Genomic DNA, 144,179 nt, shown 5'->3' on the forward strand with positions numbered 1-144,179 from the left:
AAGGAAATAAAACTAGAATCTAACGTAAGGTTAGATCCGATAAAAAGTTACACAATAGTTTCTGGTGTAGAAACTATTATGCGAAAAATATCTAAATGCTAAAAAGGGAAAGGTAAATTGCAAGGGAAAAATAATGTAGAACTTGCAAAAGAAATAAATAAATAAACAATGTTAAGTTGCTGGAAAAGAAAATAAGCAAAAGCGTAAAAAGAAAGAAAATTGGAAAAGCTTCGGCAGTGTGAGCGTGGAAAAACCGAGGAACCCTTTTAGGTTTTTGAAGTAGCTATTTATATTGGTGTTGGTAACTGCTTTTCGTTTCCCAAGGGTCTTCAACGTGGCTAAATGCATGGCGTGGATATAGGACACAAACTCCTCAACGTCTCTTCAAGTCTTCTGAGGGCGTTACTTGCGCCAAAAAGATAGTGGAATGGTGTGACGCTCGTCACACCATGTGTGACGTCCGTCACAAGGCTGCTTTGCGTGACGCTCGTCACGCACCTTGTGACGTCCGTCACAGGTAGTGCCTTTATGTTTTGCGCTTTGGGCTAGGCTTTGGCATTTGGTTCTTTTTCTCTCCTTTTTGCACCTCCTTTTCTTCCATTTTCACTTGTTCTTCAAAATAGACTACCTGAGACAAATAGGAAGAAAATACCACGTAATATCTCATAAAATGCAGTAAACCGAAATAAATAGTCATAGAATTTAATGGAATTAAGTCCTAAAATATGATATAATTTCGTGTTATCAAACTCCCCCATACTTAGATCTTTGCTTGTCCTCAAGCAAAATTCAGTATAGAAATCGTTTTCAAAAATTTTGCCAGGTGAAGTTTCAAAACACACATCAATTCGTAATAGGTTGCAAGTGGATTTTGTTTAGAAGCAACTTGAGTTTAATCTTGACATCAACAACTACCGTTACAACTTAGATAACCCTAGCTTATGCAAATCAGTTCAAGTAATGCCATTATAGCTATCCTAGTTCCTTTACTTTTATTTCACCCGCTTTCATTCTAGCGAAATCACATTAAGCCCTTTATCTTTTCGCGCACATAGTGGAGTAACCGGTTAGTGATTATGATCCGCTTTTAGCCAGAAGTTCTGGTACATAAGTCGGATAACTTCGTTATTCAGTCCATTGCAAATTGTGGGGGATCGAACCGTAGTCCGCCCTACCGAGTTCAGTACCAGATACCTACTGAACCAACTCATAATGGATCTTTCATATTGTGTTTTTGCATGATCTGCAACCTTTAGATTAAATGATCTGGTAAGGATCACCTAATTTAATCAGTGCATTTCCTGATATATTCATATATTTTATGTTACTTTGGGGATCATTCACTTATATTCATCGGCTCTCCACGTAGTTTGCTATTAAGATGGTGCTGACTTCTCGTATAAACTACTCGGGGTTACTGTAACACCCCAAATAAAGTAAAAGAATTATTTGATTAAGTTGATAATATTATTTTATTAATTTAATTAAATAAATTGGATTATTGGATTTATTATCATTATTATTATTTTGGAAAATATATAAGTGGGAAATATGAGAAATGGTCTCATTTTTGGAACAGAGAGTTTTACGTGAAAGAGCAGAAGCATCGTGAAAGTGGAAAAAGGGGAAACCGCTGAAGAGAAAGAGAACGAAGAGGAAAGGGCCAAAGATTGCTCAGAGCTTCCTTCAATCCAAAGAGGTAAGGGGTCTGAATCTTATTAAACGATAATATGCGAGCAATTTCATGTATATGTTGGATTGTTTATGGATTTTGGGGATTTTAGGGAGATTGGGAAAATTGGGGTTTTGATGGAAACTCACGTTGGATGAAACTGTGTTTAGACTGTAATTGAATATGTGTTTAGGTTAGTTATGAATTTCCGAACGTATAGCTTTTTACGGAAGTTGAATCGGAGGTCCGGAAGTCCTCCAACGGCGGAAAATGCGGAGGACTCTGCATTCTGCCTTGTGTTAGCGCAGGAACTGCTGTTTTGTCTGCGTTAACCGGTTAACCCAGGGTGTTAACCGGTTAACACTGTTACGTATTGTGAATATGTTGAGTTTTGCCTGCGTTAACCGGTTAACCAATAGCGTTAACCGGTTAACACTGTTGCGTTTTGCCTGGGGAAGTATTGTTGTCCTGCGTTAACCGGTTAACGCATGGTGTTAACCGGTTAACACTGTTCCAGTATTGAAAAATGACTAAATTTTATGTTGAAATTGTGATTTGGCCTATTATGGTTGATTGTGATGAATCCATGTGTTAAGATGCAATGTTGTTGTTGTTTTGTTGAGTGGTATGTCATGCTATTAATGATAAAGATAACATGATCATATGATGTTGTTGTTGCGATGTTGATTATGATGCATGTTTGGTGTGCATGCATTCATGAAAGGCCGATGCCTAGTGATGAACGGACATGAGTTCCAATGATGTTGTTGACTCCGGGCTTGTTGAGAGGCTTGGTTCCTTACGGGGAACCCGGATTCTATGGTGATGAATCTGGGAGTGGTGATCCTGTAGTGGTCACAAAATGGGTATACCGAGTCGTGTTGAGTCATGCATGGGTGTGTGCATTGCATTGGATGTGTTGTTTTGTTGATGTTCATGAGTTTGTTGATTATGATGATGATGATGAGCTGTGTTGGCATATGTGAAATATATAATTATGTTTATATTTCTGTCGTTATATTATTATTTAATAATGTAATTCTCACCCCTTCTGCATGTGTTTATGTTCATCTATGATGAGCAATGTGCAGATAGAGCGGAGTAGCTACTGTTGCGGTTTGAAGAATAAGTGTAGAGTTATTCTACGGAGTCGAGTCAAATGCTCTGGTCATGTGACACCGGGGTTATGGGATTCGATAGATAATTACATTTTTATTTACGTTGTTTATGAGGATTAAAATGTTGAGATGTTTTGTTGAGATGATGTTGATACCTTTTTATGAATTATTATATGATGAAAAATAACAATTATGTTGTTGTCCGCTGCGAAGTTTTAATAAATTAAATAATATGTTTTGTGTTGTGATTGAATAAGTGTTATGTTGTAAGAAATGTAAACTCTTCTACATGTTGTACTCTGATAATTTATTTAAATATGTCGTTTGGGTAGAAGGGTGTTACATTAGTGGTATCAGAGCATGGTCAGTCCAGTCGAGTCATAATGTGATGTTTCCCGGTTGGTCGATTAGTGTAAATGACACTGTCGATATTTAACGGTTGTAGTTGTGTTGTGCAGAGTATGGCTGGAGAAAATGACCGTGCGATTGCTGAGGCTTTGGCTGCTATGGCGCAGGCTATGCAGGCGCAGCAGAATCCGCCGGTCGACGAGTTTAAGAATTTGGGAAGGTTTCTGAAGAATAACCCTCCTACATTCAAAGGGCGCTATGATCCAGATGGTGCTCAGATTTGGCTGAAGGAAATTGAGAAGATTTTCCGGGTGATGACGTGTACTGAAGCACAGAAGGTGCAGTTTGGTACGCATATGTTATCTGAAGAGGCTGAAAACTGGTGGGATAACACTCGCCAGAGAATTGAAGTACCAGGTACTGAGATGACTTGGGAAAGGTTCAAGACGGCCTTTCTGGAGAAATATTTTCCTGCTGATGTGCGATGTAAGAAGGAGATGGAATTTCTAGAACTGAAGCAGGGTAACATGTCTGTTGCTGACTACGCTTCGAAGTTTGAAGAGCTGGTGCAGTATTGTCCTCACTATAATAATGCTGATGCTGAGGGATCCAAGTGTGTCAAGTTTGAGAACGGGTTGCGTCCCGAGATCAAACAAGGCATTGGTTACCAGGAGATTCGTAGGTTTCCTACATTGGTTAATAAGTGCAGGATATTTGAGGAAGATAGCAAGGCTAGGACTGCTCATTACAAGAGTCTCAGTGAGAAGAAGAATAAGGATCGTGGTAGTCCTTATGTATCTCCGAATGGTAAAGGTAAGCAGAAAATGGTAGATGAGAAGAAGCCAAGTGGGGGAGGATCTTCCATAGCTGGTAAGTGTTTCAAGTGTGGCGAGCCAGGCCACCGTGCTGATAGCTGTACCAAGAAAGTGCTGAGATGTTTCCGATGCGGTCAGACTGGTCATAGAGTTACTGAATGTAAGGATGCTGGTCCGACATGTTTTAATTGTGGCGAGAAAGGTCATATCAGTTCGCAGTGCTCGAAACCGAAGAAGGCGGCTACTGCAGCTCATACTACTGGTAGGGTGTTTGCTCTGAGTGGGGCTGAAACTCCTAAAGAAGATAATCTGATTAAAGGTACTTGCTTGATTAATAATGTTGAATTGCTTGCTATTGTTGACACTGGTGCTACTCATTCGTTTATTTCGTATGAGTGTGCGACCAGGATTGGTGTGAGTATGTCGTCCCTAGGCGGAAGTATGGTGATAGATACTCCTGCTAATGGTTCCGTGAAGACTTCTGTTGTCTGTCGAGGTTGTCATTTGACGATCTTTGAGAGAGAGTTCGTAGTTGATTTGGTGTGCTTACCTTTGCACCAAATTGATATTATTTTGGGAATGAATTGGCTAGAATTCTATGGCGTGTTTATCAACTGCTATAGGAAGACGGTGCGGTTTTCTGAAGTTGGTGAGAATGATGAGGCAAGATTTCTATCTGCTAGGCAGGTGGGGGATTTTGTGAGAGATGAAGCTCAGATATTCGCTTTATTTGCGTCTCTGCAAGCGGATAAGAAAGTGGTGAGTGTAGAATTGCCTGTTGTCTGTGAATTTCAGGATGTGTTTCCGGAGGATGTAAGTGATTTACCTCCAGAACGTGAAGTCGAATTTGCCATTGACTTAGTACCAGGTACGAGTCCAGTGTCGATGTCTCCTTATAGAATGTCGGCAACTGAATTAGTTGAATTGAAGAAGCAACTTGAGGAATTGCTTGAGAAGAAGTTTGTGCGTCCAAGTGTTTCTCCTTGGGGTGCACCAGTATTGTTAGTGAAGAAGAAAGAAGGTACGATGAGGTTGTGTGTCGATTATCGGCAGTTGAATAAGGTGACTATCAAGAATCGGTACCCATTGCCGAGGATTGATGATTTGATGGACCAGTTGATTGGAGCTCATGTTTTCAGTAAGATTGATTTGCGGTCGGGTTATCATCAGATCCGAGTGAAGTCAGATGATATTGCGAAGACTGCTTTCCGTACGAGGTATGGTCATTATGAATACACTGTGATGCCGTTCGGTGTGTCTAATGCTCCAGGTGTGTTTATGGAATACATGAATCGTATATTTCATCCGTACCTTGATAATTTTGTTGTGGTGTTCATAGATGATATATTGATATATTCTAAGACGGAAGAAGAGCATGCAGGACATCTGAGAATTGTTTTACAGGTGTTAAGAGAAAGGAAATTATATGCAAAGTTATCTAAATGTGAGTTCTGGTTAAAGGAAGTGAGTTTCCTTGGCCATGTGATTTCGAGTGGTGGGATTTCTGTTGATCCTGCTAAAGTGGATGCTGTATTACAGTGGGAGACTCCGAAGTCTGCTACTGAGATACGCAGTTTTCTGGGATTAGCTGGTTATTATCGCAGATTTATTGAGGGCTTCTCTAAGTTGGCATTGCCGTTGACGCAGTTGACTAAGAAGGGTCAAGTGTATGTGTGGGATGCAGCTTGTGAAGCGAGTTTTGTTGAGTTGAAGAGGCGGTTGACCAGTGCTCCAGTGTTGATTCTGCCTAATCCTGGTGAGTCCTTCGTTGTTTATTGTGATGCTTCTTTGATGGGTCTTGGTGGTGTTTTGATGCAGAATGGTAAGGTTGTAGCTTATGCTTCTAGACAGTTGAGAGTTCATGAGAGGAATTATCCTACGCATGATCTAGAACTTGCAGCTGTTGTATTTGTGTTGAAAATGTGGAGGCATTATCTGTATGGTTCCAGATTCGAAGTGTTCAGTGATCACAAGAGTCTGAAGTATCTGTTTGATCAGAAAGAGTTAAATATGAGGCAGAGAAGATGGTTAGAATTACTGAAGGATTTTGACTTTGAATTGAGTTATCATCCCGGTAAGGCTAATGTAGTTGCAGATGCGCTGAGTAGAAAGTCTCTACATATGTCTATGATGATGGTTCGGGAACTTGAGTTAATTGAACAGTTCCGTGACATGAGTTTGGGTTGTGAAGTTTCCGCTGATAGTGTAAAGTTGGGTATGCTGAAGTTGACTAGTGGAATTCTGGAAGATATTCGGAATGGTCAGCAAGTCGATGTCGCTCTCGTTGATCATATTACTATGGTTAACCAGGGTAATGGTGGTAATTTTGAGAGTGATGAGAATGGCATCCTGCGATTTAAAGGTAGAGTTTGTGTTCCTGAGGTGTCTGAATTGAGAAAGAGTATTCTTGAAGAGGGCCATAGGAGTGGATTGAGTATCCATCCAGGTGCAACTAAAATGTATCAAGATTTGAAGAAGTTGTTTTGGTGGGCTGGTATGAAAAGAGATGTTGCTAAGTTTGTGTATGCCTGTTTGACTTGTCAGAAGTCAAAGGTTGAACATCAGAAACCGGCAGGTATGATGCAACCTTTGAAGATTCCTGAATGGAAGTGGGATAGCATTTCCATGGATTTTGTGACGGGATTACCGAGGACGGTGAAAGGTAATGATTCTATTTGGGTGATTGTGGATCGATTGACTAAGTCGGCGCATTTCTTGCCGATGAGGATTAATCACTCTTTGGAGAAGTTGGCAGAGTTGTATATTGAGGAGATAGTGAGACTGCATGGTATTCCATCCAGTATTGTGTCTGATAGAGATCCCAGATTTACTTCTAGATTTTGGGAAAGTTTGCAGAAAGCGTTGGGGACTAAGTTGAGGTTGAGTTCAGCTTATCATCCTCAGACTGATGGTCAGACTGAAAGAACCATCCAATCCTTGGAGGATTTGTTGAGAGCTTGTGTGTTGGAGCAGAGTGGTTCTTGGGATAGTTGTTTGCCGTTGGTGGAGTTTACTTATAATAATAGTTTTCATGCTAGTATCGGTATGGCTCCATATGAAGCATTGTATGGTAGGAGGTGTAGAACTCCATTGTGTTGGTATGAGTCAGGTGAGAGTGTTGTACTCGGACCTGAGATTGTGCAGCAGACGACTGAAAAGGTTAAGATGATTCAGGAGAAAATGAAGATTTCTCAGAGTCGTCAGAAGAGTTATCATGATAATAGGAGAAAGGCACTCGAGTTCCAAGAGGGAGATCATGTGTTCTTGAGAGTTACTCCGACGACAGGTGTAGGTAGAGCTTTAAAGTCTAAAAAGCTTACTCCGAGGTTTGTGGGTCCGTATCAGATTTTGAAGAGGGTTGGGGAAGTGGCGTATCGGATAGCTTTACCGCCGTCGCTTTCTAATCTGCATGATGTGTTTCATGTATCTCAGTTGAGAAAATATATTGCGGATCCTTCGCATGTTGTTCAGGTGGATGATATCCAGGTGAGGGATAATTTGACCGTTGAGGTGTTACCAATTCGGATAGATGACCGAGAAGAGAAGACCCTGAGAGGTAAGAAGATTGCTCTAGTGAAAGTTGTTTGGGGAGGTCCAGCTGGTGAGAGCTTGACTTGGGAGCGTGAAGATCAGATGAAGGAGTCGTATCCGGCTCTATTTGCTTGAGGTATGTTTTCGAGGACGAAAACTTCTAAAGTGGGGGAGAGTTGTAACACCCCAAATAAAGTAAAAGAATTATTTGATTAAGTTGATAATATTATTTTATTAATTTAATTAAATAAATTGGATTATTGGATTTATTATCATTATTATTATTTTGGAAAATATATAAGTGGGAAATATGAGAAATGGTCTCATTTTTGGAACAGAGAGTTTTACGTGAAAGAGCAGAAGCATCGTGAAAGTGGAAAAAGGGGAAACCGCTGAAGAGAAAGAGAACGAAGAGGAAAGGGCCAAAGATTGCTCAGAGCTTCCTTCAATCCAAAGAGGTAAGGGGTCTGAATCTTATTAAACGATAATATGCGAGCAATTTCATGTATATGTTGGATTGTTTATGGATTTTGGGGATTTTAGGGAGATTGGGAAAATTGGGGTTTTGATGGAAACTCACGTTGGATGAAACTGTGTTTAGACTGTAATTGAATATGTGTTTAGGTTAGTTATGAATTTCCGAACGTATAGCTTTTTACGGAAGTTGAATCGGAGGTCCGGAAGTCCTCCAACGGCGGAAAATGCGGAGGACTCTGCATTCTGCCTTGTGTTAGCGCAGGAACTGCTGTTTTGTCTGCGTTAACCGGTTAACCCAGGGTGTTAACCGGTTAACACTGTTACGTATTGTGAATATGTTGAGTTTTGCCTGCGTTAACCGGTTAACCAATAGCGTTAACCGGTTAACACTGTTGCGTTTTGCCTGGGGAAGTATTGTTGTCCTGCGTTAACCGGTTAACGCATGGTGTTAACCGGTTAACACTGTTCCAGTATTGAAAAATGACTAAATTTTATGTTGAAATTGTGATTTGGCCTATTATGGTTGATTGTGATGAATCCATGTGTTAAGATGCAATGTTGTTGTTGTTTTGTTGAGTGGTATGTCATGCTATTAATGATAAAGATAACATGATCATATGATGTTGTTGTTGCGATGTTGATTATGATGCATGTTTGGTGTGCATGCATTCATGAAAGGCCGATGCCTAGTGATGAACGGACATGAGTTCCAATGATGTTGTTGACTCCGGGCTTGTTGAGAGGCTTGGTTCCTTACGGGGAACCCGGATTCTATGGTGATGAATCTGGGAGTGGTGATCCTGTAGTGGTCACAAAATGGGTATACCGAGTCGTGTTGAGTCATGCATGGGTGTGTGCATTGCATTGGATGTGTTGTTTTGTTGATGTTCATGAGTTTGTTGATTATGATGATGATGATGAGCTGTGTTGGCATATGTGAAATATATAATTATGTTTATATTTCTGTCGTTATATTATTATTTAATAATGTAATTCTCACCCCTTCTGCATGTGTTTATGTTCATCTATGATGAGCAATGTGCAGATAGAGCGGAGTAGCTACTGTTGCGGTTTGAAGAATAAGTGTAGAGTTATTCTACGGAGTCGAGTCAAATGCTCTGGTCATGTGACACCGGGGTTATGGGATTCGATAGATAATTACATTTTTATTTACGTTGTTTATGAGGATTAAAATGTTGAGATGTTTTGTTGAGATGATGTTGATACCTTTTTATGAATTATTATATGATGAAAAATAACAATTATGTTGTTGTCCGCTGCGAAGTTTTAATAAATTAAATAATATGTTTTGTGTTGTGATTGAATAAGTGTTATGTTGTAAGAAATGTAAACTCTTCTACATGTTGTACTCTGATAATTTATTTAAATATGTCGTTTGGGTAGAAGGGTGTTACAGTTACTATAAAACTAAAAGTTCAAGGGATTGGTATAAGAGGTACTTATCCTGATCTAACATGTTGAGGTTCTCAGAGCGTTGTTATGGTAATGATTTTTGTCTTGATTTCACTCAAGTTTTATAAAGTAAGCAACTTTTGTACTTATTGGGTGTGTTAAATTTTTTGTTATGGCTCATGAAAATTTTTGAGGGAATAGATAATAGAAATTTTCACACTCGGGACTTAACTTAAAAATTTATATTTTATTTTATTTTTTTTTATTTTATTTTTTTTTAAAACAATTAAAGAGGGAAATAACATTAAAAGGAAAAGTACATACTTGAAAAATGGAAATAGGAAGAACAAGTTTTCCCCCCCCATACTTAAATTAAACATTGTCCCCAATGTTTTAAGGAAATGAAATACAATATGGAAAGGAAAAAGAAACTACAACTAAGGTTGTCTTCCGCCTCTGGTTCTTGGACCTGGTGATCTCGGACGTAAGTCTAAGTTGTCGAACCTGCTGAACAACTCAGTAAACCGCTGGTCGGTTATGGCATTCCTAGCATCCTGTTGCTGTTGCATTTGACGCATCATCTGCAGCATTTCGACATTCTGTGCCTGCATACCATCGATAGCATCCATAATGTCGTCGTTGGTTGCAGGCCTTCTTCGTCGACGACGTTGGGAGGATGGGCCAGTTGCATTACTGGAAGGGTTGAGCGGGACTGACTGTTGTGTAGGCGGATGATCACCTTGTTCCATTGCTTCAAACTCATCTGTTTGTGGGTTTGTTTGTAAAGGCTCGGTGGTTTCAGGAGCGTTTAGATCGTAGAGGTGGCGGTCGGGGTTTGTGACATCAGTGAGGGCAGTATTTGGTAGAACAACGCTTGGGACTGCCTGGTTGTTCACCATAAGATAATATCCTCCGCCTACTCTGTTCTTAATCAGGCGGCTGGAGCGACAATAGCTGATATCCATAGATAGGGGAGGTAGGGATTCTAAAGTTTGGAGTTTATCCCCTAGGTTTAGGCCAAGTGCTATGGTGGTGATTAATCCACCAATTATAAAAGGTTGCCGGCCTCTAGCACATAAGGTGCGGATATGATGAAATAGAAAGGAGGCGGCGTTTACCTGAGTATCCGGTTCGAAGACGCATTGGAGGAAAAATAGCTCCTTTGAGTTGACCTTGTTGTTGTTTGGCCTTCCAAAAACTGTGTTTTGCAGGATGCGGATAAAGTACCGGATAGTGGGGTTATGTATATGGGAGAGAAGGAGCTCTTCCCAGTTGTAGGTATCTATACCGGTAATTTTCTTGAAAAGGCCGAAAACTACAACTGTGTTCCAGTTTGAGGTTGGAGGGATTCTGGCGTGCAGCAGACCTTCTGTGGGAAATTGTAGCATGGTACTCAATTGGTTTTGGGTTAGGGAGTACTCGGTGTTAAACATACGGAAGGTTGCGGTACTGGTTAGAAATTCGTCTTCACCGGCGGGAGTGGTGTAGTCGTATGAACTTAAGAATTCTAAGGTTAGGGATGGGTAGGTGGGTTGATTATGAGTGCAAAGGAAGGTTAAGTTGGCTTGACGGAGCATCCATTCGATACCTTGGAGTAATCCTAATTGTTGTAAACAAGGTAAATCGGGGTACCTGGTGGAAACGACGCCGCGCTGTTGGAAACGCTCGAATTGCTCTCTCTGATAATTGTCATCTTCGGATCGGAAGATGATATTTTCGAAATTCTGATTTCCCGCCATTGTGATGAATTTTGAAGGGGTGATTTGGAAAGAAAAAGAAATGTATTTGATAGGAGAGAATGGTTTGTGGTGAATGAAGGAAGGTTTGGTGGGTATTTATAGGAGAAGAATTTGGAAGGTGGGAAGAAAAAGTGGTTGAAAAGTAATTAAGTGTGGTTAAATGAAAAATGAATGGGGAAGGTAAAAAGTTAAAGGTGTAACGTTCGTCTCCAACGGCTCCTTAACGTTCACTAGTCTGAGGAGTGTTACGCTCGTCACAGGAGTGTGACGTTCGTAACAGGCAATAGGCGTGCCGTCCGTTATGGATTGTGTGACGCTCGTCACACATTCCTTTTTGGCAAGGCTTCTGTAGCGTTTCACAGAATTACTTTGGTAATGAATTTATTTTTATTATTTATTTTGTTTGGTTTTTAGATTATTTTATTTTGCTAATTAATTTATATTGCATGTTATTCTACTTCGCATAATAATAAATCATAGTTAGTAACAGTAGAGAGCATAACTATTGCATAAATTAAAGTAAAGCTTTAATAAAATTATCATAATGTAATACAGGGAAGGAAAACAATGAAATGAAAGAAAAATAAATGCGAACACGAACTCAAATAACATTAATGAAAAATCTAATTTAAAACTAAATAACTTAAAAAGAAATAACTAAATTCTATCCATCTGCACGATCTCTGGCCGGAGGAGCAAAAGAGTTAACACGATGTAGCAACTCGTGTAACTGATTTGTCGTACTGCTCATGTATCCTATAACTTCATGCCTCATGTCAGTGAACTCTTCTCTGAGGGCGTCATGTTCTGACTTCAAAGCTTCAATGACGGTTTTAATATCTGTTCCGGGCATATGATGTCGGAGGTCAGGTATGGCTGATTCTTCGGTCAGGACAGGCTGAGGAGGAGGGTCAATATCATAATAGCCGGATGGTGTCTGAGGGTCAGATTCAGCATGAGAGGTATGGTCAACGTAATTCTCATAGTCATCACAAATCTCATAGTCCTGGATGGATTCAGTGGATCTAGCAGGAGTAGGGGTTTCGTTCAGGTTGTAAAGCCAGTTACTGCGGTTATGAACGCTAGTCCTAGGATCGGGCATGGTGAATAAGCAAAGAACCTGGTTATCAATAATAAGCTCAAACTCATCAGACCCTAGGTTTGCTATGAACATAGTGTTGAAGAGGAAGGGTATACTCATAATAGTAATGCCACAAAAAGGGTTTAGGTCAAGCATAGGCTGACGTAATCCAATAGCATTACCTATCATAGTTATCAAACCGCCTATTCTGATTGGTGCTCGCTCATCCTGGATAAGGTGGTCCAAATTAGCTAACATAAAGGTAGCACCGTTTACTGGACGGTTTTGGGAGGCACAAAATATGATGAAGAGTTCATCACGTGAAACTGAAGTACTGTTTGGCTTCTTCCCAAATAAAGTGTGGGTCAGGATCTTATGGAAATAGCGGAAGGCTGGGTTGTGTATGTTTCCAGAGGGAAACTCATGTTCTTCGGGCTCATCATTTCCAGTCAGCTTACCCCAAAAGTGTTCAAGCTCTCTATATTCAAAAAGTTCTTCATGGCTTACAGTGAATGTATCAAAGGAGGTAGGAAAACCCAAAAGGTTGGTGAAGTCTCTAATATTAAATTGGTACTCCATGTTGAACATTCTGAACTGGATAAAACCTCTGCTAATTCCTTTTCCATGGCTGGGTAGATAGATTAATGAGCTAAGGAATTCTAGTGTGAGTCTCCGGTAGGTGGTGAAATGTCTTAGGATAGGGGATGTCTCCCATCCTATCTGATTCAGCAAATACAGGACACTCTGTCTCAGTCCAAGGGCAGTCATAGCCCAATCATCAGCATATAAACTAGGTAGCATCTCTCTAGCGGCTAGTTCTTCAAACTTTTGTTTCTGAGCCATTCCTCGGAACTTGATACCCATACGATCAATATGTCCCATCTGGTTAGTGCTAGCTAGAGAAAAGAAAACATGAGTTTAAGTCAGGATTTGGCCAAATGCCGAAAGAAGGAAAAATTATTATTATTATTTATTTTTTTCTTTTTGAATAAATCAAGAATGAATACTAAACAGAAATTAAAAGAATAATTAAGAAAGAAATAGGGGAATGATAATAATAGAATAAGAAAATAACAAACTAATTTGTGGGTTGTCTCCCACTAAGCGCTTTGTTTAAATGTCGCAAGCTCGACAAAGAAACTGTTAAATATAATCTATAGGTCCTGGGGGCGTTTCGTCTAAGTGTAGGATTTGCGAATCCTCGTTGGTTTCCGCATAGTGATAGTGTTTCAGACGTTTCCCGTTTACGGTGAACGGTTCTGTAGATTTTCCTTTTATTTCTACCGCTCCACTGGGAAAGATTTTAGTGATATGAAAAGGCCCTGACCATCTGGATCGTAGTTTTCCCGGGAATAACTTTAGTCTAGAGTTAAATAAAAGTACTGTGTCGCCTTGCTTGAAGATTTTCCTTGATATACGCTTGTCATGCCATTGTTTTGTTCTTTCTTTATAGATTCTGGCGTTTTCATAGGCGTCTCTTCTGAGTTCCTCTAATTCGTTTATGTCAAGGATTCTCTTTTCACCGGCGGCCTTATAGTTCAAATTTAGATTTCTAATAGCCCAATAGGCTTTATGTTCTAACTCTACCGGGAGGTGACAGGATTTTCCATAAATGAGCTTAAATGGGGTCGTCCCTATGGGGGTTTTATAAGCAGTTCGGTATGCCCACAAAGCTTCTGGTAATTTCAATGACCAATCTTTCCTTGAAATGGCGACCGTTTTTTCTAGTATTTGCTTGATTTCTCTGTTAGATACTTCCACTTGTCCACTGGTTTGAGGGTGGTAAGGTGTTGCTATCCTATGTCTCACTCCATACTTAAGTAGTAGTTTTTCGAGTACCTTGGATATAAAGTGTGATCCACCATCACTGACTACTATTCTTGGGATGCCAAATCTCGGAAATATTATATTTTTAAAGAGTCTAGTTACTACTCGGGTGTCATTTGTTGGAGAAGCTATAACTTCGATCCATTTTGATACGTAGTCAACTGCCACGAGTATGTATTTGTTACCGAAAGAGGATGGGAAAGGTCCCATGAAGTCTATCCCCCACACGTCAAAAATTTCTACTTCCAAAATACCTTTTTGCGGCATTTCGTCACGTCTAGATATGTTTCCCGTGCGTTAACATCTGTCACACTCCTTAATAGCCGCATGTACGTCCTTCCATATAGTTGGCCAATAAAAGCCAGCTTGTAGGATTTTAGAGCAGGTCTTGGATGTACTTGTGTGTCCATCATAAGGAGCGGAGTGGCAGTGTTGGATTATATTTTCTACCTCTTCTTCGGGTATACATCGACGGAAAATACCATCGGGGCCTCTTTTGAAAAGTAAGGGATCATCCCAGTAATAGTGTTTTATGTCGTAGAAGAATCGTTTCTTCTGTTGGTAAGATAAAGTAGGTGGGACTATTCCGGCAGCTAAATAATTGACTAGATCAGCGTACCACGGTGTGACGGATATAGCTAAGGTGGTTTCTACTCGTTTGTCGGAGTTGCTCTCTTCCAAAGTAGCTATAAGTTTGTCGTACGAGAAATCATCATTAATTGATGTTCTTTCCGGTTCAAGGTTCTCAAGTCTAGAGAGGTGGTCTGCTATTACGTTTTCAGTTCCTTTCTTGTCCTTGATTTCTAAGTCGAATTCTTGTAGCAACAAGATCCATCTTAGGAGTCTAGGTTTAGCATCTTTTTTTGTTAAAAGGTACCTGATAGCAGCGTGATCAGTGTAGACTATTATTTTGGCTCCTACCAAGTAAGAACGAAATTTATCTAGCGCAAATACCACTGCTAGGAGTTCTTTCTCGGTAGTGGCGTAATTCATTTGCGCTTCATCCAGGGTTCTGCTTGCGTAATATATAACGTGAAGCTTTTTATCCTTTCTTTGTCCTAAAACAGCACATACAGCATAATCACTGGCATCGCACATTATTTCGAATGGTTCATTCCAGTCTAGTGTCTGCATTATGGGTGCTGAGATCAATGCTTGCTTAAGCTTTTGAAATGCTTTTAAACAGTTATCGTCGAATATGAATTCAGCATCTTTCATGAATAGTCCGGTTAAAGGTTTAGTTATCTTAGAGAAGTCTTTGATGAATCGTCGGTAAAAACCGGCGTGTCCTAAAAAGCTTCGTACTTCTCTCACGGTTCCTGGGGGTTGAAGATTTTCGATTACCTCTATTTTGGCTTTGTCTACTTCAATTCCTCTGTTCGAGATGATGTGTCCTAAAACAATTCCTTCTTGTACCATAAAGTGGCACTTCTCCCAGTTAAGTACTAAGTTTACTTTCACACATCGCTCAAGGACTCTTTCTAGGTTTTCAAGGCATTCTTCGAAACTTTGTCCGTATACGGAAAAGTCATCCATAAATACTTCCATGATGTTTTCGAGAAAGTCGGCAAAAATTGCCATCATGCATCTTTGAAAGGTCGCAGGGGCATTACACAGACCAAACGGCATTCGTCTATAAGCGAAGGTACCAAAAGGGCATGTGAACGTTGTCCTTTCTTGGTCATCAGGGTGAATTGGTATTTGAAAGAAGCCTGAATAACCGTCTAGATAACAGAAATGTGAGTGTTTTGCTAATCGTTCTAACATTTGGTCAATGAATGGTAAAGGGAAATGATCTTTTCGGGTTGCTTTGTTTAGTTTCCTATAGTCAATGCACATTCTCCATCCCGATTCGATTCGTTTAGTTATAGTTTCTCCTTTTTCGTTTTCAATAACGGTTATGCCTCCTTTCTTTGGTACAACGTGTACAGGACTAACCCATTTGCTATCAGATATAGGATATATAATACATGCTTCCAATAACTTGGTTATTTCCTTTTTTACTACCTCACTCAGGATCAGATTTAGTCTTCTCTGGTGTTCCCTAGAGGTTTTACAGTCTTCTTCTAACATGATGCGGTGCATACAAATAGAAGGGCTTATTCCTTTAAGATCGGTGATGTGGTATCCTAGTGCGGTGGGGTACTTCCTTAAGATATGTAGGAGTTTTTCTGTTTCGAGTCTTCCTAGATCTGCATTAACTATCACAGGTCGTTCAAGTTCTAAGTCTAGGAATTCATATCTCAGATTTTTGGGAAGTGTTTTCAGGTCAGGGGTTGGTTTGTTAAGACATTGCGTAGGGTCCGGTGTTATTGCTAAACATTGGTTAGATTTGTCTTCTAAAAGATAGTCTGATGATTTGTCTTCTCCTAACTCTGCTTCTTTTATGCATTCATCGATGATATCCATGAAGTAACATGTATCTTCTATTGCAGGTGCTTTCAAGAATTTGGAAAGAATGAACTCAATTTTCTCTTCACCTACTTCGAAGGTGAGTCGTCCTCGTTTTACGTCTATGATTGCACCGGCAGTTTCTAAGAACGGTCTTCCTAGTATAATAGGTGTAATATCATCTTCTCTAATGTCCATAATTGTAAAGTCAGTGGGAATGTAAAACTGACCTATGCGTACGGGAACGTTTTCAAGGATTCCTACAGGATATTTGATGGAACGATCTGCTAGTTGCACAGACATTTTGGTTGGTCTTAATTCTCCCATTTCCAGTTTCTTACATATGGATAAAGGCATAACGCTAATTCCGGCTCCTAAATCGCATAAAGCTTTGTCGATGACAAATTTTCCTATGTGACAGGGTATAGAGAAACTACCCGGATCCTTGAGTTTAGGAGGCATGTTTTGGATTATAGCGCTACATTCGGCAGGGAGTGTAACGGTTTCGCTATCCTCAAGTTTCCTCTTATTAGAAAGAATTTCTTTTAAGAATTTAGCATATGAGGGCATCTGCGTAATAGCTTCAGTGAACGGAATTGTAACGTTTAATTGTTTAAGGAGATCAACAAATTTTCTAAATTGGCCCGCATCTTTGGTTTTAACAAGCCTTTGAGGGTAAGGGATAGGTGGTTTGTAAGGTGGTGGAGGTACATAAGGTTCCTTCTTTTCTAGGGTTTCCTTATTTCTCTCTTCCTTTTCCTTAGGTTCACTTTCCTCAGTTGATTTCTTAGGGTTTTGGTTTTCTATCCTTGGATCAGACGGTCCTTCCACTTCCGTTCCACTTCTTAATATAATTGCATGAGCTTGGCTTCTCGGATTAGGTTGGGGCTGTCCAGGGAATGTACCAGTTGGGGCAGCAGTAGGTGCTTGTTGTTGAGTTACTTGTGATATTTGTGTTTCCAGCATTTTGTTATGGGTAGCCAAGGCATCTACTTTGCTTGCTAGTTGTTTAAGTTGTTCGCCAGTGTGTATGTTCTGGTTTAAGAAATCTTTATTGGTTTGTTGTTGGGAAGCTATAAAGTTTTCCATCATGATTTCCAAGTTGGATTTCCTAGGGGTGTTATTGTTAGGCATGGATGGATTCGGTTTCTGATATCCCGGAGGTATAGATGGGGCTTGATTTGGAGACTGTCCAGGTGCGTACAAAGCATTATTACTCTTATATGAAAAGTTTGGATGGTTCTTCCAATTTGGGTTATAGGTATTCGAGTAGGGGCTTCCTTGAGCATAGTTCACTTGCTCTGCTTGGATTCCAGTCAAGAGTTGACATTCCGCAGGAGTGTGACCTTGGATTCCACAGACCTCGCAATTCTGAGTTATAGCAACCACGGCGGCTGGGGGTGATACGTTTAAACTTTCAATTTTTTGGACCAAAGCATCCACTTTTGCATTAACGTGATCAAGGTTACTTATCTCGTACATGCCAGTTTTCGTTTGAGGTTTTTCCACCGTTGTTCGTTCGGTTCCCCACTGATAGTGGTTTTGGGCCATGCTCTCGATAAGCTGGTAGGCATCAGCATAAGGTTTGTTCATTAGTGCACCACCTGCAGCGGCGTCTATTGTTAACCTTGTGTTGTATAAGAGACCATTATAAAATGTATGAATTACTAACCAGTCTTCCAAACCATGGTGTGGGCAAAGTCTCATCATGTCTTTGTATCTTTCCCATGCTTCGAAAAGAGACTCGTTGTCTTTCTGTTTAAATCCGTTTATCTGGGCTCTTAACATAGCTGTTTTGCTTGGCGGAAAATATCGGGCAAGAAAAACTTTCTTCAACTCGTTCCAGGTGGTGACTGAGTTGGAAGGGAGAGATTGAAGCCATCTTCTAGCGCTATCTCTTAATGAGAAAGGAAAAAGACGAAGTCGAATTGCCTCTGAAGTGACACCATTAGCTTTAACAGTATCGGCGTATTGGACAAATACGGATAAATGAAGGTTTGGATCTTCGGTAAGATTTCCAGAGAATTGGTTCTGTTGCACAGCCTGCAACAGCGAAGGTTTGAGTTCGAAGTTGTTTGCTTCGATTGCGGGCGGAGCAATACTTGAATGCGGTTCATCTTGCGATGGAGCGGCGTAATCTCTAAGAGCACGAGCTGGTTCTGCCATCTCGGGTGAAAGAAGAAGATCTTTGAGATCAGGAAATTCGATAGGAGGGAGATTGTTTTCAGCACGGTATTCCCGAATTCGTCGTAAGACTCGGAGATACAGTTCGATATCGTTGATTCGTAAATAGAGCGGTTCGCCTTGTGAGCGAGTGCGTGGCATACAAATCAACGAAAGAAAGAAAATAGAAGGAAAAGAAACCTTAGTCTCTACAGCGTAACGGAAGAGTTACGATATCGATTAAATAAAAGTCCCCGGCAACGGCGCCAAAAACTTGATCGCTCGACTGTGTGAGTCGAGAATGGGATACAAACTGCAAGTGCACAGTTCTATCGCGTAGTTTTAAAAGATATCGATCCCACAGGGACTTATGAATCGATATACCGTTATCTAAGGTTACTACGTAAAGCTAAGGTGAAAAATGTTTGATTGTTTGGGGAAAAACTAAAGGCTAAACTAAGATCTAGCTTAAATATTAATAAAACGGATATCGGTATGTAGTTCGTCAAAACTAGGGAATCAAGTCTTTGTCGGTTTCTTGGTTTTAAAATAAATCGTTTCGGTTAACTTTATTGGTTAAAGGTTTTATCTCAAACTCTCGCTCTGTTGAATAAACCATGATTTTATATTAATGTAGCTGTCACTTATAATTAAGTCAAAAACCACTTTTTGAAAGCAATAAAGTTGCAGAAACTCTTCTTAAGAAAACACTGACCGTTTTAAACACCCTTATCTCAAACTCTCGCTTTGTTGACTTAGGTTATATAATTAAATCCAAATGCTTAACTCTCGTCCTCACATTCAATCTTTAAAAATACTTTTTGGAAAAGGTCAGAATTCAATTAACTCTAAAACTTGCTCTCGCCCTGATCTAGAATTAATGCCTAACTTACACTGTCCAGTTAAAACCTCAAACTCTCGCTCTATTGACTTTAACTTCTTTATGTCCTTTACTTTTGTAAAAAATCTTGTTATTAAACCTGTAAGTTGAGACCGTAAAAAGATTGATTTTAATTTTAAGTTTAAATAGACCGACTCAGTCTTGATCCCTTATTCTGCTTACTTTACATACCGATATCTAGGCGAATTAGCTAGACATGCTAAACGAACCAGAATACATATCATGCATAAACAGACTCATTCCAGGCAGATAATATAAATAAATAATAAAACAAAACATTAAATAATGATTAAAGAACCTGAATGCGTAATACAATAGTCTTGAACACTCCACCACAAGCCGGTAGGATTTGTTCTTGGATTCTTCAATTAAACAATAAATTAAACCAAGGAAATAAAACTAGAATCTAACGTAAGGTTAGATCCGATAAAAAGTTACACAATAGTTTCCGGTGTAGAAACTATTATGCGAAAAATATCTAAATGCTAAAAAGGGAAAGGTAAATTGCAAGGGAAAAAGAATGTAGAACTTGCAAAAGAAATAAATAAATAAACAATGTTAAGTTGCTGGAAAAGAAAATAAGCAAAAGCGTAAAAAGAAAGAAAATTGGAAAAGCTTCGGCAGTGTGAGCGTGGAAAAACCGAGGAACCCTTTTAGGTTTTTGAAGTAGCTATTTATATTGGTGTTGGTAACTGCTTTTCGTTTCCCAAGGGTCTTCAATGTGGCTAAATGCATGGCGTGGATATAGGACACAAACTCCTCAACGTCTCTTCAAGTCTTCTGAGGGCGTTACTTGCGCCAAAAAGATAGTGGAATGGTGTGACGCTCGTCACACCATGTGTGACGTCCGTCACAAGGCTGCTTTGCGTGACGCTCGTCACGCACCTTGTGACGTCCGTCACAGGTAGTGCCTTTATGTTTTGCGCTTTGGGCTGGGCTTTGGCATTTGGTTCTTTTTCTCTCCTTTTTGCACCTCCTTTTCTTCCATTTTCACTTGTTCTTCAAAATAGACTACCTGAGACAAATAGGAAGAAAATACCACGTAATATCTCATAAAATGCAGTAAACCGAAATAAATAGTCATAGAATTTAATGGAATTAAGTCCTAAAATATGATATAATTTCGTGTTATCATCATGTATTTTGATCGCGAGAGGTTCTATTTCATGGTCCATGAAAAGATTAATCAGAATAATGGTCAACCAACCGGTACATTCAACGTTGATCTTAGGAAACAACACCGCGATTGTGATAAATTTCAGGCATTTCACTTACCTTACTCCCATGTAATCGCACCATGTTCGAGTATACGCCAGGACTACTCCATTAACATACCAGACGTGTTCAAAATTCTTAACGTCTTCAAGGTCTACAAGGAGAGTTTCCTAGGACTTCCCCATAAGGATAATTAACCACAATATGAAGGATTTACTCTTTGCCATGACGACTCTATAAGAAGGAGGAAGAAAGGGCGCCTAAATAGCACCCGGATTAGAATCAAAATGGATAATGTTGAAAAGAAAAAGAGAAGGTGTGGGATTTGCCGCGAAATATGACACATGCGTAGGAAATGTTCAAATGTTGCAGGACCCTCTAGATGATTATGTTGTTTTTTTATTATCAACTATTATGCATGTACTATATATCAACCCTTGTGTATTAATAATGTCTTTTGGAAACAAACATTATGGAATACATTTGATAATCAAAGGCTTCTGGTTACAAAGTACAATCACAATAACTTAAATTCATAGAGCTTATTAACTAACTAATCAACAACAACAACCAACACAAGTGGACCTTCTACTCCTCTGTTAACTTCACCATTATGTGCTGAAAACATACACTAAACATCTACATCATTTTCTATACGATCCACGTAATACATGTACGTACCATCAGGGCTTGCATCAGTCAACGTTATGTATGGACAACGATACTCTACTTTTCTCACCTTCACACGACACCTGCCCAATTATTGAAAACCAGTGTGGATGACTGCAATCAGTGTTCTGAAATTCCATTGTGGATCTAGGCAAACACTGATTTTTTTTGTCTTGTCCATAAAACACAAGACCCCATATAGACATTCTTACCAAAATAATTTGATGTGTGATCTGAATTACATTTCCACAACTCATGCTATTTATGAAAAATTAATACATGAATACTCAGTCATTCATTGGTCGAGACACTACAAACACAGAGCAATTCCTCGGTCAATGAATGTCATGAGTGATAACTATATTATTTAAAAATAATATTAATTAATTAAATCTATTAAACTAATTTTAAAAATAAAAAAATAAAAACACTTCATTCACTCGGCCATCCATTGGCCGAGTTCTTTCATGGCGAAAAAGTGGTGGCAGGACTCGTCCAACCAATGGGCGTGTCAATACTAGCCAATTCACACCTTCAACAGCCCATCCATCCATTGGACGAGAGGACACTGCAAATTAGGGCATTTTGGGAATTAATTATCAGAGTGGGGTATATTGGGAATAAAATTTGAAAAAGAGGGCAAGACAGTAAAAAAGTCATCTTTTAATGAGTTGAACCCTGGTAGGCAGTCTATTAAGCATGAATCTCCAAGCGAATACCTTAGTCTTGGAAGGGACTCATCTTATTCTACCTTTGAAAAGTTGGATATCTTTAAGAATTGTACTCAAGTTGTCCAAATCTTATGTGATCATTGCCTTTTCTATCTCAGTACCACCATTGAGTTGCACTTCCCACACTCAAGAACTCTCACTCCAATGACCATTGTCCTTCAATTTCCCATCTTGGTTAGTTGTTCTTCTGAATAGCTCGGGATATTGATTAGCTAGAGAGATCAGCCCTCCAAAATTTCCAAAAAGTGATTTGAGCTCCATAAATATTTAATAAATTATTTAATATTTTAATTATTAATGATTAATTAATTTATTTCAACTATAAATCACTTAATATTACATTAAATGCTTCAATATTAATATTTCAAATTATATAATAAACAAATTTTTACTTCATATTAATAATTATGGTTGAAATAACTACTTGATTAACTAATTTTTATCTCAAACTATTTAATAATTATTTGATATTTTACTTTTATTGATATTATGAAATGATATTAATATTATTAAATATTTTATTAAACATTTCAACTATTATATATTAAATAATTATGTCATATTATTTCAACTACTTCATATTTCAACTATTAATATTTTAGCTATTAATATTTCAACTATTTAGTTTATTAACTATTTATTCTATTAAAAATTACTTTATTAAATATTAAATATTTAGTCTATAAAATATTAATCTATTAATAATTATTTTGTTAAATATTAAATATTAAATATTTAGTCTACTAATAATTATTTTATTAAATACTAATTATTTAGTCTATTAAATATTTAATCTATTAATAATTAATATACTAAATATTTAACATTTATTAAATATTTAATACTTAATATTTAATAAAATATTTATTAATAGATTAAAGTTTTATAAACTATAAAATTAATATAAAATAAAAATTAGTTTTTGATATAACAGAAATATTAATGCTGAAGTACTTAATGTAATATTAAATAATTTATAGTTAAAATAAATTAATTAGTCATTAATAGTTGAATATTAAGTAATTTTTTAAATACTGAATTTTTTATGGAATATATATACTTGTTACAATGTTTCTATCCGATGAAATTATTGATCTAGTAAAAGATAGTTGTTTGTAATAGTAAAGATTATGAGTTTAATCCCTCGTGGGAACAAGTTTTAAATTTTTTTCCTTTTTAAGATTATTGCCCCCAAACAAAATTGTTCAAACTATAAACTAAGAAGTTTTTAGAATAAAACAATTTAGATATATAGTTCGGTATTCTAATATATTGTAGCTATTGATCTAGATTTACACCTATAAAATATAGTATAAACACCACTCATAGTATTTTATGGGATATGGGACGATGAAATATTTTCTTAGTTTTTGCAAAAATTTCTTTATAGGTAACTTTTATTCGTAGAGAATTTTTTTTTAAGACACTAAATGAAATAGTCGAAAAACTTAATGAGAAAAAAAGGGAGAAGGGGTTTCGAATATTTATTGAACAGAAAAAAAAAAGTGAAAAGGAAAAAACATCGAAGCTTTTGATGTTTTTTGAGAACTGATTGAAACTCTATATATATGACCATTATGAAAAAGTAATGGTAGGAGAGAAGATTGGGAGTTGATCTTAAACTATAAGAAAATATGATCAAAAATAAAAATAATACATTGGTTATTTAGTACTCATAATCGATTATGCATTAGGTCTAATCAATTATGTACTTCATAAAAACGATAACCCTAATTCCGAAAAAACTTACAACGTCTATTATCCTAATCGATTAAGAGTGTCATTAATTGATTATTAAGTTTTATGCCTAGCACTAATTGGCTGGCTAAGGGCCTAATCAACTAAGGAGTGTATATAAGCCTTCTAAATATTTAGGAACACATTATATCAATTCTACAAGCATCTTGATGATTCCTCTAAGGCTTTTAAGGATTTTTATAAAACATAGAGGTTAAAGACACATTTAGGTGAGTGTGCCCATTGCCTTAATAATTTAGGAATTACTCTAATATATTTTACAAGACTTTGATCACTCAAATACGAACCGAGCGAACAATTCAAACAACTCAGTGAAACTTTTATCTGTCCACCCACATTTTTTCTTAAGATTATGTAGTCTTAACACATCTGAAAATTTTGTGAAACTTTTGCATCCCGGATATAACGACTCTTTCATGTCTTTTTGCAAAGTATCTACGACATTAGCATTCTTGAAAGAATCTATCCAAATATCAAGAATCATGTCTTCTAGAGTATCATTCTTAAATTCATCATCATCTTCAACTGTAGGTGACAGAGGTCTTTTTTTTGTCACTTTCTCATGTCATACCCATTTCGTATAATTTTGAATAATTTCATCACAACTTAAGTGATTGAATATTTCATTCCTTAGATGCTTGTGCATTTTTCAGCAAATTTTACTAGGACACCAAAAAATCCCCTTCTCCTTAGGAAGGTTTTTCTTCTCGAAAAATCAAGAAATTAAATCACTTCATTCTCATACTCTTTACTTAATCTATTGATTTTCATCCAACTACGATCCATAATCACATACAACTTCTGAAAATAAAATAAAAATAGCACACAACCAACAATAACTATCAGAACAACAAAAATATCATAACAACATTATAGTAAACAATATAAGTCTCAAAAACCATAATAACAACAACAATCACATATTGCAACAACATCAACGACGACAACGATGACCTACGACTACAACATCATCGACATAAAAAACAACAACACTAATGGATAATTTGTACATATCGGAAATGTGATGAGAGACTCAACGGAGAAGAATTCAAGCTTACTTCCTCCTCAGAGAAGAAGGGTGGTGGTTATGAGTATTGGGAAACTCCTTCGTTTGCTAGAGAAGAATAGGTTCCTTTCGTTCGCTAGGGTGCAAAAAGTGAATGAGACAAAATAGTATGACTCTGAAGGAATAAAATTTGTTTTTAGAGTTTTTATCTCGATTTTCTTCAAAAATCGATGGATAATATCCAACGTAAAATGTATAAAAAATAAAGGCATCTTGTTAGTTGTAAATAAAACATAAAAATTGTAGAAGTTGGGAATCGAAGCTCAAACACCGAATAACATTTTACGTCGATTTTTCTAAAAAATCAAGGTAAAATATAAAGTTTTTTAAAAATAATATTTAGCGCATTCCAGATTATTTGACCTCGATTTTTCAATAACTAAGGTGAAAGTTACGTCATAAAATATAATATTTATAATAGTGACACGTCATCAATCAACATAAATTCTGATTCCACGTCAGAAGAGTAATATTTGTTAAATAAAAGAGAAATCTAAAACAAAGAATTAAATTATATAAAGTTCAACCTTAGTTAATGGTGAGTTTCTCTTGTATAGCATATAGGGAGCAACACCAATCAAGGACAAGGTCCCCTCCACGCAAATATATCCCTTTCACCATTCAAATCAATATACTAGTAAGTGCTAACATCAATATATGAACTGTGGTGTGTGAGAATGACCTTACTTGTGTTTGTTTCCTACACATACATGCAAACCTATGAGAGATATCGGTAGATTTTTATTATATGAAACTTAGTGAACAAAAATTAGTATTTCTTGTTGGAGAGGTGAATATCTCAACTAAGAGTATCTCTAATGGTGTTATTTATTTTTGTATTTATTTTTGGGTTGATTTGAAGCAACTCATCTAATTTTCAGTATAGCTGTGAAAAACTCATTTTGGATACCATAATTTTAACTCATATATAACTATCCATTATTAAAAAGAATTATTTTATTGTCACTTGAATTTAAAACTATGTTGCATGCTAATGCAACCGTAGCAGCAGCTGGAGAAAGAACTTCTCTCTCCAATAGTGAAAAGTGACTTTTGAATTGTGTTATGCTGGAGCAATACTTCAAAGCTTCCATTGGAGATACTCTAATATAATACAGAGGGTATGTATGGACAACCATTCACATCTATAATAAAATATTTATTAAGTATACAGATAAAAAATTATTAAAATAAAAATAATCTAATTTCAATTATAGAGGACAACAAAAATCACTAAAATTGTATGATTTTTTTATTCAGTAAAATTTATGATAATAAAAAATCATTTCTACATATTTATGTAAAAACATATTTAATCAATTTATAAACGACGTATTTTTCGTGTATATATTTTGTCCGTACTTATATATCAATGACATATACTTATATAATTATTATTTTAATTTTATAAGTTTAATTAATAATCATGATTAAATAATAAAAAATGACTCATTTTTTATTTATTTAAATCAATAGCACATTTTTTTAATGTATTTTTGGGAAATATAATTTTTGCAGTATGAGAAAATTATATTAACATTCATTCACTAAAACTAAAAAAAATCAAAATCACACACTTATGTAAAAATATTATTAATTAACTAATTAAGAAATGACACATATTTTCCTCGTATTTATATTAATAGTATATTTTTTCTCATACATAAATATGTCCCCTTATTTACATCAATGTTATACATTTTTGCATGCAGTCATTATTTTAATTATATAAAACTCAATTAATACTATATTATAGTGTAAACATATTTAGGTCATTACAAGATGACACACACTTTTTTATATTTAGATTAGTAGCTCCATTTTTCTCATATAATATAATTTTTGCATTAGGTGATAACAAAAAAAAATTAAAATTGTATTACATTTGGCTCACTATAAAAGAATATTTGATTCACACATTGTTGTAAAGATATTTTCTTTATCAATGTGTAAATGATACATTTTTCTCGTATTTGAACTAGTGAATATTTTTTTCGTGTATTTATATCAATAACACATATTTTGATAATTACTATTATAATTATATTTATTTTATAAGTAATACATACTTAGTTAAGGAACACTTAGGCATTTATGTTATTTTATTATTAGGAGTTTGAACATTTCTAATATGATAAAGAGATTTAATGTGTCATCTATCACCATGATAATGACATACAGTTTGATGAATTTTTTTTTCTTCCGTTTTTCTTAAAAATGAATCCTCTACTACTGAGGAAGTAGAACTAGTAGTCGATAGTGAAATATCATGAGTCAGTTGTTCTTTTGATATTTTTAATTTTAGATTTTAAAGTTGGACAAGTAATACACTATATTTTTTCTATCTTTTCAACTAAAGTGTCATAAACATTAAAATATTCATCAACTAGAAATGTATACACATTTTTTAAGGAATCCAAAGAGCTATTAAGATCATTAATCTCATTTTCAAGTTTTTCAAACACTTTCTTTTAGAGAGAATTTTTCTTCAAAAACATTTATAAAACATGCATACATATCATCAAACGCTTTTGATAATTCTCGATATGAAGGTATATTTTTAGGATCAGAAGTATATACCTATGAGTCCTTCACCTTTCTTTTGTGTCATTAAACATAAATTAGTACATTCATTATCCGAGCTTGAGCAAGAATCTGAGGAGGAACTCTCATCCTCTTCTTTCCACGCGATATAGGCTCTACGACCTTTGGCGCTTTTGCTATTTGTCTTGTAGAATTCCCTATCATTATTTTTATAATGTTTAGTGAGATTTGGACAGGTTATATTATAATATCCCAAATTTCCTCACTCATAACATGTGATATCATCATCCTTTTTCTTATGTTCTCTTTTAGGCGGGTGAATCTTTGGAAAATTTACCAACCTTTGTCGAAATGCTTGAGTTTGTTTCTTTTCAAGTATCAGTTTTAGCGTCTAACGAATAAACTCATCTCCTCTTCTTTAGGCGCTTCTTCGTCATAATTATCACTTTCTTTCTTTGACGTGTTTGCTTTAGATGAAAAAGATTTCAAAGAAATATCCCTTTTCTCCTCTTTACCTTTCTCTTTCTTTTTCAACTTTACTTCGCTATCCGTGTGTCGTTTCATCTCATTTTCATGTTCGGAAAGTTTTTCAAACAACTTTGTGATGTCCAAAGTATTAAGATAGTTAGATTCTTTTATGACGGTAACCTTTGGTCGTCATTCCCGTAACACCCTAAACCCCAAAATTTATTTAAAAAGATTTACATGACAATTTATGGTATCACCAACAACAACCCTTCGAAACATATCAAATCATTTTAAACTACGCAGCGGAAAAACATTTCAAAGAAACTTCATAAATAAAGTAATAAACTTCAAAATTAAAAAAAACAATATCAACTCGAAACATAACAACTCTCGTCCCCGATGTTATTCGATCAGAGCATTAAAAATCCCTAATGTGGGATAAAGTGATAAATAACAAAATGAAGAGAAGCTCCAACGAGCCACCTCCCACGCATATCAACAATGATAACTCCAAAGTATTTGCAAGACGTCCATGGTGGACAACATGGAGCAAATGGGTGAGAAACAACATTCGATATGAATAGTGTAAAGAATATGAAGGTAGAGAAACATAGAGCATAATACACATTCAATGCACAATTAATATCACCATAATTTCACACCCAATCACAACTATACACAATTATATGTTTGAGGACTTGAGCAATGAACTCTCTTTATAGGTTGATTGAGCAAGGAAGTCGCTTGTCTGAGGACTTGAGCAAGAAAGTCTCTTTCTAGGTTGATTGGGCAAGGAGTTCTCTTGTCTAAGGACTTGAGAAAGGAATTCTCTTTCTAGGTTGATTAAGAAAGGAAATGTCTTGTCTGAGGACTTGAGCAGAAGTCTCTTTCTAGGTTGATTGAGCATTAAAGTCTCTTGCAAGTGTGCTTGAGAAATTTGTAACTTGTTTGGTTATAGTGAAAAAAAATTATTAGGGTAAGAGGATTGAACTACTCTTAGTTAAGGAGAGGAACTAGGATAATATTTGTGTGTTGCTTGCATTTACTCTGAACATTATATTTCTGTCATGTGTTTGATTATGATATCAGAGTCTGAACATTGTTTAGAATCTAAACTTTCTGGTTCATAAGTGAAATAATTTGTTTTAAGAATACACAATTCAATCCCCCTTCTTTTGTATTTTTCTCACCTTTATTGCCCATGCCTTATGCAATTAAGCTTCTGCTATCTTCCAGGTTTACACTTGTCTTCTTGTTTGAGTTAAAGTCAGTCAACCACCCATTGTGTCCAATCGTGTGGTTAGAACAACCAAAGTCTAAATACCACACATCAGAGGTTGGAGCCCCTTCAGAGGTAGTTATCATCAGATAATAGGATCTGAATCTGAATCATCTTGCACCATATTAGCTTCCTCTACACTAGTCTTTTTCTTTCCATTTCCAAACCAGAAATCTAAAGCAAATTGACCACACTTCTCATAATTGAAACATTGAATCTTTCTCTTGTCTTGAAACTTTTTCTTCTTTTGAAATTTGCTAGATCCTCCTCCTCGTTTAGAGGATTCATATCATTCTTCAAACTTCTTCTTCTCTTTGCTATCTTGTATGGCTTCTCTATGGTGTTTTCCTTTTCACTGTGTCCATCTTCTCTTCATGTCATAAGAACCTCCCTTTCTTGAATTAGCAATCAGGGCCTATTCAGAATCTTTATCTGTTTCTCTTTGATTCAGTCTCAGTTCTCTGGCTTCTAAAGATCCTTGCAGATCCTCCATTTTCATTATTTCCATATATTTGGATTCCTTAATTGTTACTACTATCATATCATATATAGGAGTGAGACTTTGAAGTATATTTTCAACCTTCATTTGCTCTATCAAAGTCTCTCCATAATTCTTCATCTGATTGATCAAGTTTTGAATCCTTGTGAAGAAATCTAATATTGATTCACCCTATTTCATATGCAATATCTCATACTCTTTCTCAAAGACTAGAGGCACACCCTCTTGATCTTGGCATCTCCACCATAGTATTTTTCCAGCATATCCCATACTTCTTTCAAAAATGCAGCCTGAGCTATTTTATCAAACACCTTCGCTTTAACACATTGGTGAATGTAAAATAGAGCCTTCTGATCTTTCTTCTTGGATTCCTTGTATGCCTCCTTTTGAGTGTCAATGGCATTTTCTGCAAGCGTTTGAAGCCCATCTACTATATACTCAGACACATCTTGAATATTGAAGATGACTCTCATCTGAATTCACCATTATTCCCAATTCTTTCCATCAAGAACTGGAAAATTTGCAGGAAAGTTATTGCCTATTCCAACCATCGCTACAATTACTATTGAATCTGGATCAGAATCGATCTCGTGATACCATATGTTGGTGTTTACATCTTGCGAATGCGGAAGTTAATTGAGAGAAAGATAGAGAGAGTGTTTGAGTGGAAGGGAAGAAGAGAGAGTAATGAATATTGACTGGGAAGAGAAAATTGTTATTTGAAGAGAGAAACTGATACATATAATAACCAACTAACTAAGTTTAAATTAATACACAACAAATATATAATTGAATTTGAAAAATTAATTGGAAAAAAATTCATGACAGCAAAACATTCATGGAAAGATTTGAGATTTTCAGCATAAGTGATTTTTTTTATTTTATAGATAGCCTAAAAGAAATGTGATAGGTGATAACTATTTGTAAAAAAACATTTGCTAAAATATATACTTCTAAGGGCCTCCAATTAATTTGCAGAAAGTGTTTCCTCAAAAACACTTGAATTACCCACAATATTTGTCTAGGACAGAACATATTGAAAATCTTTTAATTGTAATTATGTAAATAAATTAAAATATGTTAATCATACAGTTACTTGCTATTCAAGTAACAACTTTTAATTGTAATTATGTATCTTTGTGATTGGTTTATTAAGTGCTAGTAATTTTTATTTTTTTCAAGTTAGTTATGGAAGTTAGTTAGAGTTGATAACTAACTTCCTCTTTAATCTCTCCATATGTAAAATGAAGATTTTCATTCTTTTCTCTCTTTCAATCAATAAAGATGACTTTGTTTATTCATCAAGTCATTACTTTAACATAGAATTAGTAGAAAATTTTTCCCTTGTGATACACTCTTTATCCACTTCTTCTTCCCCTTTCTATCAACCTCCAATGGCAATTGCCAAACATGATAATATCTCCACCAATTTTTCCAATCCATACTATCTCTATCCTACTGAAAACCCTGCCCTTACCCTTGTTAATCCTCCATTAGACCACAAGAACTATCATTATTGGCCCCGATAAGGGCATGCGTCCCACTATATTTTTAAGAAAATTTTATTATCATTATATATTTATATGACAATTGATAAAAAAAATATTTATTTTAAATATAATAATCTATCATATAATTGAAAGAGTCTTTTGCTATGAATTTACAATTTAAAATTATATGTAAAATTACATGATATATAGGTAAAATTACACTAAAGGTCTTTTAAATTATTTTTGTGTAATAGATTAATCCTTTAAGTTTTTGTGTGTATCAACCCGGTCCTTTAAGTTATCAAACGTGTGCACTGTTACTCTTTTTTTAATAGTGTGAATGTGCAAATTATGAATGCAATTATTTTGAGTGTATGAAAATGATGAAGTGCAACCAAAAATACAACAGTCACAAATTTATAAATGTTCTAAACATGAAGAAAAAGATTTGAAATAAATCTAAAGGACCAAGTTGTTAGAAAAAAAAAACTTAAATGACCAATCTATTACACAAAAAGCGTTGGTTCTTGGGAGATTGCTTCTATAGACCCACCTCACAGTTGAATTGTCACTAATGTTGTACAAGATCACCAAAAATTAAGCATTGAATTGATATATCAAGATATTTTGCCGCTTTTTAACAAAGACCCATCAGTGAATGTGAGTATAATAATATCTCATATCGTCACACGATATAATTATACCCCCTCTTACAAGAAGGGGTGGATTACAAGGGCAAATATTGTTGAACAAGTATTTGGCAACTCAGAGGATTCATACAAAGAATTGCCACGGTTTTCATGGGCACTTAAAACATACGCACAGGGGCCTGTTGCAATTATGGAGACATTGTCAGCATTTACGCCAGACGGAATTTATGTTGATGGAAATAAAATATTTCACCGACTCTTTTGGGCGTTTCAACCATGCATCAAAGGTTTTTCATTCTATAAATCTATTATTCGAATTGATGGAACATGGTTATACGGAAAATACAAGGCACCTTGCTTATGGTCGTTGCATAAGACGACAACAATAATGTACTTCCCATTGTCTTTGCTCTGATTGAAGGTGAAACTGTTGGTGGTTTTGGTTTCTTTCTTAGTCATCTCAGAACACATATCGCTCCACAAGTCAATCTCTGTTTGGTTTCAGATAGACATGCTCCTACTGAGAGTGCTTACAACAACCATGATAACGGATGGCATAATCCTCCTTCTACCCATGTCTATTGCATTAGACATATCGCACAAAACTTCATGTGTGCAATCAAAGACAAGAACCTTCGCAAAAAATGGTGAATACAGGGTATGCTCTAACTCAGTCGTCATTTCAACATTACCGTGGCGAAATTAGATTGTCAAATACAGATGCAGGAAGGTGGGTGGATAACATACCATTAGAGCAGTGGACAAGGGAATTTGATAGAGGATATCGATGGGACCACATGACAATAAACCTTGTGGAATGCATGAACGACATCTTCAAAGGCATTAGAAATCTACCAATAATCGTATTGGTGAGAACAACCTATTTTAGGTTGGCATCGACCTTCGCAACCTGAGGCGAAAGATGAAGTGCAGTGTTAATGCCGGGTCAATTATTCAGTGAATATTGTATGAAAGTGATGAAAGTGGAAACTATCAAAGTTAGCACACACGCGATTATAATCTTTGACTGTTATAGGCAAAATTTCAGTGTATAGGAAACAATGGACCACAATGAGGGGATGCCAAATTTATCCTATGTTGTCAGAATAAACAGAAGTTGGTCCGACTGTGGAAAGTTCCAGGCCTTCTGTATTCTTTGCTCCCATGTCATTGCGGCATGCGCACATACTCTCTAAGACGTTTACAACCATCTATCTGATGTTTACAAGGTCATTACCGTCATGAATGTCTATAACGAAAGCTTCTCAATGCTAGCAATGGAGGAATATTAGCCTCCATATCAAGGGGACATAGTTTTGCACAACGATGAGATGCGAAGAAAGAAAAAAGGACAGTAAAACAACACACGTATTAGAACAAAAATGAATACAACTGATAAAATGATAAGATTATGTAGTATATGTCGTCAACCCGGACACAATAAGAAAAAATGTCTCAATCTCAGAGCAACCTCTACATCATAATTTAGTACCTCCTTTCAATTTTTTTAACCTTTGATTTTGATATATTAATAACTTTTTGTTACAATAAGGTTAACAACAAACATCACTCCAACTTAAACACACTTAAAACTGAACAAGTCTAAATAAACAACACAAACAACAGATATCAAAATAGATAAAAATACTTAACCACAACATTTAAAAACAATATTTCTAACTGATTACAACAATCAAACTGATATCATTTGGTCCAAACATCACTTCTCTGGCATCCTTATCATTTTTAACTCACACTCATCCACGAAAGGCATCGAGTTTCTCAATACTTCTAATTTTTTCGCCTTCAGGTATGTTTCCGTATAACCAACGAACCAACTCCCTCTGTAGTTGCTCGAAACGACAGATGTTCCAGAAGAGCATCTCCATCGGAGACTTGTCCCTTGAATAAATCAATTTTCCATGGCGGTGACCAAGACGAACCATATTTGCAATATAATTAAAAGAGATGTCGAAAAATGAATTAAACAACAACTCTATTTATACAAAAAAAAATTACACAATACACAGAGGAACCAGATCAATTGGTGTCGCCTTTTATTTTTTACACACAGACGTTAATTGGATGGACAACACCATCTGTTGTACCCAATTCAATTGACGCTTCATCTTTAAATTTAAGGGTTGCATAAATGTGGATATTTTTTTAAAAAATGGATTATTTGAGTAAAAAATTCTAGTTAATAATATGAAAATAAAAAAATTATATTTAAAACAACATTTAAAGAAAATATATATTAGTCACAAATTTTTCATTTTTTTCATCACATTATCCAAACACTATATTGATTATGATATCAAATAGTTTTAGTCATTTTCCAATCACAATCGTAAGAGATTGAAGTGTGACATTCCTTATCAAATTCAATATCAACCATGGTTAAACCATCTAACTATTGCTATATTTTTCTTAACGAATACTCTAAGCACATTGTTTAATATATTTCTTAATATGAAAGGGATAGTGTGTGGATGAGAATGAGTGATGAATACATTGATGTTGATAGATACTCCTAATAAAGAAGGATCAAAGAAGGTGTGAGCACACGTGTGCATGCGCGACAGTTCTCAGACACGTGGGACCAGTTGATCACGTGTGGGTGTAAAATGAAACATGTTAAAGCAAAAGATAAGTTCAGAAGCGCACTATATATTTGTCCAAGTCATGAATTCAAATCTAACCGGCTCGGACCGGAAAACCGGTCGACGGTTTAAACCGGTCGAGTTGTAAAGATGCTGATGTATGTACTTTCTGATAATGACCAGGAATATTGGAACAAAATAAAGCGATTGTTTCTCTTTTTTAACCAATGAAAAAGTGATTATTAATTTTGATTATATTTTTTATCATAAGGATTTGATTTGTGAATCTTGAGTTATACTTTGTTTCTCATCTCGTATTAGTTGAACATCTCCGTCTTATTGTATGAATACATGGCTTGATGTATTATTATTAAACAATAAGCAAGAGAATATTTTAACTTATTTTATTGTAAAGAATCTAATCATTGTTTACTTTTATTCCATTTGTCAGTTTAACTAATTAATATTTTCACTTTTGTTATTTCTGAGAAAATAATGTTTGAAATAATACGGGTATGTGACTTATCCCATATAATTTATTTATTAATAAATAATGTGCGTCTGCTTACCTATACATGCATGCATGTATTTTAGAAAGAAATAAAAAACAAAGTTAACAGCACAAACTATATGATTAGGTGAATTATTTGCTTTATTTGCTTTATTTTTGTTTTTATTAAGTTTTTATATAAATAAGATTGAAATTTTAAGTGACAACAAAAGGTTCTCGGTACAATATTAAAATAAACAAAATTAGCTGTTCAAAACAATTCCATAAAAAAACTGAAAACTACACCATACCTAAACACAGATTACAAGCTACAAAAACATCTTTAAAATTCAAAAATCACTTTAAAAAAAGACAATTAGCTAAAACAACAATGTCCCTCGTTCATTTAACTGGCTAATATATATATATATATATATATATATATATATATATATATATATATATATATATATATATATATATATATATATATATATATATATATATATATATATATATATATATATATATATATATAACCTTGAATTATTATTATTTAAAAAATGTTTTTTTAATTATTAAAGTGTAAATTTAACTGAGTTGAGTTTTTGGAATAAAAATAAACAATTACACAATTATAAAATTTTATATTAAAATTTCAGTATTATTTAATACAAGACCATTTATAATGTCTAGCTGTTTAATTAATGAAGGAATTTTCTACATTTTCTCTATAAAATAGATAACAGAATTCTCTTTATATATATGTCTTACTGGTTGATTAATGAATGGATTCTCTACATTTCTTTTTCTATAAAATAGAAAATATAATTCTCTCTATATCTCCTAGCATTTATTTTCTCATGTTTTATTTAGAGAATTATGTACACCTTAAAATTCTCAATATTATCCACTTTGTTCATAATTTAAAGATTAATCAAATTTTGATGGAATAAATTGTGTCATTTGAGTCGGCCGCATCATAATGACCATAATTGATTATTTATTTTGTAATTAAAATCAAGTTAAGTGTAGTTCTATTATCCTTCAATATGATTTAACATGTTTTAATAAGATGCTTCCTAAGTTTTATATCACTAGGGTCCCAACCATGTGTCTCCCTAAAAGTATTTGTAAAAAAGAGACCTCATATCTCATCTCGAGCCTCTATAACTTCATATGGATCCCTTAGATATAAGTACCGGGGGATTATCACCATTATCTATAGAACCTTCTCCATACTTAGATTTCTCACTAAGTACAATAAAGTTGGATTTGTGTTGTTAAGTTCTAAGGGTTCAACATTTAGGATATTAGAATTCTCGTTTATCAGTGATACCCAAGAATATTTGCCATCAGGCCCATTCATTAAGTTTTTACGTATATTTTCTATAATTTCCATAATGGATATTGGAAAGATAAACAACAAATGTAAAGAAAATCTCTATAAGTAGTACCTGAGTAAGAAGAGAAGCGAAAGAACGATTAAAATCAAAAGGAATTTAATAATGCAGATGAACTAGGCTCAATTGACCAAACAAGAAGAAAAACATGTCAAGATTAGGTTTCACTAAAGCTTAGGAGAAGAAGAATAGGAAGAATAAAAAGCTAACAAAGAGTATAAGATTCAGTTGTGAAAGGGGGTGAAAATTGTTTGAAAGGCCAAAACAACCTTTATATAAAGGAGTCAAATCAAGCAAATCAACGCTACAGAATGAAAGAAAATGGATGATAAAAAATCAACAGTTCATATGACACCTCAAAAATGTAACAACACTTGAGTGCACTCGAGCACTCTAGGGGAAAACACCATGCCCTAACCTAAGAACCTAGGGCTACGTGTGAAGAAAATCTGTGAAACATCTCAATGATAAGATTGACATTTAATGCAATTGTCTCAACACAAGATCCCAGTTAGGAGTACTCAACCCAGTTTCATGAAAGACTTCTCCGTGCACCACACCATAACAATCCTTGGGGTGATTGTTTTTGGCTGACCACATGCCTATTTACCCATTGCACAAATACCATAGCGTTAATGACAAAAAGGTATGATTCCATCATGCGCAAACATACAATTGATTTGGCCGTAGGAATGCTAACCTTACAATTTCATCATACGCAACCGCGTCAGAGTAGCTCGCACCACTACATCAAGAACCCGCACAAACAATTATTGTTCTATAATCGAACATAATCCTTCAATAATAATATAAAATATCATATTTCTATTTATTGATATGCCAACTTATCTTGATCCATTAGAAATAAATCTATGTATTTGATGAGAATATTGAAACTAGAATTGTGGAACAAACTAAACAAAATGCATTTCCTAAAAAGTAATTAACTAACACAAATAACGTGCGAGCTTTCCTTAACTATAATAACAGTAAAATCTAGCTCGACAAGAAAAAATGTTTAACTTGATAAAAGCTCAATTAGTTATATATTTATAACATAACTCGTGTTATTTCCATTACTCTGAGAAACCTCCCAATGAGAGGAGTAGAGTTGTAGAGTATTATGTTTTCAAATCATTAACGAGAGAAATATTATAAGCGATAAAGAACCCAACTGCTCTATAAAGCGATTTGGACCGTCAGATCAAGGCAAATCGAGATACATAAATATATGTCTCATGTGAACTTTTGCATAAAAGTCTAACCAGGGTCTCATATTCAAATACATACTATTTCAATTATAAATATCTCTCTTACTTCCGATTGTTATTGACTTAAACGTCAAAATATTTATAAATATTTCTGCCATCGAACCTGAACTTTAAGACTCTGAATCAATTACCAGAATTTATCATCAAATCTTAATTCGTCCCTTCACTTGTGAATTCGATAAGTCTTTCCTACACCAATTACTAAAACTACTAAAAATAATATTAAGCATTATTTTTGTTTTATTCATTAAAGACTGTGCACCCATTGATACTTAAATCGACACTTATAATAAATATTAATAAATTGAAAGGAGTAATTATTATATTATTTAGTATAGATTTCTTCATAAAACCAACAAAAATCTCAATATTAGTAATGACAAACATGTCAAATTCTAAGACCCTCCCATAATAGGCAATAGAAACAAGATTTATGTTAATGCATTTGACCCTATATGCACCCCTAACCTTGAGCATAAACAAACCAACGATGAAGCCATTTGTGGTACAGAATTATATATGGACTCGAACCTTTACCAGCCACGTGGTGAAGTCTTTCGTATACCATTCCTTTTACATAAAGACACACAGTAGTGGTTTTTGCATGGTGGGTGAGTGACATGCCAAGCAAGGGAATGCCACAAGTACGTAGTGATATTGTACATGCACCAATGTTGACAGAAGGAATCCACCTATTGGGTGTATAATAGATAGATGATGCATTACACATACAAATATGGGTAGTTCAAACATTAAATCAAATCATTTAGTGGCTTTTGTTGGTATTGCTGGTTTTTTTCTCTTCATATTTTTAAATAAAGAAAAATATATGTTGAGTTTTGTCGGTTTGTTATCTCTTTAATTAAGATAAAATTTAGTTGGAATATTTCTCATTCATAAAGAAGAAGAAGGAAAGATATAAAATCAAATTTTTCTTTATAAAAAGAGTTGATATTTGATAGGAAGGATATGTTTGCAAAAAGTAAGCTATAGGCTAATTTATAAATAATAAACTAATTGACAATTAAAATGCTAGCTGATAGATGGTGTTTATTAGTTTAAAATTTGCAGTTGAAAAAATAGTTTATTAAAATTGAAGTGTTTAAATTTAGTAGTTTTTTTTACAAGTAGGAAAAGGAAGGGAAAAAAAATTATCTAAAAAATAAAGTTTTATTAGCATTAGTTAATATAATAGCTAGGATAATAGTGATGATTCTAACATGAGACTCCATAAAGGACCGGTACGTCATATCTTTACTAACTTCATATTTCATTGGATAGTCAGCACACACATTTTATCCTCTAAGAGAATGAAATAGTTGAACTCGTCATTTCTTATAGAGAAGTTCTTTAATGTTATGAAGAACCATGACATAATGATGTCAAACATTAACAAACTTTGAGATAAGCTTTATAGTAGAGTTGGAGTTAGAATAACACGCCAGGTCTTTGATGTCAAGTTCTCAAGCCATACGCAATCCATGATATAGCATGAAGTATGTTGGAATATACAATATTACCCGCAAAACTGTGAAATCAAGCATCATCATCATTTCGAATCAATCCACCAAAACCCAAAATATTGGGATAACCGAGATGACTGCCATCAACACTCAAAATTATATTACTACCTTTGCGTGCATTCCATGTAATCATTCTCGCTGGATGAGACAGATAATGCTTGAGAAAACATTTAGCTAACAAATTAGCATAATTCACTATGATGAGTTTCAAAGTATAGGAAGATACCACTTCATTCGTAAGACACAGTTTGTTCCAAGCACGTCATACCACCAGCAAGCAATAAAAAAGATAGAGCAACCATCAATTTCATATCTAATTTAATCATATAAATTATCCCTCTGAAAGAATATTGGGTCTAAAAGCCAATAGATTTCCAAAAGCAAGTAGCAAATTCATAGCCTCTCAAACAACGTGCAATCGTCTCAGCATCCTAATTGTCTATAGGATAGAGATTTGTCTAGAGCATACCACAATGACTCAACATCGATCTCATCTCACAGGAAGGGACTTATGTAAAACCGTCCAAAGGAATAATTTCACCTTCTCAAGAGTAGTAATATGTCACACCCACTTTCATAAGTTATTGTTTGTTGTATTTTGAACAAAATCAAGTCTATTGAGCCAATTATAACCATCCAAAGCAGTACAGATTCAATCTAAATTATTTTTCTAGGTTAATCAATTAAGCACCATAGAATTCAAACAAATGGGAAGCGCTTTCAGGAGGTCAAAAACAACCACATGAATATTAGTATATAATTAGTTGAAGTTCCAATTCACATCCAAGTATACATCATTCACTCACATTTCAAGATCATGGATATTCATGTAGAGAACCCGCTCCACTAACTTCCCTATCCTAAACCAATTGGAAAACTAGAAATAGGAGTTTCGATCTCCCAATCTAAATTCAAGGTCATCTTTTAGAGTAGATAAAACTTTCATAATTGCATTCCAAGTAACTGATTCCAGTTTCTTTTTCATATTAAGGAATTTTTTCTCACTTATGTACTTATGCTTCAAAACTTGGACCCATAGGGAATTACAATCCCAATGAACACCTTAAACCAGCTTAGCCAACATAGAAGTATTAGCCTCTCTTGCTTTAGAGATCCCAAGGCCATCTAGTTTTTTGGGCTTAGTAATTTTATTCCAGCCAACTAGATGCACACTAGAGTTTAAATTACCTTTACACAAAAAATTCATAGTCATTCTATCAATAAAATCACGAGTTGTTTGAGATATCCAAGCCACTTTCATATTATAATTTGGGATGAAGTTTAGGACATGCCTTACTAGATTCAAACGACCAGCCTTATTTAACAAGTTACGTTGCCAAGATGCTAACAGCTAGGTGATTATGTCCTTTAGGAACCTAAAATCCTTGCATTGAATATGGCCATGCAACATAGGAAATCCTTAGTATTTCTCTAGATTAAGGGTTCACTTGATACATGTGTTGGAGATAATTAAATTCATTTTACTCCTCTTAGTGGTAACGGAGAAGAACACTTTTGATTTTGCAACATTCACTTAAGGACATAAAACATGGTAAAATGATTCAAGTTATCAGAAATGATCATTTCCTAGGAGTTATAAACCTTCACAAAAAGAAGAGCATCATTAACAAAACCTATATGCGATAAAGGGGGTCCATTACGAGATAGACGGACATGTTTCCAACGGCCTTCATCGATTTCCCTAATGATTGTTTGTGAAGAGATAGGGTGAAAGGGGGTCACTTTGCTGTAAACCTCTAGCCAGAACAAAATTTAGTAGTCGTTTCCCATTCCAATTAATAGACATAAAGGATCTAGTTACATAGTGCATGTAAACTTTATAGTAATGGGAGGAAACCCATTTTGCTTCAAAAAAATTCCTAGAAATCCCAATTAACATGATCATAGGCCTTTTTTAGATCTATTTTGAACATCGTGTCAGTTTTCTTTCTTTTTAGATTTATGCATAGAATGAATTATTTCTTGGATGATAATGACATTATCAGTTGTCCCTTTACAAAGAAAAAAATTACTTTGGAAGGGTCAAACTATCTTATTTAGGTAAGGATGCAATTTGTTAACCATAATCTTTGTAATAAGCTTGTAAATTGTGTTATCCAAGCTAATGGTCCTGAATTCTTTAAAATTTTGGGGATTGTCCACCTTAGAAATTAATGCGATAAGAGTCTAAAAAGGGAGGAGTGGAAGCTACTTGTCATAAAAGCATATGATATAAGTTAGACAACATCATCTCCAACTATATGTCAAAATAATTTAAAGAAAATACCTTGGAATCCATCAGGGGTCAGGCGCCTTGAAAGGGTGCATGTAATTCAACGCATAAGTAACTTGTCCTGTTTTGAGTAACAGAGTTTTGGGTTTCTTTAGTAAGGATCATAGCCTGAGTCACCCATACTAGCGGGGAGTATATAATATGTAGGGAAGAAAATACATTTAAAAAATCAGTGCTTCTTCCTTAAGAATAATATCATCATTGCATCAAACATCATTGGTAAGATGAAGGTCATGAACTTATTTCTCCTTCGCCTGATTATCGTCTTAGTATGAAAACATTTATTGTTATTGTTCCATTCTGGAATTAGAAATAGAGTGAGGTGTGGAAGCTGCGGTGGAGTAAAGCTTCTGATGCGATGGAGTGGAGGTATACCTGCAAGATTAGCACTTTGACGCTTTAGTAAGTATTTGAAAAAGTGGAGAGTATTCAAATTATGTTTGAAACTTGTTATCTGAAATGGTGCAATTTCCTATATATGAGAGAGATGGATAACGACATCGCTATCTTCTAGACGTGGAATGAAAACTTCCATTGGCTATGCTTAAGGTGTGGATCTCTTGTAATTAGGTACATGATAGTCCAGTGGTCTTAGTAAGTTTCTAGAAGCTAGACCGTGTATTCGGTTGGCTTAAGCTTCATTCCGGGATGATCTTCATCAGGGTGGTCGGATCGAGCGAGATATGACTGGCCCAGAATAGTCGCCAAGCCATCGCGATTGAATATCAAGGTGAGGGTTTTGGAGAATTTCATCCCAGGTTGCCAACCACTATTTCCCATGCTTATATTGTTTGGAACATCAAACGTCTATTCATGGGAGGAATTATGATCACTTTTAGGAACTAAAACACTTTAGTGTTACGTGCGAGAAATGTTATTGTTGATAGGACGCCTATCTTTCTATATTGGTAATACATAAGTATAGGAAGTGTAACACCCAAAAATCGATTAATTATTTCAATTTAATTAGTTAGAATTTATATGATTAATTTGTGTTTTTAAATTATTGTTGTGTGATTTGGGGGTAAGTATCATTGGAATAGAGGTATAGAGAGAGCAAGAGGTTGATTTAGTTGTTTAGAAGTTATTAGAATTTTAATTAATTATTATAATAAATAGTATTTTATTTGAATTAATTAAAGAAATAGTAAAATGATAAAATTAGGCCATTTGTGGGAATTGGAGAAAATATGTGGTAAGAGTAGAGGAGCTAGTAATGAGTTAGACAAAAAATACTAATTAAACAAAAGTGATGGGAGTACTATATATTTTAAAAGTAGGGAAAAAGTCAGGTTTTGAGAGAAACATCTGACATACGTATAAAGAGGCAAAAGGAGATAAAGAGACAAAAGTTAGTTTGAAGAGGGAAGTCATAGAAGTTGCTTGATTCATCATCAATTGTTGGAAATCTAAGGTAAGGGGGGAAAGAGAGCTACCAATTTATGTGTATTGCATGACGGGTGGAGATAAAAGGTACTCTCTTTAGGACAATTGGGATGTGATTAATTTTGAATTTGCTATGAAGTTTTGATGTTGTTGGTTGTTTTAATAATGAATTTTGTGTGCCTATATGTGTACTATTTTCTATTTTTAGATATTGATGTTTTCCACCATGTTTGAGGGTTTGGAAGGCTTGGGGTAAATATGAATTGATGAGATTGAATGATTTTGTTGATTATAATCGATGATATATTATGAATGTGTTGTTTTAATCATTGAATACTTGTGGTATGACAAATTCTGAGATCAGAGATTTTTACGGAATCGAAATCGAAGGTCCGGAAGGTCTCCAATAGTGAAATTTGTAATTTTGTGTTGCAGGTCTGTGTGTCCTCACTTAGCGAGATTTTGCTCAGCAAACTGTCGCTTAGTTGGGGAAATCCTCACCTGGTGACGTTGATAGCACAATGTTGTTTAAAAATGTCGTAACTTGACTTTCGAAACTTGGACTGAGACGCGGTTCAAAGTATTGAAAAGATAACGTGAAATACCATCAAATGGTAATGTTTTCATAAGATGAATGTAAGGGGAAGGTCTAATTAATTCACGAAAATTTCATGTGTAATTACTCGACGGTTTATGCCATAACTTTTAATCCGTAAGTCCAAATGACGCGTCGTTTGAAGCGTTAGAAAGGTAATGCTCAGAGCTGCATCATAGTAGTGATTAGTAATATAATTGAGAGGAATTCATGTGCCTAATGTAGGGATGTTTGTGCTGGTTTGTGTGATTGGTTAGCGGATTGTTATGGTTGTACGATGATGTGTTGTTGTTTTGGTTAAGTAACATGAATAAATGCTTATGAAGTTACATTTGTTAAGTAGCTATTGTTTGGTGTTGTTTAATGATGTTGTAACATGAATTCATTATTGTCTATGATGAATGATGTGATGCATAAGTGGTGAGATGTGTATGGGGATCCTTTTGGTGAACCTTTTTATGATAATGCATGTTGTTGAGAGTCGTGCATCATAGTGTACGAACTTTGGTCTAGTTTTTGTGTGCTCTGATCCAGTGGTAGGGATCGGGAGTGAGTAGTTAGTTCTAGTGAGGAATTAGTGAAGTGTTATCTATAGTGATGGTAACGAACTTTGATGTGCTATGGTCATATGATGGGGATCGGGAGTGAGTAGCTGATTCTATATGGGTATTGGTGAAGCGTTAACTATGGTGAAGATAACAATTTGGTGTGCTATTCACCTATTATGGGGATCGAGAGTGAGATGAACATGAGTGTTCATGAATGGTACCGCATGCATAATGAGTCGTGTAGTTAATTGTTCATGATGTTGATGATTAGATGTGATTATGTAAATGTTGCCATGATTTTGGTGTGAGAATATGTTGTTGGCGGATGTGTAATAAATGTGTGTCTGTTGTGTATTCTCTATCTTAGTATTATTTATACTATTTATATTGGTTTGTTGTTTCTCACCCCCTTTTCTTTGATGTTGTCCACCGTGGATATCTTGTAGATAATTAGGAGTAGAGTTTGTTGTTGTTAGTGGAAGTTAGCTCCCAGAGTTACTTCGTTTAGTTCATTGTTGTTTAGAAGTCTTGCTCTGATCCTGTAACATCGGGGTTAGGAACGTTTGATTGTTTTATTCAATTTGTGTGTTTGTTAATCGATAGTTGTGTGTTATACTTTTGATGGTTTAAGCTTATGTTATAGTGGAGACTTTTGCCACACTATTTTAATTCAAATAAGGTATTTTAATGAGACTTAATTATTATGAAGCATGTTTATTTGATGATTTCCGCTACGATAATACCCTAAGTGAAGGTAAGCGTGCAATGACAAGTGTATTATAATGTTTTACCTTACTTAGAACATGCGTTGTTTATGATGAGTGACATCCTAAATGTGTGATTTATGATCAATGCTTGAATTATTCTATGATTACTCTATTTCGGGGTTTAGAGTGTTACATAGTGGTATAAGAGTAGGTCGGTCCATCCGGCCAAGTTATTTAATTCTTATATGTTCCCTGGTATGCAACATGTGTGTGAAACATTATCGGCACTCGTTTGCTTTTTAATCCGCTTGCTAGCCAGAGAAGGATTGAAACATGAGGGGGAGAAGCTTTTGCTTCTCTAAGATGTTTCAGGTGTGGAGAGTTGGTTCGTCGTGCCAAGGTTTGTAGGAGCACAAGTTTTTGGATAAGACAATGTTGTTTCCTGAGTTTGTTGAAGATGGAGATTTTAAGTTCATATCAACTATTTTTGACAAGTCGGTGTCATTTCCAGAGTTTGATTCAAGTGATGAGTTATTTTGGTCTGTTAAGCAAGTGGATAAGTTCTTTAAAGGATGATGCTTCAGTGTTTATGATATTAGCTTCTATCAAGGCTGAGAGTAAAATTGTGATTGGTGAGTTACCAGTAGTGTGTGACTTTCCGGAAGTGCTTCTAGATAATATCAACGAATTATCGTCGGAGCGTAAAGTTGAGTTTACTATAGACTTAGTACCTGGTACTAATCCTATATCGATGGCTCCTTATTGTATGTCTGTTTCAGAGTTGAATGAATTGAAGAAGCAACTGGAAGATCTGCTTGAAAAGAAGTTTGTTCGTTTGAATGTTTCGCCTTGGGGTGCCTCGATGTTGTTAGTGAAGAAGAAGGACGGTAGTATGAGGCTAGTGTTGACTACCGACAGTTGAATAAGGTTACTATCAAGAACAAGTATCCACTTCTGAGGATTGATGATTTGATGGATCAGTTGGTAGGGTCTTGTGTATTTAGGAAGATTGATATGCGTTCTGGTTACCATCAGATTCGTGTGAAGCTTGACGATATTCCGAAAATTGCTTTTAGAATGTGGTATGGTCATTACGGGTATCCGGTAATGCCATTTGGGGTGTATAATGCGTCTGGAGTGTTCATGGAGTATATGAATATAATCGTTCATCCGTATTTAGACCAGTTTGTGGTTGTGTTCATAGATGACATCTTGGTATATTCGAAATCGGATGAAGAGCATGTGGAATATCTGAGAGTTGTATTGCAGACATTGAAAGAGAACCAATTATATGTGAAGTTGTCCAAGTGTGGGTTTTGATTACGAGAAGTGATTTTCCTTGGTCATGTGATTTCTAGTGGTGGTATAGTGGTTGACCCATCGAAGATAGATATTGTGTTACAATGGGAGACTGCGAAGTTTGTTATTGAAATTAGAAGTTTTTTTGGAGGTTTTTCTGGTTATTACAAGAAGTTCATTGAAGGTTTTTCAAAGTTAGTCTAACCTTTCACTCAGTTGACTCGAAATGGTTAAGCCTGTGTTTAGGATGTGCGTCGTGAAGAGAGTTTCCAAGAATTCAAGAAGAAGTTAACGTCTTCTTAATTTTTTATTTTTCTGAATCCTAGTGAATCCTTTATTGTGTATTATGATGCTTCGAAGATGGGTCTAGGAGGGTGTTAATGCATAATGGTCAGGTTGTGGCTTACGCTTCTATACAGTTTAGAGTTCATGAGAGGAATTATCCTACACATGATCTTGGGTTGGCAGCAATGGTATTCGTGTTGAAGATTTAGAGGCATTATTTGTTCAGCTCCATATTTGAGGTGTTCAGTGATCACAAGAGTTTGAAATATTTATTTGATCAGAAGGAATTGAATATGAGGAAAAGGAGATGGCTCGAGTTTCTGAAATATTATGACTTTGGCTTAAGTTACCATTTGAGTAAGGCTAATTTGGTAGCGGGCGCATTAAGCAGGAAGTCTTTGCATATGTCAATGTTGATGGTTTGAGAGATATAGTTGATTGAGAAATTCAGAGACATGAGTTTAGTATGTGAAGAGACCCATAGTAGTGTGAAGTTGGACATGTTGAAGTTGATCAATGGTACTCTTGAAGAGATCAGAGAGGGTCAGAAGACCAATGTGGGATTGGTTGACCGACTTGTGTTAATCAATCAAGATAATGGTGGTGACTTCAGAATTGATGAGAATTACATGATGAGGTTTGGAGACAGGGTCTATGTACAAGACATACCCCGACTTAAGAAGAGTATTCTTGAAGAGGGTCACAGAAGTGGGCTAAGTATTCATCTCAATGCCATTAAGATGTATCGGGACTTGAAGAAGTTTTTTTTGGTGGCCAAGAATGAAAAAGGAAGTATCTGAGTTTTTCTATGCTTATTCGACTTGTCAGGAGTCGAATGCTGAATATCAGAAGTTGTTGGGTTTGATGCAACCGTTGAGTATTCCGGAGTGGAAGTGGGATAACATTTTCATGGATTTGGTAAAAAAAAATTCGAAGACGATAAAGGGATGTGATTCTATTTGGGTAATTATTGATAGATTGACTAAATAAGATCATTTAATACTGATTGAGATAAGTTATGCTTTACAGAAGTTAGTTGAGTGGAATATTAAGAAGATTTTTAATCAGCATGGTATTCAGTCGAGCATTGTGTCAAATAGATATTTGAGGTTCACGTCGAGGTTTTGGAAAATTTTGTAAGAAGTGTTGGGTACTAAGCTGAAGTTGAGTTCCGCTTATCATCCGCAGACTGATGGTCAAACAGAGAGGACTATTCAATCCTTGGAGGATATATTAAGGGTTTGTGTGCTAGAACAGGGTTGCTTGGGATAACTACTTGTCGCTGATTGAGTTAACTTACAATAACATTTTCCATTCAAGTATCGGGATGGCCCCGTTTGAGGTGTTGTATGGTAGGAGGTGTAAGACACTTCTGTGTTGGTATGAATTTGGAGAGAGTGTGGTGATTAGATGGGAGATTGTGCAACAAACTTTTAAGAAGATCAAGATGATCCAAGAGAAGATGAAAGTTTCACAAAATAGCCAAAAGAGTTACCATCATAAGAGGAGGAAAACACTTAAGTTCCAAGAAGGATACCATGTGTTTTTGATAGTTACTCAAATCATTGGTGTCAGTTGGGCTTTGAAGTCTCGAAAGCTCACACCACGGTTTGTTTGTCCATACCAGATCTTACATGGGGTGGGAGAGGTGGCATATCAGATTGCCTTGCCACCATCGCTTGCTAATCTTCATGATGTATTTCATGTGTCTCAGTTGAGGAGATACATTATGGATTTATCTCATTTGATCCAAGTAGATTATATACAGGTGAGAGAGAACTTGATTGTTGAGATATCACCCATGTAGATAGAGGATCGGGAACTGAAGCAGTTGTGTGGTAAGGATATTGAATTGGTGAAGATAGTGTGGGGAGGACCAACTAGTGGAAGCATAACTTGGGAGTTAGAGAGTCAGATGAGAGAGTCATATTCGACTTTGTTTCCTTCAGTTAACTTTCGAGGGCAAATTTTTTTCTAAGCGGGGGAGAGTTGCAACACCAGAAATTCGATTAATTAATTTAATTGAATTATTTAGATATTATATAATTAATTGATGTTTTTAAATTATTGTTATGTGATTATGTGGGTAAGTATCCTTGGAATAGAGGTATAGAAAGAATAAGAGGTTGATTTAGTTGTTTAGAAGTTATTATAATTTTAGTTAATTATTAGAATAAATTGTATTTTATTTGAATTAATAAAATAAATAGTAAAATGATAGAATTTGGCCATTTGTGGGAATTGGAGAAAATAAGTGGTAAGAGTAGAGGAGCTAGTAATGAGTTGGGAAAAAAATACTAATTAAGCAAAAGTGATAAGAGTACTATATATATTCTAAAAGTCGAGGAAAAGCCAGGTTTTGAGAGAAACATCTGACATACGTAAAAATAGGCAAAAGGAGAGAAAGGGAAAAACTAGTGGCCATTAACATTAACCTTTCCAACAACAGGCAAGGTTAGATCAATCTCCGTACAAATTCCGGTAAACCTTCCCCCACTCTATATTTAGGGTGTTAGTATCTACCTTAATAGGAGTACCTACAACATATGTCAAACCAAGAAGGGCGCTTTCATCATAATACAATAAATTAAGCTCTAGAAATCGAATCAAGCAATATTTTTCTCCACCTTTGCGAGAAGAAATGCAAAGTATGGAGAGCCAGTGCCAAATAATGGTCAAAAAACATCCACAGGCCTTATGACACAATTTTCTCCCTATCTGCAAGCAGTTCACACTTGACCATAAAGAAACCATTATCAACGTCCATGATCTTAAAACCTCCGATAAATTTCCACGTCTTCTTCAACTTATCCTTCATAAAATGATAGTCCACATTCTTCTCAAGGAGTTTAATGACTAGCTCCTCTTTCCAAGAATTCACTACTATGGAAGAAGTAAATAATGAAGGTTTTGAAACACATATAATGACGATTGTACGCCCGTTGTTAGGTAATGTGTGATTGTATGTATACTGGTTTTCACAACGGGCGTGTGGTTGTTGTTATAAGTTAAATAGCGCATTACATATAACAATTGTTGAATTAAACAACCGTTGTGATATTATTTATTTTATTATTCTGGATATCTCTACTTATAACAGTTGTTGAATTAAACAACCTTTGTGATATTATTTATTTTCTTTAACCTGAATATTTATGAATTGTATCAGACCAAAAACAACAATACACCAATTTGTGAGTGAATAACCTTAGAAATAATACTATCTTGTTATCTCGGTGTCTTGTCTCTTGGTATCTTGACTTTAAACACCTATAATTCCAAATAAAAATAGTTGTGAGTGAATAACCTTATAAATTATAACTTATTATAAATTATGAATGAAGAATATAAAATACTTACTTGTTATTTTTCCCATATTCCTTCTTGATGTTCTTCATATGAAGTAGGCACTTGTGTTCCGTAAGAACAAGACTCTACACATAGAAGATAAAAAAAAGAGTTAAGAGAGAATCTGAGTAAAAACAAAAATAAAATATTCACGAAATCTCAATGTCTGGAGAAAAAGGTAAGCAATTATCCATAATATCCAAGATAGTCAAAGTCAGATTCTGAAAGACAAAACTTCCCAAGATGCATAGTCTTCAAGGCAGATTGTATGTTATCTAAGATTTATTCTTATAAAAACATATGTTTACATAACCATCCAGATCACATTACTCTTCAGCTAAAATGGATAAATCAAAGCAGTATAAGGCTCAAAAGAGGGATTATAAGAAGGAGATTTTCAAGCTGATGAAGAAAAAAACAAAGGAAGAGAAGCAAAAGTTTGAGGAAGCTTCAAAGGTTCAGAAGTCCTCAGTCTCATAAGGAGTAGGCACAGTTGTTAGGGCCTCAAAAGTGGGCAAAATAGTCACAATAATGCTAAAGCCTTAAAGGAAGGAGGATCCAATGAAAGAAGAGTGGGATATAGAATAAAATTATATAATGTCTTTAGGATCCAAAATGTAATGCCTCTTAATGAATAAAAGAATTTCCTTCTCTTAGTTTATGTTGTCATTTACTTCCTTTAACAACATTAAAACCTAACGCATATTCACAATCACGACTACAATCAACAACTCAATAATGAGTTTGTAACTACACAAAGTTATAGTCACAAAATTTGAACAAGGAAACATGAATAATACACATCACAATGTCATTATGTTTAAAAAGAAACCAAGAAATGAAATGTAACTCTAGCGAAGAATATAAATTTTCGGAAAGCATTATCATTACCACAGTGAGAGAGAGAGAGAGAATAAAATTTTTGAAGAGGATAAATATTTTGTTTCCAGAAATGACATTTGTTTCCATAAATGAATGAAGATGGTGAATATATCACTATAATTGTCGTTTCATTTGCTAGGGCGTCCTTGTGTGTTATGAACGAAATAAAGTGTATGTTATGTTTTTATTAGGTGAAAAGAATTTCACAACGGTTGCAAGAAACAATTGTAGTTGTTATACTTTCAATTTTTAAATAACAAAAAATATTAAGGATCACGCGCTTATTTTTATCGAAAAAATGGAAAAATGTTGATGTTAGAATTCAAAGTATGTCACCCAAATTCTATAACCACGATTTGATTTAGGAGCTGTGATGAAATGTTTCTTAATAAAATATAAAAAAATAATACGCGTAAAAAATGAGATATTACTACGGTGAATAAATGATCGTGGTAATATATTTTCACAATTTTTGTAGTACTGATTGCACAATTTTTGAAAAAGCTTCTCATCTATCATAATCTTTGATAGTAATCGGTTTCCTCCATCAAGAAAGACTTTCATAAGTCTCCTTTCAATCAGATCCATTTTCTCCTTCACAATAGTGACTCCTTGACCTTCAATGAGAATATACTAGAATGAGGAGGCTTAGATGCACCTCCATCCAATGGTTTGACCAATGACAACAACATGGAAACGGTGAAAACAAAAAACACTAGTCATCACGTGGAGCCCAGATACAATAAATAGAAAACCCAGTGCACCAAAAAGATAAGAAGTTTCTCTCCAAATTTGCGAAATACCTTGCCTAAATATAGTAAGTGTTCAACAAAAATACACCACACATCAAATTAGACAAATTCAATTAGAATTTATGAATTTGGCGTCGGCTCTCATATAAAACCCTAGCATACCTTCAAAAACTAAAGTATTTAATAAATAATAGGTTGTGAGAATAATTTATTTTTCATAAATATTATATATTTATAGAATTTTTACTTAATATTTATTAATTTAAAATTTTCTTATCACTTTAATTTAAGATAAAATTTATTTGAAATATTTCTCAATTAATCATAATATATATATATATATATATATATATATATATATATATATATATATATATATATATATATATATATATATATATATATATATATATATATATATATATATATATATATATATATATATATTATTTTAAACTCACGCTCATGCAATTAAATTAGTCTAAGTAAACAAAAAGTTTTAAAGAGAAAAGGAGATTGATAGTAATTATTAAAAATAATTGGAATCCAAGAAATCGTCAACCCTAAGAGTAGGTAGTTTGACACCCACTATCCAATATATAAATTATCATTGTATTACTTCCCCACTTCACCAACCATATGAAAACAAGTCTTTATTTTTGAAGCTACCAAATCATTTTTATTAGATTACAAACCCCTTTACTTAACCAATAATTACACATACTTGCATGCTAATTTCTCTTCACTAATCAATTTTTTAATGTTACTATCAGTTGTAGTTAGGGCATCACATTATTCACATGGACCACTAATACTCCACTCCCTACAAATACACCCTTCACCTATATCACACTTTCTAGCATAGCATAGAGCATAGAATAGCCTTTTCTTTTCCTACAATCCAACACTTTCAAACTTCATACTTTTATTATAAAAAAATATTGTTAAGGGTATTAAACTTAATTAGTATATCACACTGTTATGATTTAGTGGTCCAAAATTGTTTTTTAAATTTATTTGAAGAGTAAAGGAAGAGAAGAATGTAATAAGTGTTTGATTTTAAGAAAACAAATGGAGACAAATAAACCAAAAGAAAAGTAAAATGAGAATTTTGGACTTTGAATCAAACGTTAATGTTTTGCTTTTTTACTTAACTTTATTAGATTCGAGATAATGTGAGAATCCCAATATAAAGTTGTTTTAATTTTCTTACCCCTCATAGTATGAATGAGATACTCCTATATAGCCTTTTGTCATAGAAACTATAGATCCAAGAACATCAAACATTTAAAGGGGAAAGATTAAATTTGGCTTGAATTATAATTTTTATTAAAGAGGGTGTGACATAATGAGAAAATAAAAAAGTAGAACAAAAAACTTCAATGAAGTAAAAGAGAACCATAGAAAAAGGGTTTATTATATTGAACCAATTATCTTTTATGAACCGAATATCATATATTTGAGTCGTAGAAGAGAAACTAGAAAAATGATTTATCCTTATATATTAAGAACGATTGAAATTATATGATATGTGTTTGATAGTCTTCGAATTTAAATATAAAAAAATTGTGTGTTTTCGTTATAACAAATATTTATTTGTTAAGAGGATGTTAAACCTTTTTTCTATAGATTTTGCAAACAGCCTAAAAGTTTGTAATATCATATATTTTATTTTTAAATTTGATTCTAATTTAAAATCTCTAATTCATTTAGAATTGAAAGTAATATCATTAATATATTTAATTTATATAAGTCAATGATCATTTAATAAATTAAAAAAATCATAATATAAAATTGGATGAAGTATTTTTTTTACCAAAATTTATTATAACAAAAGAAAATGAAGAAGAACATAAAAGTTACTACATAAGAAAATGTATCTAAATTTTGTCATATTGTAGTATTATTCTTTTAAAATAATTTAGGGACAAACTCTTGAGTTGAAGACAACCAATTTGACATGAAGGCTTTAGAGAATCCATGAAGAGATATTTTGTCCACATCTTTGGAGACCATGTGTTATATCTCTAAACCTTTTTTTTTCCATTAAACCCATCATTTGACCTCTTTTTGGATTGCCTCTAAAATTCTCCACCGAGTAATAATTTTACTACTAAATAAGAAATTAAATTTGAGACTATCAAGTAAAATCATTTTTCTAAATTCAAAAGAATAAAAAAGGAATCTAATTTGATTAACATATCTACTTTTTGACTATTGCTACCATTCATATGTGATGCATGAAGAAGATAGTGTTAATTTCAAGCAAATAAAAATGGCCCTACATATGTGAGAGAAAGTAAATGTTCTCTTTTCTCTTGCCATGAACAAGTGTAGAAATTATGCCTTTGCTTTCATTTTCATTTTCATCTTCTTCACACTCTTTGATACCTTTTTTCCTTTTCCACCATTTATATTGCAAAGTCCTCAAAGTCCTCAATTCTTCATAATATGTTACAAATTTGCCCTTATATTTGAGTTTCACTCAAATTAAAATTCGGACATTAAAATGAAAAAGTTTAAAATGAAATTAGGAATTGTAAAATATGGACAGAAATTAAGAATCACAAACAGACATGTCCGTCTGTTTATTTCGGTTAAGTTCGGCCTACTATAACATGCATACATGTACACAGGCAAACAGAATAAACAAAAACAAACATTGTAGAGAGAATGTTGTCGTTCAAAATAACTCGACCATTCTACTGTGACTTAATTAATCTGACTTGTTGTTTCAACTTTAACTAAATCATTTTACCGAACCAATCTTTATATCTTAATTCAACTACTCTTTACACTTTAATTAATTAAATTTAAGAAAATTTGAAATTGAAGCCTTCCAATCTTAATTCAAGAGCAAAAGATCTAATTCTCTCTCTCCCTCTTTTCTTTAATGATTTTGCATGAAGCTAACACTTCAACCATAGAAGCAACTATTAAAACAACCATAAAAGTGCTATAGAAACAACCAACAACAACAATAAAAGAAGAAACATACTAATATATTACAAAAAGAAAAGGTAGTTAGATTAAAATAAAACTAATAAACCAACAACATCAAATTAAAAACTAAAATAAAAAAGAGAAATCTTATTATATGTAAACCCCCACACCATTAAATTCTCTAAAATTAAAATTAAACCCCAAATTTTCTCAAAATTACATAACAAACCCATTTGAAATAACTCTATTGGGATTGAAATGAGTAGTTTCATACACTGGTAATTCTTCTCTATACCTCTCAATCCCAATCACTGATAGATTATCCAATTCAAATAAATCAGAACTTGAACAACTAGCTCCATCATCATCTTCATCATCATCTTCATCTTCAAATTTCATATCAAAATCAACTTCATTTTTCTTCTGATAATTCTTCAACAAGTCTCTAGCTAACTCTTCAACCCTTCTACTTTCTTGTATCACATGCAACCTCAATTCTTCACTACTCTTTTTTCCATCATACATTGAATTAGCTACCAAACCCTTTTCACCTTCATGCAAATTCTTGTGTCCACAAGGTTTACAATCTTCATCAACAATAACACTAACCGGACAAAATCTAACTGATCTTTTAGTACCTGATCTTGATGAAGGTGTTTTACTCAAACAAGACCTTGAAAAAGATGAAACTGATGAACATGTTGAAGCTTGTGCTGATTTTGCTTCCAAAACAGAGTTTGTAGCTATTTTCGTAGCTGATGATGATGTTGATGAGACTTTTGATTTCTTTGTATTTCCACTAGAAGTGAAAAGTGAATTCAAAAAGCTTGCGAGTCTAGCACCAGGTGAAATGGGTTGCTTTGATTTCTTCAAATCACCGTATAGAATTCTTAAAGCTTTGGACTTTGTTTTTCCAAAACTGTTTTCGTTTTTGGGATTTTGAGTTTGAACAAAATGGTTATGGCTATGATTAAGGGAATCAATGTTTGGTTTTTCAGAAACACTTGTTCTAATAGGTTTTGGTTTATGCAAACCATAGAAAGATTCTGAATCTGATGAAGAAAATCCACCAGCAGAACTTGATTCTGAAGAAGATGAACTTGAATGCATGGAGAGTGTGTTTGAATTGCTTCTTGTTGTTCTTTCATATTCTGTTAAAGAGTTTCTTCCATTCAAATTATCAACTTTTCTTGTTTTTCTAAAGTTTGTTTTTTCAGCTTCAACACTCTTCATCTTCCTCATGGTTGTTGATGTTTCTTTGTAGAAGATGAGTTTCTCTTGTTTCTCCTCTGTTTTGTGATGTCCTTCGTCAATCGAGCGATAGATTACGTCTAAAAGAGTTGAAGAGAAAGATGGGTTTTCTCTTTGATGTTGTTTTCTATGATCTCTTGAAGGTTTATTCCATTTCTCCATTGTGTGATCTCTTTTTATATGAGGAAAGTGGTTATGAAGATGAGAGAGAACAAAGAAGACAAAAAACAGAGGAAACAGAGGAAAAAACAGAGGATTATGAATGGTATCAATTAGTTAGACTTTGTTGTCTGCTTGAAATAGTACAAGAAAAGAAATGATTTTGAGACAGTAATGAAAGCCAAATTCCACGCCTAAGAGGAGAAGAAAAAACAAAGGATGATTAGAGAGAAAGAGAGAGAGAGAGTTTTGGAGAGTGGTTTCTTTTGGATGTTCTTATAAGGGTTGGGAGAGGGTTATGGAAGTTGAGTTGGCCAGGCTGTAAAAATTGATGTGGAATTTTTTTCTTTTTCAAATAGTTTAGAGTTAGAGTTTAACAAGTGAATAAGACAGATGTCAAGATATCGCAGATAATATACTTAGATATAGATGTGTCTATATAACTAATAACTGAGCTGGTTTAACGGCACAGTAATATAGAAATTTTAATTATATGAAAATTAATTTATAATTTGATTATTGAATTTATCTTGTTCTAAAATTTTCCTTCATCCTATATGAATTGACATTAGATCCTTACTTTTTCTTTATATAAGAAAAGAAAGAAAAATGTATTGTTATGTAGGACCATGCAAAGTAGATTTTGATCCTAACATACCATACATACTTTGTTTTTTTGCTCTTGGGTTTTACATGTTTTGATCTAGCAAACAAGATCCATGTTTTGAATGTAAATTGATATGTTTAAACAAGGGTAGTTTAGTAATACAAGAGAATTTTATAATAGGTTAAAAAAAGCTCATATATTATCAAGTAAAAAGTGTAAAAAAATTTAAATAAGTTGAATTTCAGAAATTATTTTAAATTAAAATAGATTTTATAATTCGTAGAGTATTCAATGAGATATTATCTGATTATTTATAAAAATATCAAAAATATTTTTATATCGGTAATTTTTCATTTAACTATCAGACGATAATCCTGTCATTCTTAATTATTTAATTTTTAATTTGTTTATACCAAATAACTAAAAGGAATATTGAAAAATTGGTGATTAATAGTATTAGATTGAAATAAAAAAGTTGAATAAAAAAGTAAATAAAAGAAATATGTAGTTGAAAAGTGATTAAGGGAGAGTAGCCTTTATGGTTAAAGGATAGTAGTTTATTAGGAATGTGAAATGAGAGGTAATAAGCATGTTGAGCACTTGAAAAGAAAAACATTAGGTGTTGTTTCACAGTGCAATTATGTTCCTGTTTGTAGAGTCAAGTATTGCGGCTACAGAACTAAAATTTGGGCTTTTCTGGTTTCTAATGCCCGTGCTACCTTCAAATTAATTGCTATTCAACTTTTGCTTATTTTAATCGATTAACTGCATGCAATACCTATAACCTACCAAACACCCATGCCCTATTAGTACAACTTTTTTGTTATTTTAAGTGGTTTATTTGTGAATAATTTTACCAATTAAAAATGTATAACTAAAATGTTACTCATCCGATGAATTACTTTGAGACGGATTAGCACATCCGATCAATTAAAAATAATTTTTATACTGTTATATATTTTAGTATAGAAAATTATTTATAAAGAAGCTTTTCATAAAAAATTTAAATGAAAATTTGATTTAAATAATTATTTTTAAAATATTATTTTAGATATTTTATTATTTTATCAAAACTTTTTTTGATATCAGAATTTTTAAAAATCACTTAATTTTGAAGTTGTTTCAAATAATTTTTTCATAGAATTTATTTTTGAGATATAATTTTTTGAAAAAATTATGATTTTAATTATGTTTTGATCTTTAATAATGTATATTTATGTTATATAATGAACAATTCAATCTTTTAATTTATAAAAATAAATTTAAAAAAATTTATAATATTTAAAAAAACATTTTTGGAGAATCCGTTTTAAAAATAAATAAAAAATCCATTTTTTTAAAACTAAAACAAACTAGCCCCTAATTTTATGAGTTTGTAATTTAAAATACTAATCTTCAAAATTCATGACAATTTCAAATAAAGTTTATCTAAAAAAAATATCATTCAACAACAATAAAAGTTAAATATAATATAGATCAATTTGCAATAATATTCAATAAAATATTATATTTTTATCCAAATTATTAATCTCGATATCTTTTTTAATAATTTTTTATAGTTTTTCTAGATTTTCTCATTCTTATAATTATTTTCGGTATCTCCATATGGTATATGTTTTTTGGTGTATAATCTATTGATCTTCTTTTTACATCTTCAAACCACTAAATTTATTTTCTATCATCTTTTTTACTATAGGTGTTATCCTGACGCTCTCTTTAATACTGTCATTTCTAATTTTATCTTGTTGAATCTTATCACATATCCACTGCAACAACTTCATCTTTGCTATATTTATTTTATTATCATATTGATTCTTAGCCACTCAACATTATGCACCGTACAAAATTGCAGGTCATATCACAATTTATCTAATAAAACTTTCTCTTCAACTTGAGTGACTCATTTGCGTCTCATAAATTTATATCTTCTCCATTTCAACCATTCAACTTAAATTTAATGACTTTAAAATCGCATAGTTTAATGAAATACATATTTTAAATATTCATTCTACTATTGAGATAGCAAAATAGGTTAGATCCTTCTGATTTGCAATTTAGCTTAACTAATTTTTATGAGTCAAATTAAAAATTTAGTCGGTTTTCTATTTTACCCTTTTTAGATTTTAAGAGTAGTAGGGTTTGCTAAATGCTTTTTTTTTTGACAGACCTTAACATGATGCGTTTGCTACCCCTCTATTGCTATTGCTAGTAAAATATCACCCCTATATTGCTATTGTTATTGCTTTGTAAAAAGTAATGTGTTTGTCACATTATCATTTATTTATGTTTCATTCTTTTGGAAGAGCATAAAACTCTAATAAAGAAATGGGGTGAATTGAAATAATAAGGGATTAGTTTCAAACCTTTAACCAAATTATCAGAAATTAGAAAAGCAAGATTAGTAGTACTAATCTACCATTGATTTTGTCACTAATAGAAGGCACACTAAAATGAGAGTGCAAAAGAAATAAGAAGACACTAATGTTTGTTCACTTCCATCAATGGTCAAATTTGTACGTGTCCTCTCTACGTGTGTCTATAATTGTGGGGTCTAAGAGAGAGAGAGAGAGAATTAGTGGGTGCATTGTGTGCTTATTTCCATAATCATTGCTCTTTTGGCTCTCCTAAACTTTATGAACAGAGGATTATTTCAAACTTAAAACAAAGATTTAGAGATTTTATTAGCACTAAAAATGGATTAGATACTCCAAGTGTTAGGTCTAATTCAAAAGAAGGATTTAGATTTTCTCTATTGTTGATTTTATCTTAAGAATTATTCATATCGTATCCTATATAAAAAGTATAAAAAAAAAATATATTTTGGTTCGAGTTGGATGATCAAGGAGAGGTAGGAGGGGTTAATTCACTATTTAAAATCTTACACTATTATGTATATGAATTATTTTTCTTATAATTTTTCAAATTCTATAACATAATTCAACATATGATTCAATTTTCACTGTCCCCTCAAACAAATCAGACTGTGATATAATTTATTGGAGTTCGAAGAAGGCATGAGCAAATATAGCTCAATACTTCATGATCATCCTGAGATGTCGAATGTCCACTCAAAATTTTAAGACATTAGATATGAATCACATTTTTTATAAATCTAACATTATACTCATTAATAAACGACGTATGATTTAATTGTTTATATTTGCATCAAACACTTTGAAATAGTTGAAATATGAGATACTACAGAGACACCAACACATTAATAATACTAATATAAAATGTATTAAAAATGTAGTTGATCTTAATTCATTCATATAAAACTGTCTTTTAAGAAGAAAAATATCACTCTATATAGATTATTTGTGGATATAGAACTTGATTTTTTTTTCTCAATACATCCCCTCACGCCCAATATTATTGAATTTGATGTATGGATATAAAACGATGAATGACTTAAAATATTAATATGTAGGACTTGATTTTTCCAATACATCAGCACTATTGAGCTTGATATGTATATAAACGACAAATAGCCATAATTTAGATCTTGACGAGAGTTTAAATATATACTAACAATTTATCATTCAACTTCAAATTCATTATCTCATAAGAGAATGTAAGTAATTAATTAATTCAAAAACCATAAAAGAGGATTAGAGCAAGAGAATGATAAGAATAAACAAATGCACAAAAAGTTAAATATTAATTAAGTTGATAAGCTAGAAAAAGTCATGACACCTAATAAACCAACGTGTGTATGTACTTGTGATATGTTGCTCTACATTCCTATTACTTTTTTGGTACCATCTCTTTCCTTCAACCTTCCCTTAAGGCACAAGAAAATATTTCATAATGAAAGAAACCAGCTAGGATGCTAATATAATAATAACACATCCACCAAGTTTCTTCCTATTATAATTACACAAAAGCAACTAACTATATACAACAATCATGGAATGTTATCATCATACACGAGTCTCAACTTTCACGTTTCATGTCCAACCAAAATTTATAATTTATTATATAGTACGTATCACAAGTACTTGCCTATAATTTTTTTTATATCATTTTCAAATTATAATAATTTTGCCATGTATATAATGAAACAAATTTGAGATTCTATTATCATTCACTAACACTATAAACCATTTATTAAAAATTGATTGTTAGTTTCATGAGTGATCACTTCAAAATATCATACTTAAGAATTAAGGATATTATCTGCTTATTAATCAATGAGTTAGATTTTCTTAAGAGTGTTTTTTACTTCTAAAATATATGATTTCTGAAAAGTTCAATAATATCTTCATTAAGTGAAACTCATATATCACATTATGGTAGAGAATTTCATTGTATATTAGTTAGAGAACTTCTATTGTTAAAAATCAACATTTTTCAATATAGTTAGTCTTTGAATTAATAGCTAAATAACTTATATATTTAATCAAAAATATTAGTAGTGTCAAAAATAAATTTTTTTTTAATATCATTTAAAAATTGTAATAACTAATAGTAAATAAGATTTAAAATTTTGAATGATTATGAGGAGACCCTTAAACATTACAAATAGTCCACTCACTCAAAATTTAAAATAGTCTTAATTTTTCGGATATTATATATAAATTAGTTATGATTTAACAATGACAAAATAGATAGAAATTTTATTTTGCTAATGTTCGAATGTGACATATATTTTATAAAATCTTAATTGATTCTAATTTAATTCTGATATATTTTAGACTTTTATAGGATGGTTCATTTGGTATAAATTCATCGAAATTGATTAATTCATACGCATTTGCAACATAATTAAGTTTCGAGATATCAACCTACAATTTTAAGACTAAAAAAACTTTTACAATAAATATTCTCTGATCAAAATATTTTAGTAATATATATATATATATATATATATATATATATATATATATATATATATATATATATATATATATGACAATTCTGATATATTCAACATTTAACACATACTTGATGCAAATCCACAGTTAAATCATGATTAATGATTAATTAAGATTCCATTTAAATCATAGCCAAAACCAATGAAGGGACCCAAAGCCCAATCATATGCACACATCGACATGAAAAAAAAAAAAAAAAAAATATATATATATATATATATATATATATATATATATATATATATATATATATATATATATATATATATATATATATTTCACTTCAATTAAGAAAAAAAGTCAGTCTAATGTGCCCCATGTTTCAATTGCCATCATCCTTTCTAAGAATGTATTAAAGATTGATTCCTTAAGGATACACACTTAAATTTTCACACACATCATCTCATTCTCGAATAGGCACACTATTACTTAGGTATATAATATATCATCAAACCGTTATAAAGCTATAATTATGTTAATTAAGGTATCTCTAATTGTCCTTTTTGTTGTAATTTACTTTGACTTTTACATTATGTTCCTTGTTGAAATTCACTAAATTCTTAAACTCAATTTATTCAGTGTCTTACATCGGATCATATATGGGCGAAAGATATATTTATAAGTGAAAACAATCATCGGCATACAAGTCGGTTTTATATGATTGAGTTATGGTCAACCACATTTTTTAATATTGTATCAAAGTTTCGTTTAAGAACCGTTGAATCATTTATTATCAAGTTTCTATTATCAAACTACCCACTATTTATTTTCATACTTGAGACGTCTGATTCTCAACGTAAAAGAGTATGTTAAGAGTCTCATGTCGAATTATATATAACATAAATGTATTTATATTTATAAATGAAAATAATTCACATTTTATACCAGTAAATCGGTGAGTTTTTCTTAACCACATTTCATACTATTATGTTATTATGTGATAATAATACTACGTTATTATGACAATAATGTTTAGCAATATGAAAGATGATATTTCACATAATGCGTTTATTTTTACCTTTCCAAAACTTTTGTTTTTAGCATATCATCATCCAAGTAGCTATTGTCTCAAACATCTTTGTACTTATGGAACCAAATGACCCATGAAAAACACACTTGTCTCTCTTCCACAAAAGAAAGACCGGAACATATGTGGTTGAAATAAAAAGGTAATTAATGTGAAATTAGCAAGGTTAAATAGTTTAGCCAAAAAAATATTATTTTACAAAATCTTTGCTCATCATATTCCTCATAAAATTGAAATATGTTTAGTACTTGGGGAATTTTTAATAAAACAATGGAATAATTTGATTAAAATAAACTTTTTTTCTTTTTTAATAATTTAATTTCTTAGATATGTTGAATGACAGGATTCAATATTGAAAGTGTCATAGTTTCAATTTCTGCATATCAAGATTAGAAAAACACCAGGCACCACATTGTTTGTATCAAGAGGTATCTCATCTACATGTAGATCTCCCAAGCTTATGTTGCACTTTCTTTTAAGTAATGTAAGTAACATTGCAAGCTTTATAGATCCTTATCACTTGTAAGATTTGTTTTCATTCATTAATAATTTTCTCTTCAATCACATTTTCAACAATGGTATGATTGAGTCTTTTGATTTGACTATATTTATTTCGCTCCTATGGCTCCTCGAAATACTGCTATTACTTATGGTTCTTTGTGATTCGTTCTTGGATCAATATATCTCCTTCTTTATCCATATAAGTGACCGACCTCTTTCAGTTCAAGGTTACTCTAGTCTTGAATGGTTCGAATTATTATTTTCGGGCACGTTTAATGTGTATGTGTGGAGGATTTGCAAGAATACATCCATCATGTGGGTATGCCGCCTTACCAGCATGGACGAGGTGGGCATGGACGAGTACGAGGCAGAGGCCATCAGTAGCCATCATTTCCAGGTTTTCAGTTCTTTTTCCACCTTTTACCAAAATATTGGAGATAATGTTTGGTTTTAGTGTGGGGGAGGAACTTTTATTGCTTTCTATATTTGTTTTAGTTACTACTTTCTAGTTTAATTTTTATTTTCATTTTATTTGCTTCTGGTTGAGTCATAACATGTGTTGTCGAGTCATGTTTGCATGATTTTGCTTCACTTGTTATCGAATTCCCTTAAATTTGACCCAAAAAAAAAACACTTTGATTCATTACACACGCTTGAAAGTATGTAGGTTGTTACACTTTGTGCTTGTTAGAAAAACTTGGAAAATTTCAGTAACACTGATACCGTTCTGACACCCTAAACCTCCTCGTTATGTGATATCAATTTGAGTAACCATTATGCCAACACCTTAGGATCTGAGTTTTCAAAGTAGCTCCTAAGTAGTTTATAATAGCAGTCAGCATCATTCTTATGCGTGCACTATGTAAGTAACTTATGCAAATATGTATATGTTCTCTAAGCCAAATTGAAAAAGAAATTAAAAAAAATATATTGAGATAGAAAAAAAGAATGATAGGATATGTTCTCTCTAAGTTAGGTGGTTCTCACCCAACCACTTAGCCTAATGGAGCGGACTCTTTGAATTCGATGAGTCGAGAAAAAAAAAGAGAAAAAAAGTTCAAAATGAGATCATTAAACATTAACAGGTTAACTTACTATGTACGAGAAGGGATAACGGGCTTAATGTGATTGCGCATGAATGAAAATGAGCGAAAGAGAATGAGGGACATAGGTTAAGTTATAATGCCATGATTCGGATCGGTTCGTATAAAGAGGAAGTTTTTTAAAAACAAATTGCGTCGTTACGGTATCCTTGATCCTGATTTCTATTCCCAGTTGATTTAACATAGCCTAGCAGTCGCATACGATTAGAGTGTTATGTGTTTTTGTTTCGAACTGCACTTAATTCATTTTTATCCGAGTTGGTTTATTGCTTGAGGACAAGCAATGGTCTAAGTATGGGGGAATTTGATAGCATGAAAATGCATCATGTTTTTAGGCTCGTTTCGCATGTTATTTATCATTATTTTTACTATGTTTTTTCGCAGTTACGTCTTGTTATGTCCTTGTTTTAGGTATTTGTTGATTATAGGGTATATGCATGTATGAAGCAGAAAAGGGAGCAAAATGGTGAAGAAAAGTTAAAAAATGCAGCATTCTGATGCATGGCGTTCGCCATGGCCTTATGGTGTCCTTCATGGCACCATGACACGTCAGCCCTTCATTTAAAGCTCATGGCGACCGCCATCTGCCTACAGTAACAGAATATGTGGAAGTGGGTTGGACTCACTCCTTCTCACTTCCCTACTTTTCCTCAACCACTTTGGAACATGAATGAAGAAGCTTCACATGATGTAACTCTATATAAGACACCCTTGCACCTATTTTTATATATTTGGAGATATAGGCGAAGCATTTTTGATTTAGTTTTAATACAGTTTACATTTTCAAGTGATAATCACTCGATTGAGCGATTACCACGCACTAGTTTTAGGATTTGCTTGTACTCTTGGATCAACAATCTTGTCATTTTAATTGAAGTTATTCCAGTTCCGTTTTACTTCCACTCTCGCATTTATTTTCCCGCATTTACAGGTCTTTATTATAGTACTTTATTATTATTGATATCACATTCTATAAGCGTTTAAGCATGATGTCTTCAATTTCAATTATTATGTTTAAGTTGTTTTCAATTAAGTTCATATCTAGCTAAACCGTTTGAGTCCGATTTGTGAGGACCGTCGTTTCCGATGGAATTCGGTAATGAAATTGGTTTAAGAACTTTGTTAAATTCCGTTTTGGTCTTTGTTTCTAAGTTAAAATTAATATGATTTGTCACGAGAGTGAGAATCAATTAAGGCTCGAGTCGGCACTGCGAGAGCGTGGGGGTCAAACTAAATAGTAGGAAAGGGGCATTGATTCTAAAGAGAGCGAGAGTGTTTTAGGCATCGATTAGGACTTGTTCAGTTTTCAAAATACGTTTCTTATTTAGAATGGACGAGCGAGAGCAAAATCTCATGGTTAGGAAGCGTGGCTTTATTCAATAGTGCGAGAGTGTGGGGTTTAGTCTTTAAATTGATATTTTCTACTGAACACGATTTAACCACGAGTCTGAGTCAATCTGTTGCAGAGTCCTCGAGGTGCGTGAAATCCACATTTCGGTATATCTCTCTTTATTATATTTTCTAAATTAACTTTAGTTTCAGTTTTTTTATTCATTTAATCAAAGAATTCATTCACCTTAGCTTTACATAGCATCGATAGATAGCCTTAGTTTGATTATTAGTCCATGTGGGTTTGATATATTTTAAAACTAAGTGATAGATTGTGCACTTGCAGTTAGTAATCTGACAAACTTATATAGTCACACGATCATAGAGCATACCTCATATCCAAGCTTTCCACGTCGTAGACAATAGTTTTTTACATAAAAGTTATCCATGAGACTCTTGCTTCCCTTAACATCGAGTCGGGCGAGGTATACTTCCTAGAAGTCGCCCCTAAATCTAGTTGGATGTTGCTTATATTGTATTACCTACAATCATACGAGCTACCATTGGATGAGGCGAAAGTGAGAAAAATCTTAAAACAGACTGTCAAGTACACCTTACTCTTCATGAAGCTTTACAAAATAGGGAGGGCTTCTCTCATGTTGCGGTGCCTAGGCAAGCATGAAACCGTCTTAGTGCTTACAAAAGTATATAAGGGAGTTTGCGGCATTCACATTGGTAGAAAAGCCTTCGTCCATAAGCTATTAAGGGTGGGGTATTATTGGCATACTCTGATGAAGGATAGCGTCGCCTTTGTCAATAAATGTGATCAATGTCAGAGACATGTTGACCTACACCACGCCTCAATTGAACTCCTTTAGTTGATTACTTTGCTTTGGTCCTTCTACCACTGGGGCGTGAACATAGTGGGCATTTTCCCCCTGGAGTCGTGTCAACTACAATTCTTGATAGTAGAATTTGATTATTTCCTCAAATGGATAGAAGCAAAATTTGTTGCTAAAATCACAACCGAAAAGGGTTTGTCATTTCTATTGCCATAAAATTATGTGCAAGTATGGACTTTTTAAATATTTTGTCTCTGACAATGGAACCCAATTCGACAATGCTATGGTTATTGACATTTTCTGAGATTTGGGAGTGCATACAAAGTTTATATTTATGGTACACCCCCAAGTTAATGGACAAGCAGAATCAATGAACAACGTAATTCCGAAGGGACCTAAGAAAAAACTTGATGACACCAAGGGTTTATGGGCAAAAATTCTCCATGAGATATTATGGTCATACCACATCACTCCGCAAAAAAAACACCCAAAAAATCCATTTGCTATAGTTTATGGAGTAATTCCATGCTTCTCGTGGAGACTGGATTAGAATGTGCAGCAGACCTGATCGATGAAATGAGATAAGTCGTCTATGTCCAAGAATTTGCAGCCAAACATAGGGCGGCTAGAAGGTACAACTCCAAAGTCAGGCTAAGAAAAATGCAATAGGGATAAATGGTATTAAAGGAGATGGTTTTTCTCGTGTAGCAGGGAAAACTAAAACGCTTAACTAGGAGCGACGTACCATATATTCCAGAAGCTCTCTCATGGGGCGTACAAGTTGCAGGAGTTAGAAGAACCCTTCTTGCCCAAAACTTGGAACGCCCGCCTGCTCAAATATTAATACAGTTGAATTGTTTATTAAATTGATTGATTGCAATCTTCTAATATTGACCATGATTGTGTACCTCCGAACAATTTCCCGAATGTTTATGACTGATAGGGATATTTTCCAAATATACTTGTATGATGGACTTCGTGATGAAGATCCTTGTCTCCCCTTGAGGAAATGTTTATACGTTGGACTTCATGTTAAAGATCATTTCCGCCCCTTTAGGCAATATTTATATGTTGGAATTCATGATAAAGATCCTTGTCTCCCCTTGAGGCAATATTTGTATGTTGGACTTCGTGATCAATTTCCTTTCTGTCCCTTCAGGAAATGTTTGTATGATAGACTTCAAGATGAAGATCCTTGTCGTCCCTTGAGGCAATGTTTGCATGATGGAATTCACGAAGAAGATCCTTGGCGTCCCTCAAGGCAATACAAATGATATATCCAATGCCTCACTGGAGGGACGTATAGTCTTATCAGTCAGGCTATATAACTTCTCCTAAGTGACTTATATTCCTCATGCTAACTAAACTCTCTCATGAGGGAGTTAGTGTTTCCTCAGGCAAGATTGTACACAAGAAATCATGCCTAAAAGATGCGATTAAAGTCTGTCCGAAGAGACTTAGTCATAAGTCTTGTTTGAGGGCTTGATAGAAGTCTTACCCGAGAGGTGCAACGCCTTGCATGAGAGACTTATAGTCTCATCAACCATGTTACATAACTTCATCTAAGGGACTTATACTCCCCATGCTAATTAACCTTTGTCCTGAGGGACTTAATGTTTCCTCTAGTGGAATCATACATAGAAATCAGGCCTAAGAGACGCAACCGAAGTCTGGCTTAAGGGACTTAGTCACAAGTCTTATCTGAGGGTTTGATAGAAGTTTTGCCCGAAAGTTCTAATGCATCGCTTAAGAGACTTATGGCCTCATCATCCAAGCTACATAACTTTGCCTAAGGTACTTAGATTCTCCAGACTAGTTAAACTCTCGTCTGTCTGAGGGACTTAGTGCTTCCTCGGGCGGGATCATAAACAGAAATTATGCCTAAGAGGCACGACCGAAATCTGGCCTAAGTGACTTAGTCACAAGTCTTGTTTGAGGGCTTTATAAAATTCTTCAACTTTGAGACTCCAAACAAGACAATCTTTGCATAAATCTTCACTAGCAATTGCAACTAACATCCATATCCAATAAAACTGATCATACGGAGAGTATTAACATGTCACTCTGAGTGACATGCACAACTCAAGATATATATATATATATATATATATATATATATATATATATATATATATATATATATATATATATATATATATATATATATATATATATATATATATATATATATATATAATATATATATATATATATATATATATATATATATATATATATATATATATATATAAAAGTGGGGATCAACTTACTCTAAATGTATATTTTTTTACCTTACTCTAAATCATAGTCTTTAAATTGAATCTAATCTAATGATTAATTAAGTAAAAATGTTAATTAACCATTAGATTAGATTCAATTTAAAGGCTATGATTTAGAGGAAATTAAAAAAACTTACTATTTGAGTAAGTTGATCTCCAATATATAATTTTCCCTTTAGTTGAATGATGATTATATATGAAAAAAAGATGTCTTTAAATTGAATCTAATCTAAAGATTAACTAACTAAAAATATTAATTAAGCATTAGATTATATTCATTTTAAAGGTTATGATTTAGAATAAAAAAAAAATATATATTTTTGGAATAAGTTGATATATATATATATATATATATATATATATATATATATATATATATATATATATATATATATATATATATATATATATATATATATAATATATATATATATATATATATATATATATATATATATATATATATATATATATATATATATATATATATATATATATATATATATATATATATATAAAAGACGTATTAGATTGAAATGAAGGTATGAACTATTAATTTGCCCTCTAGTTGGATGGTAATTGTCGAGTATTCATATGAAGCATAAAAGATAGTTGTAAGATTTAATTAGGTGACTAAACTTGTAAAATATAAAGTTTGATACCCAAAACAAAATTGCTAAAAATAGAAGAACATGCACACATGGGAATAAGTTACAAGACTTGCTATGAACAATCATGCTAAGATAGTGAACCATTTCTTGTCTACCACTCACAGACACAGAGCGAGGAAAAGAGTGGAGTGTTAACACACTCCTTTTTATATTTCTTTCTTATTTATTTTAATTTAAATAAGGTTTTTTATATAACATTTAAATGAGTGCCATTAATTTAGAACTCTAATCAACTAAATTTTGTAAATTTAACTCATATGGATTAACTTGTTGGTAAAAGTTTTGGATTTGATAGTGTACTTCTTTTAAGATTTTGGATTTCAATTATATTATATTCTAACAATTCTTGTTTTATTTAGTCTATACAGAGTTTTGGTGTGTCTTTAAATGGAGTTTTACAAATTGATGGTGAGATTGATCCTATGGATTAACAGATTTTAAGGGCGAATACTGAATTCTAAAAAAAAAACTCAAAAGATTATATTAATGAGTTTTAAATTAAATATGATTAGATCTAAAATAAAGTTATAAGTTAATACAATTTTTACCTTAGGAATTTAATTTTGAAAAAGTTGATTTAATCTCATCTAAATTTTAAGATTGCAATATCTAAAATCTATATGGTTACATTCTATCAAGTATATTGCTATCGAATCGTTCTAATTATGTCTCGTGTATTCAATCTTGAATATAAGAGAATATATTAAGAGTTTCAATATAAATAAATAAAACATGAAAATGACTTTATAAAGTTAAGTTTGATCAAACATAATTCTAAAATTGTATTAGAATCTATTTAAGATCGGCTAGATCACCCACTATCAATTATTTCACTATCCCACCACGTGGGTCACAAAGTCTTAGACATTTTGAGGTGTGTTACGAGTGTTGTGTTAATTAAATAAGATATGCATGTGATTTTACAAGTGTTGTAATCACCATTTTGTAACGTTTATATTAGATATAACTCAAATTCTAAGTGATAAATTTTTACATTGGCTTTAACTCGTTGCTTCAAAATCACTTGTAAGATGAGAAATACTCACCGCTTATAAACACATATTTGTGTCATATTTTATCTAGTATAAAACTCTTAACACGTTCATCGTTTCTCCAATAGTAAGATGTAGTGATTCGCATAATTTGATAACAATGATATGAAAGTAAATATGACAACAACAACCAAATTTTATCTCACTAAATATAGTCAACTAAATGGATCAACTTTTGTCATAATATTCTATCTAGGATCACGTTTTTATCTAAATTGTTAATCTTGAGATCTTTCTGAATAATTTATCTTTTTCTAGGTCTTCCTCATCCTCTATTGTTTGATTTCTCTCCATCTAACCTACTATCCTTACCGCAGATTCTACAGGTCTTCTCTCTACATGCCTAAATCATCTAAGTCTATTTTCCATCATCTTCTTTATAGTAGGTGTTATCCCAACACTCTCTCTAATATTTTTATTTATAATCCCATCCTATTTAGTCTTACCATACATTTAATGTATCATCCTCATCTTTGCTACACTTATTTTATTCTCGTGTTGATTCTTAATCGTCCAACGTTTTATCTCGTACAACATCGTAGGTCTTACTACTGTCTGATCTAATTTTTCTTTAGTTTGAGTAGTACGTGTTTATTACATAAATGTCTTGAATCTCTTCTTTATTTCAGTCACCCAGCTTAAATTTGATGGTTTACATCACTTTATATTTCTTCATCATTTTTTATTATAGACCCAAGATAATTAAGTCACGTGACTTGAGGGATGATGATCTTCAACTTTCGCCTCAAAGGTAGAAACGCTTCTTATTTTGTTGAACTTGCATTCTATATACTTTGTCTTACTTCTACTTAGGCGAAATCCATGTGTTTCTAAAGTTCGTCTTCAACCCCTCGTTTAAATCCTCCTTCGACTCTCTAAGTAAGACTACATCATCTGGAAAAAATATGCATCTCACTACTAGCTCTTGGATATGTTCTGCGAGTACATCCAAAACTAAGGGAAAAGGTAGGGGTTTAGGATTGAACATTGGTGCAAACTTATTGTAATGGAAAAATCATCTGTCACTTCACCCAGTGTCTTAAAACTAGACAATATCGCTTCATACATATCTTGGATAGTTCGAATATATGCAATCATAACTCATTTCTTCTCTAGGGTTTTCCATAAAATATCTCTAGGCATTCTATCATAAGCCTTCTCCAAGTCAATAAAAATTAAATGCAAATCTTGTTGGTTCATCTGGTACTGCTCCATCACATGTTGTAGTAGATATATCGCTTCCATGGTCCACCTTTCAGGCATAAAACTAAAATTGATTCTCGGTGACTTGAGTCTTTTTTCATAGTCTCCATTCAATCACTCTTTTCCATAACTTCATGGTATGATTCATAACTTTAAATCCCTTATAATTTATTTAATTATGTGTATCTCATTTGTTCCTATAGATTGGAACTAAAGAATTTCTTCTCAATTCATTTGACATTTGTTTTGACTTCATAATTTTATTGAAGAGTTTGGCGAGTCACTCAATATATCTATTTTTTTTTTAAATCACGACTCAATAAGTATATTCTCTCTCAACCGTCTTATTGTTAAAGTATTTTAAATAGATATAAAATCTTAAATTTTTAAATTATACCAAACTCAACTTTGATGAAACCCTAGAATTTAAAAAATATATATATTTGATTTATATTAAAGAATGTGTTGTGAATGTTTCTTTATTAATATAATATAGTGGTTTCCACAAGAAAGAAGGATATGTGAAATTGGAATAATAAACTTTTTCCTTTTTTGAAAAAAGAAAGAAAGAGATAGATCTATCAACCTCAAGTGACACCTCTCCACACTACAAAAACACTTTGCAAAGGTTGGGTTGGTATGCAATTGACATGCCTCCATCATTTCTCAAACTTGGTTTCAAATTGTGGGTCACCACCACAAACACAACCTTTGCTAATTCAATCAAAACAAAATATATTGCTTTGGCCCATTTTGATATTTTTTCCTCAACTCAAATTCAAGTATGACTGCGTCTTCTTCCTATCCATTTAACTATTGTTGCACGATTTTTCATATTAAATCATTCTAAATCATTCCAACTTTCATGCTTCCATATGAATCTCTTTTTTTTTCTCAATTATGAAGTTTTTTTATCGTTCATTGTGATCTTCTCCAACTCAAAAGATAATTTTTTATACTTACACGCAGAGATATTCGATTTATATAAAAGAAAATTGGTTTGCGAAAGCTTGATAAATTATATATTTTTTCTATGGTTAACAAAGTTAGTTAGAGCAAGAAAACTCTTACATAGCAATTGTATTGTTATTAAAATTTACTTTAACAAATCACTTAAGACATGTTTGTGAAACAAAGGCTCATAATTAGTTGCTGATTATTATGAACAGAAAGATAGGCTATGAATAAAATAAATAGTAGTATGATTACACTAGCTAGGAGAACCCTATTCTATGGAATGTGAGGTATTGTCAATTTCGACCTCATAAAGCATACTTCAAAATGTTGCTTCCAATTTCATAATTGGACAACTATATTAATCAGCACTAAATTAGCCATAAATTATCTTAATTATATTGTTTAATGGTACTTGTGGGCATGAAGGCTATAGTTAAAGATGTTCGATGGTTTAGTTTTAAAATCGAACCGAGCTGAATGAAATATAATAAAAGGTTATTGGAACAGTAAAAGATATTTGAAATAAATTCAGATAAATCGAATCAAAATTATCAATTCAGTATATGGGTTCGAAATTTCAAAATTTATTAAATGGTTAAAAGATAATTTTTTCAAACCACGATATTTATTAAAGAGTTTAATTATTATTTAAGAATGTCAATTTGCACTATTAACAATGAATTATTTGTTCAAAAACTCTAAGTCGGAGATTTTTTCCGCAATGACACTCCGAGTGATTGGGGAAATACCTTTCAACGTCCAAATTCTCTGATTCTAATTATATTATTTAATTTTATATATATATATATATATATATATATATATATATATAATATATATATATATATATATATATATAATATATAAAAGTTTTTTAATATAAATATACATGTTTTTTATTAAAAAAAAGATAATTAATATATTAGAAAAAGAAAGACTTGTCGGTGAATATTTGACAATTTTGATTCACTATTTTTTTATGCATTGTGGTGTTTTTTAGTTATATACTTTTATATGTATTGTGAGATATTTATAGGTAGTTTTATATATATATATATATTTGACCATTTTAATTTGCTATTTTTTTATAAGATATTCTGGCTGTGAATTTTTATATGATTATGTATGGTAGCAAAAGGTTCGGTTGGATATTTATTTATTTATTATAGAAAAATAAATATTAATAAGTGCAACTACATATTTTTTTTATTATTGATGTAAGATGTATCTTTTTTAGAAAAAAGAAAGATAATATATATATATATATATATATATATATATATATATATATATATATATATATATATATATATTAAAAAGAAAAAAGAAAAAAAATAATAAAATATCAGTGTCATAATTTTTATTTAAAAATATAAAAAATATCTTAAAACTTGATATTTAGGGATGAGGACGGAAAATATTTCCCCTTGATTGACGAGAAAAATAGAAAAAATATTAAAGAGCCGATAAACACCATGACAAACACCATCTGCGTTCTTCAATTAACATCTCATATTATTTTATTTTATTTTCAAAAAAAAAATTTATTTTCTATTTTTTTTTCAATTTTGGTTCAGCTTGATTTTAGTTTTTATTTGATTTTTTTATATGGGTTTAAAACGAATTTTCTTTTTTTTTCTTAATAAATGTTAAATTGTGTCCTTTGGGGATATGCTAGTGTATTAGTGCATAAAGCTGTTAACATTGTGATTAGTGTTAGAATGATGATGAGTTCTATTAAGAGATTCTTTGAGGTACAATTGAAAAGAGAAAAATAAAAGGCTAAGTATAGGGAACACCCTGGAAGAATTATTTAGAAGCACTTATTTGAAGGGTGAGTCCTAGTAGTTGAACGTGCACTAGTCCTTTAAGATACAAAGAAGGTCTAAAGCACTATAAAGAGAAGGGTATATGTCCCTCTAAGTAGGGTTGGAATGAACATGAAAATTCAGAATTTGATCGATCAAAAGAAAAAGACTACATCAATCCCAAGGAATTAACTCATCTATACATATATAATACAAATTTAAAGTGAATCTATCTACCTAGCTACACTCTCTTTTTGTTTTCAACTAACAAATTCTCAGTGTGGAATCGATTTCTGGTTTTTTTTTTTTATTCTTTCTATGCTTTAGAAAAAAGAAGGAATGTGATCGAGATGTACAATGTTGTATACTTGTTTTCCTTTTAACAATTTCTTAGCAGAAGGCAATGTTCTTAAGTGGTAATTAATCTTGATGAGTTTAAATGTGATTTTTACCCTTGTTTTACGTTTCATGTATAGCAAGCAACAACATGAATGTAGTGATTTCAAACTCTTCTTCTTTCAATTCATCTCTTGGAATGATTCTATTATTCAAGAAATAAAAATCATAATGTTCTGATTGATGGGGATGAGATGGAGATAATGTGATCGATAATGATGGCCGTCAATACTATATAACTTTTTTACTATAGTGTTTCATTTTAAGAAGGGTCTCGTCCAATCAATAGACGAGTCATTGCGCAGAATTTTGGTATGAGGAAGTTCGGTCATTCATCGACTAAGTTGTTGAATATTTTTTTTTCTATATTAAATTTATTTATGTTATTAATATTAATTAATTAATAATAAATATATTATTTTAATAATATAAATTTTAAAAAATATATAATTTTTTGAAATTAAATTGTTTTTTTATAATATATTTATAATTATAATAATTAAGTATTTAAATAATTTAAAGAAGTAATATACATTTTATTGATCGGACATAAATAATATACATTTTATTTATTATAGGGACCGCCTGTTCTACATCTGATGCTCTTTTTTTTGCGTTTTTCCTTGTCCAACTCTTTAGTTCTTTGTCTTGGAGGAGATGGAGATGAGTTAGAAGAGAGATCTTGATTTTGATGTGTTGTATTATGGCCCATATTCATACCGTTGAAATCTTGAATGGAAAAACATGGGATATCCAGAAGTTGTTCATCCGTGAGTTCAAAGTCGGGTAGTGAATGTGTTGGTTGTATGAAGGTTTTGGATTGGGTTTGTTGAATTGGAAGATAGTATACGTTATCAGGGTTGAGTGAAGAAGTTAATTGATAGGATGTAGTGTTAAATGTTTGGTGTTGGATGTGGGGTTTGAGTTATCAAAGTTTGGTTGAGGAATTGGAGTGTATTGTATGGGTGGGCGTATGGTGGTTTGGTGTTGATATTGTTGGTTGTAGTAGTAATAGTTTGCTTGCTTAAGGGAATGGAGTGTGGGAAATTTGGTGTTGGGATGAAGTGGCATAAAAGGTGTGTTGTTGTGCGGTCTGAGTGTGATTGTATGTTTGTTAGATGGATGAAGATGGTTGGGCCCTAAATTGGGATGTGTACATTTGAGAAATGTCATGATGTATGGACGCGGTAGTTTGTTGCGTTTAAGAAGAGACACGTTGACGGGGCTCGTTCCAAAATTTTGTCAGAGCAACATGCATAAATGGAATTGTCAAAAACCAATTCATATATTCTCTACTTGGCTTAGACTCACCAAGTATTGTGTTCACCTCTAAAATCAAATGTCTTTTTTTTTCCATTCTTTGACTTCATCTTTGTTCAAATCTTGCCAATGTGTATCCCATGCTTGGACCATAATCATATTGTGATGTTCCCTTAGACATCCCGATTGAGAAGGGATTTGTTGTTCAAACCCAAACTAGAGTTTGACCCTATTTGTCTGATGCATCTCAATAATAAAGAAATAGATAATATATGGTGTCGCACTCCAGACTCGAGTATCACTATAATCAAGCATTGGGCATTGAAGGTATGGCATCCATGTAAACTGTCATAAGAAATATAATAGTTAGAATGTAAATAAGAAATGATTAGTCAAAACATAATGGAGCTTGTTAATCGCGACCTTCTCTTAAGGTGAAGGTGATCATCGCCCATATTGCAGAAAAATACAGGTACATAATATCTCGTAAAAAAAACATGGATTGCAAAGTGTAAGGCCATAGAATCACTGTATGGAAATTGGGAGACATCTTACAACGACCTGCCGTTGTGGATATTGGTAATGAAAATCTATCTTCCTAGTACTATTATAGAATTGCAAACCTTACATGTGATTTCATATTATGGATCCCAATTGGATGACAAGAGGATCTTCCATCGTCTCTTTGGGGAATTTCGACCATGTATATGTGATTTCACCTATTATAAGCATATTGTGCAAGTTGAAGGAATATGGTTGTATGGCAAGTATATATGGACTCTGTTGATGGTTGTGGCACAGGATGGAACGGTAACATTTTCTCAATAGCTTTCGCATTAATTGAAGGTGAGACAAAGGATGCTTGGAGTTTCTTTCTTAGGAATTTGAGAATACATGTGACACCACAAGTCAATATGTGTCTAATATCAGGCATACATGAATCGATTAAGAGCGCATATAACAATCCTGAAAATGGATGGCAATATCCTACATCTTCACACGTCTACTACATTAGACACATTACGCAAAACTTCATGCGTGAGATTAAAGACATGGAACTACGCAAAAAAGTTGTTAACATGGGTAACAATATAAATTTCAGTTACCGCAAATACTTGTTCATTTCTATTATGTTTTTTATAACATTTTTATTACAGGTTATCTGTTGACAGAGACGACATTTAATTACTATCGCGGTGAAATCCGAAGAACAAACAGTGAGGCTTTATCATGGATAGACAACATCCCTTGGGAGAAGTGGGCAAGGGCATATGACGAAGGGCAACGCTGGGGACACATGACAATTAACCTGGCAGAAGCAATGAACTCGGTACTCAAAGAAACCTGAAACCTACCGATCACTGCATTGGTCCATTCTACGTACTATCGATTGGGATCACTCTTTGGTAAAAGAGGCCATTAGTGGACAAAAATGTTGGCTTTTGGGCAGATTTTCACAGATAATTGTAATATGGAAATGGTTGAAGAAGTCAGTAAAGCTAGCACTCATAATGTCATGCAATTTGATCACGAGAGATTCTATTTTATGGTCCATGAAAAGATTAATCATAATGATGGTCGACCAACAGGTATTTTCGGCGTTGATCTTAGAAAAGAGTGGTGCGATTGTGGGAAATTTCAAGCATTTCAGTTATCTTGCTCCCATGTAATCGCAGCATGTTCTAGTATACGTCAGGACTAATCCATTCACATACCATACGTGTTCAAAATTCTTAACGTGTTCAAGATCTACAAGGAAAGTTTCTTTGGACTTCCTCATGAGGAGAATTGGTCACGATATGAAGGATTTACTCTTTGTCACGATAAATCTACTCTTTGCCACGATGAATCTATGATAAGGAGGAAGAAAGGACGTTCAACCAGCACCCGGATTAGAACTGAAATGGACAACGTTGAAAAGGAAAAGAGGAGGTGTGGTATTTGTCGCAAAATAGGACATATGCGTAGAAAATGTCCAAATGTAGCATGACCCTATTTTTTTAATATCCTCTTTTAAGCAAGTATTATGTTATCTTTATTAATGTATTTTTAATATCTTCTAGAACAAGCAGTAAGGAATATATTTAATATTAAAGACTTCTAATTACAAAGTACAATCACAACAAATTAAATTCAAAAAGCTTCTTAACAAACTAATCAACAACAACCAACACAAGTGCGCCTTCAACTCTTCTGTTAACTTCACCATTATGTGCTGAAAACATACACTAGACATCTAAATCATTTTCTATACAATCCAAGCAATACATGTACGTATCCTTAGGACTTGCATCAGTCAACGTTATGTATGGACAACGATACTCTACTTTTCTTGCTCATAAAACAAATTGCTAGGTGAGTTGAATTATATTTTTGCACATCAACCTATTTATAGAAAATCAATACATGAATATTCGATCATTCATTGATCGAGAGTCTCCTAACAGTGGTATCCATCGACCAATGAATGTCATGGGTGATAAAATTATTATCTAAATGATAATGCGTGTCAGTGGCAATAACGAGGCACTTCGATTGACAGCAACGGCTAGCAAGTGAGCAACAATTATACGGTACCATGTCGACAGCGGCATTAATGCAATGGTCAGCAACGGTTCACCAGCGATACGGTAATGTCAACCGTGAGAAGCTTTCAATTAGGCAAAATCTTTCTAAGCCCCATATTGTTTTTGCTTTTAGTAGTTTGGGGTGTAAGAGAATCCACTTATCATATTTGAACGTTTGGAATTTATGAATTATGACTTTAAAATTCATTTTCAGTCAGTGAAACGTGAATATTTAATAACAACACAGTTACATTCATTGACCATCAATTAACAATTCGCAACTGTGTATTCATCTACGTGATCCCCTCATTGATGTTAGAAAAGAAATTAACTAAACTTAAGTTAAACGTTATTGTTCATCTACGTGATCCCCTCATTGATGTTAGAAAAGAAATTAACTAAAGTTAAGTTAAACGTTATTGTTCTTGACTTTCTTCGGTCAAAACTCAATAACTCCAAAACATGCAGCAAGCAGATAAAGGAGACTGAAAACTTGATTGCTCAATGCATTTGTTAAAAAGAAGAAACAATATAAATATTCGATTCACAACGAAAACTGCGATTTTTCTATATCTACTACTGCAGTCCCTTCCCTAGTACACATATGGTTAAAACCCTGCTCCATTTTTACTTTCTAAACCCCCTCCCCACATTTAGAAATTTGTTGTCCAGTTGAGATGGCCCAATTGAGGTTGCTGATATGCACCAACCTGTGCTCCTCCAGGAGCAGCTGCAGCAACTCCGACATTGTTTCCCATTGCCGGTCCTAAATGATGAGGATTCGCCATAGCAGCTTGTTGTGGAGGTGTATGATACATGCCAGGGAACTGCATGTGAGATGACTGAGCCGCAGCTGCATTGAATGAGGCGTGACCCGTGTGTGATGGCATGAATGGAGCGGCATGTGGTGATTGTCCTGGCATGTTATAGTATTGAGTCGATTGCATGCCTGAAAGATCCCTTGGATTTTGTAACCATACTTCTGATGTCTCCCCCTATGCATAAGCAGCAATCATATAAGCACCAAAGATTAAGTTATTTTCGTAAGAGCTTATGAAAATAACTTAAGGAAATGTCGTAAAATACCTGAGGATTGGGGACATAGAGATTATCTTTGTACTTGACTCGAGATGAATCTTCTAGACCCGACGCACCACCAACCACGCCTGGAGCTAACATGGCATACCCAGCTGGGTTAGCAAAGTTTCCAAACCCGGTAGGATTTCCAGCAGGAACGGGCTTGAACTGTTGAACTCCGTATTTAAGGTTATTGGCATTAAGATGGGAACCGCCTCCGGGCATCAATACATAGTTTCCGTTCGTAGGATGAGGATAGGGAGCACTGTTTGAGTATCCCGGCACAGCCATGGGCGGTACATAGACTGGAGATAGAAACTGACGATAGGGCATAAGATTAGCATAATGTGAAAGATGAACTTGTGGATACATCTGTGCAACTTGATGTTGTTGTTGTTGTTGTTGCTGTTGTTGCACCATGGCAATTGTGGATGTGGGAGCATTGTTTGCAGCATGGGAGTTCAAAACCTGCATTGGCCATAGTATGTTAAAATGAAGTAAGAATCAAAGGAATTAGGTAGTGACGAAAAGACCAACAAAAACACTGCCGGTGCTCGTCGACAAACAAGATATGATGGTCCGTTCTATTTAATACTTTTTTTAGTCCACGCTTTTTACGCTAATTATTAAGTCATTAATATATATATCAATTATATTATGTATGTATTACTTATATTAATTATATTATATACCTCCTGATGTGGTGAAAGAACCTGTGAGCGTACAGTTTCATCCATGTTAGGTCTAAAATAAGGAATATCGTAACCAGTGGGAGGGTCGTAAGCCTGTTTGGAAACATAAACATGAGAACAAATAACCAATAAAATGCAAAACAGACACATGTAGCATATGTCGAAGGTATAAATAATTAAAAGCAATATTCACTCACTGAAAAGCCAGGCATATCATGAGAATCTTGCTGTTGTGACTGTGCCGGTGCATAGGACGGACTTGTATCACGTACCAATCCAACATTGGCATAGTTGTCTAGATTCTGAGAGCTTGAGGATTCTTTGTTGTCGGGCAACTGTTGCTCAGAAGCAACACCAGAGGCTGGAGATTCGGACTCAGAACTTCTAACATGGTCATCACTTAAACTCACCTGCTTGCTCCCAGAAACATTATCGGTGGATGACTCTGAAGCGGGTGCAGTCAAGCTGACATTAAAAATAAATAAGATTATCTCTACAAAATGCATATTATCAACTAAGATGTCCTTATTAGTAGGCTATTTATGACGGAATATCTCTGAAGAAATATTCTCTACACTAAATGAAAGCCAACCTTGTAGTGGATTCTCCATTTGACTTTTCAGTAGCTCCTATTAATTGAAACTGAGGTTGAAGCATCAAAGAATCAAGTTCCGTTGCAACCCCGACGGTACCAAAGGTCAGCCGGCGGCGATCAGTCTCTGGAACACGAATATGCTGTGCTATGATCACATTTTGGTTCTCGTATACATTCAATTGTGAAAGTGTATCCTGAAGTTGTGTTGTATCTGACTCTATAACTTCAGAATTTTCAGCTGGAGCTGAAATTGTTTTTTTGGGTGTTCCAATCACTCCAGGACCGTTGTTGTTTGTCTTCTGGCTTGATTTAGGCTTCCACTCTTTATTATGCTGGGAGTGGGAGACTGCAGCAGAACCCATCAAATTTTAAGGTATGAAACAAAATGACTAACTGAGTCTTAAAAGTAAACTACAACCGTTGCACTACGCTATACTTTTACTAAAGATCTTTAAATTGAGAGTAAGATTAAAACAATAATTTGGTGGTGTCAGTTCAGAGAAAGATTTACCTCTTTGATGTCCCATAACTTGTTGATGTGGCCTACTATTATGCGGATTGTTCAAGGATGGTCTGCTAACAGCCACGCCAGGGAATGAGGGCTCAGTTACAGCAGTTTGACTAAGATGTTCAGTCTTTTGGACAGTGCCAGCGGATTGAAATGAATCTGAAGATGTACCATCTTTCCCTACAACAGAATTATTAGCATGAGAACTACTAGGAGGAAACAACTGTTTCCCTTTGTGATCAGAAGACTGTCTTCGAACACCAACAACCCCAACTTCACGCCTAATTGCTCCCGATGATCTGGAATCAGGGGAGGGCACATGAACTGGATCAGTAGAAGAGGAATATACTCCAACTACAGAACTGGTTGAAGCCGTTGCTGAAGAATTTTGATGGATGTTGTTAGGCTTAATTGGTTGCACCCGTGCTGAGGCACTCGACACCGTGCCTTGAATGTTCTCGGGTGTAATTTTTTTGTCACCGACATTTGTAGCCCTAGGGGCATCTTTTGACAGCCTAGCATGTGAATCAGAAGGACCATTTACAGCCTGATGATTTCTAGCACCAGAAGGCTTTTGATTAATAGAAGCTGCTGACAAGCTGGAACAAAGAAAACATATGAATCATTACATTGTTGAACTTTTCATTAGAGCATTATCTTTTCATATCATTAGATTCATTTGTAATTCTTACGTCTACTTTGGTACCGGTTTCTATCAGTTATAAAGTTCGGGATCTGCATATATCAACTACTGAACCTATATCTCGAAATTTGAAGATCAGAGCATACCCCTTTTCAGAAGTGTTTCCAGCTAATTTCTCAGTGGTGGATTTTGAGTGTTGTGAAGGAGGCTTTACTTCTTTATCTTTCTGTATATGGTTTACCCGGTTGTCTCTGACTACACGGAACTCTCTGCTGAAGTCTGCACAGTTGGCATAAATAAAAATCAGTGCATACAAAATGCCAACAAACATACCACTATAAGTTTATAACAATGTTGTATCATTAGGATAGGAAAGTAATAAATGTTCATCAAGTATACTTGATACTTTGTGAGTGAAAAAAGTGATTATCTGTATATCGTTATACCCTTCGGGAGAATTATATTCTGCATTTTATATCTGATTTCAAACTGTGCACTTATCTTTTTATTCTTTCTATATTTCTATCACTTCAATTTCTCTAGGTTCCTAATAAGTAGGTCCAGCCGAAAAATCATAACTGGGGAGGATATGGAATCAAGGCAAGATGAGACAAAATAAATCAAGATAAAGACCAAAACTGAACAGCACTTGGTTATATTCTGATCTCTAACCACTGAAGTCAAACTCAAATTCAGAGTGGAGGGAGCAATGCGTAACTAGTAGGCACCAAACAATAACACTCATGATCTAGCCCAAGTTTAATCATTCGGGTCATTCAAGAGCATATTTGGACCAACATAATGTTTAAGTAAGGAAGGGCACAAAGCAAACACCATCACACCGATAAATAGAGGAGTTCAACCGCTTCCTAACAGGGGCAATTCTTGAGAGACAGCAAAGAAGGAAATGTTTTCACTATGGCTACCATCGGCCTGTTGCACCGATATCCGGAAAAAGGTATGAGGGCAATAATCTTGGCAGAAGCTAAACAAACAGCAGAGCATGGGGAGATAATACAAATTTCAAGGTGCAAAAGCATGGCAAGAGATGGTCAATGTGAATAGCTTTCACCGGTTTTATTAGTTGATTAAGTAGAATGGCATAAATTGGAGGAAAACATATTAGGGTGATACATTCAATAGGTTTGAGTGAAAGGGCAGATTCTTTACGAAGGTTTTTAAGAACTCTAATCTCCGTTTTCTGTTCAACTTTTGTTCTTTCTATTTTTCTTTCATTTCAATTTCTCTATGTTCCTAACAAAAACATATAATAATGAAGATATCCTACCGAAAACCACAAACTAATCGTCTGAAGTAAATAGATAACTAAAATATCATTGTTAAACTGATCGGTGAACTTGAAAAAACAAACAATATGCCTGTCTAAACCTTAAAAAAATAGAAGACAAATGCAGTGCAACACATATAGCATTGTCCGAAGGACAAGCATACCAGGACAACAAAGAAAAACCAAAATGCAGCATAGTTCAGTGGCTTCGCCGATGCTGTGTTAGTCATTATTAGTTTCAATTCCATAAAAATGATGATCCGCGATCGGCACTATTAAGAAATTAGTCGAGAATATAAACATATTCAAACGATTTAACATTTGCATTGACAATCTACAAGTGGAAAAAAATCAGGAACTCGTTCTTTAAACCCTTAAAATATATGCAAGATAAGAATAAGAATATTACTTGGTAAAGGATTTCGAGAATAATTTGTCCTTCGAACTCTATGTTCGTGGAAATGCATTCCTTGACCACCATTTTCGGGGTGTCTTCTTGGTTCACCGGAACCCTTGTTGTCAAGGTTATGTTCCGAAGGGTTGTTGAATTGCACTCCTTGACCACCATTCTCAGAATGCCTCTTTGGTTCACCAGACTCTCTGTTCCCAACAATACGTTCAGATGGGTTGTTGAATTGCACTCCTCCTTGACCACTATTTTCAGAATGCCTCCTTGGCTGACCCCTGTTCCCAGCATTATGTTCCAAATGATTGGGGAATTGCGCTCTTTGACTACCATTGTCAGAACGCCTATCAGGTTCACCCGAACCCCTATTCCCAACATTATGTTCCAAATGGTTGTGGAATTGGGCTCTTTGACCACCATTGTTAGAACGCCTCACCGGTTCACCCGAACCCTTACTTCCTTCATTATGTTCCAAATGGTTGTGGAACTGGGCTTTTTGACCACCATTGTTAGATTGCCTCTCCGGTTCACCCGAACCCCTATTCCCAGCATTATGTTCAGCATGGTTGTGGAATTGGGCTCTTTGACCACCATTATCAGAATGCCTCTCGGATTCAGCCGAACTCCTATTCCCAACATTATGCTCCGGAGGGTTGTGGAATTGGGCTCTTTGACCACCATTGTCAGAATGCCTCCTTGGTTGACCACCCGAACCCCTGTTCCCAACACTTTGATTCTGCAACAATAGATTTTTATTATCAATTATGAAACTTACAGATAAAAAGTATACAAGAGACCCGATCGAATAACCCATCACTAAAAGTATACACGTGGCAATACCTCTTTCTTTCGATCTCTCCTTCTCTTCACCTCATGAAATGGATCTGAATAACAAAACACAATGCACATTAGGAAAATACAAATTTCCATTACACAATTTTCTTTCGAACGAAGCCACCACACATTAACTCAAAACACAATTTTTAGTATTCAAACACAATCAGATGATATCAAATGGATGATTCAAAACATGATGATCAGGATAATTAGCCCAACATGTACCCTACCCCCATCATTTCATAGAACATCAATACACTCAAACTCAATCAACAACTATTTAACCGAATAACAAAACATATACATTACTCCATACAATGTCCACCCATGACTAATCGAAAAACAAGGCTGGTTATTCAAAATCAATAAATAAACAAAACACGAATTCAAAATAAACTAAAAAAAATCCATAATTTAGAACACAAAAAAAGTAGGGTTCAAAAGAGAACATTGTGACCCCACAAAAAAACCAACCTTGGTTAAGCAATTTCTGAGTAGTTTCATTAGGATCCATGTTAGTCTCTTTAAGGGCAACATAGATATCCGCCTCAGAATGATTCCCGACGATTTCTTTAATGGATTGAATAGTTTTACGAACTTTAGCAGACAGCAAGTGGGTACCAGTGCCACCTTCGGTTCTCGAAACAGGGACCATTTCAGCGAAAACCAAAGGGTACCCAGAGGAAAAAACTAGAAGAAAAAGAAGAAAAAACAAAACTTTGTGATGTATGTTTTGGGATTAGGGTTCTTCAAAATCTAAAGAAGAAAAAAGAACGCGGCTTTGAGAAGAAGAAGCTTCGACAAGTGAGGGTTTTGAAAACCTTTGACAAAACACATTTTAAGTATTTTATTATTTTGAGGAAAAAAATTAACCTTTATAATATTTATGATTGGTTCATGTACCCTAGCTGTGTTTATTAAACTACAATAATAACCTTGGGTAATCTAGATTAAAGTATTAATTAAATATTTTAATTAAAATATGAAGAATTTAATTAAAATACTTTGAAGATAATCATAAACATTACATATTAGAAAAAAAAACTTTTATTTTAATTACTTATAAAATTTATAATGATAAACTAATAGTGTAAAAAAATTTATATTAAAAAGATATAATAAATAATCTCAAATTCGAATAAAAACTTTTGAATCTAACTTTTAATAATAATTATTATTGTACTACAATTTGAGAATTGAAAAGTTGATTGGAGTTTTGAGTACTTTAGATATTGAATCTCAATAATATATTAACAAATAATTTTTTGATTCAAAGGAGGGATGAATAAAATAATCACATTATGTATAAGGACATAATTGTTTTTAAATTTTGGTCAAATCATTCATTAAAATATATTTTTTAAATTTTTTTATCATATAAAGTAAAATATTTTCTTTAATATACAATACATTTTCGAAAGACTTTTAAAAGACATAAGTCAATAGATTTCATTTTTTTTAGTTTCTAATATATTCTATATTTGATTTAGAAAGTTTAATTAAAATCATAAAAAATAAATATTTTGGTGAAATATTAAGTTTTATATTTGTTTTTTAAAATCAGATCAAATTGACGAAATTATATATATATATATATATATATATATATATATATATATATATATATATATATATATATATATATATATATATATATATATATATATATATATATATATATATATATATAAGAATTTATTTGTTTTTTATTACTATGATGTATTATATATCGTTTTTATTTTTATTTTTTTACTTTTAATATAGTTTGATAATCAAATTTTAACATTTAAAAATGAATGAGTAAAATATCGTGTACTTGCAATTCAATATCTTTGCACAATAATTAAATTGACTTAAAAGAATAATTTTTATTTTAATTAGTACGATGTATATTTTACATGTCCATTCAATCAAATTTCATAAAAAGATAATTTTTATCTCTATAAATATATGTATGTATAAACAAATTTTCCTTAATCGTCGCGTATATAGCTATTAATCTCTAATTTTAAATATAGTATAAATATTCTATTATTTCATCCTACTATTAATAAAATAAATAAAATACTTTACTATATTAATTTGAATATTTAAAAACTTATCTAAAATAAATCACCATAAATTATACTAGTATTAGATTTTATCAATTTTTTATGAGTTATTCAAATCAAATTGAACTATGTATGATTTTATTTTTAAATTAAATAGCTTTCAATTTTAAGATTAATCTAAATTATATTGAAGCCTAAAGAAGGAAACTACAACAAAATGTGATGTAAGACGAATACGAACATCAATAATGTCTATGTTTGAACTTTGATATAACTCGGGTAGACAATTAGTTTATTTTTACTTACCTAATTCATAGAAATTTAAAATTGTATATCTCATCATATTGTTTTATTTTAAGGTATAATACATATTTAAAACACGAGTAAATATATATTATTAGATCATGTATTAATGAACGTTTGAGTTATTTTAAGTTTTATACGTATTGGTTACATTTAAAATTCAAAGATAATAAAACAACCTCGAGCAAAATCAGATGAAATGTTGAAAAATGTGAAGAGCTCGTTTCAAAGCAAAATAAAATATAGACATAAAAAGAAGACACGTTCAAAGTGCTAAACATTGATTGTCTCGAGAGACTTATACAAAAAAAAATAGGTAATTAAGGTAATTTTTCACATGCAAGTAATATTGTTTAATGCAAATAAAGATATTAGATCTTGCGAAAAGGGAGTTCATTTTTTTATGTTAAACCCACACTATCAAAATTCGACGCATTAAATTTCTAGTGGATAAATTTCAATACTGTGGGATCTTTGTGATGTATGTTTTGGGATTAGGGTTCTTCAAAATCTAAAGAATGCGGCTAAGAGAGAAGTATCGACAAGTGAGGGTTTTTAAAACCTTTGACAAAACACATTTTAAGTATTTTATTATTTTGAAGGGAAAAATTTTTATAATATTTATGATTAGTTCATGTACTTGTAACAACCTAATTAAATGTGTATCTAGAATCACATAACTAAACTGTTAATTTAGGTATGGAAACAAAATGTAATAGTGGAAGAATTACACAATGTCTCGCATATATTACATCATATGCCCAAAATAATACAAAATATAAATCATGGTTGAAGCTACACGAAAAATACCCGAGCGCATCGCACGCTCAAATATACAACAGAGTCGTCATCGAACTTTATTTATTCCCAAAGGAAATGAAAAACATCAATAAAACCCGGGGAAAGAGAAATAGGGTAAGGAAGTCGGTTATGCAAGAGGAAGGAAGATATTAGCATCCCTCACATCTGTTGTACTCAACGGAAACCATTTTGATTGTTATTTGCTCAAATGGGTGTTACTATCTAAAGATTACTCGCAAAAGGATAAAGGGGAAAATGGTTTAATAATAATAGATATGTTCGCGGAGGATTCAAATCTTCGTGCCTACATATTCTCACCGTACAATGAGAAATTCAGAGTTTCTTAGTTCGTGAAACTAATGGTGGAAGATGAAAGAAGTTGTGATAAAGGTATGGTTTAAAACAAATGATAATGTTGTTTGAGACCATAAGGTAGATATATTTTAACCATGAGAAATGTGACATGAACCGATATATGGTATAGTCGAAGCATGAACAAATATATGGTATGGCAGAAAATAAAGGGTTTTTCCTATATAAGGTTGCAAGGTAAGTAAAAAAGGAATAGTTTGTTAACGAGAGAAACAAAAAGGCTCTTGGTTCAGAGGCAAACATTGGTTATTGGCTCAAAGATATATATGATATCTAAAGAATATTGTATTTGGTTCAAAGAAGAAGTATATCATTGATGAATGTTGAAGGTATTGAGTGGTGAATAATGGAAGGCGAATGGAATGATGGTGAGAAAAATAATTAATATGCTCACCAAGGATACACATCCTCGTGCTTACGTATTCTCATTGTGTAATGAGAAATGTAGAGTTTTGTAGTTTGTGGAACTAAGACAGAAAAGGTAGATTTGGCAGAAGTGACGAAAGGTATAATTTGGAACTAAAAGATAATGGTATTGTTTGAATCCATAGGGGAATTAAATCTGAACTGAAGAGTAAAGCATGCATATTGGCCAAAAATAAAAGGAAAGGAAATGTGTGTCTATACAAGACAAACATCTATTGGTTCAAAGGTGGGCATTGGTTATTGGTCCAAAAGGTATATATGGAATCCAAAAAAATATTGTATTTGGTCCAAAGAAGCAGTATATCACTGAGATGAATGATTTATGATTGAAGATATTGGATAATGAATGATGAAAGATATGGATGGCGCCCTAAGGCAGAAGAATAATTAATACTAAATATGTTCGTCAAGGATTCGAACCCTTGTGCATACGTATTCTCATCATGCAATGAGAAATTCAGAGATCCGTAGTTCATGGAACTAAGACAAACAAAGAAAGGAAAACTTGATAGAATTAGTGTTTAAACTTGACAAGAGATATGACTGGTGTTTGAACTAAAGATAAAAGGTCATTTATGTGAAATTATAGAGAGTTATTTAAAGTTACAAAGTGGTGTAAATTGACATAGAATTGATGGATGTGGTGTTTGAACCGAATAATAGGGTTGTGGTGTTTAAATCAAAAGATAGGATAAAAATGGTGTTTAAACCGAAGGGTTGGTGTTTGAACCGGTAGAGTGGTGTTTAAACTAAAAGGTGGAGGATAATGGTATTTAAACTGGATAATGATGTTTAAACTAGAGGTTGTGATAATGTGGTGTTTAAACCGGGTAGTGGTGTTCAAACCAAAGGGTTATATGAATGTGGTATTTAAACCAAGGGTTGTGATAGAAGTGATGTTTAAACTGGGTAATAAGAGTGTGGTGGTGTTTAAATCGGATAGTGGTGTTTAAACCAAAAGGTGGAATAAAAGTGGTGTTTAAACCGACAAAGTGGTGTTTAAACCAAAAGGTGGATGATAATGGTGTTCAAACCGGATAGTGGTGTTTAAACCAAGGGTTGTGATAATATGGTATTTAAATCGGGTAGTGGTGTTTAAACCAACTGTTGAATGAAGGTAATGCTTAAACCAAAAGGGAATGATAATGGTGTTTAAACCGGATGGTGGTGTTTAAACCAAAAGGGTAATATGAGTGTGGTGTTTAAACTATATATCACGGTGTTTTAACCTAAAAAACGGTGTTTAAACCTAAAAATTGGTGTTTAAACTAAATCGGTGTTTAAACCGAAAATGTGGAGTTTAAACCAAAATATCGGTGTTTAAACCTGAAAAGCGGTGTTTAAACCTGAAAAGCGGTGTTTAAACCAAAAGATCGATGTTTAAACTATAAAGGTGTTGTTTAAACCAAAGGGTCGGTGTTTAAACCGGAAAAAGGTTTATGTCAATGCAATGGTAATGGTGCTTAACCAAAGCAATGGTAATGGTGTTTAAACCAGGAATGATGTTTAAACTTGAAAAATGGTGTTTAAACTAAATGGGCGGTATTTAAACTTGAAAAGCGGTGTTTAAACCAAAAGGTTGGTGTTTAAACCAAAAAGGTGGTGTTTAAATCGATTAAAGAGACAATTGTGGTGTTTAAACCAGAAGAATGATGTTTAAACTAAAAGGGGGATGATAATGATGTTGCACAAGACTTGGCAATCATTTGACTTAAACCATACTAAAGTTTATGATTAAATATGAATACTCTGAGCAATTTTGTCATTCGTCTCATACCCAAAGGTATTCAGAATGAGGATATGAACGCTCTCTCTCACCCCTTCGTTACTGCTCAAGGTCATGGCATGTGATCCCAATCATAACTGACAAGTTGCTGAATAAGACTCTCTTTGATGCTTCTTATGATGAAATATTGTTTGTGAACAAAGAGACTTGATAATCATTTGATTCGAATTGTACTTAAGTCTATGAATATAGGTGAATACTTTGAGCAACTGGGTCATTCATCTTGTACCCAAAGATATTCAGAATGAGGATATGAATGCCCCCTCTCACCCCTTCTCTACTACTTAAGGCTCATGACACACAATTTGAATCATGATTTACAAATGTTTATACACATTTGTTGTGCTTGAATAGTAGCCCAACCTGTCTGCATTGCATGACTTGTATTGACTTGAAGTTAGAAGTCTTGATCTTGAGTTAAAGTCTTGAGCTCCAATGTAGCTTCATTACAGAGACTTGCCTTATTAAGTGATCAATATACTTTTGATCACTTGAACAAGCATATGTAATGATCATCAATCAAAGGATTTGGTTGACCAAAGTAAACTTTGGTCAACTCAATCAGTGGGGATGAAAATCAGTTATGAACTATGTACAATGGATTGAGGTCTAGAATCCTAATGAATTAACCAAGTTACCCTAATCTTGATTCTAAAATCCACCTAAAACTAAGGGAGGATGTCAAAGATACAATAGTCATTAGTTATTTATATGAATTAAACCTAAAAAAGAATTAAAATTCTAATTAATACGGTAAGCATAATTATTCAATTAAATTCCTTAAAAAAATCAAGAAAGAAATATATTCATTACTCTAAAAGAAATTGAGAACTATATATCACTAATTCTAAAACTATGCATTCAAACAATTATTATTTTTACTATTATTTTCATCAAGATATCAAATGCTAAAAATACTAAAAAAGCATTTAAAACAGCAAAATAAAAGAGTTAAAGCAAAACAGGGGTATACAGGAAAAAAAGTAGCCAATGGATGCATGGCCCAAGCTATCAGGCCCATGCTCAATTTTACATGTGAGTGGGGAGGTGAATTGAAAAAATAGGGTACAATTAGCAAAAAATGGGCCTAAGGGAGAACTAGAGGCCCAACACAGAAATGAGAGAGGGCAGGGGGATTCAGCTCACAATTGAGCACGTGATAAATTCTTAATATCTTTTCCACATGTTGTTCAGACTACTCAAACATCCATCCCTAATTCTCCATCTCCACCGCACCAGAGCTCACCACATACGGCGGTGGAGCAACAATCATCAAAAACCAAAATTCCATATCACTCTGAATTCCATGCTCTATTTGAATCACCACCTAATTTCATCTAAAACAACCTAAATCTCCCAAATCGTGCAAAATCCATCAAGAACCCTAACCACTAAAATCAAAATTAAATGATTGATTGGAAGAATCAAAGTCCACGAGGTTAGGGCTTTGATTCCTCGACCCCTAAGCTACATAGTGGTAACAAGGATGAAAGGAATCGAGAAGGAAAGAATTACCTTCAAAGCGAAGATTTGCTCCGACGAGTTATTACAGTGAGGTTGAAGCTTGCACTGAGGAATCACTTAAAGTCAGGTATGTTTTTGCTCATATTCTTCTTCTTTCTTATGATTATGTTCTTCTTCTTTCTTCTGGTTCTCTTCTTCTTCTTCTTCCACTTTCTGAGATTAAGTGAATGTGAGTTTCAAATAGGTTGTAGAAAGTGGATCATGAGGATGAAATTGCTCTGATATTGATGAGGTTGAGCTGTACTCCATTAAAGATTCAATGAGGATCTTTAATGGTGTATTTCTAAGGAGCTTTGTGTGAGGGTGTGAATTGAGTGAGAGAGAATTTTGAGAGGATGAATCTGAGTTGCTGAGAAAAATGAAGCCTCATAGAAATTGTGAAGGTTGAGTTTCATTTATAGGAGATGAGTTTAACAGAGAGATTAAAATTAAGTTGAATTTGTTAGTTACAATGAAGCAATGTTAGTTATTAGTTAACTAACTATGTTAGTTAGTTAGTTAGAGAAAATAGAAATTAGTCAGGGATGTTCAAAGTCTGTTAATTTGAAACTCAGTTATTTCAGTTTAAAAGCTTTTTTTTTGTTAGTTCAAAATTGATTGTTAGGTGAGGTGTTGGTTAATGAATCAAAATGTTAACCGGTTTTTGCAGGTGACTTGTGTGAAAGCTTGGTGGAATTGCTTATGGATGACATGTTGAACCAGTTTGGATTTGCATGATGTTGCATTGCAGTTAGGTGGAAATATGTTGGATGACTTGTTGTTTGGACTCGAGCTGCAAGTTGAAATGTTTTGGCATTGCGAGTGGCTTACAAAAGGTTGCTTGGACACCTTTGGACAAGCTTAGCAAGTTGCAGGTTAGGTCATATTAAGTTGTGGGTGTATCAGGTTTTTGTTGATGATGATGAACTAATGTTGTAGGGCACGTTTGTTGGTGTTAATGGACTCATGGCAGGGCAAGGCAATGGTTTGTGGATTATAGGATGGTTGCAGGTTTATGCCAATGTTTGTTCAATGTTTGATGCAATGTTATTATGTATGTGTAGATGTTTGCAATGTTTGCAATGTTTGCAATGTTTGTAGTGTGCTTGCAGGCCTGTGATGCCATGTGATGTATGTATTGTTGCAGGATATTGGTACGCTCATGCCATGGTGTGCAAAAGGTATGTTCATGAAATGTGCATTTGTAGCATGAATGTCTAGGAATACTATGTTATGTTTGGTTGGTTTTGTATGATCATTAGCTGACGTGTCAATGCTTGCTTATGTATCACATGATGTAGGGCTATAGGCTTGTGGAATTGGTCATGATGGCAACACAAAGCAAGGCATGGCAAGGCATGACCAACCAAGTTTGATGCAAAATGTGAAGTTTCTCGTTCATGAAGAAACATGATGATGGAAGCTCATGAAATAATGCAAGAATGTAGATGTAGTCAGCATTAGGGTTTAGGAGATGAAAAAATGTGATAGTTGACCAAAAGTTAACTTTTGTAAAAAAATGCATTTTTTTGTATTTTCTTTTGTATGAATGATGTAAATGTTGTGTGAATGAATGAATGGACATGTATTTGAATAGGATGATCTATATAATACATGTAAAAAATGCATTTTTTTGTATTTTCTTTTGTATGAATGATGTAAATGTTGTGTGAATGAATGAATGGACATGTATTTGAATAGGATGATCTATATAATCCATGCCTTATTTGAATCAAACTTGAAATGAAATGAATGTACCTCTATTTGAATGGAAATGATCTTTATGATTAAATGAAAACATGTTTTACTTCAAATTTAACTTTGCCTCCAATGCTTGAATCAAAGTCTAAAATGAATGAACTAACATCTTTAAAACACTTGAATCAGAAGGATTATGAATGCATAATAATACATGAGCTAATGGACTAAAACAAGTGGACTATGAATCAAGAACAATAGATTAGGCAACAAGAACCAATGCACTAAGAATACACCATGGAGTATGAAACAATGAATACAACAAAGACTTGACTCAATAGTCTGGGATATTTAAATGAGGCATGCCTTTTAGAATGAGGACTTTGAATGAATGATGGACCATGAACCAATGATTATGAAACATAGACCCATGGACTTGAATGCATAATAGGCCTATAATGAAATCTTGAATAAGCCCTTGGATCAAGAGATTCCTCAATCATGTAAGCATGTAGATCAAATGGTCAACCTTGATGAATTATTCTAAAGAAAAAATCAAACTTGATGATTAATGATGTGTGACATGGTGGTCAAGAACCAACTCCGATGAACTAGAGTTTTGGCTAGGTAAAGGCCAAGATGAAAGGCTTCAACACAAGATGGTCTATCAATGATATGAAATGCAATTCATATGATTCATGAACCTCAAAGATCAATAACTATGGTTTGGTAATGAATGAAGACCAAGATGCAATCTCCAAGGTCTCAAGCACCTAGGATTAGGGTTTCACCCCTTGATTCCAAATGACTACAACACCATATTCCCAGGGCTTGATCCTCAAGTAAAGCCTATCTTTTTTTAGGTATAATTAACCATAAACTTTGAATCTATGATGATTATTGGAAAATGTTAATGTGAATGATTGATGCACATGTATTGGGTATGTATGAGTGCAGATGAATCTCAAGCCAAAGGTCAGATGAAAAGTGAAAAGGGGAGGGCAAATTTGGGGGTATGACAATGGTTATCACAAAGTACAATAAAAATGAAAAAAAAAAACTAAGGTAAATCTTCCAATGAATCCCATCACGCCATCTTTCCTTTACCTTTAGCTTTTGAGTGTTCACCTGTAAAATAATATGATAACAATAGGGGCAAGATTAAATTATCTCAATGGAGTTCTCCTATCTTATGAGACCTATCAGTATTAGAGCGTACCTAGAAATTTCTTATTCTAAGGTTCCTCACCTTGTCATTTTCATTTCACACTACACATAATGCAAAAGTATATGAAATCGCATTGTTAATCATACGCATCCCAGGTCGACGGGATCATAAAACTCTACCCTCCAGGAATGGTCTTTCGGGTTTACCTGTTGACCTATTTTGGTCTTCTACTCTCAAGGTATGGTCTTAGGGATTTACTTGGCTTCCTACTTTTGTGATGCACTCGGTCATTGGGTTAATAATTAGTATCATTCACTATGTCGATTAATGATATCCAACCATGAAACATCACCTCATTTTTGATTTATAGGATGCACCATATATGAATCGATAAAATCCCAACCATGGAATTCGCTCATTTTTGTTTCGTATTAGGCATCATATATCGATTGGTCATATCTGACCATACTATATTACCTTATCCCTATTAGTATTACGTGTTACGTATCGATTGAGAGATGTCCAACCATGGCATATCGCCTTATTTCCAAGTCGTACTAGGCACCATATATCGATTGGAAATATCCAACCATGGCATCTTGCCTTATTTCCTAGCCGTATCATACCACATATGGTGAAATCCCAACCTTTGAGATGTCCATCAATGAAATATCTGAAATGAAAAACAAATGGGTGGCCTTTATTTCCAATACTTAAGAAAGTCAATGGGACATAGAAGAGAACTTGTCAGATGATATAGCTCTCCTGAGTAAAAGCTTCAACAATTCCTTTATATATCTGAATAGAAAGTGGAGGAAAAATATCCAAGACAAAAGGTCTGACATCAGTCCTTAGAGTAAAGGCATGATTGAAGACAAACCCAATGATGACAAGGGTACTCGGTGCCTTGTGAAGGTGGCAAAAAACACAAGAAATGAGGTTTAAATTGGGTTTCTAAAAATGAAAGCTTTTTGAAAACCAACATAATCAAACAATAACATGAACAAGAAAAATAACAAAATTATTCTTATCCTAGTTCGTTGTTAACAAAGCTACCTGCAGTCCACCCGCCAAGGTAATTTTGCCTTCTCAACAAGGACTTAATCCACTCTAACTGAAACTGATTACAGACACGACAAAGACACACCACCTTTGACTTCTTGAGATTATCTAACTAAAACCTAGTCACTAAAGGAATACACGCAAATAATTGAGATTTATAAGAATATGTTTATAGGATTGCTTCTAAGAAGACAAATTAACACAAGTTTAGTACAATGAATTTCTCACATAATAACGAACAAAAGCTCTATGTGTGTTTACAAAAACTATACATATAAAATATATACTTCAGCAAAAATGTTGTGTATAAGCGTGAAATAGCACCGTGAATTAGCATTAGCATTACAGCTTGTCCAATATTCGAAGTATCTTTTATATAGGCAGTGAAAAGATCCGTTAGAGGGTAAAATTGGAATAGAAAATTACAGTTGTCTCTTTGTATAATGGTTTGCATATAGGAGACAACATGGTACAATAGTACCATCCTTATCCCACAAAATCAACGTAGTGGATGGAAGGGTGATCTTGTATTATGTACTATTTTTCTGATGCAAAAACTTTTGATATTATCTTCTAATATTTAAAGGCTTCTGATGATATAATGTTGAAGCATGACTAGAAGGATCAAAAGACTAGTTGACATAATCTTCAAAACCTCAGTGTTCAGAGTCTTGACATAGTTCCTCAGAACCTGTTCTTCAGAGTCTCCAGATCTTGTTCTTCAGAATCTTTAGAACTTGATAACACATAATCTTTGAGGCTTGGTAATCCTTCAGAGGCTCTTCAATCAGAGTCATAATTAGAAGCTTTAGCATAAACTTTCATCAGAACCGTTGCCTAAGAGAATTCTAGAACTTGACAATATCTTGTAAAGCACTTTGAATCTCTTCAGAGTCAGGGTATGTTGAGTACAAAATTTGATGACGTCACGCATTAATTCTTCTAAGCCAGAACATGTTAGCAAAAGTTATAGACTAGACAAAACCGTTAGGGTACAAAATTATTCTCTAAGAAACAATGCATTAATATCATCAAAACTAAAGGCCATGTGCATAACCAAATCTTGTTCATACAATCTCCCCATTTTTGATGATGACAAAACCATGTATTTTGATGAATAATTTTTACTTAGTTTAATTACATAAAAATATCAAAGTGAGGTTTGCAAGCTCCCCCTAAATTTTAAACTTAAAATAATCTTAACACATATAAAAATCTCAATCAGCATGAAAGAAATAACTTCCCATAAGGAAAAAGCCTGGTTATTATGAATGTATTAACTTCCTAGATTGCAACAGCTTGGGTACAAAAGTATTTCATTTCAGAAACAACTTTGCTTAAGTGTCATAAATTATGGTCATCAACCTCATCACAAAGCATGATTTGTTAGGGATTTCATATGCCTAGTTGTATGCATGCCTAGTTGATATTAGAACTTGTATATGCGTGGTTCAGAACTTCATTTGGTTCAGAACTTGTATGCACCTGATTCAATACACACCTGGTTCACTTGAACTTAGTTCAGAACACGTATATGTCTGGTTAACTGCAAACTGGCCAGTTAACTATTCAAAACATATGCCTTGTTCTCTTTAACTCAACTCAGCTTGGTTAATCCCTTAAAAAAACTGAAACACTTGGTTAACGTGATGAACTTATTCAAAGTTCGCATAAAAGTTAGCAATGTCATAATTAATATTAAACGCATGTTTGGGTTTCATAATTGGAGTTAGGTATATCAAAATCAATCATTCTTTTCCCCATCTGTCATCATTCAAAGAGAAGTAAAGACAAAGTAAACCCAAAAAAAATTCATTACATTGATAAAAAAAGACAACAGGTACAAAAATGAAAAAGACTATGAAAACACAAAGTTTTGAAAAAAGGTTTAAGGAGGGGTGGCAGTCTTGATAAGATAGCTCCAATCATCCCTTCAATCCTTGTTGTCTTCTCATCCTGGCACTTGAACATCTTTTTTGTATTTCTCAACCTTTCTTTGACCATGTAATTCTCAACCTTCAATTCTTCCAAAGTCTTCATAATGATTTCCTCATAAATCATAGTCTTCTTAACCACAAAGACACTTCCAGCTTCAAGAGTCATCTCAGAAGCAACCAAAGTAGTATGATCTGGTGAAAGGGGGAATCACTTCTGGAGTAGGAAGAAGAAACATTGAAGGAACCTTCTGAAGCAGAGGTTCAATTATACCAGAGAGTCTGGCATGGAAGTTCCTTTTCGCTTCCTGATGGCACAAGAACTCCAACTCTTCAGAGCTGACATCTATCCAACTTCTGAATTTGTTGATCATTCAACACACTTTAAATAAGTTTGCGTTAGAAATGAAAACTTCAGTGAGAGTGTTCAGTCTGCAAGCTTATTTGGCTTCTAAAGTCTTTCCTTCAGAACCTAAATAAGTGATCTCTAGATCTGCAAATTTCTCAACTAGCTTTGACTTTTCAAAGTCAAACTTATCATCGAATTTGACATGGATTGATTCTTCAACAATATGTGTCCCTGTGTTATATAATCTATAGACTTTAAAGCGTTTAGATTATCCTAACATGATCAACTTATGTGCCTTAGAATCAAACTTGCTCAAATTCTCCTTAGTGTTCAACATAAAACAAGAACATCCAAAAGGATGAAAATATGAAATGTTGGGCTTCAGATTCTTCCATAATTCATAGGGAGTCTTACCCATAATAGTTCTTATAAATATCCTGTTCTGAATGTAACACGCTGTGTTGACTGCTTCCGCCCATAAGTGCTTAGCCACATTAGTCTCGTTGATCATGGTTCTGACCATCTCTTACAGAGTGATATTCTTCCAATATACAACTTCATTTTGTTGTGGAGTTCTAGGGCATGAGAAATCATGGGAAATTCCATTTGCATCCAAAAAAAATTCAAAGTCTTTATTTTCAAATTCTCCACCATGATCACTTCTGACTTTTACAATTTTGAGATCTTTCTCATTTTGCACTTGAGAGAAGAAGCTAGAACACACATAATATGACTCATCTTGTGTCTAAGAAATTTCACCCATGTCCATTTATTGTAGTCATCAACAATGATTAATTCATACTTTTTACCATTGACATAAGTAGTTTTCATTGGTCTAAACAAGTCAATATGTCGAAGTTCCAATGGTCTAGAGGTTGAAAAAACATTCTTAGCTTTGAAAGGAGTTTTAGAAAACTTTCCTTTCTGACATGCTTCATAAAGAGCATCTGAAGAAAACTTCAGATTTGGCAGGCCTCTGACTAAATTAAGCTTGTTTAGTTTAGAAATCCTCATCATGCTAACATGGCCCAATCGTCTATGCCACGACCATTGCTCTTTATTTACAGACATAAGATATTTTACATTTTAATTTTTCAAATTAGAAAGTCTTATCTTATAAATGTTGTTCTACTTCTTTCCTATGAAAAGAACTGAGCCATCCTTTTAAATGACAACTTTAGATGACTTTTAATTGAAAATAATGTCATAACCATTGTTGTAACACCCCGATAATAATAAAATAATTATTTAAATTGAGTTAATAATGTAATTATTAATTTAATTGAATAATTAGAAATTTTATTATTATTATTTTGGATTATTATTATTGGAAAATATATATATGTTGGAATAAGGAAAAAGTTCTCATTTTTGGAAAAACATTTCACGTGAAAACAAAACAGAGAAGCATCGTGAAAAGGGAAAAGGGCAGAGAAGAGGAGCTGAAGAGCAAAGGTTGGAGAACGAAAGCTTGAAGCTCAAAGATTCTGCCGGATTGTCAAGGTAAGGGGGGTTTATCTCGATTAATGGGTATTATGGGAGAATATGTGATGGGTAGTAATAAGCTGTTAATTTGACCCTAATTGGGAATTGTGAATGCTGAAAATTTGTTGGATGAACCGCGTGAGAAGTTGAAATTAAATCGGTAATTGAGTCTGTTGTAATTTTCCGATCGTATAGCTTTTTACGGAATCGGATTCGGAGGTCCGGAAGTCCTCCAATGGCGGAAAATGCGGAGAATTCTGCATTCTGCCTTGAGTTAGCGCAGGAACAGCTTCTGTCTTGCGTTAACCGGTTAACCCAGGGTGTTAACCGGTTAACACTGTGTTGAATTGTGAATTATTGCTGTTTTGTCTGCGTTAACCGGTTAACCCAGGGTGTTAACCGGTTAACACTGTTGTGATTTCTGATATATGGCTGTTTGTGCTGCGTTAACCGGTTAACCCAGGGCGTTAACCGGTTAACACTGTTAAGTTTTGAGACAGGAGGCGTGCTGTGCTGCGTTAACCGGTTAACCCAGGGCGTTAACCGGTTAACGCTGTAGCAGAATGGAAAAATTGTTGTTTTAATTGTTGTGTACCTATGTGAGGGTTGGCCTATGTTGCCTATGGTGTAATAGGGATCTATTCCCGCTGTTTTGAGCAGGAAATGTAATATTAGAATGTACTAATATTGTAGTGGTTGTTTAGCATAATCTGACATGCTTATGTGATGAAATATTGCTGATGTATAATGATGTATATGACGCGGTGAATGTATATATTATGCATGATGTTGTGATTGTAGGCAGTTGTGAATAGACTGTTCGATGGCATAGAGTGCGAGCATGTGTCTGTTCTTGAGTTGTTGTTGATGTTGTATTGCTAGGTGATTAGCATGCGTAGTTTAGCCTTTGGGGCTGTAGCTGATTCCCATGGTGAGGAATCAGTGAGTTGTGAATTGTTGTTGATGTTGCATACTAGATTATTAGTGTGCATAGTCTAGCCTTTGGGGCTGTAGCTAATTCCCATGGTGAGGAATTAGTGAGTGAGGCATTAGATCTCAATGAGTGGGACTAGTGAGCTCAGTAGCCGTATCTGGAGGGATCGGTGAGCTTGAACTATATGTTCGAGAAGAGTCGGTACCGCATTTCATGGAGTCTCATTGCATAATGAATGCATGGCATAGCCTTTGGGGCTGTGGCTAATTCCCACTGTGAGGAATTAGTGAGTAAATCGTTGTGTTGTGTTGTTGGTGTTGAATATGGTTTGAGGATTATACATATGATATATATTATGGTTGAATATGATGTTTGGACGGATATTGCCGTTGCTGAATGCGTAGTCTGGTTAGGGTGAATTGATGTGTTATTTACTTAGCATTACATGTTGTTCTATAATGCTTATTATATTGATTGAGGAACTCACCCTTACAACCTATTTTTCAGGTAACGAGAAATGAGTCGAGTAGAAGCTAATGCTTGGAGTCTAGAGTAGTTCTTATGGGTCATGCTCTGATAGATGTAACATCGGGCGGGAACACTTTGATTTTTATTGTGGTTGTTGTTGAACTAAATTACATGTGATGTTACATGTTTTGCATGATTGAGTTGATCTCTATCCGCTGCGTAATTGTGCAAATACTTTATATTTAAATTAAATAAAAGAGCATGACTGTTATATTGGTTAAATGGTGTGGAATGTTTGTGTGACACCCTTGGTGCACTATTACTCTGATTATATGTTTATTATATTTTTTTAATAATTTTTGGGGTATTTTAGAAGGGTGTTACATTAGTGGTATCAGAGCATAGTCGGTCGTGTCGAGTCGTAGTTATTCTGTTTCCCCTGTACGGGATAGGTGTTGTGTAACCCTATCAGTACTTATTGTTTTAGCTTGTTGGGTTTTCAGAATAGAGATGGCTGGAAGAGGTAGAGATGATGCTGCAATTGCTGAGGCTCTGGGTATGCTAGCTGGAGTACTTGGAGGAAATCCGAATGTTGTGGGAATGGGGGTTGCTCGTCAGTTGAGTGAGTTCCAGAAGAACAATCCTCCAATGTTCAAAGGAGCATACGATCCAGATGGTGCTCAGAAGTGGTTGAAGGAGATAGAGAGGATCTTCAGAGTAACTGAGTGTGCTGATAACCAGAAGGTCAGGTTCGGTACACATATGCTGTCAGAAGAAGCTGATGATTGGTGGGTTGCTACCCGCACTGAGTTGGAAGCTGCTGGAGATGCTGAGATTACTTGGGCTATATTCAGAGAGAGATTTCTGAGGAAGTATTTTCCCGAAGATGTCAGAGGAAAGAAAGAGATAGAGTTCTTGGAATTGAAGCAGGGTAACCGGTCTGTTACGGAGTATGCTGCTAAGTTCACAGAGTTGTCTAAGTATTATACTCCCTATGCTGAGGCTGCTGGGGAATTTTCCAAGTGTGTGAAGTTTGAGAACGGGTTGCGTCCCGAGATCAAGCAGGCGATTGGATATCAGAGGATTAGAGTGTTTTCTGATTTGGTTGACTGTTGCAGGATTTTCGAACAGGATTCCAAGGCAAGAATCAGATGGATCGTGGAAAACCGTATGCTGCTGGCAAAGGTTTTCAGAGACAGAGTGGGATGAAGAGGCCTAGTGGGGGAGACTCTAGTGCTCCTGCTAAGTGTTACAGATGTGGTCAGGCTGGACATCGTATCCATGAGTGTACCAGTAATGAGAAGAAGTGTTTCAAGTGTGGAAAAGGTGGTCATTTAGCCGCAGAGTGCCGATTGAAGACTGTAACTTGTTTCAACTGTGGAGAGTTGGGTCATATCAGTCCCCAGTGTCCTAAGCCGAAGAAGGAGAATCAGTCAGGAGGCAAGGTTTTTGCTCTATCAGGTTCTGAGACTTCTGCAGATGATCGTTTGATCAGAGGTACGTGTTATATTAATGGCTTTCCTCTTATAGCTATTATTGACACAGGTGCTACTCATTCTTTTATATCTGTGGATTGTGCTGTGAGACTTAAGTTAGAGATATCCGAGATGCGTGGAAGTATGGTGATTGATACTCCTGCAAAGGGTTCAGTGACTACTACTTCGGTTTGTTTGAGTTGTCCTTTGAATATTTTTGGTAGAGATTTTGGGATAGACCTTGTGTGTCTTCCATTGGTGCAGATTGACGTTATCTTGGGTATGAACTGGTTGGTGTTTAACCGAGTTTATATCAACTGTTTTGATAAGACGGTGATATTTCCTGAGATTGAGGAAGGGCAGAGTCTGTTTCTATCAGCCAGGCAGGTGAATGAGGAAGTGGCAGATGGGGCAGAGTTGTTTATGCTGTTGGCAACTTTAGAGGCTAAAGATAAACTGGTGATTTGTGATCTAGCAGTGGTGTGTGACTTTCCTGATGTGTTTCCGGAAGAAGTGAATGAGTTACCGCCAGAGCGTGAAGTTGAGTTTTCGATTGATTTGGTACCTGGTACTAGACCGATATCGATGGCTCCGTACCGTATGTCTGCTGTTGAGTTAGCTGAATTGAAAAGTCAGTTGGAAGATTTGTTGGATAAGAAGTTTATTCGTCCAAGTGTGTCACCGTGGGGTGCACCAGTGTTGTTGGTTAAGAAGAAGGAAGGTACTATGAGGTTGTGTGTAGACTACAGGCAACTGAATAAAGTGACGATCAAGAATCGGTATCCTTTGCCGAGGATTGATGATTTGATGGATCAATTGGTTGGTGCGAGTGTGTTCAGCAAGATAGATTTGAGATCTGGGTATCATCAGATACGTGTGAAAACTGAGGATATTCAGAAGACTGCTTTCAGAACGAGGTATGGACATTATGAGTATTCCGTGATGCCTTTTGGTGTGACTAATACGCCTGGAGTATTTATGGAGTATATGAATAGGATTTTCCATCCGTACCTAGATCAGTTTGTTGTGGTGTTTATTGATGACATTTTGGTGTATTCGAAATCTGAAGAAGAGCATGCTGAGCATTTGAGAGTGGTTTTAGGAGTGCTGCGAGAAAAGCAGTTATTTGCTAAACTGTCAAAGTGTGAATTTTGGTTAGAAGAGGTTAGTTTTCTTGGTCATGTGATTTCAAGAGGTGGTGTTGCTGTTGATCCTTCTAAGATAGAAGCGGTATCTAAGTGGGAAGCTCTGAAGTCTGTTGCTGAAATTCGAAGTTTCCTTGGTTTGGCTGGTTATTATAGGAAGTTCATTGAGGGATTTTCTAAGTTGGCGTTACCATTGACGATGTTGACTAGAAAGGGGCAAGCGTTTGTTTGGGATTCAAAATGTGAAGAAGGTTTCCAAGAGTTAAAGAGAAGGTTGACTACTGCTCCTATTCTGATATTACCGAGTTCGTCGGAATTATTTGAGGTTTATTGTGATGCTTCATTGTTGGGTTTAGGTGGTGTGTTGATGCAGAATAAGCAGGTTATAGCTTATGCTTCGAGACAGCTGAGGGTTCATGAGAGGAACTATCCGACACATGATTTAGAGTTGGCAGCTGTGGTATTTGTTCTGAAGTTGTGGAGGCATTATTTGTATGGATCAAGATTTGAGGTTTTCAGTGACCATAAGAGTTTAAAGTATTTGTTTGATCAGAAAGAGCTGAATATGAGACAAAGGAGATGGTTAGAGTTTCTGAAGGATTATGACTTTGGTTTGAATTACCATCCGGGTAAAGCAAATGTAGTGGCTGATGCATTGAGTCGGAAATCATTACATATGTCTATGTTAATGGTTAGGGAATTGGATTTGATTGAGCAGTTTAGAGACTTGAGTTTAGTGTGTGAGAGTACTCACAATAATGTTAAACTGGGAATGTTGAAATTAACGAGTGGTATTCTGGAGGAGATCAGAGAGGGTCAGAAATCCGATATGCTTTTGGTTGATAAGTTGACTTTAGTGAATCAAGGTCGAGGTGGTGAATTCAGAGTTGATGAGAATGGTGTTTTGAAATTTGGTAGTCGGGTGTGTATTCCGGATGTTACTGAGCTTAAGAAGAGTATTCTGGAGGAAGGACATCGTAGTGGTTTGAGTATCCATCCTGGAGCTACGAAGATGTATCATGATTTGAAAAAGTTATTTTGGTGGCCGGGAATGAAAAGAGAGATTGCGAGTTTTGTTTATTCCTGTTTGACTTGTCAGAAGTCAAAGATTGAGCATCAGAAGCCGTCTGGGCTAATGCAACCGTTGGCTATTCCAGAGTGGAAGTGGGATAGTATCAGTATGGATTTTGTTTCTGGGTTACCGAGGACAAGTAAGAACTTTGAAGCCATTTGGGTGATTGTTGATAGATTGACGAAGTCGGCTCATTTCATTCCGATCAGAATGGATTATCCGTTAGAGAGGTTAGCCGAGTTGTATATTGAGAAGATTGTAAGCTTGCATGGTATTCCGTCGAGTATTGTTTCGGACAGAGATCCTAGATTTACATCGAAGTTCTGGGAGGGTTTGCAGAAGGCTTTGGGAACTAAACTGAGATTGAGTTCTGCATATCACCCGCAGACTGATGGTCAGACTGAGAGGACGATTCAGTCACTGGAGGATCTTTTGAGAGCTTGTGTTTTAGAAAAAGGAGGTGCTTGGGATTGTTATTTGCCTTTGATTGAGTTCACCTACAACAATAGTTTTCATTCGAGCATTGGTATGGCACCGTTTGAAGCTTTGTATGGTAGGAGATGTCGGACACCTTTATGTTGGTATGAGTCCGGTGAGAGTGCTGTGGTTGGACCGGAGATTGTTCAACAAACTACGGAAAAGATTAAGATGATTCAGGATAAGATGAGAATTGCTCAGAGTCGTCAGAAGAGTTATCATGATAAGAGGAGGAAGTCACTTGAGTTCCAAGAGGGAGATCATGTGTTTCTTTGTGTTACTCCGATAACTGGTGTTGGTCGAGCTTTGAAGTCGAAGAAGTTGACACCTCGATTTATTGGTCCTTATCAGATTTCGGAGAGGATAGGAGAAGTAGCCTATCGTATCGCTTTACCGCCGTCGCTTGCGAATTTGCATGAGGTCTTTCATGTGTCTCAGTTGAGGAGGTACATTCATGATCCGTCGCATGTTGTCCAAGTAGATGATGTACAGGTGAGAGATAACCTGACTGTTGAAACATCACCTATGAGGATAGAGGATCGAGAGTTGAAGCAGTTGCGGGGTAAAGAGATTGCCTTGGTGAAGGTAGCTTGGGGAGGACCAACAGGTGGCAACGTGACTTGGGAACTGGAGAGTAAGATGAAGGAGTCTTATCCAGAGTTGTTCGCTTGAGGTATGTTTTCGAGGACGAAAACTCTTTTAGTGGGGGAGAGTTGTAACACCCCGATAATAATAAAATAATTATTTAAATTGAGTTAATAATGTAATTATTAATTTAATTGAATAATTAGAAATTTTATTATTATTATTTTGGATTATTATTATTGGAAAATATATATATGTTGGAATAAGGAAAAAGTTCTCATTTTTGGAAAAACATTTCACGTGAAAACAAAACAGAGAAGCATCGTGAAAAGGGAAAAGGGCAGAGAAGAGGAGCTGAAGAGCAAAGGTTGGAGAACGAAAGCTTGAAGCTCAAAGATTCTGCCGGATTGTCAAGGTAAGGGGGGTTTATCTCGATTAATGGGTATTATGGGAGAATATGTGATGGGTAGTAATAAGCTGTTAATTTGACCCTAATTGGGAATTGTGAATGCTGAAAATTTGTTGGATGAACCGCGTGAGAAGTTGAAATTAAATCGGTAATTGAGTCTGTTGTAATTTTCCGATCGTATAGCTTTTTACGGAATCGGATTCGGAGGTCCGGAAGTCCTCCAATGGCGGAAAATGCGGAGAATTCTGCATTCTGCCTTGAGTTAGCGCAGGAACAGCTTCTGTCTTGCGTTAACCGGTTAACCCAGGGTGTTAACCGGTTAACACTGTGTTGAATTGTGAATTATTGCTGTTTTGTCTGCGTTAACCGGTTAACCCAGGGTGTTAACCGGTTAACACTGTTGTGATTTCTGATATATGGCTGTTTGTGCTGCGTTAACCGGTTAACCCAGGGCGTTAACCGGTTAACACTGTTAAGTTTTGAGACAGGAGGCGTGCTGTGCTGCGTTAACCGGTTAACCCAGGGCGTTAACCGGTTAACGCTGTAGCAGAATGGAAAAATTGTTGTTTTAATTGTTGTGTACCTATGTGAGGGTTGGCCTATGTTGCCTATGGTGTAATAGGGATCTATTCCCGCTGTTTTGAGCAGGAAATGTAATATTAGAATGTACTAATATTGTAGTGGTTGTTTAGCATAATCTGACATGCTTATGTGATGAAATATTGCTGATGTATAATGATGTATATGACGCGGTGAATGTATATATTATGCATGATGTTGTGATTGTAGGCAGTTGTGAATAGACTGTTCGATGGCATAGAGTGCGAGCATGTGTCTGTTCTTGAGTTGTTGTTGATGTTGTATTGCTAGGTGATTAGCATGCGTAGTTTAGCCTTTGGGGCTGTAGCTGATTCCCATGGTGAGGAATCAGTGAGTTGTGAATTGTTGTTGATGTTGCATACTAGATTATTAGTGTGCATAGTCTAGCCTTTGGGGCTGTAGCTAATTCCCATGGTGAGGAATTAGTGAGTGAGGCATTAGATCTCAATGAGTGGGACTAGTGAGCTCAGTAGCCGTATCTGGAGGGATCGGTGAGCTTGAACTATATGTTCGAGAAGAGTCGGTACCGCATTTCATGGAGTCTCATTGCATAATGAATGCATGGCATAGCCTTTGGGGCTGTGGCTAATTCCCACTGTGAGGAATTAGTGAGTAAATCGTTGTGTTGTGTTGTTGGTGTTGAATATGGTTTGAGGATTATACATATGATATATATTATGGTTGAATATGATGTTTGGACGGATATTGCCGTTGCTGAATGCGTAGTCTGGTTAGGGTGAATTGATGTGTTATTTACTTAGCATTACATGTTGTTCTATAATGCTTATTATATTGATTGAGGAACTCACCCTTACAACCTATTTTTCAGGTAACGAGAAATGAGTCGAGTAGAAGCTAATGCTTGGAGTCTAGAGTAGTTCTTATGGGTCATGCTCTGATAGATGTAACATCGGGCGGGAACACTTTGATTTTTATTGTGGTTGTTGTTGAACTAAATTACATGTGATGTTACATGTTTTGCATGATTGAGTTGATCTCTATCCGCTGCGTAATTGTGCAAATACTTTATATTTAAATTAAATAAAAGAGCATGACTGTTATATTGGTTAAATGGTGTGGAATGTTTGTGTGACACCCTTGGTGCACTATTACTCTGATTATATGTTTATTATATTTTTTTAATAATTTTTGGGGTATTTTAGAAGGGTGTTACAATTGTCACTTAATCGACTTATGGACATAAGGTTATGCAATAATCCTTCAACTTAAAAAAATTAGTAATGGAAGGGAGAGTATAATTACCTACTATTCTGAAGCCAATTATCTTCCCTTTCTAATCACCTCCGAAACCGACGACGCCTCTAGGCTTAAGTTCCAGACTTTGGAACATATGCCTTCTTCATGTCATGTGTCGCGAGCATCCAGAGTCTAGGTACCATGATTGGTGTCTCAACTTTGCTGTTAAGGATATCTTCAACATATATTATCTTATCATTAGGTAGCCACATCTTTTTAGGTCCTTTGGAGTTAGTCTTCCCAAAGTTTTTAACAAACTTGGGTTTCTGTGCAGGATATTTATACATGAATGCATGGTTGAAACGAGAATAAGGTTTTGCTTTAGCCTTAGGTTTTGAATTTTTTTTACCTTTAGGCACAAATCCGTTTTGTTTACAAGAAGGGACAAAATGGGACTGAAGAGTATTTGGTTTATTATCTTTTTCAGAATCAGATTCTTCATCAGAATCATAACCAATACCTATTGTTTCATTTTTGCCTACGCCATAAATCATTGAAGCTATAAAGCTTCTATTCAGGCTTATAGCAAGAATTTTATGGAAATATTTTTCATATTTCTTTATGATATCACCATAACCTGTAGAGGCTTTTGAAAGATTTTTCTTCTTAGGTTTGAGACTCTTGCTTTGAGGCGCAAAGTTATTGTTTTTCAAAATAAAATTTTCTTCACTCAAACTTTAAAAATCTTTCTGAAGCTTACAATATGCTTCTGATTCAAATACATGAATCTTCTTCAGATCCTTGTATTTGTCCAGAAGCTTCTGATACTTGTCCATAACTTCTAATAAACAAAATTCAAGCTCATAACGTGAGAGTTTAGCAAATACCTCTTAAGAATCTGACTCAGATTCTGATTCTGATTGAATCGTCTCAGCATGAGCTTCAATGTATGCCATCATCGCCATGTTAGCCTGCTTTTCCTCATAGTCATCTTCTTAGGACTATGAATCATCCCATGTAGCCATTAGACCCTTCTTTTTTCCTCTGAAATCCTTCTTATGTTTGTCTTTCTTTAACTTGGGACATTCATTCTTGAAGTGGTCTGGCTCCTTGCACTCAAAACACGTGCATTCTTTGCCATCTCCGACTTTCTTGAATCCAAAATTAGACTTAGAATGAACATTTGTCCTTATTCGTCCTCTGAATTTTCCTTGCCTTTTCTTCTAGAGTTGATTGACACGTCTGGAGAGAAGAGACAATTTATATTCTCCTTCTTATTCCTCTTCAAAATCTTTATCTATTTCTGCTTGAAGAGCTTTGTCTTCTCAGATCTTCCCGAAGACTTTAGAGCAATAAATTTTCTCTTTCTCCTTGTCTCATCTTCCTCAAGCTCAACTTCATGACTTCTTAAAGAACTAACCAGTTCTTCTAGAGAAATGTTGTTCAGATCCTTTGATAACTTCATAGCAGTTACCATAGGTCTCCAACGTTTATGTAGACTTCTAATGATTTTTTTTTCACATGATCAGCAGTAGAATACCCTTTGTCCAGAACCTTAAGTCATGCCACAAGAGTTTGAAACCTTGAGAAGAGGCAAGAACGACTAAGATGTTTCAACATATTTCTCAAAAGTACGAATTATCTCATGAGGATTTGGTCATTAATGGGAAGATTAATGGTCAGGATAGAGGTCCTCCCAATTTTGAACAACTTACAATGGTTCAGAAGAAGAAGACGAAGAAAAACAATTTATATGACATAATTCCTTCTCATTTGTCTAGATGTGCGAATAACCAATAACATGATATGATGGTTGGTGAAGCAAAAGCTAGTGTGTTGAAATCCAATCACAAGGTGTATGTATTAGATAAATCTGATATAAATTTTGATGGAAGTATGAGTAAGGTTCCACTCAGGTCTGTACCCTTGAGAAATCATCATGCCAATCTAATGCCTTTTAGTAAAGACTCCCAGGAAAAATAATTGAGTAGTCTAAATGGTGATAATGATGTGCCAAATATGTTGTCCAACATGCTGATAAAATCTCATATGCATAAGGAGAATGATTATCAAGTTCATGAAGGTGTTGAAGTTGATGCAACTAGAGTATTAGGCCCAAGTGGTAATCGCTTATAAGTCATAAATGCTTGTATTTCACCAAACTACAAACACGTCACCTTCTGACAATAAATCAAAAGAACAAGACTTGTCATACCCCAATTTTGCCATTCATTCAATAAATCGATACATGCATCATAACATCTGCATCATCTATAAAACATGACATGCATTTCATCTTGCATAATGCCTAAATATCAACCAGAATAAATTTTCGGATTTATAACAGACCGATTGAATTGGTTCTCAAATGTATGTAAAATAAGCGGGTGAAAAATTTCAAAATCAAGCATGCAGATGTCATTATTATTAATCTACGGTTCACGTAGTTTAACCTGACGTGCTTGTTTTATTTTTTCAGCTACTTTTTCAACCGTATTTTAAACAATCTTAGTCTTTTAATCGGTCATTTTTTATTTTCAAATCTGATCAAAACCTTTATGTTTCCGATAAGTTTATTTCACATTTTATTTTTTCGAGCATTTTTACACTTAAATTTTATTCATTTTAAACCCTTTTATTTTGTTTATTAAAATGTTTATAAAAAATAAATAGAATTTAATATATATTTATTTTGATTTTATTTATTTTTTATTTAAATACTTGAGTTATTTATTTCATTAATTTGTTCTAATTTATTCTTATTACAAAAAAAATATCTAATGAATATCGAAGGGTATTATTGACATTCAATTAAAAAGTTAAACCCCAGTGTACACTATAAATAACCTGGTTCGACATGAATGAAGGAGGTGCCACCTCATTCTTTCATCAATTTGGAAAAGAGACCAATAACAACACGCCAAAAAGTTGTGCACTGCACCAATCCTTGCTCATTTTTCTCTCTCAAATGAAAAGTAAAAAAAAAAGGTAACAAAGAAATTAACAAAAAGGGAACTGTAACGCTATCCTCTCCATTTTTTCCTTTATAACCTCCATAAATCTCATCCATGAGAAACATCCATAAAGCACACACCTCATATCCATCATCACCCTCACTTTCCTGCAACTATTTTTCACTTTACACATAACCACTACCCACTTCAAATCAATTCATCATCACACAACTCAACACAAACTTCATAGTACCTTTCTTCATATACTAACTCCATAAAGCATCACCACTTTGTTTCTCACTCACACTCCCTTAAACCACCGTCTGCTCTGATTCATCAATAACATAAATATCACCTATTGCTCCACCATTCTCCTCTTCCACTTCTCCACCTTAAACAACAAAAATTCCATGACAAAACAACCATCACTCAAACAACTTCAAACATAAACTCCCTCTATTTTTATCTTCCCTTGCGCCACTATACAACCTTACTACCATCACACCTCCGTCATAAATCTAACGACTACAGCTGCACGGACAACAAGCATCTCAATGTCGAGTCCAATACCTCAACATAACCGTCTTCAGAGCCCACTCATCACCACAACCGAAACGTAACCTTGAACACAACGAGCTTCAAACCACCTCCTTTGACACCTTCACTTAAAAAAACATATCTTTCCATGTTTACCACCTTTCCAAACACCACGCTGAAGCTACGCGAATTATACCCGAGCGCATTGCACGCTCAAAGACACAATAGAGTCGGCATCAAACTTTATTTATTCCCGAGGGAAAGGGAAAACACCGATAAAACCCAGGGGAAGAGAAAAAGTTAAGGAACTCAGTTGTGCGAGGGGAAAGTATTAGCATCCCTCACATTCATGGTACCCCATGAGAACCGTTTTGAATGTTCCTTGCAAGAATGAGTGTTACTATCTAAGGATTATTCATGAAAGGGGAAAATGGGGGTTAATAATTAAAGTGATCGCTAAGGATTTGGGTCCTTGTGCCTACGTATTCTCACCGTGCAATGAGAAAGTCAAAGATCCGTAGTTCATGGAACTAAGACGGATGGATTAGTTGTTTTTAATGAACAATATTAATGTTCGCGTTCTACTGCCAACTTGTTTGTATGCTTGAGCGTGATAGTCTTAAGCGTCTATTCGCTTGCGATAGAATGGATGAAATCAGATCTCACTCTAGCAGTTACACACTGCTTGCTTATACATGGAGGCTTAAGCTTCATTCACGGTAGAACAAAAGTAACATGTCCTTTTTGAAAAGGTTTTAAACTAAAAATGAAGCCAAAGGTAAAACTGAGTTTGATGAGGTGAGTTTGCTCTTATTCCGAAAAGAGAGTCATGATTTGAATCATACTAAAGTCTATGAATAGAGATAAATACAATAAGCAACTGGGTCATTTGTCTCGTACCCAAAGATATTCAGAATGAGGATAGAAATTATCCACTCTCATCCCTTCTCCATTGCTTAAGGCTCGCAGAGTACAATCCTAATCGTATTGTTAATTGTTTTTTAGTTTATTCACAAAATGGTTTTAGTTTTACTGAGAGAACAAAAGGGAAGAGAAGAAACTATATAAGGTTGAAGTCTGATCTTCAGTTTTCACGCAAACAAAAGACTCACGGATTATGATCAAATTCATCACCACAGTTTAAAGACTCACTGATTCTCATCGTTAATTCAATCACTTCATTATCATGCATGCAAACAAAAGGAAAATGGTGCCGAAATCATATCGAAAAACTCACCGGATTGAAGCTTCGGTTGTAGACATGTATAAATATTAGCCTTTCTTCGTTTGATTTCCAATTGCTTCCTTTTCTCCTCCCTCTGCTTGATTTTGAATTACTGTCAAGTAGCGCTGAATCACTGCGAGGTTGTGAGAAACTCTGAAAATTGTCGTAAAGAGAGATCGAGAGTGAAGAATTGTGATTCTTGCGTGAGATTGTGAAGAAAGATCAAAAGTGAATAATTGATTTCTCTGTTGCATTCTGATTTTGCTCCGAGCTTCAAATGAGTTATGATGAAAAACGAAAAATGAAGGGAACCTTGGATACATGATGATTAATTTATAGGCTCAAATTCTGTTAGGAAATGTATGCGAAATTCAAATGAAATTCCCACCAAATTCATCAGTTAGTTACTACATGAAATGATTCTGTTAGAGCTCTAATTTGAAATGAAATGAAAACTTACACTTAGATTTGAAATGAAATTAAAATGAAATTAAAATTTAAAATGAAATGCCTTTGAGATTCCTATGTCGTTAGTTAGTTATGAGATTTTAAAGTGTTAGAAATTGCTTTGTTAGTTGATGCATTATAAAAGTCAAGGAGATTCGTATGTAAGTTGGTTTTACATGTTAAAATGCATTTTTGAATTGAATTGCCTTTTTTTTGTTAATTTGTGAGGTGAACTGAAATTGGTTTTGCTTTGAAATGTTCTTGAGACATGGTGCTGAGTTATGAATTTTGCCGGTTAACATGAATTTTGCCTTGTACATGTTTGGACAATTCCGACATGTTGCAATTGAATTTGGCAAATTTTAATGCGTTTAACTGTGTCTGGATTTGTGAAATTTGCAGGTGGATGATCTTGGAATATTTAAAAGAATGTCCATCATCGTTTAGAGGTTCGATCGTGAGTGAAAATGCTACCGAAGTGTCCATGATCATGTTCATCCATAAATGTCAGGCAACAGTGAATGAAGTAGTTCTGTTAGTGTAGTGGGTTATGTGTGCAGGTCAGGTGTAAGCAAGGCTTTGTATCATGCTGGTTTTGCTTGGAAAGGTGTAGTTTTAGGTCATGGTTTAGTGTAGTTATGTATGAAAATGAACATGGTTTGAGATGTTTGGTTTTGGATTGTGTATTGATTTGAAATGGTTGTAATCTTGTACCTTGAACTAGGGGCTTGTGGGGATATCGAAATGTTGTAGGGTTCACAGTTGTAACTTTGTTGAAATGAACTATTGTATTTGTGGTTAGGGATGATTAAATGTATGAAGATATTGAATTAAATGGAAAATGGAATTTGGATTATATGCATGGAATTTGAATGTTTGGAAGTGAAATAGATTTGGTTTTGGTTTGACCATTATAATTGAAAGTGGTGGGTTAAACTATGTAGGGATTTGGATTGAAATTGGCTTATGAATGAAATATGGTACATGACATGCTTAACTGACAAAATTGGTTTTTGGGTCCTTGTTTGTAGGATGGACAAATGCAAGCATGATGTGCTCTTTGAAAAAGGAGACGGGGATTAGGGTTTAGGAATTAAAAAATATTAGTTGACTTTGGTTAACTAGTTGACCAAAAAGTCAACAGTTGACCAAAAGTCAACTTATGCCAAAATATAATTTTTTATAATATTTTTAATGTAATGTATATGGACAATGTAATCAATGAATCTTATGCATGAAATGCCTCTTAGTGAAGAATGTTCTTAATGAAACAATGACCATTTCCAACTTTAATATGAACAAATGTATTAGTGAATCCTAGAACAAGTTTTGAATGACCTGAATGAGGTTGAAATCCCATAACCATGAAATGATTTGGCCCAACTGACAATGACTCGAATAAATTGACATTAAGTTGGACCTTGACACCTAATGGAAACAATGAATGAGAAGGGAATGAAACTTGGACCAAATGATGACCATGAAAACCAATGGATGAAGTATGACTTAAATGAGACTTAGATCAAATGAAACATGAATGAAAGCATACATTGGATCAAGCACATAACACCATGAATTAGGGTTTACTAGGTCAAAGTTTAAAGTTATGTATCAACCAAGAATCTCAAGCCAAGTGAGAAGTCAACACAAGTAGTGCAACAATGCCATGAACCACAACTAGGGTTTCTTACACCTTAATGCAAGTCACATCATTCATGATCCTCAAAGATCAATAACTAGGGTTTGGTGTGGAATGGGTACAAAGATGTAACCTCCAATACCTTAAGCATCTATCAACTAAGATCTTGAGGAATCATAAATCTAAAAGTCAACCAAGCAAGGCACCTGAATACCAACTATCTCTGATTAGGGTTTCAAACCAAACATAAAGCTCCACCAACAACATCTCAAGCCATGGACCCATAATTAGGGTTTGCAAGTCAAGTCTTACACACACAGGATCAAACACAGGCTCCCATAAGAGGAAAATAAAGAATTAGGGTTGGGATGTATAGATGAATGTCATGGTGTAATCTTCAAGAATCAAGGTCCCAAAGGATCCAAAAATTAGGGTTTCACTCCACATGATGAGAAATACCACAATCTTCAAGCCAAAACCCTAATTTTCATTAACCATAAACCTTGAATCTATGATGCTTGTTAGTAAGTGTTAATCATGAATGATTGATGCATATGAATGAGTATAGATGAATCTCAAGTCATAGGTTAGATGAAAAGAAAAAAAAAAGAGGGAAAATTTTAGGTATGACACACACATATCTCCATCTCTCAGTTAAAAAACAAATGAAAAGAGAGCCCGATTCATGTCTCATACAACACTGAGAAAAAGGAAGGGAGATTTTCTTCCTCTAAACACCATTAAAACCATAACTTTAACTTCCCACACATCAACTACATAATAAATTCTACTTCCCTCAATCACGTTTTAACCCCGAAAACCAAAAGAACAAGTAACTGCCATTGTACCATACAAACTTCCACCTTTGTTTCCAAATTTCCATCCATGTCGCGTGTGTTAACTCACTTCTCATCTTCAAGCGAATCGCTTTTAACTACGTTGAAAGACATTCTCATTTGGCGGCGAAAGGCAATGATTCAGAGGCCATATTGAGAGATAATGCATTGAGAAAGATGATGACAGTAACTAATGAAGCTGCAACAGAAATGCAGTCATTTGTCAGGAAGCTCCATTTCAAACCATAACAAGCTTCAATTAGCCATCTCCAAACACAACCGCTCCATCACAGTTCAATAATCTTCTTTCATTATCCATTATTTCCAACATGTTTTTTTCTTTTGTTTTAGAAATTTGTTTGAAAATATTGAGCTTGCATATTTGTTTGAGTGAGAAAGAGAGTATCAATCGAGAGAGTAGGCTTCAGAGTGAGGAAGTAGAGTTTTGTTTCCCTTCTGCTTTTTATGATTGAACAGGAAGGAGAAGTATTGCGAATTGTGTTTTTTATTTATTTAATAACAAATGCCACATGTTAGTATGTTAATGGGAGTTGCTTCTTTTTTATTTATAAAAATAAACAAGTGAATGAGTCAGACTAGGGAGCCGTTACTCCCGTTTTTCATTTCCGGTTTTCTCTTTATTTATTTATTTATTTATTTTTCTTATTTTTTAAAGATCAACATGCCACATGTCATCATATGATGGGTGACATTTAAAATTTGAAAAATCATTTCCCTCTCTCTCTTTCAAGTAGCAGTCACCTCTCTCCCCTTGTCATTTCATTTGCTTTCTTTTTTATTATTTAATAAATCAAATTTAAGTTAGGGTTTCTTTTTTGTGTCTTTTTGATTTGGGACCAATTATTTTAATGTTTGCACCCGACCCAATCGTTTCTGCACCCCCATGTGTTGTTTATTTTATTTTATTTCTTTCTTTGATTAGTTTTATTTACTTGAATTAGTACTTAAATAATTGGTTAAATTTTATTTGATTAGTCGATAAGATTTTAATTGATTATTTGATTTTTAATTGATTAAGTATATTGCTTGACTATTTGTTTAGTCGTTTGCGATGTGCTTAGTCATGTAATTAGGTAATTTCTTCATCCATGTTCATACTCTCACACATGTAAATAATCATAAACATCTTACTAACATTTCAATTTCACACTATCCTCACTAACACTTCAAATCAATTTCAAAACAATTTCGAACCATTTTCCAAACTATCAATCATTTTCATTTATTCATTTGCTCACCACAAATTTCAAACCATTTCAAACCATTTTCCAAACTATCAATCATTCCATTCACAAATCAAAACTCGATTAACATAGAACCTATTTTCAATTCAAAAATAAAATATGTAATCATACTTAAACACCATTTTTAAAGGGTGAAAAAGGAGATGGTCTTGAGCCTTCAATTTCTCTCCTCGATTGTTTAGATACGAGTTCCCTTACTCGACCATTCGAACAATTGTCATCCATTAAAAACTTCCAAGCCTAAACTTGTTTTTCATAATAGCTTGGATGAAAAAGGAGGTGATCTAGAGCCTTTTATTCCCTTCCTCGGGTACTTGGATACAAGTTACCTTACTCGACCATTTGATTATTCGTCGTCCATCCAAAATATATTAATAATATTCAAAATCCTTTTGCAAGTAAAGATGAAAAAAGAGATGGTATAAAGCCTTCTATTCCTCTCCTCGATTGTTTGGATACGAGTTGTCTTACTCAACTATTCTAGCAATCGTCATCTAACAAAACACATTAAACACACCAAATTCTTTTCTTGCCACCGTGCGACCATTCAAACCCTTTTTCACAAAATAAAAAGTATTTCGTCTCGATATGATGCAAGACAATGCTTCGTCCACAATCATGTGAGTTAAGATGAATGACGGTTTCCCATGAATGTTGATATGTAGAAATCCATTCAATGTGATGCAAACACCCGTTTTACACTTGTTTTGGGTAGAAAACGATGTTTTTCCATCGATTGAAATAAAATAGCTTTCGCTAAAATCAATCAACAAACAAACATTTTCTACCCAGAATTACGTATGCCTTGAGTTCTCTATTACACCCAGAGATACGTAAGAGCGAGCTTCAAAGTATCGTCAGGCACATTAATAAAAGTCCAAAAACATTTTCCCTTTTCTTTTTTTCGCATCCTAATAAAAAATAAACTTATTTGTCCTATTATTTCCCCTATTAATAACTTGAGAAACCTAATATTTCAAAGCTAACACTAACGCACACAACTAACCAAACGGTTCCCGTTGAGTACAACGAATATGAGGGGTGCTAATATCTTCCCCTTGTGTAACCGACTCCCGAACCCTGATTTGGTTGCGATGACCAATATCTTAGTCGTTCTTTTAGGGGTTTTATCGATATTTTCCCTTTCCCTCTTTGGGAATAAGTAAAGTTCAGTGGCGACTCTGTTAAGTTCATCCCGCGGGCGTGCGATTGCGCTTCCCGAGCGCCGTGTTCTCATTTTTCGAGGTACGACAAGACTACTTGGGTGAAAGGTCCAGTCATAGTCTCGAACACTAAGCTCGAGTTGTAATACTCCCTCTGGCCTTATTTATAAGCAAAGGTCTTCTAATTTTGTTGGCCTTAAATATAAGCAAATGTCAACAAATCTATGTGCATTTAATATCTTTATTCCAAAAGTATCCTTGTATTAATTACTTAATTTTGTTAGTGGAAGACAATTTAATTGAGGGTATACTAGTAATTATGTTATCTCTCTCACATGAAATCATGCATTTAACTATACTTCTTAATTAACGTGAAATTGGTCTATTTTTCTTATAAATCAGACTGGAGTAGTAGCTTGTAAGCTCAAGTGTTTATCTTTCATTCAAAACACTTGTAAATATTCAAATATTTTTTGCAAATAAATTAAAAGAAAAAGACTACCTGAGTGAAAGGTCCAATCATAGTTCCGAGTATTAGACCCAAGTGGTAATCACTTATAAGTCATAAATGTTCGTCTTTCAAGTCTAAAAATATACTCAAGCAATTAAACATATATTTTCTCTCCTCCGTATGATCGAAACCCATAAATGAACATTGTTTAGTCCATTCTACCGCGAAATAATCAAGCGCTTAAGCCTCGCCTGCGAGCAAACAAAGCCAATGTTTAACCGTTAGAACTTGATCTAAACACATGTTCAATAAAATAAACCAACAAATTGTAGTCTTTCCAAGAACTATGTAGTTTTGAGTTCTCCATCGCACTTTGACATATGTAAGAGCGAGATTCATCGTCTCATCAAGCGTTATAACAAAAAAAACAAAAAGTATTTTTTGTCTTGACCCGAACTACGAAGCTTTGAGTTCCTTATTGTACCCGAGAATACGTAGGAGCGAGACCTACAATCTCGTCAAGCACCCTAATAAAAACATTTTTGTGACCCCTTTTTCTTTCCTTTTGCACTTTTTTCATTCGAAGAAAAAATTAACATATGCTAACATTCAATTGCAAGTTTAACTAAAAGGTTCCCGTTGAGTACAATAGACGCAAGGGGTGCTAATATTTTCCTCTTGCGTAATCGACCCCCGAACCCGAATATGGTTGCGACAACCATTTTATTTTTCTTTAAAGTGTTTTATCGATATCTTCCCTTTCCTTCTTTAGGATAAATAAAGTTTGGTGGCAACTCTATTCGAATCATTTATTCCGCGAGCGTGTGAGCTCCCTACGAAAGATCATATTTTTTTGAGATGCAATAATCCCCAACTTCAAAATTCAAATTGTTTCAAAAATCTTCACGAGTAATAACAGCTCACCACTACTTACAAATTCTAGGAGCTCTGCAGAGATTGGTCTGATCCATAAATGAGAAAACCTAAATTTCACAAGTAGAGAAAATGGACATACGAGAAAAATCATGGAGAAAAAAGACACTTTTGCTATAAATCGCATATATAAAAAAAACTAAACTCATTTAAAAGAGACATAAGTGTCACAAAAAACTACTACTTCACATTGGCTTACCATATGCAATAGGTCATCAGTAAGATCCATCATGACAACCTCTTGTTCTTCTCAACACACTCCAGCAACACAAAACAAAGTAGTAAGCATTATTCTATGATTCATCAAATAAACAAGGATAATAGGCATTAGGCATACATTGGTAACAAAGATGAGATTGCAACCGGTCTTACAAATGCGATAAATGAAACAGATTTGAGATACACATATGGAGATGACCTCATTGTGGATTTGAGCGACACATACGAAATTAGGGTTTCAGTTGAAAATGGTTTAGTGATTTGGAAAATAGGTTTAATTCAATGATTGGAAAAGAAATAGTGAAAATGGTTCAAGTGATTCGATGATTCCATGAATTTTGGGTTGGGATTGGGAATTAGGGTTTGACAAAGAAAAGCTGGGAAAATGCAGACGTGAAAAAGCAAGAGGGAAAAGAAATACGGAAGAGTGAAAACTACTAAAAGGGAAAAGGGGAAAGATTTGGTGAAAAGGAAAAAATAAGAGGGAAAAAGAATTTGGGGGAAATTTGGAAAACTAAATGTTATAATAATATTAACGCAACAATACAAAGCAACTAACAGTTATAACTCACTTGGTTGAACTTTTGGACAATATCACAAGGTCAAGAGTTATAAACTTATGAGCAACACATTAGCGTTATTTATGTGGTGTCTAACTAATCAAATAAGAATAATTAAAAAATGATAATGTTGTGTCTAACTAATATAAAATAACTAAATAAAAATAATTCAAAAATAGGAACATAATTAGCATCGACGATGCCATGTCTAATTGATAAAATAAAAATAATTTTAAAATGTAAATAAAAAAGACTTGTAGCATGAGATGAGCGTGGGTTTAGCCGACGCTAAATAGCGGTGGTATCAGTGGTTTACGCTAACGGGGAAGCTAAAATGCATTTTTCTAGTGGTGTATGTTTTTGTTTTTGTTGATACAAGTAGAAAGTCTATGTTAGTGTTGATGTTTTTGTTGAGTTATGAACTCAATACTAACTATTGATGAATAATTGAAATTTGTGTTTGTTTATAATTTGAATTGAAGTAATCGAATGATAATTCATTTCAGAATAAGATTATTCAATTTAATCTAAACAATTGTTATTTTAATTTGAATAGAGTATATTGAAATCTATAATGATACTTGTAGGTTTGAAATAATTATGTTTTATTTATAACTGTTGTGCAAGAATCAAAACTAATTTGTAACAAATATTCAGTTTCAATTCGTGTAAGGCTGATCATCGATTAAGTTTACACTAAAAAATAATAAAATAAACATATGGACATCTTTTGGAATTTGTGATATATTCCATTACAATCGCCGTAATTAATTAGTTTCCTTAATTCAATTGATCTCTTTGTTTAATCATAACTTGTTTTCCGCAAACAACCCCGATTTAATTATGTTTTCATTCTTATTTTTGGTTATTGATATTAAAAGGCCTTTAAGGTTTAATAAACCTTGTATTATATTACAATTAAAAGTTTATATGTATTTTAACCGCGTACGATACTAGTCACTTATCAATGAAATTCCAATCCATCAGACTAACCTACTAAAACTAAATCCATTATTCCATATGATTCCACCATATCGTCTAATGAATCACTTATATGTTTATGTATAAACATATGTTTAAATTAAATCCACACTCAACAACCACCTTTGTAATTTATTCCTAAACCATCTTTACCCAACTTCTCACTTAAAGTTGGATTCTCTTACCCATTAAAATAAGTTAACATAATTGCTTCAGATTTGTTGGTTAATTTATAACATGACTTCACTTTATCAGATATATCAGTCTTCTCACATATAAATAATGCCCCACATCTAGAACAAGAACCATTCATCTCACCTAACTCTCCACCTCTATTTCTACATACATTTTTTATGGACATTCTCAAACCATTCAACAAACACAATTTCCCATTCTCTATTGTACCACTCTTGTTTACTAACATGGAGGGATTTATTGCATAATTTATTAATAAAATTAGTAGTTTGATAAAAAAGAATAAGTCATGTCTAAGGTTCGTAGAAGTTTATGAACAAGTTTATGCAAAACCAGGTGCACAACTCGGTGAAACATAATAAAGAACAAGGTATATAGTATGTTGTAATCAACATTAATATATTTAAGAATAACATGGAATATTTGTATGATTTAGAGACATGTGTAAAGAGCATTTATGAAGTTAAGCAATGTATGTGTTAACATAAACCTCCTACTAAAGTTTTCAATGCTTTGCCTTGCATTGTTTCGAATATGTCATATAATGAAGATTGTGTGAACTCTGAACCATCTTCTCTTGAGCCTCAAAATTTCATTTTAATTCCTCACATGGAGTTCCCACATAGCAAGAAAGACGACTTCACCTTAATTTCTTCAATACTTGCAACTTAATTTGTTACTAGAAGTGAATTTGTCTCCATTTCTACCACCATCATAATCAACTGCAAATTCAAACAAACAAGCAACAAGCTACCTCTACATAAATATATACACTAGTGCCCAACCAAACGTCAATACAACAAACCTATATATATATATATATATATATATATATATATATATATATATATATATATATAAGAGAGAGAGAGAGAGAGAGAGAGAGAGAGAGAGAGAGAGAGAGAGAGAGAGAGAGAGAGAGAGAGAGAGAGAGAGAGAGAGAGAGAGAGAGAGAGAGAGAGAGAGAGCAAAGGTTACACTAAAAAAGGAAAACAACTTTTGTACATATAATCTTTCTTGATAAGTAAACAAACGAAAATAACTTTTACAACCAAAATTTTGAAAACAAACTTTATAATACCAGAAAGAAAGAAACATTCAAAGCATCAATTGATACAAATTTAATACATTTTCTGTTAAAAATATTTATGTCGATTTTTACGTGTGTGCGCACAAAAAATAAGCGGACAAACGGGCACGAGAGTGCCCGTTTGAACGCTAGTAATAATAACACATATTCGCTTAATCACATGTATTAAGAATGCACGACAAAGATTGAATAATTCATTTTTATTTTGAGGGTTAATATTCATTTACCTGATCAAAACAAATTAACATGTGAACAACAACACTTCAATTAACATGTAATTTTTATAAACATTTGTCTGGATATTGATTCCTTATTATTTATTTCTTTTTGTTGCATTTGGACAATGATCTAGGAAATCAAGACCTTTATGATACGCCTGGTTTCAAATCTTGGTGATCTCTTCAATTTGCATTACTTGTAAGTTGTCACTCATATATGATATTGTTGAGTAAATTTGACTATGCCCGAGTAAATTTGACAAAGCATGAAACTCTTTATATCTTCTTCACTCTCTTTTCATTCTCTTATCTACCATCCCCTAAAATAAGCTAGTCCAATCACATTTCTTTTTCTTTTTAGTTTTTAAAATTTATGGTAAGAAAAAGAATATGAGAAGTTAATGGTTATTCCACGTATATGTTCATCCAACCTATGTATTTTTACGTTTTAATTTAATTTAATTTACTCACACAAACTCACAACATATATGCTTATGCATTTTATAAAAATTAATATATTCATTCAAACTTGAATTAAAAGTAACAACAACAACAACACACGTTTTCTTAAATTTAAAAATATTAATTTTCCTTAGGCTCATTTTTTCATATATTTATTTATCATAGATAACAACACTATTATAGCCGTTTAAATAACTAAGTTCGAAATAAAAAGTTAATTTAATTAATTAAAATAGAGGAGTTTACAGGGATGGTAAACTTGACTCGATCCATTGAGCATTATGATCTCTCTGTCCCCACTTGTTAAAAGTTTAGATTTAAAAGGTGCAGTGTTTGCGGTCTCGCCCTGCACCACGTAGACCAAAATTTTAAGTCCGTACCCTCAATTATATTCGTCTTGTTTTACTTTATTTTTTGTGGACTTATATACGATAAATTTAAGCGGGACATACATACTTGTTTGCATCATTTATTTTTAACTTCCAATTGTGAATTCACTTTGTTTTAATAAATAAATAAATACTAAAAGACAAATTCTTAGATATCCATGATAAGTAGTTGGATACACGTACCTCTAATTGAAATTAATTTAAAATATTAATTTATTTTCTAATAAAAAATATTTAAAAAGTCACATAACATTGAATATGATTGTTTTATTAGATGAGGCTATTAGTATCCAACTAAATTCAAGGGAAGAGGAGTGGTCACCATAATAAAATGAAAAACGTTTATAAATCTATTGAAAAAGTTTAATCGTGTCACTCTCGCCATTTTGTTTCATGGTTACTTTTTAAAGGCCTTAAAAATAGTCTATTAATTTTATTTATTTATTTGAAATACACTGATAATATAAAATGATTTTACACCATCAGTTAATCTGAAATGTTAGATGTTACAAAGAGTATGACTTTTTTTTAATCAACTATAAAGTAATGTAAATGGATGATGATGATGAATTGAAAGTGTAAAACTTTTTATATTAACCGTTCATATTAATTAATCTCTAATTTTTCTTCTTCTTTCAAATAATATTTTGAAATATACATTTAAAAAATATACTTATGAATAGAAAAACCGTACATGCATATAGATAAAATTGGTTTTATTGTTTGAAAAAAAAAGACAATTTTATTTATTTATATTTGATTAGAAAAGTTTGTTTGTTTAAAAAAAACAAACTAATAAGAAAGTATATTTTTTAGTCGAAGAAAATTTGTTTTTCTTTCCAAAAAATTAGGCTACTTCTCTTATTTAACTTTTAATTTATATAATAACAAAATAAAAATAGAGTAACACCCCTAATATATAACTTCAACTCGTAGATGGAAAAAATAGGATTAAGTGTTCATTGAGAAATTTAGATTCATAAACGGATGGGATAACTCTCTTGAAACAAAAAGGTACTTATTTACTTTGCTTTATAAGTAGTATTATGTGTATATCCTTCAAAATTACTTATTTGTTTTTAAATTTTTTATAGATTATTTTAAAATCATGTTATATTATTTGGAGCCTTTTAAAAGTTTAGATTATTAAAAAACAAATGTTTATCATCCTAAAAAAGAGGGAGATTGTAGGACCAAAGTGGTTAAAAAAACAATGACCTTTAATTTTGATTTTTATGATAACAAGATGTAAGATAACAAGTTTAGATTATTTGGAGCCTTTTATGTTTAAGATAATTTGATAATTTTCTTCTCGAAGTGTTAAATTCAAATTTTAGAGACAATTAAAAATAATACGCATGATACAATAATACAAGTAGTGCACGACAATTTTTATTATTGTTGGAATTAAACCCAAAACTTTGAGTAATTTTGAGTCAATCTTGATTAACAAGATTCGATCAACCGACCAAACTCTCTTTTGTTATTCACTCTTTCACTCGAGTGAATCAACCAACCTTGATTGCAAGATTGTATCGCTGCACAGTGATGATGAAAACAAGAAAAGAAAATTAATTTGAGGAAGAAAGGGAATTAGGGTTTTATCGAAGTAGGGGAAGAAAAAGAAGAATTTCTGCAGAGTTTCTCTCTGCTCACAAACAATGATTTATTCAACTTGTGCAACTACACTTCAGTTGTGATGTATTACAATCAATAAAGGTTACTCTCTATTTATAGATTTTGGGCTTGCTTGCTTCTCAAGCAAGGACCAAATCTAACCGAACTAACTCAGCTAAATAAACAAATAAAGCTAAGTTTAACATCACAGTCGAGATACTCTTCGACATTTTGACACCTAGGTGATTTGACACTTCATTGCTTCTGTCGAGCAATTTGCTTCGATACAAGGAATTATAATTCAATACACCACCTAATTCATTATGTCTAAGCTATCTACATTCATCATAGACCTTAACTTCTTAAACACTTCGACATACACTTCTTTCGTCATGATGTTTGTAATCTTATTCTCAATTATACAGCATTCCAAGTTCAGCTTCACTTTTTCTACCTGCTTTCGAAGATAATGGAACCTTATTTTGATGTTCTTGCTTCGTCCATGCGCTACCGGATTCTTCGCCAGATTGATAGCAGACATGCTGTCGATCTTCATGGTAATTGCTCCATGATTCTTCCCTATAATCTCTTCGACCAGATTCACCATCCATGTTATAACACCTCAAAATTTGCCCTCCTCTCTTGGGACTAGCATTAACATATTTGCATATCATCTTAGGATTTTAGGCATTTCATATTGCATATCATGTGGTTACAGTGTGCAAGCTATCTTCCCAAGTCTTGATCAGGAGATAGGAAGTCAGAAGGTGCAAGCCAGGGTTTTACTGATTGATCATGGGCCATCTGAGGATTGGGCTGTGAATTAGGGTTTTATGATTCTCAAGGGTATTGATCTTCATCTTGATTGAAGTGATACATCATCATCATCATGGTTGGATGTCATCAGGAGATTGAAGAAGATTCCTTGAGATTAGGGTTTTGACCACTGGTCAACCCTAATCAGTTGCATTGGGCCAATCAGGGCTGGATCAAGAGATGGGGTCTATGATGGTTTTGAGGTTCATTTTGTGATTAAATGGTGATTATTGAGGCTAGGGTTTCACCCTTGAGCCATTGCAGTTGAAGATTGGGGTTCAAATTGATCTATGCATTGCCAGATTCATCTATCGGATGAAAAGTCAACTGTGGTCAACTGTGCTTGATCTGATGGATGTGGAGGTGGAAATGAGTTGAAGACACTTCATTCATGTTGGAACAAGTGTTGAATGACATCTCAAAGCTTAAAAATGAAGAAAATCAAGTCAGGACAAAAACTGCCAAAAATAGCAAGTGACTTGTAATTGAAGTTTCCAAAAATGGAAAGTTTTTGACCTCAAAAACAGAAGTCCAAGGAAGCTTCAAATGAAAAATTGTTCAACATGACAGATGTAGATCTTGTTCTCACCTTTCCAAAAAGTCCAAGAACTTGAAAATCCAATGTACGGTTTGCAAAATATGGCTCATTGAATTTCAGAAAAGACCGTAATCAGGAGGCCATAACTTCCACATGGTTTGTCCAAATTGCAAGTTCTTTATATGCACAAACTCCATTTGACATGTACTTTGAGGGTGCATCATTGGAATTTCCCAAAAATGGCCCAAGCAAAAAGTCACTTTTCAACTGGACAGCTGAATTGGACCAGGGGCAAAATTGTCCAAATGTCAAAATATTGGGAATTTTTGAATGGGACTTTTTCCAACACCTCAGGAATGGCATTTTAAGTGTGTTTGAATATTCATTTCATGGTTAATGCACATGGTTTGAGTTTTGGCATGAAAAATGGAAATGACAAAAATGGACATTTTGCAAATACATGGTGAGTTTGAGAAATACATGACCAATTGCAATGGGAATTGTTTCTACACTTCACATATGGTGTTTTGGACATGTTGAAACCAATTGTGAGCTGGCATGAGCTGTCCTATGGAAATTCCATTTTTGCCCTCACTTGAAATTTCACATTTTCACTAACAATTCCAATTTGGCTAATTACATGATTAAGGAATGATTAAGCTCACATATATAAACCTAAACACATTCTAATCATAACAAAAAAACACATTCTCCAAGATTGGATCTAGAAACTCTTCATTCTCTCCATTTTCATCAAGAACACAACACTTTCAATCTCAAAATTCTTCATCAATTCTCAACCATTTTTCGTGATTCTTTTTGATTTGGACTCCTTGCATCATTACCTTGGACTGTTTTTGGAATTCGAAGGTGGAGAAGGATGGAATCGTGACTGCATTTTCAAGAGCATCCATGGTGAAATGATGATTGCAAGCAATGGAAGCCATGGCAATTGAAGCTAGCATCTCCAATCACCTTCTATATCCCTCTACTATTGCTGTTTTCATGAATTGAGCTCTAAAAGCGCGCGAATTACACTGCCATATCCAGGTTTGAAGGTTTTTCGAATCTCATGTTTCTTTGATTGTTCATATGCGTTTGAAAGTGCTAGTCACGTAGGTCACGAATATGCTTGTGGTTTATGAAATAGTGAACTGAGTAGGGAGAAATCTTGAATTGAAAGTATGAACACAAACCCTAAGTGAGTCGATTCGAGAGATTTAGGAACTTTTAGGATGTAATAGCATGATATTCATGTTCCTCTTGAAGAGACGGTTCGAACGGATATGGCCATGTCCATTTTCGTTAACTTTTGATGTTCATCGTTTTTCTCATTTTCTGGAAATTTCTGAGTTGAAAGTGATGATAGAAAGGCTGTTTGATCCAAAAAGTGGTTTGAAAATTCGAATAGGGAGTTTCCCGCTCCCGCTCAAAATAATTGCAAAAGTGCTATTGGTTTAATTAATTATTTCATTTAATTTCTAAAAAATATTTTAACACATTAAAAAATTCATAAAAAATAGTAAAAAAATCCTAAAAATATGGAGTTTTTTTTCTTGACTTTGTTGACTTGTGTAGGATTTTTTTGACCTATTGGTCAAAGTTGTGCTTGGCAAATATTTTAGTTGACCTAGGGTTTTCTCATGTATGTCACATTTTGATACATGTTTGTAATTTGATCATGAAATGCTCATAATGTAGAATAAATTCTTGAAAATTTTTGTGGTGGTTCTTGACTCATTGAGGATTATTTATATGTAAATTTCATGAATTTTGGATACCTGGTTAGAGAGCAGCAAATTCTGGAACTTAGGTGTGACAATTTGTGTCACACCTTATTATGTCAACTTGCAGGATTTTTTTGAGTGACCTATACATGTTGAAATAAAATGAAATTTTGCATGATGATTGGTTGGCATGTTGGGATGTTGTATGAATTTTTGTAGAATTTTTCACTGCATTTTCTATTTGATCATGATTTTTCATTTCTGGAGATCATTTGTGCAAGCTCATATGACATAGGTTTGTAATTTTGATGTGAAATCCTCATATGGTATTGTATGGCCATGAAATTTGATATGCATGAACTAGACACATGTTAGGACCTCCTTGTTTTGGTCTCATCCATTTCTTTTTAGTTTCCAATGAGATATGAATTTTTGAAGTGGATGTATGCATTGATGGTGTGAATTGGAGCATGAAATTGTGTCTGTTTTTGTTGATTTTCATTGACATGGTTCCATTTGCCCAATTGAGCTCAAATTTGACATGGTAGACCTTGATTGACCCCTGTTTAGGTGTATTTAATTTGAGATTTTTTTGATGTGTTTTGGCATGGCTTTGAATGCAATACTTCTGTTTGTATATTTGGTGCTTCATTTGAACCAATATGGATTGTTTTGTGCATGAATTGAACTTGATGGATGATATATACATGAGACCAATGATGTTTGCTCTTGTTTGATGTTAATTTGATGTTGGATGGTGGATACCTTGCTGTTTTAATTTTTTTCTTGCTTTTGGACCCTAGGCTTGGCCTAGTGGTCTAGTTGCTAATATTTGCTTGGTTTTTCAGGATCAAAAGCATAATGTACATGGAGAATGATCCAAATCCAATTTTGATTGATGTTGTGGATGTTTGTACACTAACATAACATTTTTTTGTAGGTGTTGGAGCTTGGGCTTAAGCCTTGAGCTTGCTTTGTGTTGTATTGTTTAAACTGTTTGATTGTTTGCCGTATAGTTTGTCTGATTGATTACTGATTGAGTTTGATTGTTTCCAGGTACTTTAGTTGCTCAGTTCCTTGTGAACTATTGCTTTGCTTTGCTTAAGCAACTTGCATCTGAGGTATAACCTTCTTACTTCATGTAGTCTGGAGACCCGGCTGTTACCGGGCCGGGCAAATTGTCTGAAGTCCTCCTTAAGAGGCAATGCTTGTGTATGTTTATTTTTCGAGCCCAAGCAGGAAAAGTCCTTCAAAGAAGGCAATTGGTGGAAGGTAGGGACAAGCAACCTGTCCCCCACTATTCAGTGAGTCTTCTCCTTGCTCCCATTACATGGTTGTAGCATTGAGATCAAAAGCCCAAGATCTTGTGCAGTGCACATTGTGTCAGAGTCATCGAGTATAGAAGGGTTCCCCTATTCTGGACCCATGCTCATTTGTCAGCTCTCCCTGGTTAGGGATAAGAGCTGTGAGGTCTGATCCTCACTTCATCCTATCATCTGCTTCACCTTAGCCTCGTAATGGCAAGGTTAAGAGCAAACACAGCCTGTACAGACGATTGCTTAGGCAGTCAAACCTGATTGATTGAGCCCCCTTGTTTGGCTATAGTGCGTGTTATGTGGATATCTGATTGACATGTTTGTTTGAGATACCTGTTCTCATTTGATGATATATGATTGTATGCTTGTGTGCTAGCTTCTTTCCTGGTTAGGTTAGTTTGCTTATGCAAGTAGGATAGAAAACCGAACTTAGGGTTAACGATGCATGACAACATTAGGCTCGAGTCTCAGCTCCCTAGTTGTGTATCTTTCCCCTCGGTTTCTGGTTAGCAATTTAGTCCCTTTCAGGGGAACTACATCGCCCTGATCCTCGTGCCAGACGAGGTATGTAGGCAGGTGGTCGTGCGAGACCACTCCGGGCAACCTTTTTCTTTTTTGCGTGCGTTTACTTGTTATCTGACTGTGCTGTTTGGTGTTTTGGTTCGGATGCCGACGTAAGCCCAGTGATTGGCTGTCGGGCTCCAAGTTTGCCGTTTTGTGCGTGTTTTGGTTCGGATGCCGACATAATTCCATCAAGTGGTTGTCGGGCTCCATGTTTGCCACCCTTGCTTGTTTGTATGTGTTGTGTTGTTTGGCGTGCGTAAGCCGAACTACAGTGGCTCTGATTCTTGTTCCAGACAAGATATGTAGGCATAAGGTGCGATACCTTATCGAGCCCGTTCCTCTTAATCCCACCTGCGTTCCCCGTGTGTGTGTGTGATGTTTAGCAACCTTTTCTTTATTCTAGGACGTGGATCCCGTCGAGTACGACGGACGTGAGGGGTGCTAATACCTTCCCCTCGCGTAACCGACTCCCGAACCTTTTCTCTCTGGTCGCGAGACCATGTCTTTCCAGGTTTCTCTGAGCGTTTCCTTTCCCTATCTTGGGATAAATAACGTTTAGTGGCGGCTCTGTGTGTTTTTATTTTTAGGCTCGCCGGTTTTTTCGCAGGATGCGACAGCTGGCGACTCTGCTGGGGACTTGCGATGTAGACCTATGCTGGTCCATCGTCCCTAAGCGAGTCCTTCCTAGCGTTCTAGGATTAGTTTAGGTTGCTTGTTTGTGTTATTTATTGCATTTATTATTCTAACCAGTGTGTATATATTTGCATTAAATGTTTGCATGCATCATACTATCATGTTGTTGCTGTCCTCTGCAGGTGGTTCTGTTGTGTGGGGTGGGTGTTCTGAGTGGGGCTAAAACCCAGGCCCGAGTATACACCTAGGACTAGTGTGGTCTCACGTTGCCTCTTTCATGTTAAGTCAACATGTGCCTGGCGGCGTGATGTGCCACAAGCCGGACGAGGCTCACTTGATAGTGCTCATCTCTGTGGATATTCCGCTTTGTTTGAGTCACTCCATTTGAGTTGTTGACTCTGGTGACCGATCATTCCCGGATCTTTGGTTTAGAAGATTTTAAGGGAGCTACAATGGCACACCCGAAAGGGCAAACCCATTGAGTATCTCCGCCCGATTGTCGAGACCATTATCCGCCTTAGGATGACTTGATTAGAACTTACCTGTGAGGGGAGGGTTGTTCTGTCAGATGTTTGTTCAGATAGCCTCCAGATGGTGACTTTTGATCTGTGATTCAGAGACATAATTATAAGTCGGATTTATGGTCATTTATTGCCGTGACGCCGGAGTGCTGTCCGTGATTTATTAGTGGGGATCCGTTTATTTCGGATTCCCTGGGCCGAGATATTTATCAGTGGGGATCCGTTTATTTCGGATTCCCCGGGCCGATTCAGATAAGGGTGATGTGTCTACTCGGATATGGTTTGGTGATGATGGTGATGATGATGTATCTGTCTTCCGTTTATTTCGGAACCCGTGGGTCAGAATTGGGATTGTACATTCCTCAGATGGTTATGATCAGTTCAGAGCCCAGATTCAGTGCAAATGATCAGATGGCTTGGAGGATGGCAACGCATTGCATTCGTTCATCAGCATCATTACATTTTGCATTAATTGCATCTAACCCATGTTTACCCATATGCAGGGACACTTTTGATCGAGATTCTGGTTGAGAGATTTTCTGCTCCAGTATGAGGACCGGTTTGAAGAACAACATTGCTTACAGTTTCTTTGATCCAGAGATTGGTGTGCTCAAGGATATGATAGCATTGATTACTCCTGACCATGTGGGAATGTTTAGAGAGTCATACGGCGGTATTCTGAAGATGGTTTTCAGACTCACTGACTGCGACAGGAGCGCCATCCACACTCTTCTTCAGTTCTATGACCCTGGGTTGAGGTGTTTCGTTTTTCCAGACTATCTGTTGGGACCTCTGATGGAGGATTATGTCAGCATCCTGGGTATTCAGATCCGTGATCAGATTCCTTTTCATGTCATCAGAGCAGAGCCAGATGTCCTTGGAATTTCACGTGCTCTTTATTTGAGTCCGGAAATGGTCAAGGAAGGTTTGAAGGAAAAAGGAAAGCTACCCGGGTTTCATTTGAGTTTCTTGGAGGCCAATGCCAAGGAACATGCTGCTGTGGGTAACTGGAAGACGGTTTGTGCTCTGATTGCTGTGAGCATTTATGGGATTGTGTTGTTTCCTAACCAGAAGAATTTTGTGGACCATAATGCTATCAGATTGTTTATGCAGAGAAACCCTATTCCTACCCTGATTGGAGATGTCTACTACTCAGTGCATAACAGGAATGAGAAGAGGCGGGGTGGTCTGGTTAGATGCTGCTCTCAGTTGCTCTTTAGATGGTTCATGGGGTATTTGCCTTCCCGAGGTGCTTTTGTTCAGATTGACCCTAGTGTCAAGTGGTCCTTCCGATTGATGGGTCTGCGGGCTGATGACATTGCTTGGACTCATAATGGTTTAGCTGGTCAGGACTTCATATGTAGTTGTGGGAGTTTACCTAATGTGCCTTTGGTGGGAGTTCAGGGTTGCATTAATTACAACCCGATGCTTCTCCGGAGACAGATGGGGTTTGCTATAGAAGGTCCTCCTCTCGGGCGAGAGATTCAGGAATCCTTCTATTTCCCGATTGATGGTAACCAGGCCAAGCTGAGGCAAGTGTTGGACGAATGGCGAGATATCCAGAGGAAGGGTAAGGTTCCTTATGGCAAAGTCAACTGCCGGTATTTTCCACTATTTGAGGATTGGTTGCGGAAGAGGATTGAGTCTACATTTCTACCGTTCCCTGGAGGTGACTCAGTGTGTCCTAGGATTGAGGGTCCAAGTTCTTCTGTCAGCATGGAGGAGTTCCTTGAGATGAAGAGGGCCAGAGATCAGTTACTTGCAGAGAAAGCGGAGTTGGAGAGAAGTGTTGCTCATTTTCAGGCAGCTAATCAGGAAATCAAAGTGAAGATGGAAAATCAAGACAAGCGGCATGCCCTAGCAGCCAAACGCTTTGAGATGGATACAGCCTACTATGGGAAGATCAGCCAGGCTTTAGCATCGTCTAACCAGGAGCATGACGCCACTAAGGATAAGCTGTTCAGAGCGTCAAAAGTGATTGAAGATGAGAAGAGGAGGCAAATCCTAGTCAGGGATCAGAGGGATGAGAGAGCCAGAGTCCTCGCTGCAGAGTGGGAGGCAGAGAAAGCAAAGATCAAGGCTGAGAGAGATCATTACATGGCAGAGAGAGACCACTACTTCAGGCAGATGAAGATTCATCAGAAGGAAGTTGGAAGACTACAGCAGGAGAATACCGAGCTCAGGTTCGCCGCAGAGTTCGCGAGGATGGAAGATGAGATAGGGCCATATGTGGGACCCTCATCTAGCTAGATCTTTCATTTGTGTTGGATTACCGTCAGGCTTGTTGACGGAATTCACTTGTCTGTATTTCTTTCCAACTTTGGAGGATTGTATTTGACTTTGTCTGGTTGATGTATGACTATGGCACTATTTGTGCACTTTTTGGTTATGTAATGATGGTTTCTATTCAGTGATTGGTTGACAAGCTTTATTTGCTTTACCGTATGCACTTACACAAGCACACACATGGTTGGGGGTATTCATGCCAAATCACATATCTCCGATCTGCACGATGAGATTGAATGCTGAATATAAGAAGTTTGCCGCCGGATTGTTATATGTCTCAATGAAGCCAGGATCGAGAGACAAAGTGTTCTTCATATGGATAGACATTGCATTCATGCATAATAACTTGTTTTCTGTTTTGCAGGTGTCAGTTTCTAACCTGTTTTGATTGACACAGGAATGATGAATTCGTCCAACGCTGACATTCTCGAGCTGAAAAAGAGGATGGGAGAACTGATCAGTGTCATGCAAGAGTTCGCCTTGGAGCAAAAGGTAATTGCCGAAAAGGTGAGGAGGATTGAAGACTGGCTGAAGATGGGGAACATGCAAGGAAACACTTCGTTGTCTGGACCGAAGAAATCCTTTGGTAATGACCAGTGCAAGGATGAGGGTGACTCGAGTGTTGTGTACGCCCAGAGAGGACACGGTAGAGGTCGTTACTACCAGCACATTGCTGCAGTAACCATCCCTGCTGGTAATCAGTCAATCCGGCAGCAACCTCAGCCAACTCCACAGAAGAGACAGGGAGCTGGGAATCAGGTGAAAGGAAAAGGGGTTGATCGTCATTTTGACAAGCCACCCATGCCATATGCTGCTCTGTTTAAAAAGTTGATGGATCTGGGGATGGTTCAGCCAAGGACGTTAGCTCTATTGAGAGCAGATCAGTGGCCACCAAACTATAATGAGAACGCCAGGTGTGAATTTCATTCTGGTACGCAGGGGCATGACATTGAGGGTTGTAGAGCCTTTAAGCATACTGTTCAAGACCTGCTGGAGTCCAAGGCCCTCCATTTTTCACTATTGACAGATGTTAATGCTAATCCCATACCGGCGCATGGTCAGGTGATGGGGAATGCAATTACTGAAGATTCAAATTACACCCGGGCAGTGGGTAAAGAAACTAACAGTGACTGGGGAATTGATCAGTGGATAAAATCGTGCGTGCCAGGGAGCTGGAAGGCCTAAAAGATCAACACTGTTACTCGTCTGGAAGAGTATTATTTCTTGTTTTCAGTTTATTTGCATGAAAGCCATACGTGTTGCCCGACACGTAATGGTCCATTGTAAGGGCCACCTCATGTTTAAATTTGCAAGAGTTTTGCATCATTAATAAAAGGATGTTTTTCAGTCAAAAGCGGTGTTCCCTGTTTTTCATTTATTTTTGCAGTTTAAAAAATAAAAACAAATAAAAATGGCAATGTTTTCATTTTTCCTTTTTTTAAAATTTCTCACACCGGTTCTAAAGCAATGCATGAATCAACATTCATGCAGATGCAATCCCTCTCCGGATCTCATTGATAACAATCCTGTTACACCCTTGTATGACTTCGACAATCCGATCTATCTTGCTGAAGAAGAAGACGAAGAAGATTGTGAATTGCCGGAGGAATTAGCCAGGTTGTTAAAACAAGAGGAGAAGGTGATTCGGCCGCATGAGGAACAGATTGAGGTTGTGAACTTGGGTACCGACGAGGCTAAGAAAGAAGTGAAAATCGGGGCTGCTTTGGAGGAAGGTGTTAAGGGCAGATTGGTAGTGTTGTTGAAAGAGTATGTCGACATCTTTGCCTGGTCTTATCAAGATATGCCAGGGTTGGATACCGATATCGTTGTGCACAAGTTACCGTTGAGAACAGATTGTCCTCCAGTGAAGCAGAAGTTGCGTAGAACTCGACCTGACATGGCAATGAAAATTAAGGAAGAAGTGCAAAAGCAGTGGGATGCTGGTTTCCTTGCTGTCACTAATTATCCGCCATGGGTTGCGAACATCGTTCCAGTCCCGAAGAAAGATGGGAAGGTGAGAATGTGTGTGGACTACCGAGATCTGAATAGAGCTAGTCCGAAAGATGATTTTCCATTACCTCACATTGACGTGTTGGTAGATAATACAGCTCAATTCTCGGTGTTTTCCTTCATGGATGGCTTTTCTGGCTATAATCAAATCAAAATGTCGCCAGATGATATGGAGAAAACAACGTTCATTACACCGTGGGGTACCTTTTGTTACAAGGTGATGCCATTCGGTCTCAAGAACGCCGGTGCTACTTATCAGAGAGCTATGGTGACTTTGTTTCATGATATGATTCATCATGAAATTGAATGCTATGTTGATGACATGATAGCAAAGTCCCAGACAGAAGAGGGGCATTTGGTAGATTTGGCCAAGTTGTTTGACCGGTTGAGACAGTTCAGACTGAGGTTGAATCCGAATAAGTGCACGTTCGGAGTGCGGTCCGGTAAATTGCTGGGGTTCATTGTAAGTGAGAAAGGAATCGAGGTTGATCCTGCAAAAGTAAAAGCGATAAAAGAAATGCCTGAACCGAGAACAGAGAAGGAGGTTCGTGGTTTCTTGGGTAGATTGAACTACATTTCACGGTTCATATCTCATCTAACAGCCACGTGCGAACCAATATTCAAATTGTTGAGAAAGGATCAAACGGTCAGGTGGAATGATGATTGCCAAGCGGCATTTGAAAGAATAAAAGAGTATTTGCAGGAGCCTCCGATTCTGATGCCTCCTGTTGAGGGAAGACCGTTAATTCTGTACCTGACAGTCCTCGAGGGGTCTATGGGGTGTGTATTGGGGCAGCATGACGAGTCTGGTCGAAAAGAGCATGCCATATACTACTTAAGCAAAAAGTTTACCGACTGTGAAACAAGATATTCACTGCTCGAGAAAACTTGCTGTGCTTTGGTCTGGGCTGCTCGCCGACTGAGGCAGTACATGTTGGTTCATACCACTTTATTGATTTCCAAGATGGATCCAATCAAGTACATTTTTGAGAAGCCAGCATTAACCGGAAGGGTTGCGAGGTGGCAAATGATTTTGACTGAATATGATATACAGTATACCTCTCAGAAGGCGATTAAGGGGAGCGTATTGTCTGATTACCTCGCCCAGCAACCCATTGATGATTATCAACCGATGAAGTTTGAATTCCCTGATGAGGACATCATGTTTCTCAAATCGAAAGATTGCGAGGAACCGATCCCGGAGGAGGGGCCTGACCCTGAATCCGAATGGATTCTGATGTTTGATGGGGCCGTTAACGTGAATGGAAGCGGTGTTGGTGCTGTTTTGGTTACGCCGAAAGGATCTCATATTCCTTTTGCTGCCCGGCTAACATTTGAGTGCACCAACAACGTAGCTGAATACGAAGCGTGCATATTGGGAATTGAAGAGGCGATTGATTTGAGGATCAAGAACCTTGTCATATATGGAGATTCAGCTCTGGTGATAAATCAGGTTAACGGAAAATGGTATACGCATCAATCTCATTTGGTTCCGTATCGAGATTATACGAGGAGATTGTTGACGTTTTTCACCGAGGTGAAGTTGCATCATGTGCCTAGAGAGGAGAATCCTTTGGCAGATGCTTTGGCTACTCTGGCCGCCTTGATTAAGGTGCAGAGGTGGAATCAGTTCCCCCATGTTGAAGTGGGACGTCTGGATAGACCGGCTTATGTGTTTGCTGTTGATACGGCCTCTGATGATGAGAAGCCGTGGTATTATGATATCAAGCGCTATCTAGAGACTCAAGAGTATCCTGAGGGAGCATCGAAGAAAGATAGAAAGACTCTGCGGAGGTTAGCCATGGTGTTCTACCTGAATAAGGATGGGGTTTTGTATAAGCGGAATTTGATTGGGTCTTGCTCAGATGTGTTGATGATGCAGAAGCAAGCCAATTGATGAAAGAGGTTCATGAGGGATCGTTCGGTACCCATGCCAGTGGGAATGCAATGGTGAAGAAGCTGCTGAGAGCAGGTTATTATTGGATGACAATGGAGGCCCAATGTTTTAATTTCGTGCGGAAGTGTCATAAATGCCAGATTTATGCTGATAAGGTGCACGTGCCTCCAAATCCGTTGAGCTTAATGTCGTCTCCATGGCCGTTTGCTATGTGGGGCATTGATATGATTGGAAAGATAGAGCCTACGGCTTCGAATGGGCACAGATTCATATTAGTGGCTATTGATTACTTCACCAAGTGGGTAGAAGCAGCCTCTTATACGAATGTGACGAAGCAGGTTGTTGCTAGATTTCTCAAGAGAGACATCATTTGCCGATATGGAGTTCCCGAGAGAATCATTACTGATAATGGTTCTAACTTGAATAATAAGATGATGGCAGAGCTGTGTCGGGAATTCAAGATTGAGCATCACAATTCTTCTCCCTATCGTCCGAAGATGAATGGGGCGGTTGAGGCAGCCAACAAGAATATAAAGAAGATTGTGCAGAAAATGGTGGTAACCTACAAGGATTGGCATGAGATGTTGCCGTTCGCATTGCATGGGTATCGAACGTCGGTACGCACATCTACTGGGGCAACTCCGTTCTCGTTGGTATATGGGATGGAGGCTGTACTACCTGTCGAGGTTCAGATTCCCTCTTTGAGAGTCCTGATGGACGTAAAATTGCAAGAGGCTGAATGGGTAAGGACCCGGTACGAAGAGTTGAGCCTGATAGAGGAAAAGAGGCTAGCAGCCATCTGTCATGGGCAGTTGTACCAGCAGAGGATGAAGCGTGCTTTTGACAAGAAGGTGCGACCTCGGGTGTATCACGTAGGTGATATGGTGCTGAAAAGGATCCTTCCTCCTCAAAACGATCGAAGGGGCAAATGGACGCCGAATTATGAAGGTCCATTCGTGGTCAAGAAGGTCTTCTCTGGCGGAGCCTTATTGTTAACGACCATGGATGGCGAAGATTTTCCATCCCCTGTGAATGCGGACGCAGTTAAAAAATACTTCGTATAAATTGACCCTCTGGACGAAAAGAACAAAATAGTCCAGGCAAAAATGGGCATCCCGGCGAACCAAAAACAGAAAAGAGGTTCGGGCAAAAATTAGGGATAAAAATGAAAATGTACACCCGGCAAGTCGAAAACCTGAGAAGGCGACTTGGGCAAAAATGGGTATCCCGGTGGACTGAAAACCCGAAAGGGCGGTCCAGGCAAAAGAGGGATTGAAACGAACAACTGCGTCTAGCATGATCGTTTGCGCTTTGGTTAAGGCATCATGGATAATACCCGGTAGGGATCAGTCAGAGTTGTCTTGTTCAGAAGGCAGAAAGCATGGAGAGTCTGAGGATATAGGGGGTGTAACCGAGTTGGAACTTGATGAGATCACGGGTTTCACATTGCCATTAGGATAGATTTTTCCTTTTGAGCGCAATTACCTCTTTTCAGGAATTGCTTCCTTTTGTATTGCTCAATTTGAGCCACACTTTTCCAATCAATAAAATGCATATTCAGTCAAATAATTTTGTTTTTGTTTTTCATTACCGCTTTGATTGCAAAAACATCCAGATATTTTTGATAAAGAATCTTGCATTTTAAGACATACGGGTTCCTTCCAATGCATGTTTATAAGATTGAAAGCTTGAAATCTTATGTGGAAGGTTGAGTGACCCAAGTGTTGAAATCTTGACACACCTGGGGCACGGTTTTATCTGACGATCTGTTTTGCAGGAACTGTTAGGTATTCGTCACTCACTTGCAGGTTGTGAGGCGGAAGCTTTGTAATAAATCCCCAGAGAGTTCGCTCAGGAACAAATGAATATGAAAAAATGACGAAGACGTTGAGACGTACGACGATCCTTGATGATAATCAAGAAGACTCTTCAAAGTCGGAAGACATGAAAGTTTGTAGTTCCCCGCAGAGTTCGATCAGGGACGAAGGAGGAACGGTGGAGAGAAGACGTTGAGACGTCCGACGACCTTTGGAATTAACCAAGAAGACTCTTCAAAGTCGGAAAATTGAGATTTCTGTATAAATCCCAGGAGTACGTTCTCGTCGAGCACGAAGCGGCTTGAAATACAAGATGATGGAGCAGAAAAGGTCCGGATGAGTCCGGGAATTCTTATTTCCCAGCTAAGTCCCCAAGCAGAATCGTAGGACTAGCTCCCCAGCCGAGTCAGTATGGTTATACCCAGGCAGATTTACAACGGTGTTTCCTCAGCAGCCAGGTCAGAAGGTTGTTATTCCCCGAGTGGAGCGGGTTTTTTTTCAAAGAAATATATCTCCAGCAGTTCCCCGAGTGGAGCGGGTTTCAAAGAAATATATCTCCAGCAGTGTTCATCCTACCTGTGGATCGGACAAGTTCCCGTAGTGGACAAATTTTTGCATCCCCCAGCTGAGATGATTCTACCTATGGATTGCGTGGGTTGTCCCCAGCGGAATGGTATGCGGTTCCTTAGCAGGGTCGGGATGGTTATCCCCAGCAGGTGATATATGGATGTTTCCCCAGTGGAGCCTGGAGGTTGCTATTCCCCTAGCAGAGTATCTGTGAGTATTTCCCCAGTGAAGTCAGCGGGTATCTGTGAGGGTTTTCCCGAGGCGGAGTCAGGATTGCTATCCCCAGCAAGTCAAAGACTGTTGTATCCCCACAGAGTGTTGGTGGGTGCTTATCCCCAGCAGTTTCTCGAGTAGATTGGGTGCGAAAGAGGTTCTTCCCAGCAAGGGTTGCCTTATTCCCAGCAGCAGTTATTCCCCAGCAGGGTGGAATTGGAGCGGTGACGAGTTCCTCAGCAGAGAGTCTCGTGTTCCCCAGAAGAATCCCTTGAGGGGGATGTTTTTATTTTTATGCATTCATCATGAAAAAATGACATGGCATATTGCATAGGAAAATAATAAATCGCGTAGCATTTCCATAATTATGGAGCATTACGCAGAAAAATCAATCATGCATCATTGCAAGCATAGGCTAGTATCAAGCCGTGGTTACCGTTTGAGATATGGTTCTGCCAGTGGGTGAAGATGCTACTCGAGCCGTGATTACCGTTTGAGGAGTGGTTTCACTAGTTGGAAAATCATCAGTATTGCAAGTATCAGTTACTCGGGCCGTGGTTACCGCTTGAGATTTGTTGTACCCCAGTAGTACGATACTGGATGAGTTTTTCCGTCGGACAGAGATGGAAATAAAATCAGAGGACGTTACGCGATCAGCGCGATTCCGGGGTTCAAATGCAATGATTGGGGATCAGTGGCGTTCAGGCCAATTTCCGATTCTCAGATCGAAGAAGTTTCCGACGATCAGGTCGATGTACTTATGGCATTCAGGCCAATTTTCCGGTATTCAGACCGAGGCGGTATTCAGACCGAAGTGGCGTTCAGGCCAATTTCCGATTCTCAGATCGAAGAAGTTTCCGACGATCAGGTCGATGTACTTATGGCATTCAGGCCGGTTTTCCGGTATTCAGACCGAGGCGGTATTCAGACCGAAGTGGCGTTCAGGCCAATTTCCGATTCTCAGATCGAAGAAGTTTCCGACGATCAGGTCGATGTACTTATGGCATTCAGGCCAATTTTCCGGTATTCAGACCGAGGCGGTATTCAGACCGAAGTGGCGTTCAGGCCAATTTCCGATTCTCAGATCGAAGAAGTTTCCGACGATCAGGTCGATGTACTTATGGCATTCAGGCCAATTTTCCGGTATTCAGACCGAGGCGGTATTCAGACCGAAGTGGCGTTCAGGCCAATTTCCGATTCTCAGATCGAAGAAGTTTCCGACGATCAGGTCGAAGTACTTATGGCATTCAGGCCAGTGTTCCGGTGATCAGACCGAAGTGGGTTTCAGACCAAGAAGAAAAGTTTTGGGGTTCAAGAAAAGAAAAAAAAGATAAAAGGAAAGAGAATAATGATCCCGCGTGGATGAGTGGTGATCAGACCATGGTTATCCCTGCGTTACCATTTATTTTGGTATCCAGGTCGACGTTTTTTGAGTTTGTTTCTTCGCCGATGCTGACAGGCGTTGTTGATTATTTTCCCATCAGAGTGCAAATTGTTCGTCTGTTCTTGGTATTCAATCACTCTTCATCCTGATCATCCGAAAGCCGAGGCTATTTCGTATCGACAGGTTCACAGTGGATTGAATAGGGGCAGCTGTAACACCTCAAAATTTGCCCTCCTCTCTTGGGACTAGCATTAACATATTTGCATATCATCTTAGGATTTTAGGCATTTCATATTGCATATCATGTGGTTACAGTGTGCAAGCTATCTTCCCAAGTCTTGATCAGGAGATAGGAAGTCAGAAGGTGCAAGCCAGGGTTTTACTGATTGATCATGGGCCATCTGAGGATTGGGCTGTGAATTAGGGTTTTATGATTCTCAAGGGTATTGATCTTAATCTTGATTGAAGTGATACATCATCATCATCATGGTTGGATGTCATCAGGAGATTGAAGAAGATTCCTTGAGATTAGGGTTTTGACCACTGGTCAACCCTAATCAGTTGCATTGGGCCAATCAGGGCTGGATCAAGAGATGGGGTCTATGATGGTTTTGAGGTTCATTTTGTGATTAAATGGTGATTATTGAGGCTAGGGTTTCACCCTTGAGCCATTGCAGTTGAAGATTGGGGTTCAAATTGATCTATGCATTGCCAGATTCATCTATCGGATGAAAAGTCAACTGTGGTCAACTGTGCTTGATCTGATGGATGTGGAGGTGGAAATGAGTTGAAGACACTTCATTCATGTTGGAACAAGTGTTGAATGACATCTCAAAGCTTAAAAATGAAGAAAATCAAGTCAGGACAAAAACTGCCAAAAATAGCAAGTGACTTGTAATTGAAGTTTCCAAAAATGGAAAGTTTTTGACCTCAAAAACAGAAGTCCAAGGAAGCTTCAAATGAAAAATTGTTCAACATGACAGATGTAGATCTTGTTCTCACCTTTCCAAAAAGTCCAAGAACTTGAAAATCCAATGTACGGTTTGCAAAATATGGCTCATTGAATTTCAGAAAAGACCGTAATCAGGAGGCCATAACTTCCACATGGTTTGTCCAAATTGCAAGTTCTTTATATGCACAAACTCCATTTGACATGTACTTTGAGGGTGCATCATTGGAATTTCCCAAAAATGGCCTAGGCAAAAAGTCACTTTTCAACTGGACAGCTGAATTGGACCAGGGGCAAAATTGTCCAAATGTCAAAATATTGGGAATTTTTGAATGGGACTTTTTCCAACACCTCAGGAATGGCATTTTAAGTGTGTTTGAATATTCATTTCATGGTTAATGCACATGGTTTGAGTTTTGGCATGAAAAATGGAAATGACAAAAATGGATATTTTGCAAATACATGGTGAGTTTGAGAAATACATGACCAATTGCAATGGGAATTGTTTCTACACTTCACATATGGTGTTTTGGACATGTTGAAACCAATTGTGAGCTGGCATGAGCTGTCCTATGGAAATTCCATTTTTGCCCTCACTTGAAATTTCACATTTTCACTAACAATTCCAATTTGGCTAATTACATGATTAAGGAATGATTAAGCTCACATATATAAACCTAAACACATTCTAATCATAACAAAAAAACACATTCTCCAAGATTGGATCTAGAAACTCTTCATTCTCTCCATTTTCATCAAGAACACAACACTTTCAATCTCAAAATTCTTCATCAATTCTCAACCATTTTTCGTGATTCTTTTTGATTTGGACTCCTTGCATCATTACCTTGGACTGTTTTTGGAATTCGAAGGTGGAGAAGGATGGAATCGTGACTGCATTTTCAAGAGCATCCATGGTGAAATGATGATTGCAAGCAATGGAAGCCATGGCAATTGAAGCTAGCATCTCCAATCACCTTCTATATCCCTCTACTATTGCTGTTTTCATGAATTGAGCTCTAAAAGCGCGCGAATTACACTGCCATATCCAGGTTTGAAGGTTTTTCGAATCTCATGTTTCTTTGATTGTTCATATGCGTTTGAAAGTGCTAGTCACGTAGGTCACGAATATGCTTGTGGTTTATGAAATAGTGAACTGAGTAGGGAGAAATCTTGAATTGAAAGTATGAACACAAACCCTAAGTGAGTCGATTCGAGAGATTTAGGAACTTTTAGGATGTAATAGCATGATATTCATGTTCCTCTTGAAGAGACGGTTCGAACGGATATGGCCATGTCCATTTTCGTTAACTTTTGATGTTCATCGTTTTTCTCATTTTCTGGAAATTTCTGAGTTGAAAGTGATGATAGAAAGGCTGTTTGATCCAAAAAGTGGTTTGAAAATTCGAATAGGGAGTTTCCCGCTCCCGCTCAAAATAATTGCAAAAGTGCTATTGGTTTAATTAATTATTTCATTTAATTTCTAAAAAATATTTTAACACATTAAAAAATTCATAAAAAATAGTAAAAAAATCCTAAAAATATGGAGTTTTTTTTCTTGACTTTGTTGACTTGTGTAGGATTTTTTTGACCTATTGGTCAAAGTTGTGCTTGGCAAATATTTTAGTTGACCTAGGGTTTTCTCATGTATGTCACATTTTGATACATGTTTGTAATTTGATCATGAAATGCTCATAATGTAGAATAAATTCTTGAAAATTTTTGTGGTGGTTCTTGACTCATTGAGGATTATTTATATGTAAATTTCATGAATTTTGGATACCTGGTTAGAGAGCAGCAAATTCTGGAACTTAGGTGTGACAATTTGTGTCACACCTCATTATGTCAACTTGCAGGATTTTTTGAGTGACCTATACATGTTGAAATAAAATGAAATTTTGCATGATGATTGGTTGGCATGTTGGGATGTTGTATGAATTTTTGTAGAATTTTTCACTGCATTTTCTATTTGATCATGATTTTTCATTTCTGGAGATCATTTGTGCAAGCTCATATGACATAGGTTTGTAATTTTGATGTGAAATCCTCATATGGTATTGTATGGCCATGAAATTTGATATGCATGAACTAGACACATGTTAGGACCTCCTTGTTTTGGTCTCATCCATTTCTTTTTAGTTTCCAATGAGATATGAATTTTTGAAGTGGATGTATGCATTGATGGTGTGAATTGGAGCATGAAATTGTGTCTGTTTTTGTTGATTTTCATTGACATGGTTCCATTTGCCCAATTGAGCTCAAATTTGACATGGTAGACCTTGATTGACCCCTGTTTAGGTGTATTTAATTTGAGATTTTTTTGATGTGTTTTGGCATGGCTTTGAATGCAAT

At 35.0% G+C, this 144,179-nt stretch overlaps 3 protein-coding genes, 1 long non-coding RNA gene and 1 pseudogene across 4 annotated transcripts; 3 read left to right on the forward strand and 2 right to left on the reverse strand.

The window, feature by feature from the left end:
* The first annotated feature begins 18,093 nt into the window (after positions 1 to 18,093).
* LOC127077276 (uncharacterized) lies at positions 18,094 to 18,193 on the forward strand (annotated as a pseudogene).
* Positions 18,194 to 54,235: 36,042 nt separating this feature from the next.
* On the reverse strand, positions 54,236 to 55,858 carry LOC127076302 (protein BIG GRAIN 1-like B). Its single transcript, XM_051017918.1, has one exon. The coding sequence runs from the start codon at positions 55,584 to 55,586 to the stop codon at positions 54,390 to 54,392; it is 1,197 nt and encodes a 398-aa protein (XP_050873875.1). The 5' UTR covers positions 55,587 to 55,858; the 3' UTR covers positions 54,236 to 54,389.
* A 20,410-nt stretch (positions 55,859 to 76,268) lies between these two features.
* On the forward strand, positions 76,269 to 77,485 carry LOC127138052 (uncharacterized). The gene is made up of 4 exons (XM_051064458.1): positions 76,269 to 76,578; positions 76,653 to 76,825; positions 76,946 to 77,161; positions 77,243 to 77,485. Exons 1-4 carry the CDS (start codon positions 76,269 to 76,271, stop codon positions 77,483 to 77,485), a joined length of 942 nt encoding a protein of 313 aa, XP_050920415.1.
* Positions 77,486 to 78,538: 1,053 nt separating this feature from the next.
* Positions 78,539 to 84,960, reverse strand: LOC127076304 (uncharacterized). Its single transcript, XM_051017920.1, has 10 exons — positions 84,583 to 84,960; positions 84,112 to 84,155; positions 83,275 to 84,007; positions 81,724 to 81,856; positions 80,938 to 81,533; positions 80,424 to 80,772; positions 80,029 to 80,296; positions 79,832 to 79,924; positions 79,149 to 79,607; positions 78,539 to 79,057 (listed from the first exon to the last, which is right to left on the reverse strand). The coding sequence occupies exons 1-10, from the start codon at positions 84,761 to 84,763 to the stop codon at positions 78,716 to 78,718; spliced, it is 3,198 nt and encodes a 1,065-aa protein (XP_050873877.1). The 5' UTR covers positions 84,764 to 84,960; the 3' UTR covers positions 78,539 to 78,715.
* A 6,069-nt stretch (positions 84,961 to 91,029) lies between these two features.
* LOC127076305 (uncharacterized) lies at positions 91,030 to 93,051 on the forward strand. The gene is made up of 3 exons (XR_007786795.1): positions 91,030 to 91,438; positions 92,021 to 92,531; positions 92,652 to 93,051. It is a non-coding gene; the product is annotated as an uncharacterized LOC127076305 (long non-coding RNA).
* Positions 93,052 to 144,179: the final 51,128 nt, after the last annotated feature.

This window comes from Lathyrus oleraceus, chromosome 4, assembly GCF_024323335.1.
Source record: "Lathyrus oleraceus cultivar Zhongwan6 chromosome 4, CAAS_Psat_ZW6_1.0, whole genome shotgun sequence".
In the NCBI taxonomy this organism is placed as follows: Eukaryota; Viridiplantae; Streptophyta; class Magnoliopsida; order Fabales; family Fabaceae; genus Lathyrus; species Lathyrus oleraceus.

What these genes read in the sequence shown, in the direction of transcription:
- LOC127076302 (XM_051017918.1), bottom strand. Translation starts at nt 55,586, where the DNA reads ATGGAGAAATGGAATAAACCTTCAAGAGATCATAGAAAACAACATCAA.
- LOC127138052 (XM_051064458.1), top strand. Translation starts at nt 76,269, where the DNA reads ATGGACTCTGTTGATGGTTGTGGCACAGGATGGAACGGTAACATTTTC. An exon ending in CAAAAAAGTTGTTAACATGG is followed by an intron (nt 76,579 to 76,652) that starts GTAACAATATAA and finishes TTTTTATTACAG; the next exon opens with GTTATCTGTTGACAGAGACG. An exon ending in TGGCAGAAGCAATGAACTCG is followed by an intron (nt 76,826 to 76,945) that starts GTACTCAAAGAA and finishes GCTTTTGGGCAG; the next exon opens with ATTTTCACAGATAATTGTAA.
- LOC127076304 (XM_051017920.1), bottom strand. Translation starts at nt 84,763, where the DNA reads ATGGTCCCTGTTTCGAGAACCGAAGGTGGCACTGGTACCCACTTGCTG. An exon ending in GGAAACACTTCTGAAAAGGG is followed by an intron (nt 81,534 to 81,723) that starts GTATGCTCTGAT and finishes TCTTTGTTCCAG; the next exon opens with CTTGTCAGCAGCTTCTATTA. An exon ending in AGTTATGGGACATCAAAGAG is followed by an intron (nt 80,773 to 80,937) that starts GTAAATCTTTCT and finishes GTTCTGCTGCAG; the next exon opens with TCTCCCACTCCCAGCATAAT.